At 47.5% G+C, this 120,715-nt stretch overlaps 8 protein-coding genes, 1 long non-coding RNA gene and 1 other non-coding gene across 31 annotated transcripts in view; 4 read left to right on the plus strand and 6 right to left on the minus strand.

Moving 5' to 3' along the window:
- Positions 1–9,734, plus strand: part of IFFO1 (intermediate filament family orphan 1) — a 10,437-nt gene extending 703 nt beyond the window's left edge. The window contains exons 2-10 of one of the 7 annotated variants that reach the window (XM_032680668.1): positions 4,918–4,978; positions 5,064–5,159; positions 5,396–5,536; positions 5,986–5,994; positions 6,447–6,631; positions 7,114–7,234; positions 7,934–8,029; positions 8,223–8,353; positions 8,963–9,734. In XM_032680668.1, coding sequence (XP_032536559.1) covers positions 4,918–4,978; positions 5,064–5,159; positions 5,396–5,536; positions 5,986–5,994; positions 6,447–6,631; positions 7,114–7,234; positions 7,934–8,029; positions 8,223–8,353; positions 8,963–9,065 — 943 coding nt within the window. In that variant the 3' untranslated portion in view covers positions 9,066–9,734. The remainder of the gene's footprint in view (positions 1–4,917; positions 4,979–5,063; positions 5,160–5,395; positions 5,537–5,985; positions 5,995–6,446; positions 6,632–7,113; positions 7,235–7,933; positions 8,030–8,222; positions 8,354–8,962) is intronic. The other 6 variants (XM_032680669.1, XM_032680671.1, XM_032680673.1 and 3 more) reach the window with 6 other exon arrangements.
- An 11,357-nt stretch (positions 9,735–21,091) lies between these two features.
- On the minus strand, positions 21,092–24,991 carry GAPDH (glyceraldehyde-3-phosphate dehydrogenase). The gene is made up of 12 exons (XM_032680676.1): positions 24,899–24,991; positions 24,343–24,386; positions 23,648–23,747; positions 23,396–23,502; positions 23,219–23,309; positions 22,931–23,046; positions 22,750–22,831; positions 22,447–22,598; positions 22,259–22,337; positions 21,949–22,032; positions 21,735–21,832; positions 21,092–21,394 (listed from the first exon to the last, which is right to left on the minus strand). Exons 2-12 carry the CDS (start codon positions 24,363–24,365, stop codon positions 21,325–21,327), a joined length of 1,002 nt encoding a protein of 333 aa, XP_032536567.1. The 5' UTR covers positions 24,366–24,386; positions 24,899–24,991; the 3' UTR covers positions 21,092–21,324.
- A 2,232-nt stretch (positions 24,992–27,223) lies between these two features.
- LOC116782372 lies at positions 27,224–34,351 on the plus strand. Of its 3 annotated transcripts, none has more exons than XR_004355218.1 (4): positions 27,224–32,726; positions 33,376–33,611; positions 33,736–33,797; positions 34,039–34,351. It is a non-coding gene; the product is annotated as an uncharacterized LOC116782372 (long non-coding RNA). The 3 variants fall into 3 exon arrangements; XR_004355217.1 differs by having other exon boundaries at positions 27,224–32,258; positions 32,591–33,611; XR_004355216.1 differs by having other exon boundaries at positions 27,224–33,611.
- Positions 34,352–34,506: 155 nt separating this feature from the next.
- Positions 34,507–59,051, minus strand: NCAPD2 (non-SMC condensin I complex subunit D2). Of its 2 annotated transcripts, none has more exons than XM_032678925.1 (31): positions 58,908–59,051; positions 58,737–58,812; positions 58,571–58,629; positions 57,931–58,112; positions 57,216–57,355; positions 56,766–56,893; positions 56,558–56,681; positions 56,329–56,476; positions 55,196–55,393; positions 54,546–54,680; positions 53,897–53,981; positions 53,105–53,279; positions 52,732–52,853; positions 51,563–51,772; positions 49,563–49,737; positions 48,002–48,086; positions 47,719–47,852; positions 46,608–46,740; positions 44,970–45,051; positions 44,713–44,874; positions 44,257–44,471; positions 42,493–42,607; positions 42,067–42,190; positions 41,707–41,862; positions 41,314–41,491; positions 40,209–40,303; positions 37,679–37,759; positions 35,452–35,638; positions 35,106–35,232; positions 34,812–34,973; positions 34,507–34,639 (listed from the first exon to the last, which is right to left on the minus strand). In XM_032678925.1, exons 1-31 carry the CDS (start codon positions 59,038–59,040, stop codon positions 34,557–34,559), a joined length of 4,209 nt encoding a protein of 1,402 aa, XP_032534816.1. In that variant the 5' UTR covers positions 59,041–59,051; the 3' UTR covers positions 34,507–34,556. The 2 variants fall into 2 exon arrangements, with proteins under 2 accessions (XP_032534816.1, XP_032534815.1); XM_032678924.1 differs by having other exon boundaries at positions 53,105–53,282.
- Positions 58,187–58,510, minus strand: LOC116783553. The gene has a single exon (XR_004355749.1). It is a non-coding gene; the product is annotated as a small nucleolar RNA U85 (small nucleolar RNA).
- A 131-nt stretch (positions 59,052–59,182) lies between the features above and the next one.
- Positions 59,183–59,995, plus strand: MRPL51 (mitochondrial ribosomal protein L51). Its single transcript, XM_032678926.1, has 2 exons — positions 59,183–59,574; positions 59,737–59,995. Exons 1-2 carry the CDS (start codon positions 59,304–59,306, stop codon positions 59,931–59,933), a joined length of 468 nt encoding a protein of 155 aa, XP_032534817.1. The 5' UTR covers positions 59,183–59,303; the 3' UTR covers positions 59,934–59,995.
- Positions 59,996–62,327: 2,332 nt separating this feature from the next.
- On the plus strand, positions 62,328–93,676 carry VAMP1 (vesicle associated membrane protein 1). Of its 9 annotated transcripts, none has more exons than XM_032678888.1 (6): positions 62,328–62,427; positions 63,024–63,183; positions 63,854–64,012; positions 64,261–64,312; positions 67,111–67,201; positions 93,441–93,676. In XM_032678888.1, coding segments are annotated over exons 1-5 (426 nt in total). In that variant the 5' UTR covers positions 62,328–62,425; the 3' UTR covers positions 67,164–67,201; positions 93,441–93,676. The 9 variants fall into 9 exon arrangements, with proteins under 9 accessions (XP_032534779.1, XP_032534783.1, XP_032534782.1 ...); XM_032678892.1 differs by lacking the exon at positions 93,441–93,676 and adding an exon at positions 89,495–89,513; XM_032678891.1 differs by lacking the exon at positions 93,441–93,676 and adding an exon at positions 76,348–76,593.
- On the minus strand, positions 72,445–80,457 carry SCNN1A (sodium channel epithelial 1 subunit alpha). Of its 2 annotated transcripts, none has more exons than XM_032678882.1 (13): positions 80,258–80,457; positions 79,648–80,021; positions 78,980–79,235; positions 77,920–78,107; positions 77,018–77,118; positions 76,372–76,535; positions 75,959–76,057; positions 75,675–75,792; positions 75,346–75,424; positions 74,968–75,025; positions 74,785–74,840; positions 74,162–74,237; positions 72,445–73,947 (listed from the first exon to the last, which is right to left on the minus strand). In XM_032678882.1, the coding sequence occupies exons 1-13, from the start codon at positions 80,273–80,275 to the stop codon at positions 73,621–73,623; spliced, it is 1,914 nt and encodes a 637-aa protein (XP_032534773.1). In that variant the 5' UTR covers positions 80,276–80,457; the 3' UTR covers positions 72,445–73,620. The 2 variants fall into 2 exon arrangements, with proteins under 2 accessions (XP_032534773.1, XP_032534774.1); XM_032678883.1 differs by having other exon boundaries at positions 77,920–78,005; positions 80,258–80,377.
- Positions 93,677–96,943: 3,267 nt separating the features above from the next.
- On the minus strand, positions 96,944–98,775 carry LOC116782524. The gene is given in 4 exon segments (XM_032679275.1): positions 96,944–97,545; positions 97,548–97,811; positions 97,814–97,883; positions 98,767–98,775. Coding segments are annotated over 4 exon segments (945 nt in total).
- A 2,413-nt stretch (positions 98,776–101,188) lies between these two features.
- Positions 101,189–119,188, minus strand: FBXO40 (F-box protein 40). Of its 4 annotated transcripts, none has more exons than XR_004355365.1 (4): positions 116,696–117,390; positions 107,249–109,147; positions 104,591–105,089; positions 101,189–103,875 (listed from the first exon to the last, which is right to left on the minus strand). XR_004355365.1 is itself a non-coding variant. In XM_032679837.1 (4 exons), exons 2-4 carry the CDS (start codon positions 116,702–116,704, stop codon positions 104,892–104,894), a joined length of 2,106 nt encoding a protein of 701 aa, XP_032535728.1. In that variant the 5' UTR covers positions 116,705–116,782; positions 118,742–119,188; the 3' UTR covers positions 101,189–104,891. The 4 variants fall into 4 exon arrangements, 3 of the variants coding, with proteins under 3 accessions (XP_032535728.1, XP_032535729.1, XP_032535727.1); XM_032679837.1 differs by adding an exon at positions 118,742–119,188 and having other exon boundaries at positions 101,189–105,089; positions 116,696–116,782; XM_032679838.1 differs by adding an exon at positions 117,593–117,705 and having other exon boundaries at positions 101,189–105,089; positions 116,696–116,782.
- Between the last annotated feature and the right edge of the window lie 1,527 nt (positions 119,189–120,715).

A 120,715-nucleotide genomic window follows, 5' to 3' on the forward strand; every position in this document is an offset into this window, starting at 1 on the left:
GCGAGGGGTCCCAGCAGCATCCCCCGAGGGACCGAAACCATCGCCGGGGAGGCTGTAGGGCTCTGCCCGGTGGGCGCTGTGCGGGAGAAACAGGGAGGGAAGGAGACAGCCCTTGCCAGACTTTCCAGGAGCGTGGACTCCAGGCAGCGAGAGGTGGGGTTGCAAGGCAAAAGTGGGAACCCCTGAAAGCATTTGTCTATGCCTGGGTCTCCTCACTTGCCTCCTCGTTTGTGAACCCTCTCGGGATGCTCGTTGAGCCTTTTTCCATCTTATCAATCCGGCATGAGTGACTAGAAATACCTTTCCAAGCAGGGAAGGAATAACATGACTCCAGGAGATGTGTTTTAGAGGGGAGAGAATCTGGAAACAATGGGGAAGGAGGAGCAGCCAGAAAGTAGGTGAGGAAGGTGGGCATGCAGCAGTGAGCGGGTTTGGATTGAAAAAGGCTGCTGGGAAGAGGAGCGTTCTCTGGATATGTCGGAAGATGTCAGGAAGCCCTGCAGCAGGGTAGCCGGCTCCCCCAGGCCCTTTCCCTCCCCAATGATCTCAAGCTGGCCTTCCCAGCAGAGAGCTGTGCTGGAGCACCACACTCCTCCGGGGCTTTCCTCTGGACCCAAAATAGCTGTGGCTTGGCATGTGCCTTGGAGAAGGATGAAGCAGAATGCAAAGCTAATCTCTTGGCCGGTTCTTCTTTCCCGTGCGGGGTGGCTGCTGCTCTCCCATCGCACCGGCTGTGCTTTTGTTTCAGGCCAGTTTCCGAGGCTGCTCCCAGAGCTGCACGTAGGATGAGATCAGGCAGGGGTTGGCGTCGCAGGGTCAGGGCACGGCGCCGGGTGAGAGCGTCGCTGCGACTGACACCACCAGACAGACTGATTTTCTTTTTCGGAAGCTATGGTGCTTTAGAACCAGTTCAAAGTAACTGATTGTGCACCCAACTACCCACGGGAGCTGTGCTGCTGACCAGTTCTGCACAGCTGTGGGCTCTGGTGCCAAGATCAAGGCTGGGGATCCAAGATGACAGCTTATGCTTTTGGCTTTATAAGGCTTTGGCTGCGCAAACTTGACTGTCAGATGCTCTGAAGGCACCAAGCAAGGCACATGGAAAGGAAGAGTTGGTATCTCTTCTTTCCCAATGATTACTGTGTGTACCTTAGGCTTTTTTTTATTAAACCAGGGGTCTGGCTCCTTCTCCAGGGGTGAGCTGCGCTCCTTGCCTTGCATTTTCAGATCATATACCAGGGAGCTGGAGCCACCTTTTTGGCCTGGACAGCTTGAGCCACAAAGGGGGTCAGCCAGAGAGGACCAAGTTGGGTTTGTTGATGCTGCTGAAACTAGAGAATGGAGAGCTTTTAGGGGTCCTCCTGTTCTGGAAAGTGGGCTTTGGGGAAGGCTGTAGAGAGGGTGAGAGAGGGACTGCTGAGGGTGAGCAGAGGGAGCACCACAAGCTGCTATGAGCCAATGTTGTTGGTGGGATCTATTTTTGGAGTGTGTTACCAGGAGCTGGAGGAAAGCAGACCCCACCCCCAGACCCTATCCAGCACTGGGAACTTTCTGATGGGAACAGCCAGGTCCCAAACAGGGGAATGGGACAGGAGGATCCCATTTCCACACCCTTTTCCATGCTGAGGCCTGACAGCAACATCCCCAGGGAGCTGAGACTTCCCTGCCATGGTGGGCTGTGATCTGCCACGGGGACAGTGCAGCTGGTGTCATGCCTTTGCCACCTGCCTGGTAGCAGATGGAAGAGACCGTATTAACACAGGACTTCCCGGTTTATGACCTGTGGCTTGGGTGCTTGAGCTTGTGCTTTCTTCAGGGCAGCATTGCTGCTGTGCACCCCACAGCACTTGGAGCAGTGCAGCAGGAGCTTCTCTCTGGATACACAAGGGCCTGAAATTCAAGTCAGGGATCTAGGAGGGGTGTGGGCGCTGTGGGGGGGGATGAGAATAGATGCAGCAGGAGAGAGGCTTGCAGAAGCTGCACTTAGGAGGAGTGGACTGAGGCTGGGTGGCCTGGAGAGGGGCAAAAGGTGCCTGTGAGTATCATACAGACCTGCTAAGCGCTGGGGATCTGGGAGTCTCATCAGGTTTATGTTGTCTGCTACATCTGTATTTGCAAGTAGTTTTTATCTTGCATGTTGCAAGGACACGCTGGAGATGTGGGGTGAGCAGTGTTACAACGCAGCGAGTTAGAGTCACTGAATAGTTTGGGTTGGAAAGGACCTTTAAGGATTACCTAGTCCAACCCCCCTGCCATGAGGTTTCGCTAGATCAGGTTGCTCAAAGCCCTAACCTTGAACATTTCCAATGATGGGGCATCCACAGCTTCTCTGGGCAACCTGCTCCAGTGTCTCACCACCATCATAAAAAAATTAATCCTTATGTCTAATCTAAACCTACCTTCTTTCAGTTTAAAACCATTGCTCCTTGCCCTGTCATTGCAGGCCCTGGTAAAAAGTCTCTCTCCGTCATTTTTATAAGCCCCCTTGTTTATTAAAAGGCCTCAAGAATGTCTTTTGTTGTTGTAATTGCCCTCCAAGGAGCTGTGCCAGATTACAGGGCCTTCACCACTAAGGTGAAGCTCAGACCTACTTCAGACATGGCAAGAGCAGCCCAAAGCACCAGTGTGCACTAACCGTGGATAGGGTGAGGCACCCCAGTGCCTCTTGCAGTGAACAAGATTTTTAAAGATGGGGGAGTTGTTTATATTGCTAAGTGAACTTGTTGAGGGGACACACCTGGTGGGGAGGGGGGATGCTGTAGGGACAGCACTGCATCTTTTCATGTCCCCGGCTTTAGGGGAGGGCTGTTCCATGGCTGGTGTGGAGATGGTCGGGTCTGCCTGCTGCTGGGACCCTCCTGCCCTTGCTCTCTGTCTTCTGTGTTTCAGCCTTTGGGCAGGTTGTTGCTTTGCAGTGGTGCAGGAAGGACCCACATCTCCCCTTGGCATGCACTGGTGGCCATGGGGTTGCATGGGGCAGCCTTGCTTCCAGCTGGCAGCAACCTGGCACAGCCGCCAGCCGCACTGGGCTACGGGTGCAGTGCTGCAGGCAGGTTATTGTCAGGAGTGGTGCATTGCAGGAGGGAGCAGGGAAGGAGCCAGGCAGAAGATGAGAGGGTGAGAGGTTCATAATGGATGGGTGCACAGATTTGTCTCTTGTGGGGTGAATCGCTGTCTCCTTCTGCCTTTAAATTGCTGTTTATCTGATCTGAACTCATCTTCCATAGCACTGGTATGAAATGAACTCTTACCAGGATTTGCAGCTGTGCTTTACTTTCCCAGTGAGTCTGGGATATATAGAGATTTGGAGGGAGGCGGGGACCAAAAAAGAGGAAGTGCCTCACAAAGAAAGATGCTGCAAATTTTTTTCTTGTGGTGGAAGGCATTTTTGTCCCTGGGGAGGAAGGCCTTGTTTGAGCAGCTCCCATATAAGGGCAATTCTACCTTTTAACTTTCTTCTTTCTTTTCCCTTCATCTCTCTCTTTCCCCAAAGGGATGGGAACCCCCTTTGATTCCCCTTCTGGAGCTGTGGTATGGATCCAACATCAACATGAGGAGTGTACACTTTGTCCTTGTTTGAGTAAGGAGCAGCATTGGTAGCTTTAAGAGCTTAGAAATTCATAAGCCAGGGCTCTCCCACATTGTCAGATTGTCCAGATACCCTGAGATAATAAGTGTGAGGGCTTCTCATATACTTTCTGATTTCCTAGACCTTAGGATTTATTGTTCAAACTTGGTGTGAGTAAGTGAGAAGAGAGATTTTTCATGTCCTCATGCAGAGTCACAGTGTCTGTGTTGGTGCTTGCAAGCATTAAATAGAAACCAGAGATCACTGCACCAGGAAGGGTCCAGCTCTGGTTGCTTTCCCAGAGTAGTCTTGCTTTCTTGGAAAAATCTGGTGCTCCCAGAGAAGCCAGGAGCCAAGTAAGAATGCAGCAGCCCTGCCCCTTGCCACACTACAGCACATGCCAGCCCACCTGCCCTATGGGATAGTCACTCAGCAAAGAGCAGTGCAGCTTCATGGCCTCCCAATAGACTGTGGAGTGGGCCAACACTGCAGCATGATCTAAGAGGACGATCTCATGCAGTGAAATATAATATAATTGCTAGGGGATGTGTCTTTGTATAGCAAGGCCAGGCGCCTTGCAGGTCAGCCGCTTGCAAAGCTGCAGAGCCTGATACAGTACCCACCAGCCAGCCTGGTGTAAACTGAGACGCCCTATCCTCCTTCCTTCTAGGATGAAACAATGTTCTTTGATCCAACCTGTTATGCGGCAGTAGAGCCAAGGACACTTGTGCTCCTGCCCAGGCAGCGTGGCCCGGCACAGGGCAGCCCTCTGCATTGGTACAGGCAGAGAGCAGCTCTTCATGTGGTGCATATCGTGGTCACTCACACCGTGAGGTGGTTTGGTGTCAAGATTGGATTTTGTGCTTCTGGACAGTCTGAGCTGCAACACTACAGACACACAAATGTGGTCACAAAAATGTGGCACAGGAAACAACTCTGCAACATCTGCAAACCCGTTGTTGAGTGTTGGAGCTGAACCTCATGTGACCCAGGGCTGAGGGGCTCGGGGGTGGATGGAGAGGCCAGTGGGCTGCATCAGGCCGTGGGCCAGCCCCAGTGTGACAGAGTGTGCAGTGCAGCCTGGGTCGGTGTCCCCAGCTCCCCCCGTCGCAGGGTGGGCAGCCGTGGTGGGGCAGGGATCGTGGCCAGCGGGGCTGATGCACTTGGCAGCTGCCATTGCCTGAACACGAGAGGCTATGCATTCTTGGGCACGTTCTCCTTCCCACCCCAGTGCCGTCATCCCATCCTCTTGGATAGCTTTGGGGTGAGCAGCTGCTGCTCTGTCCTCTCTCTTTGGCAGCCAGCGAGGCGAGGCCGATAGGATCTGACCAGCACGTTTGTCTCCCTAGATGGGAAGAGGAGTACACAGTGCGTGTCCAGCTTCAGGACCGGGTGACTGAGCTGCAGGAGGTAAGCACTGCTGTCCCCCACTTCCTTTGCAATGCAGCTGCTCCCCACTAATGCTGATTTGCTTGTCTCCCTCTGCCTGGGGCAGGAAGCCCAGGAGGCTGAAGCTTGCCAGGAGGAGCTGGCCATGAAGGTGGAGCAGCTCAAGGCAGAGCTTGTTGTCTTCAAGGGACTGATGAGCAATGTGAGTCCCTAATCCCTCTCCGACCCCACAGCTGGTCCTACCTGAGCAGTGGGGCTGTGTAGAAAAGCAGTTCCTTGGTGGGGCACAACCAGCACGGCGGTGGTCTGGCAGGGTGCAGTGAGCAAAGTGGAGATGTGGATGCGGTCCTGCATGAGCACGAAAGTGGGGGCAGTGATTGCTGTTTGCCTTGCCTGATATTCCTCCTTTGTCCCCTTCCTGTGATGCTGTGGGTTCAGAACATCACAGAGCTGGACACAAAGATCCAAGAGAAGGCCATGAAGGTGGACATGGACATCTGCCGGCGCATCGACATCACTGCCAAGCTGTGTGACGTGGCACAGCAGCGGAACTGCGAGGACATGATCAAGATGTTTCAGGTGAGAAGCGCCCAATGCTGCTCCAGGCTCAGCTACTGGCTCTGGGGAAGAGAGTTCCCAAAGGAGGTAGAAGAGATGACACCAGACCCCTGCCAGGGGAGACGCTTGGTCACCCTCACCCTCACTCCTTGCAGTCCCTTGCTTTCTGTCTCTCTCGGGAGGACCAGGCTAAAGGGCACAGAGAGGAGGTGGAAAGCTCCAGATGTTGCTTTGGGCATCAAGAGTCCCCTCAGCCTCTTGCTGACCTATTGTGTTGGGCCCGGGGACACCATAGTGGTAGGGGAACAGCTGCAGGAGGGAGATGAGTTGCTCGAGCGTCTGTCTCTAATTCCATCTCTCTCCTTCCCCTTCCCCTCTCCGTCATCTTCTCTCTGTCTCTTTTCTCTGTCTCTGTCTCTTTTCTCTTTCTGGATGTTGCTGCCTTTCTGTTTCGCTCTTTGTCCCTACAGAAGCAACTGGTTAGTTTCATTCAGTTGGGAAATTTTACAAATTTTAAACTTACTATAAATAAGGTCGGACTGTATATATTGACATATTTCACCTTTTTCAGACTCTCTTTTTTCCTGTTTCTGTCACTGTGTTTCTCTGTCTCTGGACTGGGGTGGTGGGTGATTTGAGTTTTTCTGCAGTAAAACCACATTGTTTTTTCTCATCAGATTCATAGATTCCATTTTTAGTTGCTTAGTTTTAATTTTAAAAAATGCTAAAACCATGTTTTATCCATTGCATCCATCTTTAACCTGATCATAATGAGCCCATCTCTCTCTCTCTCTCTCTCTCTCTCTTCTCTTCCTTCCTTTCTTTCTGTCTTTCTCTCTTTCCCTGCCTTTCTGTCCCTCCACCATTCCTTTCCCCTCCATCTCCTCCCAACTACCTGCTCCTGACCTCGGACCCGGCTTCGTTTCTGTAGTCTCTGCACTTGTCTCCCGTTAAGGTCCCAGCCTCGGTGGGGCGGAAGCGGGAGCGCAAGCAGGTCAGCGACGAAGACACCTCACTATCAGAGAGTGATGCCTCCCGAAAACCTGAAGAGGAAGAGGAGGATGAGACCACTGCCATGAGTATCAATGAGGAAATGCAGAGGATGCTGAACCAGCTGTGAGTGCGGCTGCTGCGCTCCTCTGCCGACGGTGTTGCGCCAGGCTCCAGCACCAGGCTCCCGGCTGGTGCCTGGGATGGGGAGGGCAGGGGTGGTCTGCAACTCCCCTTCCCAGCTGAGGGCAAGATGGGAGGTGCTGCTGTGGAGTATGTACACCCTGTGCTCTGTGTCACAGTGGGACTGACCCCCTTGGGAGTCCTGAGCCCACCCGTGCTGTGGGTGGGAGCTGGACCAGCTCCCCCTCTCTTGACCCCTTGCCACGTTTTGGGAGTCCCCACCTGAATTTTCTGGGGCTTCTGACCATAGAGCCCCTCCCCATCATGTGTTGGGTTTGGGTACACTTGAGTTCACCCTGGCCAGACCTCCTAAGAGCTGCAGCCCTGCAAGCTCATGAGCAGGAGCAAGGCTTTCGGCACCGACTCAGCCCCTGCCTGCCGTGGTGTTCCTGCTGGGTTCTGATGTGCTGTTCCCTTGCCCCCAGGAGGGAGTATGACTTTGAAGATGACTGTGACAGCCTCACGTGGGAGGAGACAGAAGAAACGCTGCTCCTCTGGGAGGACTTCTCTGGATATGCCATTGCAGCCGCAGAGGTGCAGGGGGAGGTAATGGTGGTGTCAGGTCCTCTTGGGGATCCAGCCTTGGGTTGGGACACCTGGTCCTGCCTCAGCCTGGGAAGATGCTCCCTCAAAAACCAGACTTCAACTCGTCTGTGCCTTTTCAGGCCTGTACAGACGCTTTCCTACCCTTTCTACACGAATACATGAATACATTACTGCATCCTTGTTGAGGTCTCCCTGTTAGAGACACACCAGGGACCTGTAGCCTGAAGGATGTGCTGAGAACATGGTCCACACACATAGGGGAGCCACAGTCCTCCCAGAAGAGAAGACCTCCTCTGACTGGGCTGATCTGTGGTGATCCCTTGCTCATGTTCTCCAGCCCATCTGCCCAGTGTGCAGCAAAACTGCCCAAACAGTGTCTGGCTAAAGCCCTTGTCGTCCCACATCTTTGGCCCCCAGCAGTCCCCTGGGGATCTGTAATGCTTGGAAATGGTCTGTGCTCTCCAAAGCTTCTGTGCATTACTGGGCTTGTTCTGGGTTGATGTGTTCACTGCCCAGTGTGGCGAGTCCTAGGTCTCCTAACTCCATGTTGGCAGAACTGACTCATGCCTTCTATGCACTACACTGTATATGTTTCTTCCTCTTTTCCCAGTGTTGCCAGTTCTTTCTCTTTCTGTCTTGCCTCTGATTCCTCATGTTGGACACCTCCCTGCCTCTAAACATGCTGTCTGTTCTCCTCAGCAGCAGGACGACAGCCTAGAGAAGGTGATCAAGGACACGGAGTCACTGTTCAAGAGCCGTGAGAAGGAGTACCAGGAAACCATTGACCAAATAGAGGTGGGAGAATGAGGAAGTGGGAAGGGCATAGCACAGAAGGGTGTGAAATGGGGGAGTGGATCCCTGGGGGAGGGAGACACAATGCTGGAGCAGACCATTGGTAATGGGGGTAGCAGCCCCCGGACTGGCTGTGTCAACTGCCCAGCACCGCACTGTGCCCTGGGCTCATCTCTGCACCATTTCCCTTGTGCAGCTGGAACTGGCCACAGCCAAGAACGACATGAACCGGCACCTTCACGAGTACATGGAAATGTGCAGCATGAAGCGAGGCTTGGACGTGCAGATGGAGACTTGCCGGCGGCTCATCACCCAGTCTGGGGACAGGTGAGCTTAGCAGGAGGGATGGGATACCCATGCTCTGGAGCCAGGGTGGTGGTGAGTGGGAGCTGAAGGACTCCTGCACGGCCCTGATGTGGCATGGAGTGAGGGCAGCTTCCAGAGGCTGTTGGACTCCTGGTGACCAGCCTCCGCTCAGGTCATGGTGCCACCTCTGCAGAAGGTGGGCTGCACACAGGAGTCTGTTTTGACAGGTGAAGCCAGACACCCCTGATGGAGAGAGGTGCTGCCATTGTTGCAGGGACATTGTATAAGTCCCCAGAGGCCTGTGGAGCCAGGGTGGCTTCAGGCTAGGGACCTCTGTGGTGGGCTTTCACAGACCCTTAGCCTTACATGCCTTGTCAGGGTCCTGCTCTGGACAGGCCCCTCCAGCATTTCGCCCAGCTCTGCTCCATGCTCTTGACCTCTTGATTGGTTTCCTTTGGAACACCCTCCCCGGCCCCCAGGGATTCCCACAGACTCATACTCCCCAGGGGAGCAAGAGGGGCACTTCAGCTTCTCTCACTCCTGCTGTCCTGCCCCCTGCCCACACCAAACGGGGTCCTTTCCCTCCTCCTGGGTGATGCTGTGACCGCTGCCCTTTGCTATTCTCTGCAGAAAGTCTCCTGCCTTCACCCCGAGCTCCAACAGTGAGTCAGCCCCGAATGAGGAGAGTGAGGAATCGGACCGCGATCCACCCAGCGATGCTTCTATCAGATAATGAGGGGAGGCCCTGCTCCCTTCGACCCCCTTCCTGGCATGGGGGTGCCTGAGTCACGCCTGGGAGAGACTGTCAGGGACGTGGAACCACTGGTAAACGTCTGTCACCCAGGCTCACTCCCATTTTGGGGTGCTTGGCAGATCCCACACACCCCCCTCACCGGATACCTTGCAAATGGGAATAGCTAGATAGACCTGAGGGCCCTTACCTGGGCTGCTCTGCCTTCAGCCCCTTCTCTATTCCCTTTTCCTGCTTTGGTTAAACCGTGGTTCGGGCAGGGAGGCTCCAAACCTGCCACGGTGGCGTTCTCCAGGACCTGTTCCCAGGCCCCCCAGACCCACCTCCTCTGGCCTCCGTCCTGGTACACCTGACCTGCCCCCTGCCCTCCCTGCGCTACACGGAGCTGAACAAGAGCCGTACCTCCCTGCAAACTGGACCTGACACTGGTGCCAACTGGACCGAGCCCAGGGCTCTCTCTGTCCTTGCTGCTGGCTGGGTGCCTGGCTGGTACCCCTGCCATGCCGGGCACCCTGAGCCCTCCCACCCCTCCTCCGGGTTGGGGGCCAAGTCCCGCTCACTGTGCACTTTGCTTTGCCGCCCGTCGGCGATGCGCTCACGTCTGTGTTACGGGGGCGAGGTCATTAAATGGGACAATTTCCTTTTCTACAGCTTCGCCGGGTGTGGGCTCTCCCTGTGCTGTCGCGGGCAATGCGTGGCTTGAGGCAGGGGGTGTCCTCCACCAGACCCCCAAGCCTACATCATTGGGTCCCCCTATGGGGCAGTCCCATCCCTTGGGCATGCTGGGTGGGACTGGCAGATGGGACAGTGGTGAGGTCCCAATTCTGAGAGCCACCGGCCCTCAACAGACTGTGTGTAGCATCGGTGTTGTGTGGGCTGCCTTGTTCTTAACCTGGAGCATCATCGATGCTGAGGCTGAGGGATTGGAAGTGAAGCTGATCCTGGCTTGTGACTTGTGGACCTTCCTCTCCTGTTGCCTGGTCTCCTCTGCCATGCCAGGGCACCCTTCTTGCCTTCTCTCAGTTCCACATCCAACCTTGGTGTAACCACAGTGGGGGATCCCCTGTCCCACCATCTCTTACAGCGTTTGTCTGGCTGGCCTGTGGCATGTGCTCCTCTGGTGACAGGAGGCTGGAGCCTGGCAGGGTGTCAGGAGGGGATGAGCAGCCTGCTGAGAGCCAATGTGATCCAGAGAGGCAGTGTCTTCTGGAGAAGCAGTGTGATACACTGAGCAGTGGACTCAGGCTGCACAGCCAAGGCAGGTGAAGCTCTGGAGAAAAAATGCTTCTCACTAAATGTCCTGAAAGGAAAAGAAAGTAACATAGCAGTAGATCATGGATCATCTCTGAGATTAGGTAAGTTAGAAAAAATGGGGTCTGAGCGATGCAAGAGTTTCTCTCTGTAGGTTCATCTTAGGTGGCCAGCGCTGCCATGTGCTTTAGCTGGGAATGCCGTGGCATCCGTGCACCCCAGCACAGAGTGGTGGCATTTGGGCAGGGTGAGGCCCTCTGCCTGTGCCTGTAAGATGTGTTACGGCATGTGTTGGTGTTTTAGTGTGGGCTGACCTGGCTGGTTAGAGCTGGCAGGGAGGTGAGTCCCTGCAAATGGCAGAAGTCAGCAGCCGAGGAAACCTCCAGGCCAGGGTGGAGCTGGGGCACTGCTGCTGCTGGGAGATGGCAGTTCCACAGCTGATGGTCTGCTGTGGCAGCGCTCCAACTCACAAGTGCCACCTTCACTTCTTGAAGGGAAATCGGGAGACTGTTTTATAGGAGCAGCAGGGTGCTGGGAAGCAACAGAGGTGTGTTCCCTTGTTCTGGCTGCTTGTGGCTGTGTAAGTGGATGGCAGGTGTGTGTCTCAGTGCCTGCCATGGCCCTCACCTCCATGCTGTCTTGTCCAAATTTCTTTCCCTCTTCCCTTTTTATTTTTCTTCCTAAAAGAGCTAAAGCCAGAGGAAATATTGTAATAGTCTTTTACTTTCAAGTGATGATGCTTCACACACAGTAGATCAGGGATCACTTTCTATCTTGCCTGGAGGCTCTTCTGGTTCATGCAAATCCCCTTTCCTGTACGTGTCTTTGCAGCATTTTCTGCTCTTTCTCTGCTGTGGAGAGCTCTGTGAGTGGCTGGCAGTGTCTGGCTTCCCCTGTGCATAATTCAGGACATGCATACCTTTGCCTCAGTACTGCTTAAGGAACCCACAAGACTGGAGAGATTTAAAGCACAGCAGGACTGACATCTCTGCCATGAGCAGTCATTGCCCAGAGGAGCAGCAGGTGCTGCTAGACACCCGTGTACCAGGACATGTCAGGACCCCAGTCCCACACTGCTTGACAGAACTCCCTTCGCAGTGAAACTGAGGTCTCTGCCACCCATATGTGCAAGATGCTGTTCTCTGGTGAATTGTATCACCAGCAAGAGGCCCTGTTCCCCCACTAGTGACATCTATGAACTACTCAGTGCTGTGTTGCTTAATGCCATCCCTTTTCCAGGACACCTCTTGGCAGTGCCTCCTCAGGAAGCAATATCAATTCCTGTCTCACTTGGTGTCCATGCATTAATGTGAATGTTTAATGCCCAAGTATTGTCCAAGCATGGACTGAATGGGATTCCATAGCAGGATGCATCCGGGCAGTCCTTCTGTCAACATTCAGCTTGGGGGTGTGGCTGCTGACTGGTGACCTCCATGAACATTTGTCCAAGACCATCCTTTTAGGACTGAGTCTCTGGATTGGCAATGAGGTCCTCCCACTGAACATTTACACAGACTGGTTCATCAGCTTCCCCACCCCTCAGAAGTCCATGTTGGTGGAGACTTACTTGAGCAGCCTGGAAATATGCTAGTGGTTAACTCTGGCTTCTCCCTCCCCAACATTTGGACTGCTGTGCCTAGGTGAGGACAGGCATAACTTTTATATCAGCTGCAGGAGTGGCACAAAACCCCCTCCTAGCAAGGGCCTTCAGCAGGCAGTGCCAGGCATGCTCCAGAAGTGAGCTGTGGCTCCCTGCTGAATGCATTTCTGATCCTGTGGCATTAGAGTCACCTCCCCTACCCTTTCTCTGGTGATGTCCCCTAGGACTCATCTGAAAGGTGAGCAATGGTATTTGGACACACAGTCTTCAAGGTGGCTCTGAGCTAATTTTAGCCTCTTCAGGAACCTCCTTGGAAGAATCCTATGGGAATGGGCCCTTCACAGAAAAGGTTTCCAATTTAGCTGGTCAGTATTCAAGCACTTCTTCCTCCAGGCCCAAGCATGGTGCATCCCCGTGAGCAAGAAATCGAGTAAAAGTGGCAAGAGAACTGCTGATGAACAAGGAACTCCTGTCAATACTCAAGCACAAGCAGTAGATACGCAGGAGGTGGAATCAGGAAAAGGCTACTTGGAACAAATATAGGGATGTTGTCAGAGTGTGTAGAAATGAGATGAGGAAGGCCGAGGCCCATCTGGAACTAAATTTGGCCAAGGATGTGAAAGACAGTAAGAAGGGCTTCTTCAAATCCATTAACAACAAACGGTAAACGGGGCCTCCTCAGCAAGTTCACTGAAGACATAGCTGGGAAGAGGACCTCAACAGACTGGAGGATTGGGCAGAGAGGAACCATCTGAAATTCAACAAAGGCAAATGCAGGGTCCTGCACCAGGAGAATAATAACTCCACGTTACTCCCCAGTACAGGCTGGGGGCCAACTTCCTGGAAAGCAGCTCTGTGGAGAAGGCCCTGGAAGTCTAGTGGACAACAAGCTGTCCACGAGGCAGCAGTGTGCCCTTGTGGCCAAGGAGGACAATGGTATCCTGGGGTGCATTAGGAAGAACATTGCCAGCAGGTCGAGTGAGGTGATCCTGCCCCTGTACTCAGCCCTAGCGAGGTGCATCTGGAGTGCTGTATCCAGTTCTGGTCTTATTAGTGCAAGAGAGATATGGAGCTCCTGGACAGGTTCCAGTGGAGGGCAACAAAGATCATGAGGTGAGGAAGCAGCTCACGAGGAAAGGCTGAGGGAGCTGGGCCTGTTCAGCTTGAAGAAGAGCCGACTGAGAGGGGACCTCATCGATGTGTACAGGTATCTGAAGGGAGGGTGTCAAGAGGGAGGAGCCAGGCTTTGTTTGGTGATGCCAAGCAATAGGAGAAGAGGCAAGGGGCAGAAACTGGAACACAGGAAGTTCCACTTGAACAAAGGAAGAACTTTACTGTGCAGCTGACCAAGCACTGGGACAGGTTGCCCAGAGAAGTTGTAGAGTCTTCCTCACTGGAGATATTCAGGAACCATCTGGGTGCAATCCTGTGCCATGTGCGAGGGATGACCCTGCTTGAGCAGAGAGGTTGGACCAGATGATCCACTGTAGTCCCTTCCAGCCTTACCTATTCTGGGATTCTGACCAGGCCCACTGAGTTTCTTGATGAATACTAGCCGAATTTCCCACACAGAAGGTGGGGAGCATCGCTTTCCTTGCACCTCACTGCGTGAGTGTGGGATGGTTCTTACTGGCTTTAGAGAGGGTTCAGTCAACCTGACCGCTTAGTAGCCCAGATCTTCTTCCATGTGTTAAGTGAGCCTGCGCCATCCCTTCACTCATTCCTGGATCTGATCTATTTTAGATCATATCACTGAAAGAGTCTGACTTGTCTGTTGAGTCAGTTAAGGTCCTGTATTTTCGACCCAGCACCCTTCTGCTGAGGGCGCTTTGTCACTTGTCCTGCACGACTTGCCTTTGTGTGAATTAGCTTTTCCTCATATCAGGATTCCTTAGATGGACCTAATGTGATGCTGACTGCCTTCCCCGGAACAACTTTTGATTCCTTGCTAACCTGTTCATCTTGTTTCTTAGCTAAGAGTCAGGAGAGGTCAAAGCTTCATAGAAAGCTTTTCTTGTTTCTAGATCTGAGCTGGGAGATGGACTTTCCTAAGCCTTGTACTTTTGGCCATACTCTTTATACATTTATGGTTGTTGCTCTCTCAGGTACCTGTGGCACAGGGTGTCCCAGAACTTGAACGTGATGATCAAGTATATGAAATACTCTGGCTACAGGTAAGAAACCTCCTTTCAAGAGGAGAAGTCAGAATTAATGCAGAATACGGTGGAGTGCTGCCTCGTTGGAGATCCACCTGGATGATGCATGGACAGGCTCCTGAAAATGTCTGGCAAGCCCCTACACGTGGTGATTAATGCTGGGAGTGATAGTAAGACAGCATGGAGAACTAGAAGGGCTGCAGGCAGCTTTAGGGAAACCCAATCATAGCTTAATCTTCCAGTGGATGTATGAGAATGTGAGGAATGTTTTGGATGTGAATTTTTTAAATTTTTTCACTTTCCATTGAGACAGAGCAAGGAGAGGATGCAGTAGGTCCTCTGGTGGGGGAGATATAGATGTCATAGCTTGGAGAGCAGATGTAAGAGCTGGGTACTAAGGTAACACTATGGAAAAGGAGCTCAAGCAGCCATCAAAAGGCATCGTGATCAAGCTGGACCAATATCAACACAGATGGGAAGAGGCAACATTTTCAGCTCCCAACAGCAGACTGCATCTGGGCAAAGTGCAAGAGGAAATAGGAATTCTCAGGGTAGGAGGAAATGTAGTTAATTGATATTTTTAATGTTCACAATCACATGGTAGAACTGCTAGCTCAGTCTAACTCATTTGGGTAACAGGCAAATAGGCAAGAGCAATTGTGAATTGGGTTTACAAGCTGTGTTAAAAAATCACATTCACTCTAGAGCTGATAGCCAAGTAACATGCTCTGAAACAATTTCATCAAGGCATTGAAGGGTCTTTTATATACTCCTGAATCCCTCCAAAAAACATTTAATGTCTCTGCTTTGTGTGAAAAGGAAAATTACATTGTCATGGGAGACTTTGGCTGGGGATACCAAAGAATATGCTGTGCCAGGGAGAGTTTCTCATCAGTTTACAAATGATGGCGTGTCCAAGTAAGGCAATGATTTTAGATGTCCTCATGACAGATGAAAATTGGGTTAAGGTTGATGGTTGCCTAAGGACAAGGCATCAACCAAGAAACAAACTGAGATATCACCCAGGACAAAAATGTCAGCAGAGAACTGCATGGTGTTGTATAGCTTTTTCTTTGAGTGAAAGGAGTGAGAGATCTTTGAAAAGAGCAGAGTTTTTCCAGCTTTTAAAAAAGCTGTGATTTAGTACACATGAGAAACTAGCTTTTAGTGAACTGCTTCCTGGAATAAGTGGCCTTGTGACAAAAGTACTTAGAAATAAGAATAACTAATAAAAATAATTATAAAGCCTGACCCAAATTAACAAAAATAAATGTCATAACAACTACAGCAACTGTGGGTAGGCGAATAATTCAGCTGTATAAAAAAGTCTTCAGCTACTCACATCACCTCAGAAAAAAATAACAATAGCTGGATGTCTAAGGACACTAACAAGTTGTTCTGTTTATATTTAAAGAAAAATCAATCCTAACAGTAATATTTTCTTCTTGGCTGAAATTGGGGGGGAAAAAATCAAAACAAGGCAAAAAAAGAGAAGTACTCACCAGATAAGTCTGTTTGGTCTATGAAAAGAGGAGAATGTGGTCAGAAGGGAATGATGAAGCACTTTTCAGGCCATTAGCAAATAAGGAAGATCCTTGACAGGATCTTCTCCAAATGAACACTGCTACATTTCCAGGCACAGATGACCTAGAGCACGCTAATGTAGAGAGGTGCGTGGGGTGCTGTAGTGATGAACAAGCCACTGCTCAAAGCCTGAGGCTGCCTGGGGAGATGGAGTGAGTGATGCAGAAAATAAAGCGTGGAGCCATCACTGTGTTCCTGCAAACGGTGTTTTGCAGAGCACAGTAACCCCCACGGTGAGGAAAAAAGCAGCGGCTGCTGAAATCCATGGCTTGCTGAGGTCAGTTTTTAAATGCACTGGGGAAGGCATTTAAAGAAAAGCCTGGGTGGACGGGCGAACAAATGACGTCAGTGATTAGTCTGACAGGCCACGTCCAAAAGCCAATGAGAAACCAGTGGAGGGGGGAGGAGGGGAGACATCGCGAAGGAATGGAAAAAAAATCTACACACGTTTATAGAAGGACAAGAAATTGACAGACCGTTCTTGATATCTAGAAATGATAGGCTCTTAAAAAGAATAAATATCTCACTCCAAAATGCCAAGAGGCATTACAGTGTGGTTTTGAACAGAGACAAAATACATTCTGTTGCCATACATATACAGCCACGCATAGATACATCTATGAGCAAGAAATATTGGTGACTAACCTTCCTTGTGACAGCGGGAAAGTTGGAAAGACTTAGGGAGCAGGATTCACAACCTTGTGCAAGTTCTCAGCCAGGCGCTGAAGCAGATGGCATTTTTAAACATCTTTTATCCACATGTGACATTGGTGTGCTTTGTCCTGCTTTGCATCAGAAACTGGAATAGATAGAGCAAAGACTCCTAACTGTGATTCCAGACTGGAAAAAAATATGTTTCAAGAGTGGAAAGTTTAGTTATTTTGCTCCTTAAGAAAAAGACCAGTGAGCATTTTTGTGCAGTGCCTAGAGTCAGTGCACGATGACATTCTATAGGGCAGTTTAGTCAGGCTGATAAAGGCATACTAGGAGTCTGAGGAGATGGGAAGCTGGAGGCCATCTGAAATTTGGTGCTTTGGGTCCAGCACCTAAACCACTATCCAACTTGGCAACTAAAAAGCTAGAGATTACAGAGATTACAAACCACTTTTTTTTTTCTGTCCCAGGACTCAGGGCAGGGTCAACAAAGGTTGCTCGCTTGTTTGGTGGAGGTTTGGGCAATGTTAAAGAAAGGCTTTGAGACCCACAACGTTAAGAGTTGTGTCCCCTCCCCCCACTACATGTATTATTTCTCATTTAGCAACCTTGAATTTTGCCTACCATTTTAATAACCCAGTAACTCGGTCCCAAGATCCTTCTGCACCTTTCCACAGGCTGATTCAGCATTCAGTGTTTTGGATCATTTTGCATAATCAACAGACCTTGGTACCCCACGTTCCAAATTGTTCTGAAGGTGTTGAATGGTGGGGCAGATGTCCTCAGATGCTGGACACTCATACCTTCTCTCTGTCGCCACCAGTCTTGCTGCTAGTTTAAAATCTGCAGAAGGTGATTTTCCCTGTGCTAGGGCTGTTGTTCGAAAGGTTTTGCCAGCCTGTTTTTTCATAAATCCTGTGGCTTTTCATCATGTGGGGGGTTGAGGTGAGTGGTGAATTACTTACAGCACAGTTACCTGTTCATCCATTTCATGCTGGAGACCATCCAAGTCTGGTACTTGGTACTGTGCTGCCCTTTAGCGTCACGGATATGTTCTCAAGTCCTGATGCTTCAGTTTGCAATTGCGGCTTCATCTCATCACTGCCGAGGAAAATCTCTTGTCTGGCAATACCCCAAAGCTCCTCTGATGGCAAAACATCAACTTTACTTTTCTGTCATGGCCCTAAGCTTCCCTAATCACTCCCACACCATCTTACGGCTTTTTGGCAGCTTTCTTGCCTCCAAGATGCATTGAATGAGGTTTTCATATTTTCTATTTGTCACAGAGTCTCCTGAAAATCTGCCTTGTTTTTATTTTAGGTTCTTAAGCTTTATTCTCTATGAGTTTTTCTGTTATTTTCTTTTATTTTCATTTGACTACAGCTTCGCTTTTTGATGGCTGCCTTTTCAAATTTTGTGCAGTAAAGTATAACCTAGCACTACTGTTCCTTCTAGGAACATTTAATTGAGAATAACTCCCTTGAGAAGATGACACTTCTATAGCAAGGTAATATATGGAGGTAAGTCAGCTGTCCTAGAGTAAGAGATTGCATTCAGCTCAGAAGAGTACGTAACAAATTACTTGTTTTTGCAGTGTGCAGACAGTACGATTGCTCAAAGGTAGGCAGCCTGTTTTTGATGAAATGCCTGCATTCTGTGAGTACTGCTGGAGCCCACGAGGGGTATTTGCATACCCTGAGTTTATGTCATGAACCTGCATTTTGTGAATGGCATTTGTTATGAAGGAGTTTGGAACATCATTGTTTAAGGTGTCTTTTATCACTGTTCAATATATGCCTTGTGTCATAGTCTTTCCATCGGAGATCTATATCTCCTCTTCCTTGCATTGATCTTGTCAGTTGCTTTGCTCTGAGACTGATTTACTTCAGTAATGGACAGAGTATGTTTAAAACGTCCAAGATCTTTTTTTTACTGTGCTTACGCATTCACCATTTTGTTACATTTTGTTGTGATTTTTCAAGTGAGTTTAATTAGTTTACACATCTGCTCAAGCTGATTTTCACTACATAGCATCTTCCTTAATGCTGAGGTTTCATGCTGACATCTCAAGAAGGTGGTATGAGGACAACTAGCCCTTTCTTGGGGAAGTAATGCATGTGTGGTAGTCTGTGCAAATGCTAATGAAGTATAAAATAATTTCTCTAAATGTTCAAAGTTGCCATAAAACTAAATTTTCCCATAACACCACTGCTAATTACCATTAGCTGTCCTAAAACTGAAAATAAAAGTTACAGCTTACCACCCCTAGAAATGGTTGGCTGCCCATCAGAGAACTTTCTGTCAGCACAGTCCTGCAAAGGAGTGAACCTGGATCCCAGGTCCATCCCTCTCCCATGATGGCCCAGCACAGTGAGCCCTGATGCCTGGCCAGTCGAGGAAGGCAGTCAAGCCTTCAGCCAGGATCAGTGTCCTTCTATGCCTTCCCCTTGCAAGGTGTTCACAAATCAGGATGGATTATGGCTTATCACAGCTGCTCTCAGAGTTGGCTTGTCCCAGCAAAGTGGTGTGATCGCTTTTCACTCCTTTGAACAAGAGCCTCCTTATGTTTGCCTGAGCACCTGCCTTGCTAGACCAAGCATTTCTATTAGTTCTCCTTAGAAATGCTGTAAGAACAAACATAGAGCTCCCCTACTTTGGAAAAAACTCTTCTCCAGAGACAAAAGCAGCTGCCACAGCAGATCTCCCATCTTTATCCCAATGCCATTCACAGTAATATGTCAGTTTTCCAGACTGACAAAAAAAAAAAAAATTAGTTTTTTTAGGTCAGGGTTGCAGTTCTCAGACAGGCTGGCCACTGAGCCAGTTTTTCCATCTGCCCGGAGGGGCCTTGCTGTGGTGCCAGCTGTAGGCACAGTGTCTCAGTGCAAAATAAGGATTCTGGAGAAGTGCTGTGCTTTTCAGGGAGGTTATATGAGAGAGGAAACCAAGCCCTCCAGCCAGTCCAAAAGCTGCACAACTTGTTTGCCACACTCGTTCTCCCTGTTTCCCTACAAGACCAACCGTGTTTTAAAGACTGTGATTCCTGGCTTGCGCCTTGCCTGAATACTTTTATCGTTTTTCTAGGAATTTCAAGCAAGATTGTAAACTAGTTGAAATAGTATTTTGAAACATAGTGAACCTTTATTCAAGACATTCCCAGCAACTGTTGGTCTGAGAGCACATACTCCTCCCTGCACCCCATCCCCCAGGTTGTATGAATTTGCTCATTCCCACAGCAATTTAATCTCAGGTTGGATAGAGCTCACTCTTGTTAAATAACAAGAATCCTTTGCTCTACGTGAATTTTCAGGCACCCTTATCTTGCTTAGGAAACATAAGGCTTTTTAGAGAAAAAAAAAGTTACCCTTAGTAATGTTCCACCTTTTAACCCTGTTCAAAATATATTTGTTTTACATGGGAAAACAGGCATATCCATCCCTCCCCCCCCGCGAGGTGTTTCAGTAGCCTCTCTGCGCTTCCAGATTATCAAGCAAGGCGCTGACTGGCACGCACACAAATATGCACACAGCACAGCCATTCAAAGCACCCAAGCACAGCAATCAAGGACAGGATGGGACCAACCCAAGACTCATTTGTAAGCTTGACAGGTCTGCAGGCTACACCTCTCCTCAGCAGAAATCCAGCTCCACGGGAGGGCTGCCTCCAGTGAGACCAGCATCAGGCAGCTCCCATTTAACTCCAGAGTTACCTAAAGCTTCCATGCGGCCATTTGTGGGGTAAGCCAGGTATTCCTGCTGTCCCAGGGCTAATGATCTGCTCAGAGTCCCAGCTCTTATCCAGAGGCAGGTTATTTAACTTTTTTCTCTTTGCAACATAACTTTGAGTCATGGTCCTCTAGTCCAGCAAACATTTAATTTTTAGGCAGCTCAACCACTGGAGATAAGCGGCTCCAGGAAACTATGTCCAGCATACCTTGATCCTGGGAGTTTTAAGTCCTCCAGCTAAGTTCTTGCTGCATCCAGATCAGGATCTAAAGCAGGGTCCGCACAACAGCTCCAACTCTGCCTGCCGAAGAGAGAACAACACATCAGCCCTGAGATGTTAAATTAAGCTGCTAAAAATGGAGGGCCACGTGATTTTGTGCAGTGCATCGCTTATCTGTCCTAGCACTCACAGGTCATGGAAGGCTCCGTCCCTGCCCGGCGGTGTTCCTGCTTCCAGAGGTAACACAGGGAATCAGAGGGCTGACACTCACCTTGCAGAGATTTGCTGCTCAGCAGCTTAACTGCAACTGCCCCTCCTTACGCACAGAATTAAGCCAGAATTAAGACTAGCCACCACCATGCTGACACTGGCCTGTGACACGTCCCAAGGCAGCCATTTCCTCTCAGGCAAAGCCAGTTCATTTTAAAAGGTAAAAGCAGATGAAATATCTTCCTTGTCCCCTACTAAGGCAAGGGAAGGAGAATTGATTTGTTTCTTGTGCCCCTTTACCAAACCAAGTGCAAAATCACCTTGCTCAGTACTTTATCCTGCATACGCCCATCAGACATGCAAATCCAGAGGCAGAAGGTGGATGGAGTCACAGAGTTCCTTTCTACCACACGGCAGTCTTGAGAGCACAGCCCTGCACCACACCTTATTTTGGCTCACAGGCAGGAGCCTTGCCTCTCCCATGTGGAACAAGCAGCTCACCAGGCTGCACACATCAGCCACATGCAGCGGACACTGTGCCACGCAGGCACCTGTATCTGCTCATTACACACCCCCCCTTCTATTTTCACTGACAGACAGAAAAGACATTTCAGATGGTGATAACTTTTATTGATGTAAGGTGGTACACAAACAGATCAGTTTCTATCAGCCTCTCCACCTCCCCCAGGCTCGGGGAGAAGTTGGAGGAGTGGGGGAGACAAGGGAACAGAACTGGCCTCTCACTGCAGAATGCAGAGCTAAGCGGTGGTGAAGAAGGGCAGGGGCTCCAACAAGGGAGAATCCTGCTTCCCTAGGCAGCAGGGGGGCTTGTGTGCTCGGCTCACTCCTTGGATGCCATGTGGACCATCAAGTCCACAACACGGTTGCTGTATCCATACTCGTTATCATACCTGGGGACAGAAAAAAAGTGCTGTCACGGCTGACCCATTCCTTGCATCCCTTCTTCCATTCTTCTAGCTCCCTTGCCCCATCCTACACAACTGATCCAGGCAGCTTCCCATCCACTTCCAGTAAAGAAAGCGATGAGCATCCCACCCATGTGTCCAAGAGGGGAAGGAGAAAACTATAGTTGTTTCAGCTAAGAAGCAATCTCACTCCATCGAGACTGTTACAAGCTGGAGCCAACTCTACTCCGCACAGGTCTGTGTATCCCCCTGGAATGCCAGCAGTGACCAACAGGACCCAACTCTGTAACCTGCCTGTGCCAGCCCTCACCAAGGCTGCACCTACCAGGAAACCAGCTTGACAAAATGGTCGTTCAGTGCAATGCCAGCACCCGCATCAAAGGTGGAGGAATGGCTGTCACCATTGAAGTCACAGGAGACAACCTGAAAAAGAGGGGAAATTTTAACACACAGCTACCCAAGATCCCAGCAAAGCTGCTGCCAGACAAAAATGAGGCAAGTGACAGTAACCACAGGCCAGGAGACTGGGAGCTCCTTACCTGGTCCTCTGTGTATGCCAGGATGCCCTTCAGGGGCCCATCGGCAGCAGCCTTCACTACCCGCTTAATGTCATCATACTTGGCCTGAGAAGAGACAGATGGTCAGATCCCAACTCACACAAAATGTTTGCCGGGGGCAGGGGAGGGAGGAAAAACACATGGAAGCACCACAGCAGGTGCTATTTTCACAAAGATCAAGTCTTCAGGGACAAAGTCAGGTACACAGACGGCAACTGAAGGAGCAAGACGGAGTTTAGAGGAAGCAGGGGCACTATCTGAAGCTTGACAGGACCTTGCCCACAACACTTACTGGCTTTTCCAGACGGCAGGTCAGGTCCACAACAGAGACATTAGGGGTTGGCACACGGAAAGCCATTCCAGTAAGTTTCCTGTGAGAGAAGTGAGTCAGCAAAAAATAGCACCTGGGACCCTTCTGCCAGCCCTCCTTTCCCCTAGGAATATTCTGCCTCCTACTCATAACCAAGAAGGGGCACCCACCCATTAAGCTCAGGAATGACTTTTCCCACAGCCTTAGCAGCTCCAGTAGATGCTGGGATAATGTTCTGAGCGGCACCTCTGCCATCCCTCCACAGCTTCCCAGAGGGTCCATCCACTGTCTTCTGTGTGGCTGTGATGGCATGAACAGTGGTCTGAGAAAAGAGCACAGGAGTAAGAACACAGCCAATACTCTCCAGAAACAGCATCCCAGGGGACACAAGGAGTTACTGATGCTTTCCCTCCCACATGAGGGGACCTGTGGATAGGGCACCCTGAGTTCTCAGCACCAAGCTGCAGACCTACCATAAGACCCTCCACAATGCCGAAGTTGTCATGGATGACCTTGGCCAAGGGCGCCAGGCAGTTAGTAGTGCATGAAGCATTGCTGGGGTAGAGAGAAAAAGGCACATCAGCCAGAGGTGAGAGGAGACCCCACACAGCTGGTAAGAGCTCCAGGCCAGAAAACATCTTCCTCTCTCCTTACCTGACAATTTTCAGAGACTTGTCGTACTTCTCATGGTTGACACCCATCACAAACATGGGAGCATCAGCTGAGGGGGCAGAGATGATAACACGCTTGGCGCCACCCTTCAGGTGAGCCTGGAGAGGAAGAGGTAAGACATGAGACAACTCAAGATCCCTCCAAGCTTGCTTCTTCACCACCTCTTCTCCCTTACAGCCCCATCTTGAGCAATTCTGTACATGGTAACGTGCCCCACAGGCAGGAGTGGTTGTATATCCCTTCTCTCGTGTGCCACTATGACATACTTACCCCAGCCTTATCCATGGTGGTGAAGACACCGGTGGACTCCACAACATATTCAGCACCAGCATCTCCCCACTTGATGTTGCTGGGGTCACGCCTGAGGAGGGACAGAACTGTAAGAGCTGCTCCACAAGACACACACTTTCATGTTCCAGAGGGGTGAGAGGGAAAGAGATTACTTACTCCTGGAAGATGGTGATAGCATTCCCATTAATCACAAGTTTGCCATTCTCAGCCTTAACAGTGCCCTTGAAGTGACCATGAGTAGAGTCATATTTGAACATGTAAACCTAACAAAGAGAGAGAGAGAGAGGAAGGTCAGGTACCTGGGCTGCCATCCTCCTGTAACACTCGTTTTTCCTGGGAAGCTACTAGAACAGATCTAGAGAAGCCCTACTCAGAAAGGCCCAGAGGGGGCACTACAAGGCAACTCACCATGTAGTTCAGATCAATGAAAGGATCGTTGATGGCCACCACTTGGACTTTGCCAGAAAGGATGGCAGCCCGGGTGACCAGGCGGCCGATGCGGCCAAATCTGGAGAGAGAGAAGGACACGGGTGTGAAGGCACAACAGGGAACCTACTGGGCTGAGCATGGCAGGCAGTCCTTGGCAGCCTTCCCTCGGGATCATCCGCTCCTCCCTGCCCAACAGGGCAGGGGGGAGCCCTGCAGCCCGTCCAAAGGCCAAGGCACCCTGGTTAAAGATTAAGAGCGACCCCCAACCCAGAAAGGTCAAGTGCTAAATTTACTGAGGCCCCGGGGATCCAATTACTCCTCGGCCCGGCACGAGAAGGTCACATCCCCGGGGCGGTCACCGACACACGATCCACCGGGTGACTTTTCGGTGGGAGGTTGCGGGGATCCCCGGGGATGCGTGGGGGAAAATTGGGGTAGCCAAGCAGCGGCATCGCCTTCCGGGGTGAGTCACCCCGAATCTGCAGGGAAGTGACTCAGCAGGTACCGCTTTGCCCCGGGGGACGACGGCGGAGCGGGAAACGGTGGGGCAGAGCGGGGACCGGTGGGGCTCAAACCGCCCCCTCCCCCCAATCCTCCCCCGCGCCCTTGAGGCGACCTTGCCCCCCCCCCCCCCATCCCCGGTCCCTCCACACCCCATTGACCCCGGCACTCACCCGTTGACTCCGACTTTCACCATCTTTGCTTCTTCGGGATGTTCCTGCGGGCAGAAACCGCCGTTGAGGGCCTGAGGGGAACCGGCCGCAACCGCCCCCCGCGGCCGCGCGCGCCCCGGGCACCGTTAGCGTCTCGCCCCTCGCTGAGGGGGCGCGAGGGGGGTGGGCGAGGGGGTACCTGCGCTCCGCGCCCGCCCCCACCCGGGCGATCATCCCCCCGCCCCGGGCCATCATCCCTCCCCTCCTCCCCCCCTGCTCCCCCCAGCCCGCGACAACTACCCGCCCCCATCTCCTCCTTCTCCTCCTCAAGTGATCATCCCGCACCCCCACGTCCCCATCTTCCCCCTCATGCCACCCCCGCCATTTTGCGCCGCGCCGCCTTTGTGCCCGCGGGCCCCGGCGCCACGCGGCCCCGCTCCGCCCGGGGGCTGCCGCCGGCTGCCGCCCCCCCGCCAGTGGGCGGTGTGTGTATATGTGGGGAGGGGGAAACCTCACACGCCCACCCCCCACCGCCACTCTCTCACTCCGCGCATCTCCCGCCGCCCCCGCCTGTTACCTGCTGCCTCCAAGCCGCCGAGCGCGCAGTGAAGAGGTGGCGCAGCCCCGCTCCGCCGCCCTTTATAGGCACGGAAGGGCAGGGCTGGGTCCCGCCCCGCCGCGGCACCGCCCAATGGGAGCGCGGGGGCCGGGCCGGGCTACGTGCGCTCGCGCTGCGGGTGCGGCTGCCGGAGCTCCCCCGCGGCCCCCGCCCCGCCGCCCCCCGGCAACAAAGGCCCCACGCCGGGAACGGCGGGTCCGCGGGGCTCGGCACTCACCCTCCTCCCGCCGAGCCGCCCCAGGGATGGCGGCGGTGAGAGATGGCCTGGTCTTTGCGGGGAGGTGCCCCCAGGGCGGGAATGGGCGGCTGCGCCCCTGCCCGAGGAGGCGGGGAGGGACCCCCCCGTCCCCTCCCGGTGATGGGCTGCCCCCACTGGGCTCGCTACTGCCCCGGGGGATGGCGTACGCTGCTTTCACCTGGTAACAAAGAGCAGGCACCCCCCAACCCCCGGCTGCAGCCTGCGCCCTCCTGCATGGAATAGTATCCAGTATCTGAAGGGGACCTACAGAGAAGCCGGGAAGGGACTTTCTGATAGGAACTGTAGTGATAGAACAAGGAGTAACGGGTATAAATTGAAAGACGGGAAATTTAGGTTGGATATTAGCATTAACTTTTTTACTCTGAGGGTAGTGAGACGCTGGAAGGGGTTGCCCAGGGAAGTCGTGGATGCCCCAACCCTGGAAGTGCTCAAAGCCACATTGGATAAGGCCTTGAGCAACTCGGTCTAGTGGTAGGTGTCCTTGGCCATGGCAGGGGGACTGGGACTAGATGATCTTTAAGGTCTATTCTAACCCCTTAACATTCTATAATTCTGTGGTAGCAAGGGCTGCAGGGATGCTGGGGACCCCCCGAGGGAGCAGCCCCTTTGCATCTCCCATTCCCCTCGGCGCTGGGAAGCTGCAGGTGTTGGTTGGGAGCTCTCTCGCCCCCCGCCTGGGACCCTCCCCGGGTGGGTTTATCCAGGCATGTCCTGGAGGGGCCCCGGCCGGGTTGCGGCGTGAGCACCATCTTAATGAGGCACTGCGGCACTGGTGCCGCTGCCCGCGGGACGTGACGGCGGAAATCCTGCTCGTCTGCCGCCTCGGCCCGCCTTCCCCGGCTGCCTGCGAAGAGGAAGGGTTCCTAGCATGGCCGCTGCCCAGCTCCCCGCCCCCCATTCCGGGCTCCCTCTCGGAGTCCTGCCGGGCTGCATCTCCCGGCTCGGTGCGGGGCACGTGCGGCAGGACAAACCCGCGTTAGGTACAACGCCCACAGCACGCCCAAATCCCCCCCATCCAGGTGGAAGGTGTGGGAACAGTGTTGTCTCTTCCAACTCAGAGTCTGTGATTCTAATGGATTCCGGTGATTGTAACGGATGGAAATCTGGATTGGCGGAGGGCGGGGAGGGGAGGTGGAAGGAGGAACGTCCCTCTGGCTGCTCGGCTGAGCAGGTCTTTGATGATGAAGAGGGGGGAGAGGGCTGGGGGAACGACGCAGGTACTGGGGTGGGGGGCAGAGAGGGGTCACACAGCTCAAACGTAACCCAACTCTCCTTATACCGCTGCTATTCCCGGTGCTGCCGAGGTGCTTGTGGCTAAGTTTAGACCCAGCTGAGGTTACAACCTTTCCTTAAAGGCCAGAGGATGATGATGGCTCTCGTGGTACAGCAGCGGGGCTGCGAACGCGTGCCGGGGTCCGTGGTGCCCCAGCCGCAGCCCACCGAGGGAGGCTCCCCGGGGAAAGCTTCAGCGCAAACAGGAGGCCCCTGTGTTTGCTCTGGCGGGGGCAGAGTGCGGCCGGCATAAGCCAACGCGGCCCTTTTACCCCGGTGCCCGGTCGATCCCTCACCCGTGTCCCGCCCCCACCCGGCAGCACCGCGCCGCAGCCGCGCGTGCCGCCCGCCCCACGCGGAATGGCGGCGGCGGCGGCACAGCCCGGTGTGGACCCGCGCGTGGGGCCGGGGGCGCGGGCCCCGCTCTGCCACCGCCTCCCGCCCGCCCCGCGGCCGGGGGGCGGCCACCGCCGAGCTCGGACGAGGCAAACAGTACAGCGTGTTTAATCAGCGAGTCCTCAGGCGCGGGGAGGAGGGGAGAGGGCTGCCGGCGTAGCCGGGGGTCCAGCGGCCGAGGGGAGCAGCTGCGGAGCTGGGCAGCTCCTCCCGGTACCGCCGCGCCGCTTGCCCGCAGCCGCCGCCGCGCTCCTTCGGGGCGGGAGCTTCGGGGCTTCGTCCAGCCGTGCGCCGTGCCGGTTCCCGAGCCGCGCTGGTTCACCACGCCGTGCCGGTCCCCGAGCCTCGGTGCCCCTGGTTGTGGAGAAGCGGGGCTGGTGAGCCGCCCAGCGGCGTCCCGCCCGCCTGCTCCCGCCCCGGCTGGGCCCCAGCACAGCCCCGGCAGCGCGGGGGGTCTCTGGTTCCGGTCCTGGCCCCGGCTGCTGGCAGGTGGTGGCCCCACAGCCTGCCCCGCTGCCCCCATCTGCTCGCTATCTGTGCGTTCAAGTCTTCCCTTAACTTTGTCCCTGCCCGCTTGTTCGAGCCCCCTCACTGCTGGCCCTCTCACCTCAGAGCCCCTCCAAATCTAACACCCCAAACCACTGAAGGTCCCGATGCGGTCCAGTTTCAGCCCAAAGCAGCCCCTGGGCATGGCTTTCCAGGCCCAATCTCCAGGCAATGCCCACTTGCGACTGGCGAGGGTCTTGCGCCAGAGAGAAGAACGGGCAGCTCTAGCTCCAGATGGGAGGAAGGGGAGGGTGGAGGAGACCAACTGAGGACCAAAGCTGGACCCCTCCTTTGTGTCCTCTTCGGCCAGTGTGGACTCGGGCTCCAGGGGCAGCAACCGTGAAAGGAGCATCTGGGATAAACAGAAGGAAGAGGGGGGTGAGAGCAGAGATCCCTTTGCTCCTGGCTATAAGCTTTGTACCCCCTTGTACTCCACTGCCCGCACCCTCCTTAGGGGTCAGGCAGGACCTAAAGTGATGTCTGCACACAGCACTGTGCCTGTGACATTGCATCCAGACAGAGGGAAGGGCTAGATCACCAGCTCTTGCTGTCTGAAATGACTTTGCTGTTGATAACAGCAGGCAGGCACCTGCTGTGAACCTCTGCCTGCATGCAGATTGCCCTGCTCTTGTCAAGCCATACACCTCCCTCCCAGTCCTGGATTTGGAAGGTAACAGGCTTCGGTCCTTGCTCCTCTTGTGGATGCTGAGCAGCTCTGCGTGTTCAGGCTGCTGTGTGGCATTTCATTTTTTCCAGAGGGCTGGTGGGAAGGATGGAAGGATGGACCCGTCTCAAACTGCTGGTAAGAGGGAGAGGCAGGAGCACAGCAGGTGTGAGGAAGGGGGACTCCCCATCTGCTGGGAATCCTCTAGATCATCTTTGCTGATTGTACACCCCCAGCACTGCTGGAAGCCTGCAGACAAGGGTTGAGGGGTGCATTGGGCGCAATAGAGGCACAGCTTGGCTGCCCTAGGAAGCAGCCTATGGTAACCGTTCCACATCTGTCTCTCACATGGATGCTGAGCTAAGGCTGAAGATGCCTTTGTGCAGCTCTTTGCGATAGCGAGTTAACTGAAGCGGACACAGGCATCTTCAGTGAGGAGTGAAAGTGGTGAGTCATACCAGGATCAGTCTTGTGATTTTAGTTCACGTCCTGACTACTTCCCTGGAGCTTTCCCAGGGTTATGTGAAGGCAAGGTGTTGGGGCTCAGGTTAGGGTTTGGGTAAGAGGGAGCTGTGTAGATTTGAAAGCCAAAAATATTATTGCTGAAACTACTGAGGATAAAAGATTTACTCAAGTGAAGAAGCCTTTAGCTGGCATCCTGACTGTGGCTCTTGGCCTTAGAGTGTCTACTGAGGGGCAATACTGAGCTTAGGAGCAAAAATCCTGGCCAAACAGGATACATCTTCTCTCTGAAATGTCAGAATCAGGCATTGAACATGATGAGAGATACACCCGTGATTTCTGGTTGTTGCTGACACAGAGCAGGGTTAGATGGGGCAGGCTCTTTACCGTTACAATCCTCTGCAGAGCACTAAAAAGCTTTTGTGTGTTTCCCATCTTGAAATGCTGATGCTCTTTAGGAGCTGGGTTATAAAGTCACCCTAGAGCTGAGGCTGCTGGACTGAAGGGGAGGGAGCAGTGAGAATATACAGCAGCCTCCAGTAGTTGAAATTTGGGACCACCACTCATTTGAGGTTCAAACACAACTTCCCCAAATTGTCACTCCACTTCTGAAACCTCCCTCAGCTCTCTCCCAGTCCCTCCTACCTGTAGCCTCTGTCCTGGTAAGGACACAGTCTGAACGCTGGCAGAGAGCAGAACCAAGAGGAGGAAAAACGAACAAGGCCATGACTGGAGCTCCAGCATCTTCTTCTTATCCCAGGGCTTGTGGGAGGTGAGGCAGGACATGCAGCATCTGTGTCGAATGCAGTCCCTTGCCCTTCTCTGCCTTTATAGCTTTGATTCTGGCCAGTGCCTGGCCCCCAGCTCCCGCCTGATCCACCCCCTGGAGCTCCTTAACCTTTCAGCCCTTTTGTCCAGGGTGATATATTTCAGGGTGAGCTCAGCAAGACCCCTTCCTCTAAAGAAAAAGGACACAAAGGTGTTTACTGAGTGTCTGGAAAGACTAATGTCTTCAACTCAACTCACTCAATGTGAGTTGAGCTGCTGCTGCCCAGGACCTGGAGGTATCTGTCAGGGTCAGGAACGGGGTGACACTTTGAAACATGTACCAAAGGAGGATATTGAAGGCTGCATTGTGTAACGGTATTGAACATACTCCTTGTAGGCAGAGTGCTGTTACTGCTGTTTCTCTAATCAGCATGAGCATGAACTACAGCTCAGCTAGCAGTGGGCACACTGCTGGCTGCACAGAGCAGACACAGATTCAGCTCTGTGACAATACAGGCATTTGGTTTTAGTATTTATATTTTGGTGAGACGGTTGGCCTCGGAATGAAGAGCTCCTGCTGCAGAAGGTGGGTGAATTCCGGTACCATATGGAATTTGTAGCAGTGACAAGCAGTGACTACAACCCTAGGTCTAGTACTAGTGGGTATATAATATGCAGGCTGGTTGTCCCAAGTCACCATCTGGAGGACTGGAGTGAGTTTCCAGAGGAACCGTCACAGAAAAGACCTTGTCGAGGCTCAGCTTGCACTTTCTCAAGCTCAGGCACACAATGGAAGCAGGACGGCAAGGAGCAGATTCCTACCTCCTAAATCTTCTGGCCATTAGTTCCCCCCCTTTGTTTACCTCTCCCATTTTATTGTAGTTTCTCACCAGTTGAACAAGGCAATGAGGTCACTGTTTGGAGATTAGGGTGCAGAAGTCAGCCTGTGTGTGAAGACAGAAACTAATCAGGAAGGTTTGTCAGGGGAGAGGGATGGGGGGACTGTACCCCAGTACAGGATTAGTAATGGTTGTACTGGGTGAGTTTAAAACCACCTTAAACTTCCCTTTCTTCAGTACTGTTGCACAAAGCAGTTGGGTCAAAACTTGACAGGAAGTGTTGTGCTGCCTGCTTTTATTTTTTACAAGGAAAGAAGAAAATTAGAAAAAAAAAAAAAAGGTCTTTTTTTTTTTTCAAGGAAATAAGAGAAGTAGAAAAAAAAAGTCTTTTGCAGAGACAACAAAAGTCACAGTTCGGATATTTGCTCTTCCTCCCTCCCTCTGTTCCTTCCTTCTGCACTTGCAGATGCTGATTTGTGGGTCCCTTTCTTTGCTGCCCAAGGAGCTAGAAAGTTTTATGAACTGTTTTGCAACCAGTCCATGAGAAGTGAGTAGGGGGCATCACTCTGGAGCATTGATGCTGGAAGAAGGAGACACTTTGAATAGGTGGGGATATCCAATTTTGTTAGCTCTAGCTGATATCTGTGACCCATGTCTGGTGCTGGTTCCAGAGCAATGCACTGCTCTTGTGATCCTGTCCCCTGTCACCCCCTCGCCTGGCCCAGCACTTGGAGGGGCTCCCTAGGTCCCTGCTAATGTCCTTCACTGAGACCTTTCGTGGGGAACAGGATTACTTTTATACCAGCCTTTTACCTTCATACCAGCCTTTTAATCTACAAAGCACAGGTGACTGCTGGAGAGCCATGGGATGTGCTGTCCACGTGGGCATTCAGACGGGGCGCCTGGGCACAAACAGAGTGTGGGATGTGTGTACAGCCATGTGCTGGGTGCAGTAGGGTATGGAGCATTGTGGTGTGAAAGATTCAGAGGGGTGGAAAAGAAAGGAAGGAGGACAGGAAGTGAGCACGTGTTCATTCCACATGCAAGATGTCCCAGAGGATGCTGTTCTGTATTTCCCAGTCACATCTGACCATCCAGGAGCTGAGTCAGCCTGCCAGAGCACTCATGCTGCCGGCAAGAGAGCTGCAGGCAGGTGCATCTCGGGTTGAACGCACTGGTTGCAGGAGTCAGGTCTTTCCTGAGTGAAAGGTAAGTACCAAAGCAACAACACTTTGTTTCTGATACGAAATGTAGCAGCAGCATGACCTGGCATCCTCTGAATGTGGTGGCCCCCGTACTGCAAGAATGCCAGAAATGTGTTTGCAACTGCTCCAAAATTCCAGTCCACTTGCACAAACACTGAGCCCTGCAGGGGTGGACAGGCTCGGAGATCTCAAGTGACAAGTCCCCTCCTTAGGTCCAGCAAAAGCTGGCACTGGCAAGGGGGAAGGAGCCATCACTGTCTCCTGCTAAACAAGAAACTTCAGAGACTGCAGAAAATTTGCAAATTTTCTTGCAGATTCTTGTAAATTCTTGCAAATCCAGCAAAAATTGGATAAAATGGTGCTCAATTGCTCAGGTGCCATGATGTTGCAGCTGCTCTGTGTCCCAGATCCTTGCTGGGACTGCAGTAGCACTGAATAGTTGGTCTGACATGTCCTGGCAGCGACTGTGAAGTGAAAAGGCTTTGGCAGACGAGTCCCCAGTTGCCCCAGTTTTCTCAGACTCAAATAGGTTATTGTCCTTTTTCCTCTCTGATGCTAACAAGTTTCCTCTATAAAAACCCTTCCCCCTCTGATGCTAGGGCACTGATCTGAGAGCTTGCAAGACCACCAGAAAAGTGGTCTCCTGCTAAATCACAATCAGTGTTTTACAAACAGTTGCTTGTATAGGAAAGGAGCAGAGCAAGTGGAGAGTGGGAGGACCGGGAACTGAGTGAAGTACCCTGAGGGAACGCCCCTTGGCCCATGGTGATGGAAAGGGATAATGGTTGCTGCAGGCTCTAGAAGGAAGAGCAATGCTCACATTATTCCACTGGTATCATTTGTAGGAAGTTCAGAGCAGCCATGGTCAGGAGGCCCTCAGAGAATGGAAACACCACTGATCTTGGCAGTGAGTAATCCCAATGCCTCAGAAGCAAGGGAGTGACATTAGTACTTCAGTAGCAATTCCTGGTCATTTTGGCAGCCACCAAAATATCTGCTTGTGAGGAACAGAAGGGCAGCAACCATCTACTTTAAGCAGTAGCCACTGTGTAGTTGTCCAAATCCCTTTTGGGTTTTGCCTCATCTTTCTGCAGGACTTCTTGATCCATGACACAGGACTGCTAATTTTTCCAATGTCAGGAGATGACAGTGAGGAGAGGGGTTGCTCCACCTGAAGAAGTTGCAGAAAGGGACCAACTGGAGCTCTCACTCACTGACTTTCCACTCTCACTTGTCCAGGCAGCGCAGTGTCAGGACAGAGCAAAAGACAGGGTGCAAAGCAGGGAAGGAGCCACCATGTCACTCATTTAGTGATTGCCAAACCCTCCTCCATCTCTCCCGAAGAAGTTTTGTACTGAAAAAGCATGGCCTGAAGGTGAGCCAGTGCATAAGAGTTTTATGGCCACCTTGCTTCCTCTATCCACCCATTCATATTTCCCCTACTGCAGTATTGTCAACATTATCTCACTTATTGCACAGGCTTGTAAAACCTCGAGCCTGAGCAGACACCCATACATGCTGCCCTTTTCTTTTTTCATTCCCATATGTGAGTGACAAACCCCGTGGGTGGTGGGGGAATCACGTACTGTGTGCATGACTGTGTCATATTTACTGCTGCTGCCTCTCTCTCCTGTAGCCTTCACTGAATATTTTACCAGCGAGGAAGGGAGAGAGAGAGGGGCAATATTGCTGTAGCTTTCTGATCTTTGTATTTCACGTGATTGTCCTGTAGCTACTGGCATGCTCTGGATTTGGAGTGTATCCGTACTGGTGTCTGGCTCTTATGCCAGTGGTGGCAAGTGTGCAGGTATTCTCACTGTGCCATGGGACTCAGGTGTGGTGTTTGGTCCACATTGCCCACTCCAGTAGATACACCTGTCACCCCATCACTACCCCCCATTCTACTTGCTTCTACACCCATTTAACATGTTTATGTCCATTCAAGTATTGGCATGAAAAACCATAGGCCCGGGTCCGTGCAAAGCTATGCAATTACTAATGACTTTTCTTTTTTTTTTAAATAGGGATCAAATTAAGCTACAGCAATCCTTTATTGCTAGTTATGCAGCCAGGCCAGAGGGGAACTGAGCAGCGTGCTCTACTTCCTGGGTGAAGTAAGGGTAACCCCAATGACTGTGGGAACTTGGTAGATCCTCAGAGACAGAGATTGCAGAAGATCTGCAGGAAGCTGCAGAGAGGAGGAGGACCCTTCCTGTCCCTGCCCAGCTAGTGACTAGTCTGCTTTGTAGGCAGCTGACAGGTAAGAAGAAATTATTCTGTAGTAATAGCTCTGGGACAAATGCCAACTTGCCTCTGAGACAGGAGGTTAAAGGTTATTTATGTGATTAACACAAAATCTAATTTAGGGCACTTCATGTTCACAGGGCAGTTCAAGCAGTGCCAGGACTGACTTGAACACTGATGTGGCATTCCTGGAAGAAAGAGGGTAAATGCCAGTCTTATTTGAAACATAATTGGATTTGCAGCAAATACATTCCAAAAAGCACAGTGAAACAACCAATGCTATCAGTATACTTAGTGACTTGATCAAATCAGAGTTATTAAAAGTTAAAGTTTTTAGTGTTAAGTTGCTTTTGTTTTGGTTTTTTAAAACTTTTAAAAGATTTATTGAAGTCTTTTGAAGCACTCTAGTCTAAGTTAACCTGTCTCTCTCTCTTTCTCCACAGCCCCCAATCTCTCAACTCTTCTTTGATGAAATCTGTCCAAGAAAAAGATGCAGGTAACTTCCCCTCAGAGCCCTGCTGAGCTTTACAAGGCAAGAGCTCCTAAAAAGATCAAACATAAAAATGCCTAATCCCAGCAAAATCGTATTGGTCCTGTGTTGAAAGAGGCTGAATAGTGTATTATAAGCATGTACAAAATGAGAAAAGAATGAGAAGTAGTTTGGCTCTTCTTAGAAAGAGTTTCTTTCAAAGATTTATTTTCTTTTTTTTTTTTAATAAAAGCAGCTTACTCTTATCTGCAAAGCCAGGGCAAAATTGGTCAAAGTGGCAGCTATGTTCAGCACTGCCTTTCTTTGTGGAGATACCAAAAGGCAGGATTGGAATTGCTTTAGCCTGGTGTTAACTTCCATTTTGTCCTCATTTAAAGCACTGTCATATTATGGGGTAGTTCAGACAAGAGAAGATGACTGCTGCACAGGATGAGTTTTATTTTTAGTTAAAGACAGTGGCAGATGGTTCCCTCAGCGCAGCCGGCGGGCTGAAGATCTGGTGATGGGAGTTGTTTTGGTGGGGGTTTCTTCCTCTCTTAATTCTGCCGATAGCTCTAAAGAGAGTAAAATGTGTCAATAACCAGCACTCCACTGCCTTGAACAGAGAAATCTCCAGGCAACCTCCACAGTGCTCTGAAGCCCACTACCAAAGGAACATCCCTGTTGGGCCAAATCTCTAGTTCTTCTCCCCTTTCACCTTTCAAGGGCACATGCAGGATGCCTTACCATCCTCAGAGCTGTTCTCCTCGTCACTGGAGAAGGTGATCACGGCTTTTTTGCGTGGACGGCGCTTTTGGGCACGCTTCTGGTTTCGGAGGGTGCAAGACTGGGGTGTGACAAAATCTTCATCATCCCTGTTGACCGGGCTCAGGGGCTGGCGGCACGAACCTGTCAAGGAAAAGGGGAAAAAAAGAGAAAGGTAGCAGCCATTCTCTCTGGAAGGGTAAGGAAAAACCCCTAGGTGTCTCTGCTGGACTGCAGGATCACAGGGAAGGCTGCAGCCTCACAAAAGGAACATACTTCTTATTGTTTTCTGCTTGGCTGGCGCTGACACTGGAATTTGACTGCCTTCCTGGCACGTCTCTGTTGAATCCAGCCCTCGGTTATGGGAGGCAGACAGCTTCTGCTCCAGCTCTTCAGCTAGAGCCTGATGGAGATGTAAAACAGTGCGGGGGGGGGAAAGAGAAAGTGAGGGGAGATAAACATTACATCCATACCAGAATTGCCATCAAGTTAAATAAATAAATTGGTAAATTGTTAGGGATGAGTAGTAGTCTATTTAAAATGGAAAGCTGCAGGGTTTTCCAATTAATATATGTAAAAAGCAATTGCTTTTCTGGCCTGGATACTTGTCCCATATCCTTACTTTAGCCTCAGGTTTGACACCTGCTCTGCGGAATCGAGCCAGCACAGTTTGGAAACAACTGTAGACAGCTGGATCTTGGAGCTTATCTGCAAAGCAGTCAAAGTTGTCCTGCAGCTTGTGAAGGCCCCGTTCCGAGACTGGAAGCAGAGTAAGGCAGTGGGACAGATCCCGGTATTGACGCTCCGTTCTGAGAAAGACAAAGATTGCCATTAGCTCTTACAAAAAGGGGTGTGTGAGGGTGAGCACATCTCACCTAGAGCTACAGCATTTCCTGCAGGTGCTTCTGCCTCGCAGAACATGAGATTCAGGTTGTTCTGTTACAGGTCAGTGACAAGGTGCTGTGCCATACCACACACAACCATCACTGTATGCCAAAGACACTGATTTAGTGTCTGTCAGAAAAACATGAAGGCTCCACTGCTGAAGAACACAGTCACTTGTTTAGAAAGTATCAGAAGTTATTGCTGACTAGGAAGAAAAGATGACTCAGTGAGGTCAGTACTCCTCTTGAAGGGCCTTATTTCAACTGAATAATAAAAAAACCCTGGCTGCTCATTTTTGCATGTTTGAGATGATCTCAAGCAGAAGCTGTATTTGATGTTCTCTCCCTCTCTTTGCTGGCCAGAAAGGGACATAAAGAAGGTCATATTCATTAAGTTATGAAGTCAACAAATAACAACTGCTGTATCAAAGAAGGACTACATTCAAATTCCAGCAAAAGTTATAGGAAAAAAAACAAAGGGAAAGAAAAATAAATGCACTAACTATTAATGTAGCTCACCATGATGGAATGGGAGGGGAAAAAACTGAGGCCAATGCCCCTATTATTAATATATACTAAGCAGAGGGCCTGAAGTCTGTCTGCATCTGCTCTGTAAGAATGCTCTGCTAAAACCTAAACAGATGGAGAACAAAGCTACAGCATCCAGGTATTTACATCTTTAAAGTCTGTATGATACTTGGCAAGTTGCTACATTTGGAACTCCAGAAATGCTGAGGAGGGTGATAGTAGCTGCAAAATCTTCTCTGATAAGCTCCTGTTTAAACCTGGAGAGAGAGCCTTGCTTTGGCATTACCACTAGTGTTCATCAGGCTGATCATCTTTGCGGTACAGAAATATCAGGACATTTTACTAAAGGCTAGACACAACTCACACAAAGATGGTTATTTACAGTGTTGTGTGAAGAGCTCACCAGTGTTCCTGGGAGGCAACCTGGGAGAGAGGGACCACTCTCCACTCCAACTCAGGAAACAAAATCCAAATCTTTTGGGAAATATGCAACTCCCTGAGGCAGCTGAGCAGGTCACATGCCCAGGCACTGTGTACAAATGGCCAAGATAAGCAGACACAGCTTAAACCTCAAGGGCAAAGCCACAACAACGGGGAAGGAAAACCACAGGAATGGAGGAAGGCAGGGTGCACCAAAGCCAGTGGAAGTTAAAATGAAGATATCATTGGAAGTACATGACAGGGAGGCAGATAAATTTGTTACCTTTCTTCTTGGGGAAATAAATAAAAATACACCTGGGTTACAGCTTGGGGAACAGGCAAAAAGAAGCAAAAAACTCTAAAACCTACAAAGCAAAATGATATCTCAGATTCATGGGGTAGACCCTGTACTATATACTCTGTAATCAGCACAAGGAGCAATGCATACATGTCTTCCAGACAGAGCAGAGCAAAAGCCTAAGTGAAGCCCTTGAATAACATAATTAAAAAAACCCACCCAAAACAGAGTCCCAGGCATAGAGTTAGTGCTGAGCAGTCCATGCACATAGAACAAGGACAGGCCTTTATCAACTGTCATAGCTGAGATGACTGCTGGGGAGATCCCAACTTCTTAGTTGAACACACTGATTTCCTAGCTGAGCTACAAGGGAATAGCCTGTGGAGAAGGACCACAAAGATGTGTAAAACCCACACGTGGGATGTCCCCTTGCTCAGCTGTAATGCAGATCTAAACTGTCACAAAACTTTTTTCCTTAAGAAAGGAGGGAAGAGAGGCCAATCACTGCCTTAATTTATACATATTTATTCGTGTATTTTTAGGAGGAAGGTAGTTAAAAAAACCCCTGGGACCTAATCCAGGTTACGTCAGCATTTGTCACTTTGTTACGTGAAGATTATGATGGGAACCTATAACAACTATCACATACAAGCTTGTTTCCTCTAACAATTCCTAAGAAGCAAAAGTGCTTGTCAGGAAAATTAAGATTACAACCCAACCTGGCAGTCCGGAATCGCTGACAAAGCTTCTCCACCAAGCTCTCAGTCTGTTTGTCTTTTGTAATATATGAGAAGAGATGTCTGCAAGGGAAAAAAAAAATGGCAAAGTTGAGAGCCCAGAGAGGAAACCCCATTTCAGGTAGGAGGGGTGCTGAAAAGGCAGCAGTGCTGACTTCCTTCTGTCCAGTTTTAAGAGCAGGCAACACTTTCAGATGATCTCCTCACTTCACAAGTTGCACTGACAGACTAGTATGTCTGAGAAGCAGACCTTGAGAGTAGCAGTGTGGCATGCAGTATTTTTTTCCCCCTTCAAAACCATTCTTGTGACTTTTTCATTATTAATTTGCTGAAAGTGTGTTGTATTTTGGATCAATGCAAAAGTGAGCATTACTTGGCACTAAAATGGGAACAAAGCCTAACAGAAGTTAAATGCTAACGTAATCCCATTTTTTCTTAGTTTCTTGAGGAATAGAGAGACCTGGAATTTCACACAGTTAAATACTTGGGCATTTTGCACTATGTCCTCATAGAAATCACTGAATAATTTCTATTTATTAAGAAGGTCCTGCTGTCCTCCATTTTTCTTGTACCAACATTTATGTTAACTTAAGCTCAGTCAGGTTGCCACTGGCCTTGATATAATTGCTCTAAAGCACCTCCGTGTTCAGTCTTTGTTATGTCTTCAGCATTCACACCAAGCTGTTTTTCCAAGATACAGAACACAGACAGCATTCTCAAGAGTCCTCCCTTTGCAGTTGTTCCAGCATCAATTCATCATTAAGTGACCAGAACTGTGGCAGCACTCCAGGCAAGGTCTGACCAGCACTACCAATGCTTCCCTATACCAGAAAAAAACTTGACTGCTAAAGCAGGAAGTGGAATGTATCTCTAACTTGAGCCATAGCTTTACAGAAGACATTAAACAACATTTAAACATTCAACTTTATGCTTATTATGCTAGTTTTCATCTCAGTTATTACCACTGTAACTCTCTCACTCTTCAAGTTAGTCCTTTAACGCTGACAGTTCCCCCACTCCCCCTATCTTTTTTACACCTCCCTATTCTCTGGTTTGGCAAGTATCCCTGGAGTATAAGGCACTGCTTCATTCCTAGCCTGTGCTTTTGTCCACCATGGTTTCCAAGTTAAACCAGATCCTCTTCACTTTGGAAGGATTTCATATAGTGCTACATGGGGAAATAGTTCAGTTTCAACTACTATTCCCTTTTTTCCCCATTTAAAGGATACCATGTGGTGTGATAACTGATGATCAGGTTGTCTTGAAAATCATTTAGGCTAATTTGATACCTGTCTACTTTGTTAAATCAATACTGCCTTTTCTCTCATTTGCCAGATACATTCTCTCCCTGTATGTTGCTGGAAGTCAGAGAAGTCCATCGATAGTTTTCTTAACCCCACTAATCACACTTTAATGTGAGTGCTACACTTATTATTCTCTAAGTCTGTGGTAACACCTCCAGTTTGAAATTTATTAAAAATGGTACTGAAAATTCCAGAATTACTTGGGATTTTTCTGCATGCTGCCTCTTGTCTCTCTGATGCTTTGCTTCAACTTCAGACATTAACTTCCACTTCTACAAGCGCTGTCAGGAGCCACATGCTGTATTTCCCAGTATTTCACATTACTGTCCTTAATGAAAGCTGAAGCAAAATATCCATCTACTTTTGCTACCATAAATTATTTTCAGTCTCAATTTCAGCCTCAGTAATAGGCTTTTCTGTGTCTTGCAGTTCCTACCTGTCCAAAATCCCATCCTTCTTCCTAAATCCACTGGATTCTCACAGATAGAAAGGCTAATTGAAAAATCACGGGAGATTTTATTGTTCTTCTCTTCAGCAATAGCAATACTTTTGTCCAATACTCCCCTCTGTAATCCATAGGGATTCAAGCATCTCAGAAAACCCGCCACGTGGTTAAGTTTCAGACATGAGAGGAAAATTTGTGTACTTTACTAATAAAGACATTATTTGTGTTGTCTATGAGCAACCAATAACCTCAGATTGAAATATTCCAATGTCTCTATACTATACAGTAAGGCTTTCTTAAAAAAAAACCACAACAAAACACAAAGCACCAAAAAACCCACCCCAGACCCAAACCTGTAGTTATAGTTACTATAACTACAGCTTTACTAAAACTGCTTACAAAAATCCATTAGGCCACCAACATGACAAATGCAGTAGAGTCTTCAAAACCTGTTGTGTTCTCCCAGTGTTGCATATCCATATTCCCATGCATAAAATCAACTATTTTCCTTTTCTAGAAGGAAAGTAATTTTGAGTTAGTGGTAACTCTTTGTAGAGTCTCCCCTCACCCCCAACTATGTGGCTTTAAAATCAATTCCCCTCAGCATGAATCCATTTCAAATACAGACTGAAAAAGTCAGATCAAGGAGAACAACTGAAATAGCACTTTGCACATGTCACTGTAGTTTTTCTTTCCTGGATCTGGCACCCTCTTTGCATAAACATAGTCCTGGTCCTAAGAGATTTATTTAGCTGCAGAATACCTCATAATAGTGTGGAAGGATTCCTCCTCTATGCCGCAGTCAGGATTGGAGAGATGACTGATTATGTCTGGAAGCAGGTTATAGACTGCATTACCCTGTGCAGAACACAAGTTTCTACATGAGATACAGAATTATAAAGGATAACTTGAGTCAAGCCAATTAAGCTGCTCATTTAAAATTACTTCCTTTTCCCCATCCCAAATTTACTGTCAGAAAACACCAGCTTTTTGAAACGAGCTGTACACAGCCAGCCAAACCTTTCTGGAATACTTGACTGAAGCTAAGGGGGGAAAAAAACCAGCCAACCAACAAGCTGTAACTGCAACCCAGCTCTGCTCTTTGGCAGACTTGGATGCAGTTTCTTTGCTTTCCAACCTTGTCAGAACCCAATGAAAAAAGCTTCCTGATAAAAGAAACAGCATTTCAGCTCAAGGAACTGCTTCCCATCTTGCCTGAAAAGGTCCGGTCCATATTCACTTTCCCACTGCTTCTACACAGTTTTGTCATACACACTGAAGAGATAGCAAGTCAGCACAGTCAGGTGGTTGGCTCTGCTTTAATGGAACAAATGAAGACAGAAAAGCCCCAGTGTCACTGCAGTCTCTCAGGCAGTAAATGTCAAACTGAAGGGCCCATGTGAGGCTACACTTTGAATGAACAGGGGGTAACCTGTACTGTTCTTACCTGCTTGGGCTAAAACTGCTTCACTTTAAGTATCTCAATGTCACACAGCCAAGAACAACTTGGAAAGGTTTCAGAGAAGGTGCCTGAGCCATAAGGTCAGGGAACTCCGCTGAAAGGCCTAAAGGTAAGCTGCAGAGAACTGTTCCAAACCCTGTTGTATGCATACACAAGAAAGCAAAGGGACAAGGCACTGTTTCGGAGCCTGCTTTCCAGTGTGAGTGGATGAGATCAAATTTAGCAACATCAGGCAAAACTTGTATTGCAAAGTTTCTTTTAGCTACTCTTATTTGGGCAACACAGAGGGACAGACAGCTGCTCTACACCACTAACACACCTCTCCAGGACCCGTGTCATTCATCGATCCAGCCTCCAACAGCCCTTCCCTGCTCTTGTGAAATAAGGTCCCTGATCATCCACTTGCCTTGTTGGAGAGTTCACCAAAAAAGTTCTGAGCCACTTCCACGACTGCCTCATCTGGGTCTATCAGCAGAGCTGCCATTTCGCTCACTTGGCCCTTCACCTTCACCATGTCTTTGAGGATGAGGTGAGTCATCACGAGTCCAGCAGTCTGCCTCACACTTGGGCAGGGGTCCTGCAACCTGACAGAAACAAAGAGTTACTGCGGGAAGCAGCGGAGTGAGCGTCTCTAAGTTACTGATACTCCTGACAGCCTATTCCATAGCCAGGCCTGTTGTCTTCCTGCACTATCTTCAAATTTGGTTTCCTGGGTCATTCTCGCCTTCTGGAGGTCCAGTGTAACCCTTCCACAGAGTTTTCATCACCTGTCCTCACCCAACGATGAGTGTAGCATTACCTGGCATAGAGATGTGATGTCCATGGCTCCACCAGGTTGGGGAAGTGGATGGCCAGATCTCCGGCTGCAATAATGAGGTTGGATCTCACACCAGGCAGGGTGGACTTCTCCATCATCGTGAACAGCAGACGCAAGTGAGAGTCACAGAACTCAGAGCTGACAAGACAGGGTACAGGAAAGAAGGGATAGATACCAAAATTCCATCTCTCGCAGAGCAGAGAAGAAAAAACAGTTAAAGAAAAAAGTAATTTATGAACACTCTTCTGTGTTTGTTCTTTCTTAGGAAAAGGAGTTACAACATTTGCTTATGCTTAATACTAGGAAAGCTGGGAAAAGAACTCTGGCATGGCTCAGTGGTACCTGATCATGCAGAGTTTGCCAAGAGTTAGGGCTGCAGCAGCTGACAGTGCTGAATCGCTGTAGAGTCCAGGGTTGTTGCAGATCTTGAGCACCAGTGGAACAAAGGCAGAGAACAGGTGCTTCCCTAGAGAGTGGGGTTAAAAACAGTGAGTATAAGAGCACTGTTTGTGTATCCTGCTTTATAAACAATTACTCAATTTATCCCAGAACTGCTGCAAACTACAGTAACTGGTTGACTCACTTTCACCACTAACAACCACCTCCAGAGAGGCAGAGCAAAGAAACAGCCTACATGGAAACTGACGCCAGGCCAAAATGATTGTTTCCTTCTGAAGAAAACAGCCTTCCTCCTTCAGGATACCCACCATACCTGTTCTTTCACACAGGCAGACAGAGCCAGTGCTCCTTGGTGGCAGCCACACTTACCATCTAAAAGTTCTGTCTCACAAATACTGTGGATGAACTCAGCCTCAGTGTCATCAGCCGTGGCTGTCACAAGGCCCAGCTCCTCCTCCATAGTGGTGGTCTCGTTTCCTGTGGCCTGTGCAGAAAAGAAGACTGTAAAAAAGATGTCAGGTAACAATAACCCCTTCCTTCACAAAGTTCTCTTCTCTCAAGTGTGAGGTATGTGCATATTACCAGCTGCACAACCAGAATGGAGAACAACAGACTGATGGAGATTTTATAACCCACTTTTCCCCCAAGAACTCAATGAAGTTGTGAAGGGTAGTCCAGGATTTGCCAGCCCACGTGCCACAGAACACTAACCACAGAATCACATAGTGAGGTTGGAAGGGACCACAGCGGGTCATTTGGTCCAACCTCCCTGCTCAAGCAGGATCATCCTAGAGCACATGGCACAGGATTGCAGCCAGACGGTTCTGGAATATCTCCAGTGAGGGAGACTCCACAACCTCTCTGGGCAAACTGTACCAACGCTCAGTCACCCGCACAGTAAAGTTCTTCCGCATGTTTAGATGGAACTTCCTGTGTATCAGTTTCTGCCCATTGCCTCTCTTCCTAGTGATTGGCACCACCAAGAAGAGTCTGGCTCCATCCTCTTGACACCCTCGCCTCAGACACTTATACACATGGATAAGGTCCCCTCTCAGTCTTGAGGCTGAAGAGGTCCAGCTCCCTCAGCCTTTCCTCATAAGAGAGATGCTCCAGGTCCTTAATCATCTTTGTTGCCCACTGCTGGACCTGCTCCAGGAGCTCCATGTCTTTCTTTTACTGAGGAGTCCAGAATGTAAAGAAAGCTCAAGCTACCAATGCTACTAAGATGAGACAGACTTAGGACACATCTGGCATCAGTGTGGGAGTCCTGTACAACTCGAGGGACATTCAGATCCTAAATGCGAGAAGTTCAAAGCAGCCTTTAAATTGCTGGTCTCATGAGCAAGATTACGGGAAACCTTATAATAGCGAGGCAAAAGTAACATAAGGGAAGAAAAGAGACATGGGTGTTGCAGTGGGGACCAAATCTGTATCCAACTACTGCTTCTTGGAAAATCTCATAGTAACCTCCTCCTGTGTGGAAAATGGTAGTGACATGGATAAGCAGGTGGATGAGGAAATGAACTACAGAGTTCTGTGGGCATAGCAGGAAGCATCTAATAGAGACTGGATACCTAGGGACATACAACATTTTTCTCTATTCTTACCCAAGAAAGTCAGCCTCATTACACTCTGGAAAATGTTCCAAGGTAGACCTAAGCAAATAGGGCATTTCTATCACGTAGATCCTGTTAAGAAGGCTCCTATTAAGCCTTCATCATTACACCTAAGAGAGGACTAGACTCTCAAGTTTCTGGATCAGGGTTCCAGAACTCAGGGAACAAATGGGTGTTCTTCACCACTAGCAGCAATTGCAAAAGATTGCACTGGTAAAAAAAGAGGTGATGAGTGAAAAGGAAATGTTTACCTAAAACAGGAAGATAAGTATGGCCAGGACTTCATTCCCTCCCCTCTACCTCTCCAAAACCCAAGACCAATGTGAGAGTTTTACTGAATAGGGTCACTCAAGGACTTTAGCTCTCCCTGTCAATCCTGACCAACATCTGTTTGTTTCTACTCCCAAAGCACACATTACCTTGGACCTTGTGCAACCTTAGTAGTGCATTCTCCAGAAGTCAGCTGTAGCTGGGACACTACAAGAGCTGCTCATAGGAAAAAACCCTTGGTTCTCACCTGGGATCTCCGCTTCTTTTTGCTGCTGTCAGAATGCTTCTTGGTCTTCTCCTCTTTGAGGATGCGGCGTCTGCGTATCTCTGCACTCACTGACACTTCCAAATGTGCTACCTGCTGCATTGCCACTTGTCCCACAAGGGACACCAGGTGCATCAACATGAACGTGGGGAGACTGGCAGCACCACCAGAGTCTCTGCTGGGAGAATTCCCTGAATCTGAAGGAGAAAAATTACTACAGTTCAGTGTTTATCTAGACCTCTTTCCCATTAGTTACTGCCAAGTCTCACTGTATAGCCCATCTCCACGCTCCACAGACTCCTTCACAGCACTTGCACCCTTCCATGCCAGTACCTCCAGTAGCCCCTCAGCTCTATTCTCCTGCAGTTACTCTAGGCCACACAATTTTAGCACTAGAAACTATAGTTACAGATACTCTTCATCAGCTTTTTTTCTCACCAGAGTTCTGCCCATCAGCCTCCTGCAGCTTCTCCAGAGCTTGCTGACTGCACACTTGCAGGATGTGAGCACATATCTCCTCTGCCCCTTCTGCTAGCTGGTAGATGAGCATCACTGCTGCATCCATGAAGGGGATCCAGTGAGTACTTGGCTGGGCAAAGCCTGAAGAGAAGAGGGAGCAACATACCACATATACCAGTGACAACACAGGCAGCCCAACCTTATCTCCTCTAAACCTACTGCTAACTTGAGCTCACCTTTACTCACAGCCTCACTCAGGCAACCAAAGAGCATGTGATTCTGTGGCAGTCGAAAAGGTGCACTGTTCTTCTTTGCTTGCTGCAGAGAGAACAGATGAGTTACTCACGTAAGAACAGCATGGGAGATTCCCCCCATGCCCTTCCCAGTACTTAATCTTGCTGTGTGCACAATGCTAATCAAACCCATGCTAGGCCCGTGACAGGGACACCCAGTACTGCTCTGCAACTAAACATACAGCAGGGACGTTACCGTCACTTTTGAAGGCATAGTGACAGCAGTGGGTGGATTTAAAGCTTGGCCAAATGATGATCCCAGGCCAACCTAGATAGTTTCACTATTTCACCTTAAATCAAAATAACTCTTGAAATCTCAAAAGGATTCTTTTAAAATCTGATATTATTGACTCTTTCTCCACAATGAATGAAGAAGGAAACCTTTAGAGCATCTTCAGAGTCATCAACAGTAAGCCAGCTAGAAAACCCTTGCCTAGGGGTACTCCAGAACCACAAGGTTTTGTTTAAAACCAAAATACCATCAGAAGAAATAACAGAGGATAAGTCTGGATCCAAGACCATCTCACATTAGGCTGTTGCATATACTCTGTATCACTCCCATCACATTTTAGGTTGGGCATAAGATAACCTTGAGAACTACTAAACCAACTGTGACAGTAGCCAAGCTGTCCCAGTACATCTGTATCCGCCTGATGAAGACATACATGACCAAAACAGAGGGTTTACCAGCTTTCAGTAGCTAGAAACAAAAATTCTCAATTCACCACAATCTGTCCTCTGTACTGAATTTCTGGTCAGGAGGCGGGGGGGGGGGTGGGGGGAGAGAGGAAGAGCTACTACAGTCGGTCAAGTATTTTTAGTTCTGTCCCTTCTCACATACAAACTTAGCTGCAGACTTCAGTCAACTTAAAATTGAATTACATCCAATTACAGAACATTTAAGAATGTTGTGATACACATTAATTCATGAAGTTCCTGCAGCAATATCCCCAGCAGAAGGGGCAAACACAGAATGATGGTGCTGTATGAAGGAGGGCTGTTTTTATGGTAGAACTCCTGAACCAAAATGCCCCAAATGCTCGAGTCAAAAAAAACAAAGAGAGGTTTTTTTTCCCAAGTGCATTAAAAAAAAATTATAAATTGTTTCCCAGGCAAAGAAGCCATCAACCATCATGTTGTTCTAAGTACAATATGGACAGGTTTGAAAACCTTTCATGTTTTATATTCTGCTGTACAGCTGACAACTCCTGAATATCAATTAATAGGGAGGGCAAAAGAATCACACCACCAGAAAACATTAGCAGAGGAAAGGGCTTCATGGTTGAGAAAACACAAATCAGTTTAGAACTGGGAGTCTGAAGAAGAGAATTGAAAGGAAAACATATTTTCTTGTGCACTGAACTCTTTACTAATTGAATTCAGCCTGTTGCCTAATGAAAATTCTTTTATTACATGTTCACTGATGTGTGCTAAGCTTTCCAGACAGTGCTGCTGAATGGTCTCAACCTGCTTAATTTCAAAATCTGTAAAAATTTAATTACTTCTCTCTTCTCTCAATACAAACCATTTCCCCCCCTTCTTTGTTTCTGGATGACCTCGAGAACAAACCAAGAGTCTCACCTTAGGGTCACCACCAAGCTTGGAGATAACATTGCATACTTCTTGAGCCAGGCGATAGTCTTCACACGCCTTCTCAGACAACCCTACTGTTATCAAGATGTCCAGGTTGCTACCTATGATCTCTGGCTTCCCTCTGTGGAATGGAAGGGATGGGGGTATTACACTAGGTGCTGCTGAAAGTTTACAGAAGTATGGATAACCAAGATAAATACTCCTTTGTGCCTTCTGGAAAAAAATAAAACCCATCCAATGGATCAAGATATACCTATAGGAAGAGCAAACAATATTCCTCAAAAGCCAGTGTAATCCATACTCTGCTAAGAGATGTAGTTGTCCAAAGTGATCAACACTGGGCAGAGCGTCTTTATAAAGGAAGAAGATTTTTGACTCTTCTTCCTTATCAGAAAAGAGCAAAACTTATAAGGGTAAGACAAAGAAAAATGCTGCAAACTAGAAAAGAGCCCAAGAGCTCAGGATTGGTGACACGTGCCATTTCCTCGCCTACTGTGGGAAACAAAATAAAACAATAACATCATCCAACCTCCCCCCAGACCCCACACCCACCCATTCTCCTTTCTGCTTGTGAAAGATCATCATTATGCAGGTCTATTTTTGGCTGAAGAAGAACTGAGGTCGCGACAGCGAGAAGCAATCAGCAGGTAAGTTGAATGCCAAAGGGTTACTGGGCTGGGAAACTGAGGAAATGAAAACCTTATAGTGCAGATACATTCTTTTTGCTCCCAGAAAGCGAAACAGATTCATTTCCCTTTGTGCTAAAAGCTCCAGAGATCTCTACTCAGCAGCTTCCCACTGTTCTTATTCAAACACAGATAAAGCTGCAGAGCTGTGACACAGTAAACTCTGATAAACTCTGAGAAGGGATGGACATTCAGAATACAAGGAAAATAATGTCATCCTCATTCAGAGGCTGTGCTGGTGAGACCCAGCACAACTATGTTTAGTTCCAGGCTTCGTTACCCCATGATAGGGTTACTATTTTTGAAGTTACAAAACAAAAGAGTCAGCTGATGCAGCACCCACAGTTCTTCAATAAAAATCGACTGCCTGTACATCCTCCCACTGACAGGATTCGACCTGACCCCAGGCTCACCGTGCCATCATCCCCAGCAGTATCACAGCAGCACGTTGTTCTAGTGACGAGCACTCAGATTTTTCTGTGAATTGCTCCCAAAGCAGCTGGATCACAGCAGGCTTTATTTCATCTTTCTGCACAAACTCTGAGATCTGGAAAAGAAATGAAATTAAAAAACTAGGGAGAGGCAGAGGAGGATGGACTTCAAACCAAAGACAGTAACTGCAGTGACTACCATTTTAACATAAAAGACATCTAGAATCACAAATACAATCCAAACCCAGGCAAGGCAGATACTCACTATTTCTTCTAAGCACTGTATCGTTCCTAGCGATGCATCCACCACGATGAGAGAGAGAGAATGCACCAGGCTCTGGGCCTTGGCCCTTTGAAAGGGGAAAAATAATAATAAAAGAAATTAAAGGTAAAAAAAAAAGCTACTATCACAATTACTATCCTATTAGAGAGCTGAAAACATCTATTAGGTAACAGAGTTAATCCCTGGGAACAGGAAAACTTTCCCCACCACAGGCTTGAGTATTCCTAGCCACCCAGCTCAAGTGCCAATGAGCATAACATGGGCTCAAAAGTCCATTGCCTTGTGCACTAATGCTCCTCCTGGTGCTCAAAGACCCAGACAGAGGCACTCAGCAGCCACTTCCCAGTTTACTCTCAACCACAAGTCAAAGCACGATTCCCTAGACCATAAGACACTGAAAATTTCTCTATGAACAATTAAGGCCAGAGCTCAAACTGCAGGGGAGTTGTCTCCAGGCAATACTGTCAAGAAGAAATAAGAAGCAGTGGGCGCTTCATATTGCCCCGAGGTACAAATGAGGGCGAGGTATGGTGCATCTCACCAGAGATCACACTTAACAATTACTGTATGTGTATCCAACAGGATTTACAAGTGGGCAAGTGCTAGAGTAGAGAAGAGACACAGCTCTTCTCCAGTACAAAAGAAACAAGCCTGCACGTGGTACCCAGCTCCCACCCCCAAATTCTCAAAAAGAATAAACAACAAAGAGCGTTTAACATCCTCTCATCTAACACACATAGAAATTTGTTATAAAAAGATTTAAGATCATTTTGACTGAAATACAAATAGAATTCTGTGTGAAAGTACCCAAATGATAATAACAACTAACCTTCAATAGTGTGAAGAATAAAGAAATGGTGTATTATTGAAAAACCAAGGACACAACAAGGACAGCAAGACCCCCAGCATACCGTGAGGAATGTGTTTTGTACATTAGAAGCAGAGTGCCTACACTCAGATAAGGCCACAGGATGCATGACTTGCCAGCAAAAAAACTTGAGCTCTGGTAACAAATAAAGCTCCAACTTCAGAAAACACTGTATACCATTCCTCTTATTATCCCAAAAGGATGAGCAAACTACAGTTATAAGAAGCTCAAAATGGGGAAACAGATACTGGCCAACAACTTTGCCCACAGAGGGTGAAATATACAAGACTCTTGGACACGGGATGACTCTGTAACAGCAGTTGACTCCCAAAGGGTTGAAACAGCCATTCAAAAAAACTAGTTAATTGTTGCCAATCAAGAACCCTTCTGGCAAGAGAAACACGCACAATTGACACCCCTTGGAGTTTTGCTGCATGAATTTCCCATACACGAACACTACGACAATCCAAGAGCAGAAGCTCAGCAGTATGTCCTGCACGAAGGCTGGGATACCCAGATACATAACCTTATGTTTCAGCTCAGCATGAAGCATGGCAGCTTTTAGTTCTCTTCCTGTCCACACCCCATTCCTAATAGTAGAAAGGGGAGGGGGGGAAAAGATGAAATAAAAAATGAAACAAACCCATAACATCTTCTGCTTACGAAGGCCCATACCTCTCGGAATCCTCGCTGGGGCTCAGATAGAGTTGCCTGTAGGCGTTCAGCACGGCCTCCTTAATGCCAGGCTCCTTTGACCATATGAGAGGGAGCATCCTGCGGACTCCAAGCAGTGCCTGGGGCACACCAAACTGCGACACCGTCACAAAGAACTCAATGGCTTCCTGCACCACTGCAGAGGGAACAGTTGCATTAGTGCAGTTCTTTCCCAATTCCCATTAGAGAGGCCATTCAAACAAATTCACAGGGGTACTGCTCTCACAGCAAACTCTACAAGCATCTAAAGATCACTGCTAATGTCTGCAGAGGGCTCAAGTCAGAATGGGATCACTAGTACACAGACATAGGAAAAAAAAAATTTCATGGTCACAGCAGACAACAGCTGAATATAAGTCCCAGTGCAATACCATAACCAGATTAACTAAGCTATTGATGTACAAATGGGCTCTGGAATAATGCATTTGGTTCCAGTTTGACTACTCCTGAAATATACTGCCCAGTCTCCTGCTCATAAGACAAGAAAAAACGTTAAGTAAGCCAGCATTCCCAAGAGGGCCAAGGTAGTTGTACAGAGAAACTGTACAACAAACAGTTCATAGTCTGACCTCTGGTTAAGTAGGAGGTTTTACCAGTATAAGCCCCAATTTCCAAATCTGAATTAAGTACATCTATGAGAAAAGCTAGTATGCTTTCCCTGCCTTCAGTCATACCAGAAGGTATAAATTTGCAACAGAAAAAAAATTAAATCTTCAAATATTAAATCTTTAACTACAAAAAGCTAAATCTGAGCACACACATCACTTAGTACCAGCCCCTCATCCAGCAGTGTACTCTCTCCAAATGAAGACAACATCTCAAAACATCTCCACTGTCCAGACACTGAATTTGCCTTCCTGACACTGCATCACAGGACAACAGGGAGATGGAAAGTTAGTAAAGTCTGCACAGCCAGAAAAAAACCCCCACAACCAAAACCCAGGTGTTTAAAGTGTTAGGTAGGGGCACTCTCTTGACCTTGAACTTCAAATGACCTGTAAAGACACTGAACTCAGGAGTTCATTTTTGTGTGTGCAAACAGCTAGATATCAAACCTTGCTGGAGAAGCCCACATACTTATCACAAGTAACATGTGAGTTCTTAACACAGTTGAAGCCTCAGAAGTGTTTCCATGAAGCCAGGGCGCTGTTGCACCAGACCCATCTTATCCCAGATCTGTGCAAGTGGACATGCTGGAGAGGATGGGAGAGGGAATTGTGCTACTCTGTACCTCAGCTCCCTTGGAAATGCCAATTCATGATAAACACTTCAAAAAAAGTCTAAATGGTTAGAGTAGTTCTGATTTTAAATATGAACAGCTGAATTAACTCAAAGGCTGACTCATCATCACCTTTCACTACAGCACTGAAGAGGACCAGGCCATAGCTCATGTTTAGCCATAAAATAAAGTTTGAGGAAAGGTGAGGTGGATGAGATCAGCTGCTTAGTTCCCCTCTTGTGGCCAGCATAACACCTGAAGCTCTATCAGGGCACTGAGCATGTAACAAAGCCCAGCTTCACTGGCCATGCTTACTCTGGGAGAACCTCAGCCAGGACGATGAACATACATCCTCCCCACAGGAGGCAGAATAGCTTCCACAAGTGAAGGCATTTTGGTCACCTGACTGGTGACCAATAAAATGGTTCAAAACCATTTTATTTCAAATGTTTTCAAAAACATTTTTTAAAATATTTTAAAAACACTTCCAACTTTGATATTTAAAAACTGGATTCCTAAAGAGCCCATTCATGCCCTATTCAGCCCCTTCCTGACACTCATTTAGATAGTGACTGCTTTTCCAATATCCTGGAAGTGCCTGTGACACCTGCTCAGCAAAGAGCAGCTCCTCCAATCTTTTCCCCTTCTCCTGGAGCTCCGTCACTACAACATCTCTCCAGCAAGGGGAGAGACCCAGAAATGCTGAATGAGAAAAAAAATGCCCCATGGTTATTTCACGTACCTGAGACAGAGTTTTCATACATCAGCTTGCTGATCAGGTTCAGAGCTTCTGTGATTTTCACTGAGAAGTTGTAAGCATCTTGCAGGTATTGCACCAATGTCTCCTGTTTGACCAGCTCTGTTTGAGACTGCTCTTCCTGTACAACTTCTTTGGTCTTATGACTACTGTTGTCATTTGGAGGATCCTCACTGTTCTCTCCTGGGCACGAACCTGCACAGCACACTTGTTTGTGAATAATATTGAAGACACAAGAGAAATAGGCACAGTTCAGGACATTTTAACCCTTCTCTCCCCATCACACAGTGACACCTTCCACGAGCCAGGATACAGAAGTCCAAATTCTGCCATCAGATCTGACTACAAAATCTCAGCATGCTCTAGGGCAAGTTCCAGTACTACAATGAGATGCTCCACAAGACATGCCAGCTTAATACAAGGATGTAGAAAGGCCCAGTCCAATTGGGGTAAACTCCATTAAAATCCTGAAGAGGTTAATCTGAACTTGACAACTCCCCAAAGATAGATGAGGCACTAAAAGAGAAACAGGGAAGAGTAGGGAGAAGGCAAACACTACTACTCACTAGCAAAGTTTGTGCAAGTGTGAAAAGTTGAAAAAGTTAAGAAGATTTTTAGACAGTAGACTTCTGAGAGAAATGTGGTCAAGGGGATTGGCTAAGTAACCTTATGCTGAAAAAAAACCCAAACAAAGCACATGAAGTCTTGCAAATACACCCAGAGGCTCAAGCCTCAGATAAACAAGACTTTGCTTGAACCAGATACTTGGTCAAGGCTAAGGGTAAGTGTTATGTGCCACCAGCTGTTCAGGAAGCAGAACTCCTGACTAATTCACACAGGACAGAAAGGTGTGAGTGGGTAACACTGGCTTCACTCCCCTCAGCAGATATTACATGAGGTAAAGCATCAGAAATGCACTTCTACTGGGAACATGGAACTGTTCTGACCAGAAATGAAGTAAGACCAACGTGATCCAGCCAAGACTAGATGAGTAAATAAATGATCCACAGACGGTGTAACTCTATAAGCTGTCAAATACACACAGAATGAGCCCCAGACGTCAGAAGGAGCGACGAGGCATTCCAGAGGGTTTTGGTCTAGTTCTGGCATCATCTTGGACTTAAGAAATAGATAAAATGATCTGAAGTAGTTACCTGTGTAAAGTCTCTTCAGAATATCCAGGATTGTTGCCTCCTCATTTTCCTCCATGAGGCTACTGAAGGGTTCCTTCCCCTGGAAGCGACACAGGGCCTTCTGTGTAAGGCGGGCTGCCCTCCTGGACAATGACATTGCCCAAGAGAAGAATATTAGCAACCCACCAGGGCAGAACACAAGGGAAACCATCCAACTTTGCCCTGAACACCGGGGAAAGTAGCTCCTACCAGCATCTTGTGCTGGGTGGCCATGTCAATCTCTTCCTACAGAGTAATGTTACTGGAAATCATCCCTCCGCCCTGGAGCTCAAACCTTTCTTGAACAGAGAACATCCCTTGGAATAAACACTCTCACACCGCAGAGCCTTCTTACCTGTAATTCAGCTTCCTCAGCAGCCCAGTGATTTGCTCCACTGTACTCTCCACTGTTTCCTCAACTTCCAGCATCTCCTCTTCACTTTCCTGCAGTGGTTGAAAGAGCTGCTGTGTGGCAGCCCTAACTTCTGGCAGCATCGCTTCCCACTCTTCCTCTGGGGTGATCACTGGAGCTACTTATAAAACAGAAGGAATGAAGAACTCAAAGACTCGGGTGACACCTTAAACAGGGAGAAAAACTCACCTGGAACTTAGGAATTCTACTTCCCCCACTCCCTCCTTCAGCAGGCACTATTACCATTGCTGACCCCACCCAGGCTACAGTAAGAGTAAGACAAGAACTCTGGTATAACAAAGAAACCACTGACGGGGAAAAAAAAAAAAAAAAAAAAAAAAAAAAAAAAAAAGCCATCATTTGTTTAGCCTTGGACTTGCTGCTGCCTACAAATCACGTTTAAATTAATATCTGACCAAAATTACAGCTCAAGCAGTCCTCTGGTGGTTGAAAATGGAAACCTGGGAAGGTGTTCATAGGTATTTTCAGTTCTTACCCTGAAAATAGGATATTTAGCTACATGGACTGTTGATCTAGACATGGACATCACTATGATCCATTTATAACACCACTATATGAAAACCTGTTCTGAGTTTAATCCCAGTTATCTGATCTCACAATCTCATGCAGCTAAGATCAGAGACAAAAGCCATCCCACCTGGGAGCAAATTTAAAATGAGGAAAAGTAAATTCTGGACTGCCCTGGAAAGGGAGAAGATGAAGAAAGGAAATTACCTGCTGTGGATCTGACACGGTCCCTCATTTCTTGCAGTTTCTGCACTTCTTTCTTCAGTGGCTTGTCCAAGTCAGCACAGCTTAGCTGAGGATGCCACGAAGGGAAGAAGAAGTATGTTACTTATCCTTTTTTTATCTGAAATGCCAGACTTCTCCTTTCTCTTCCACTCCCTGCTTTAGTTGTCAATCCCCACAGATAACCCTGTTTTGGGAAACTGGAATAGCAGACGTTGGCCCCGATCCTAGAACAGGAACTGCTGCAAATTGCCAGTCTAAGGCTTAGAAACTCGGAAGGAGGTGCGGCTAAAGAGAGAGCTGCAGCTCCATGCAGACTATTCTACAAAATAATTCTGATCCTAAGGAAAGAAACCCCACAGTGGATTCAAATAAAACTGCTGCAGGTTTTCACCTCGATCAAATACATCCCTCCTGGCCTTCAGTAAAGCTACCAGTTACTCCAAGAGAGAGAAGAGCCTGAGACTACAAGATCTGAACCTGGGAAAACAAGAAAGCTCCCATCTGCATAGTCAAAAAGCTACGCTGTCCCTCCCACAAGACACAGAAAGGCTGCTCCCCAGGCTATAGCACACTGCAGATATTTGGCCTGCAAACAGACATATAGCATATCCATCACACTAATGAGAATTACCTTGCAGGAGAAGGGGTTGTTGGACAAAAATGCGGCCAGGAGCTGGATTGCATTTTTAACTACTATGACAGATTTGTCATTGAGACGCCCAACAGCCAGTGATACCACAGACTGGAAATGAGTCAAAGGCAGGGCCTAGCACACAATGAGAGCACAAAGTTATCAGAGGCTTAGAGACTTGGGAAAACTTATTTTACTGAAGATGCATTCATGTATTAAATGGCACAGATTATAGATTTACAGAAAAGTCTAGGTCTGAAAGGATCTCTGGTAACTTCTGGTCCAGCCTCCACTGAAAGCAAGGACTTAGGTTATACAGGGTCCTGTTGAGTCTAGTCTTAGCATATCTAGCAAGGGTGATGTTCTCCCATACTAGTGTCCAAAAAGAGGCTGCATGCTGTGCTCTTTCTTCTAGTTTGTCCCAGTAATGAAGAGCACCATTTAATTTCTGCCCCCAGTTCCCTCACCCCTAGATGTTTGGTCTCTTGGAAAAAAGGAACTGCAAACACCAGAGTACACGGGGACAATACCTTTCTCTGTTAAAACTTTAGTCTCTGCAAACAAAAGGCAGGGGGGGCAGAAATTCCTTCAGAAAACACAACAGGGGAAGGGATGACTGAGGCAACCCCTTTTCCCCAGCACAGACTTACCTTGCACTGAACGATTCGCGTGAAAAGCTGCAGCACGCGGCTGCGCACAAAGCTATGGACGTCACACACGTGGGCCTGCAGCATACTCAGGAACTTGTCCCGAGTGCCACGGGCAGCTTCCTCCAGCTGGTCACCATTCAGCACCTGCATCAGTGCTTCTGCCATAGCTGCCAGAATGGCATTTCGCATCATGTAACTCTGCAAAGAGTAGAACTGTTGAACCAGGAACAGCCAAAAGACATGACTTGATATGCCAAGGGATGGCCCAGAGTTTGGGTCTTCCAAGTCCCAGGCTCCAGCCTTAAGTGAGTTTTTTTATTATGGACATTATATTAAACTTGAACATAGCTGTGCCTGCAAGACAGAGTAACCTCTCCTATGCAGACAGGCCAAGGGAGTTGGTGTTGTTCAGACTGGAGAAGAGAAGGTTCCAGGGAGACCTTATAGCACCTTCAAGTTCCTAAAGGGACTACAAGAAAGCTGGAGAGGGACTTTTTACAAGGGCAAGTAGTGATAGGACAAGGGGGAATGGCTCCAAACTGAAAGAGTAGGTTTAGATTGGATATTGGGAAGAAGTTCTTTACTGTGAGGGTGGTAAAATACTGGAACAGGTTGCCCAGAGAAGCTGTGGATGCCCAATCCCCAGAAGCATTTGAGGTCAGGCTGGATGGAGCTTTGAGCAACCTGGTCTAGTGGAAGATGTCCCTGCCCATGGCAGGAGGGTTGGAACTAGATGACTTTTATGGTCCCTTTCAACGCAAACCAATCTACGATTCTAATCCAATCCTGCTGTCCAGCTAGGTCCACAGAGGCGAAGAACTGACATAAGAAACACTTAAGAGAAGGTAACACAGTGACAAACTTGTTAAGTACTGAAGACCAAGAGACAACAGCTGGGAGCTCAGACCAGCAAGAAGTCTCCCATTCTCTGACATCCAACCATGACTACCAGGCAGTAGATGTCATGGTTTTTGTTTCCTTTGCAGCATTTAGGTAAGGGAAGAACCTATTACAAAGGGCAGGTTTTGGCTACTTGAGCTCTGTGAAAGAGATTCTGTTTTCAGACAGAAAAACTGGATAGCAGCACCTCCGCCACTTGACTTCTCTGGACAGGTAACAATGCAGAAACATACCTCCCCATCCAAGTGGTGCAGGAGAACGCTCATGTTGGATAGCACCAGAGCTGGAATCTCTCCGGCCAGTTCAGTTACAAAGGTAGAATAACCCTTGACTCCAGAAGCCTCACGAGCCAAATCCTGTGGACATTTCTGTCCAATTTCCCTGCAAAGAAAGATGAAAAAAGGAATGCGGTGCCTTAAGTTGCTAGGGGTAGAAGGACAAGTGTCAAGGTGTTTCTCTCACCTTAGCAATTCACCCACCAGGCTTTTCAGACCATACTCTTTAGCCCAGAGGCTCACGGCCTGTGCAAACACAGGGGCTACATGTTCAAAGTGCTGCAGCATCTGCGTGATCTTCAGAGTGGCACCTTTCACACGAGACAAGGAAGAAAGAGGTCAGGGAAAGTGATTGGGAATGGCTTCAGGAAGAAGGCAGAAGAGCAGGAACTCACTGAACATTTGACCACAGTGAATCAGAGCTCCAGCAAGCAGATGTGTCACAGCCTCCCGTGTGGCACGATACTTCTGAAGACCGATACTTGGATTCTCCAGGATACGGTAGCAGCTTCCCATCATTAAGCTAAAGCCACAGAAGACAGACAGCAAACCTATCACAACTAGAACCAATATCATTCTACCACACCACACTAGGCAAACATTTCTATCAAACCAAAGAGATTCTCCAATATCCTCTAAAAATTAGCAAGCAACATCTGAATTTTTGAGGAAACGAAGTGGTTCCTATACACATTAATTTTGCCTCAAGCTGGTTTCCTCAGTTTCCCAATGATCTGCACCCTCCAGATGACTGTAATGCCACCTCATTCGTCGATTTAACATTTAACCCTCCCTTCCAGAGAACCAGTCAGTCATCCCACCTCTACATCTGCTCCATCCCATACCTGACAAACTCTTCTTCCACCGATAAACCACCCCAAAGCTGACGGAGATCCAGCTGCAGCACCTGCGTAAGCAGCTGTAAGACTGGCTCCCTCTCCTCTTCCCAGAAGGATCCAGAAGTCTTGGCATGGTTCTTCTTGTTCTAGAAAGGAGATTAGACGATGTCATAACACCAGCAGCTTGATAACAGAAAAAAAATAAATCGCCAACCTTCTTCCCTTGAAAATAAATGTCTGTTAATTCTACAGCATTAAGAGACGCACAGTGATATGCACGAGATCACAGAATCACACTGGACTTTCCCAAATTCTTCTCTCTTGGCTCAAGCTACCCCACTGTCCAGCACAGCTCACAGCTGGCACTCACGGGCACCCGGACCGAGGCCAGCACTGGTGTCTCCCATGGTCTAAGGACATACCTGCATCGGCTGCCTTCCTCTCTTCCCACAGAAACAAATCCGTGAGAAAATACTGGCACACTAAGTACCAGCCAGACAACGAAGAGCAAAACAAAAAGGCCTGAGCACCCGAGTCCCTGCTGATGTTTAGACACAATTCTCCATTTGTTTCACAGAAACACCAGCCCTCTACCTTATGCACTGCTTTTGCTGGCATCAGGCTTAAATAAACCCAGCTATAACATCTCATAGATGTTCATCAAGCTTAAAAATTTTTCTGACTTTTATCATCTTGTTTTTCCCCCAGTCCCCTCACCTACCTTCCCACCAGGATCTGCCTCTGACAAACTGTTCTTGAGGGTTTCCATTTCAAAGGCATCTACCAGGGAAGTCAGCAAGTAGCAGTTCATCTTAAGAGCATTGAGGTGAGCGGCACGGTCTGCATGGCTCAGTCCAGGGTCACTCAGGATGCCAGGAAGTTCATTGGAATGATGGGACACCACTGAAGAGAGGCAGAAAGTCATGAGCACTCCTTGCCGGGCCCCTCAGCCATTCTCTCTCTTGGAGGATTAGAGCAGTCATCAGATTACCAAAGATGTGTGCTCACATCTCACCAACTGTAACACGGGCTGCCCCCTGCAACCCAAACCTCGGACACGCTGTTTTATCCTATCCCCACAGCCCTTTTTCAGCTCAGAGAAACACTCACTCTGAGCTGATGCATCCTGAAGATGTTATTTTCCAGGGATGTGGGCTGAAGGATTTTCTGTTGGTCTGCCCTTACAGCGAACATGCACAGCTCAGCATCGTCCACCAAGATTACAGACCCGTATGATAGGAGTGGGTTGAGGGTGCAGCCCAGCTGGCAGAGTCACATTAGCCTTTATATCATCATTGAGCTGCCAGGGGAGAGCAACCTCTCCCTTAGTCCTGCTTCGGCCAGAAACAGCGGATACCCACCGTTCACCATCAGCTCCAGGGCGTCCTCCTTGACAGCGGTGCCCACGGTTCGGAAGTGGCTGTGGGGCAAGCACAGTGCGTGAGGGCAGCGGGCAAACAGGGCCTGGAGAAGGGGTGAGCGCCCGCCTCTCCGCCTCCCCCTCCGCCCGCTGCCCCCCGTACTCACTGGAGCACGCTGTACACCGAGTCGAAGTGCTGCAGCACGGCCAGCGCGCCCCGCGTACGGAAGGCGGCCCGGAAGGCTGCGGGAAAACACGGGGAGGGGCGGGGGAGACACGGTCGTGAGCCGGCAGCAGGACCGGGCCAGGCCGAGGGGGGGAGTGCGGGGACAACTTACCTGCGAGGGCGGGCGGCAGTTCTCGGGTGGGCAGCACCTCCTGCACCACGTAGTCCCCGCGGCCATCGTCCCGCAGCAGGTCGGCGGGGGAGAGAGGCAGCTGGAACTGCGGAGCCGCCACCGCGTCCGCCATGGCCGCCACAGCTCAAAACAGCGCGCGCGGGCCGCGATCGCCCCGCCCCCTCCACGGGCCTATCACCGCCCGGCGGCCTCGCCGCGCGCCAGCGTCGCGCCCAATCGCCGGCCCCCATGAGCTCGCGGCCGTTGGCCCGACGTCACCGGCGCGTCCCTGCGCTCCCCGGCGGAAGGGGCCGCACCGCCGCCCGGCCCTTCCTGACCCTTCCCGTCCTTCCCTCCCGTCCCGTCCCTTCTCCCGGAGCACCGGGGGTCACCCCGATGGCGGTAGCGGCGGCGCTGCTGCTGCGGCCGGCGGGCCGTGCCGTGCTGGGCCGTGCCGCGCCGCTGCTACGCGCCGAGCGGGGCATTAGCGAGGGCGGCGGGGCGCGCTGGGCGCCCGTGCGGCCCGGCCTCCCCGTGCCCCTCTCCTCGCCCCTGGCGGGGCTCACCCGGCCCATCCGCATCAAGGAGCCGCCGAAGCGCAAGCAGGTGGACCGCTGGACGGAGAAACGGGCCTTGTTCGGGGTCTACGACTACGTGGGGATCCTGGGTAAGACGTACAGCCCGCCCGCAGGAGGGGAGGGAGGTTGGACCCACCTGCGGGCTGGCGCCTCCTCCAGCAGCCAGAGGGAAGGGAGGATTTGGGCCGGCCGCCCTAGGAACAGCCTCCTCCAGAGCCTGGCTTCACCTCTGTCTCCTCTCCTGTTCTCAGGCGGCTTCCAGATCCACCCGAAGAGTCTCATCACGGGGCCCACGTGGCTGCGAGGCTGGCGGGGGAACGAGCTGCAGAGGTGCATCCGCAAGAAGCAGATGGTGGGCGATCGGATGTTTGTAGAGGACCTTCACAAACTGAACAAGAGGATCCGGTACTTGTACAGGCGCTTCAATCGCACCGGGAAGCACCGCTAGGGTTCGGCATGTGGAGTGTGGGTTTGTGGCATTGCAGTCAGAATAAAGACAGCTTTCACTCAGTTGGGTTCCCAGTGTTTCCTACAACCTTTGCTGTGTATTTCTAGCTGCTCCCAAGGTCCTGCTGCTGCTCCAGCCCTGAGCTCCTCTGTGGAAGTTCTTCTATGCCCCCTTAAGCATTTCTGACATACTTCTTGCAGACATCTGTTCCAGCCTGCATCTCTGAACTTGACCCTTGGGTCTCTATTTTTTGGTCAGGTTTCTAGCATCCTTTTAGTCTCTGTTAACCCCAGGTTCTCACATCCTACTTGACAATTCCAGTATGCTCCTATCTTAGATAACCAAATTTTCAAGTTAGCGCCAAGAGTTCCTGCTAATATGTCTTCCTGCTCACTGCTTTCCCCCTTGCCCTCTGCTTATTTGTGATTAAGTGTGAATGATCCAAATGTTAGTTGAAATGCATCAAAACTTGTCTTAAGAATGGGATTTGTCTCCTGTTTCACACTTATGATGACTTAAACCCCTACTAATGACATTTAATGGCCAAATGGCCTTTTGTTTATAATTTAGTTAGGATTTGCAAAAGTAATTCAAGTGTTTAACTGTTTTTAAAAACTCTAGCTTCTAGTTTTCCATAACTGTTACTGGTTCCTTTAGTGGAGAAGTTACAGTGAGTCACAGCTGGCATCCCTCTAGTCCAGCATCACAAAGACCATTGTACACTTGGGAAAAAACTGTAGGATGAGCAGGCATTTGCCTACCTCTTCTCCCTTAGCTGTTAATTTGGCTGCTAAGTAATTGGGGAGTTACATCTGCTGACTTGATGTATCTTGCTACAGAGCAACGCTGCTCTGTCTCCAACAGCACTTGGTTGGAAGTGGCAGGGAATGAATGGAAAGAAATTTCTTTATGTCTAAGCCTGGGAAAAGTGAAGGCAAACTCTATTCAAACAGCTGAAGTTCACATTCTCAGGAGCAGGGTGACAGACCCGTGGGAATTGCCAAAAGGTGGTGTGGATTCAGGAAACGTGCACAGATTCAACTGGGGACTGAGTAAATACCTGAAAGAGAGCAGCTAGGGGTTATTACATATGTAAACTGTAGGTGTAGGAAATCCTTAGCTGAAAATATGTCAGAAACAGGAAGAGTGTCAGAGCAAGTACCCTGTACCCATTGTCATCTCTTAATCCCCAAGCACCAAGCTGGCAAGGGCTCTGTGGCCACTACTTCCATAAGCTCTGTCTTTGGTTATTTGCAATGGTTATTGGAACAGGCCTTGGACTGCGGTGGGAAGGTCGCCAGGCTACAGAAGCTTCTTCCATAACTTGTCCCTTCGCAGCTTGACTGAAGGCTCATCTTAAATACCTTCAGTTCTGCTGAGCCCAATGCTAGTCTGCTCCCATCTGCAAATCACCTGGCTCAAGTCACAACCCTGTATTATGTGTTCACCTTGTAGCCATGGTATTTTTGGTTCCCATGCTGTCATCTGTGACATATCTGTCTTGTGTATCTACTAATCTATCAGATCTGATACTAAAAACTTCTATGAATGTCCTGTATCACCTTATGAAAGGAAAAGGTATTTCAGTGTAAGTGTGAACCCACGCTTGTCACCCTACTCACCACACCAAATGCTCTATGAAGAGACTTCTTGTTCCAATATCCTCCTGCCTCCTTTTGTGTCCTGAATTGAAGAATCTTCCCGTCTGATCCATCAGGCTTCTCCAGATCTGCAGAGGGGAAAAAATGCGAGCACGTTGCTGTTTGCGGGGCTGCTGCAGGAGCCTCATTTCCCCCAGCAGGCTGCAGAAGCTCAAACGGGACTTGTTCAGGTTCCCTTTCATGCTGTGCTGTATGGTGGAAGTGGGCCAGCGACACCATCTCTTAATTGCAAGGGCAGCGGCTTCCCCAAAGCCAACAGACACACTGCGGAGGTGGTATTACGGAAGCGCTCCGCAGTCCCCACCGCTACGGCACCCACTGGGATGGACTCCAAGGGAAAAACCGGACGGGGCGGATAACCACGCTCAGGCTCTGCGTGACCAACACGGAGTGCGGCGAACCCGCTCAGGGCTGGCGGGGCCGGAAAGTGCAGCGCCTGGCCACGGGAGAGCACTGGATCGGGATAGGGATCAGGATGGGGGCCGAGTCACCCCCGGTTCCGCAGGGGTGGGGCGGGGCCAGCGCGGGGGGCGGGGCACTGGCCCTGCTCCCATTGGGCCGCCCGCAGGGGAGTGGCTGGGGGGCGGGGCTTGCCTCCGCGGCAGTCCGGGGGCGTAGCCAAGCGGAATCGCAATCGCGGAGCGCTGATTGGCTGAGGAGGAGCCCAGGGACGGGGCCGATCTACCACTCCCGGCGGGACAACTTTTGGTTGGCTGCTGGCTCTGTGGGCGGGGCCCGGCCGGCTATAAGTGCGAGTGGCGGGGTTCATCGGCTGTCGGTGAGGAGCTCTAGCTGTGTGTCTGTCCCGCGGGGTGTCGGTCCGGCCCGGCCATGTGAGTGTCCGACCGACAGACCGGCCGCAGGCTGCGGTGGGCGCGGCGCGGGGGCGGTGGCTGGAGCGCAAGGGAGCGGGGTCAGCGCATAGCCCGCGTCCTGGCTGGCGGCGGTGGGGCCGAGTGGCGCATTGCAGCAGCCGCAGGCAGGGCTGCCCGCACCGCCCCCGGGCGGTCCTGCGCTCCTGCCGGCTGCGGGTGGGTGGGTGCGTGGGCCGTGCCCCGCTGGCGATGCGCGGAGCTGTCGCGTCCCCCTCCCGGCCGGTGCCAACCTGGCCGGTGGCCACCGCTGCACCCAGCCCGGGGGCTGCCGCGTCCCCATGGGTGCCCCTGCACTGTCTCCCCCTCCCCGTTCCTCCCCCTTCCTTCCCCATGTCCCGGTCACCTCCGTGCGGCCCCCCTGCACTGCCGCACCCGCACGCCCCCGCGACCGATCCCCGCAGCCCCCCTGGGCTTGTCGCTGCTCCGGGCTCTCCAACGAGGCCGCCTGCTCCCGGTCCGGGGGATCCAGGGAAGGTGCGGGCCCGCAGGGCTTCGTGTAGATCTGGGGAGCTGTCTCTCGAGCGGCCTCTTTGCCCATGTGTGTCTCTCTCTAGGTCTGACCCAGCTCCGCAGCCTGCTCCCGGGGCCCCCGAAGGGGGAGCCCCCGAAGGAGGAGCTCCTGAAGGGGGAGCCCCCGGTGCAGGCCCCCCCGGGGCTCCCCCTAATCTGAGCAGTAATCGCCGCCTGCAGCAGACCCAGGCCCAGGTGCAGGAGGTCAGTAGCTCAGCCCTGCTGGCTTCCCATAGGATGCCTGGACTCTTCTCCCGCTGCTCTGCAGCAGCGATGTTCTTGACAGGTGTCTGTCGGTGCGGGGGTGGCTCTTCGTGTCACACCAATGCCAGAAATGCGTTAATACTTGAACCTATAAAGAGGCTGAAGGAGAGACTGGTTTTTGTTTAAAAGCTGCTTAATTCTAGATATGACTTCCCAAGAGCAGGCCAGTTAGATTTTTTTTTTTTTTTTACTACTTCATATCGTGCATCTCTTATGGAAATAAAGCTATACGGCATCCAGGACAGCTCTTAATCCCTGCCTGCTGCTTCAAGGGAACAGTGCGTGTGCGGTGGGATGTGGGGGGATCCTTGCCTGGCTTCCCGGGATCAGTGCCTGCAGCTTGGCTGCTGCCGTGCAGTAGCGCCTTTGTGCCTCACTGGGGCAGCAAGAGGAAGCTCGTAAGTTAATTTTGCAGTTGCCGGGGAGTGAGCATATCATTCCTCTCGCGATGAGGGTGGCTTTGGCTTGCTGCTGGATTTGAGAGCTTTTAAAAGCAGGTGAGAATGGGGGGCTGAAGACCTGGTTTAAACGTTAGTTATTGGCCGACTTACTCTTATTTTTTCAACCGTCTTTGCCAATACAACTGCTGCTACTATTCTTCCTTCTGCAGGTGGTTGATATAATGTGTGTAAATGTAGACAAGGTGCTGGAACGAGACCAGAAACTGTCAGAGCTAGATGACCGGGCAGATGCACTTCAGGCCGGTGCCTCAATATTTGAAAGTAGCGCAGCAAAACTCAAAAGGAAGTACTGGTGGAAGAACTGTAAGGTGAGTTTCCTAGTGACATACTCTCCTTCAGCAGAGGGGAAACTGGGTTATTCCTCTCCTGCAGGACTTTGCAAGTATACTTGGGGCTTAATGACCATTTCAAATGCTTAAGATTCTTTCACTGTGGAAAGACTTTGAGGCCTTGGCTGCCATGCCTTCAGGGTCTCCTTACTTTCCCTGGCCATCAGGGAGGATGTGAACTTGTCCATCTGTTCTGAGTATTACTCTTTGACAATCTTTTTCTCTAGATGATGATCATGATGGGAGTGATTGGTGCCATTATTGTGGTGGTGATTGGAAGTAAGTACCAAAAAGCTCAGGCTCAAGGGTGAAGAAACACCAGCTCTAGACTACTTTAATTTTTCCTTTTTGGTTTGAGATCTCAAGGGTCTTAGTTACATAACTGTTAACTTCAGTCCTTGGGGAAGGGAGGTGGAAATGCTGGAATTCCCTCACTTATTGCAGAAATAGCATACTTTACGTAGTAATAGAAAGAATTGGGGATACCATCATTGTAGAAATGGGAAATTCTGCCTGCAAGGTCAGGTAAGCCTGTAAGTATGAGGGGCCTTTTCCCTGGAGTGGGTGGGTTGGCAAGTCCCTTCCCTGGTGGGTAATTTGGAGGTCTCCAAGGGACCTTTGGTATAACTTGCCCTTTTGTTCTTTCCTTTTTTTTCCCTATTGCTTTGTCTCCAGTCTACTTTTTTACTTAAATGTAGCTCCTTCAGTCTGCAACCTACTGTCCCCTATCACCTTGCCTGTCTATTCTTGCCTCCAAATCTTTCATTTCCTTCCCTTCTCTTCCCTTTCCTTCCCTTTCACCTAGCTTCTTCATTGATTTCTTTATTGGTTTTAATCTGTCCTCTGTATAGGACTCTGAGCTGCTTACCAAACATTGCTAGACTTTTCAACAGTTGCTGCAGCTTTAGGGAGGGTCCTCTATGTTTAGAGGAAAGGGAAATAAGGAGTGGGTAGCTATTTGCTTCTGCTCTTCTGCAGGGAATTTTGGGGGTTTATTTTCAGCTGTGAGCTTGTCAAATAGTGCCTGTGTGAACTCTTGCAAAATAAGAATGCCTTAACGCAGTGCCTTTGGGGATGAAGGACTTCAGCATGTGAGATTCTTTAGTGTTCTGCCTAAAAAGAGTGGCAGCATGACTTGAGCTTTTCACTGAGTTTCTGAGATAAAGGCTAGTTAGTGATAGCCAGTGCCTGTGAGCCATCTGACTAAGCTAGACATAGTGATGTAGATTTCTCTAGCCATGGAGAGAGGAGCACTTAAATGATTTATTCTGCCTGTCCTTATTTTCAGATGACTTGATGTCTGAACATGGCCATTTCAAGTTTTATAAAGGCGAGCCTACATGATTACCTCAGTCAAGTGCAACAGGCTAAACACAGTTAAGTGAAAGGAGCATTGTTATTATGTAAAAGGCATGTGTAAGAGTAATGTCTTTCTCCAGAAAGAACAAAAGAACAATAATTAGTCTGGCGGGGAGTTGTCAAATACTCCTTTCATCTATGCACACACAAGCCAGGACCCTGTAGCTTTCTACTATCTTGTAGCTTTCTTGAAGGAAGACTTTGGGGCAGAATGGGAATGGGTGTTTGCTTTTGTGTTACTGGGTTGAATGTCAAAGGAAGCTCACTGCTGTAGCAAATGGAGGTGAAGGGGACTGGTGATATTCCAGATGAAACTGAATGAGCTGCTCAGCTTTCTGATTAAGAGTATCTGTTCCATTTCTGCTGCCACAAAACACTAAGTTTCAGCAGGAGTAGGAAAATACTTGAAATGGTTACCTAGGGATTCAAAGGGAAATGCTACTTCAGGCGTGGATATTGCAAAGTGACAGCAGATGTTTGGCAATTTAGGTCTCTAGAGATCTATCAAACTGAAATCCTCCTACTTGCTATGGATTCTCCTGAATTTAGATCCAGGGTGGTCTCTGCTGTAAGTGAACTTGCAGTGTGGAATGCTCTGTCATTCTGTAAGGAATCCCCTTGTTCTTCTCCATCAAAAGTAACAAGAGCTGTGAATTGCTTCAATGTGTTGTCAGACATGGCATTAAATGAGCTGCCCTGTTTCTGTAGAGTCTTCCAAGGAATGTGTATCTTGTCTTTTTTTATTTTTTTTTTTAACAATCTGAGCTGTAGCCTGTAATCTAGACTGGAAAGAGGGTGCTCCTTTAATTTAGAAAGCTCTGCTTCTGTTCTAGAATACACTGGAATCTGTTTAGACATGAGAGGAGATGGGGAGAACATCACCAGAGTTCCTAGATGGGAGCAGAGTACAAAAGATGGGAGGAGCAGATGTTTTTTGTTTCATTCGGTGTGCTGGGGAAGCCCCTTTCTTCCTCATAGGGCATGTGGCAAGGGGTTAGGTTTTGCATGCTCACTTCCATGCCCCAGCATTTCATTTGCTCAAGTTCATCTCCCTGCAATTCTATTCCTATCCACCTTGGGGGAGGGCAGAGATGAAGATCTGGAGTGAAGCAGCCCACGTCCCCTGAGCACTTCCCTAATTCCCTGTGGAACTGAGGTGTGATGGATGGTCGGAAGTGCATCTACTGAAGAGGAGCCAGGGCCTGCTTGTGCTACTTACTGCTGTCATTTTAGGGGGTAGGCATACAAGCTTGAGGCCCCCAGACCAGCAATTCTCTCGAACTCTTCTAAACAAGCCTTTGGTGCCCCATTCCTCCTGTCTGTCTGGGGGCTGAGGTTCCCCCTAGGCTGTCTCTTTCATTTCTTTCTCTTAGATGTTGTATGTTGCCTCCTCCTGTGCTCCCTTTCCCCTCCTTTGTCTCTGTGCATGGGCAAAACAAATCACCAAGGCCCTCTGAGTAAAAGCGAGGGACTCTGCTGCCCGCTGCATTACAGCCACTGCACGTGCAGTTTATTTACTTCATTTATAAACACAACTGTAATCTCCTCTGGCATGTTCTAGAAATCAGCTCATGTACTTTTAATGGTCTCTAAGAAACACAATTCACCACCTTACTGAGTCTGTCTGGTCTGTCAGTGAGTGGGGAGCGGTTGGGATGCCAAACTGTTTTTGGAATGTCTTTTTTTCTTTTTTTTTTTTTTTTTTGTCACTTCCATAGCATACACATACCTGAAGTTCTGGCCCTCAAAGCAGTGGCTGGTTTTCCATTGAAAAATGATGGTAGTTCCAGTTGTGCTGGACTGACTCTGGTAAGTCTGTAACAAAATGTATGAACCAGCAGCTCTGGGGTAATAGTCTGCCCAAGCTAACTCTACTTCCAGCCACCAAACATCCAGCTGCTGTGTCCTATTCAGGGGACTACCTTCCTATGCATTCGAGTGTGTTAGTGACAGCTCTGGCTCTCAGGCTGTGTTGTCTTTGGGTTTCAATAACCTCAGATCCTTAAGCCCAGAAAACAATTCTCCACTGGTGTTGGAATATAAATTCAAGATCCAAATGAGCTTCAAGAATAGGATCCTGTTCACAGCTTATCTTAGAGCATGACTGGAATAAAGGTAAGTGCCCCATTGTTTTGCTTCACTCGAAACAATGAAACTCCTTGAAACACTTGAAACTCATTAAAAAGAAATGACAGATCTTTGTCCCGTGCGGACTTATTTTAAAATGAGGTATTTGTGCCCTTATCGGCCTCTGCTGCTACAAAGGTTAGGCTGTAAAACAGTATTCCCTGTAGCCTGGAGTTCCCTTATGATCAATCTTTGTCCAGTCTTAAACATCACCAAAATCGTACCAGAACAATGAGCACACCAGAACAATTCAAAATGGTGAATTTGGAGCAAGGCAGCTAGACTAATTCTTCAAAGGTGAAAGCTTTCCTGTGAAAGGAGGGTGTCTGGACTGGCTGGTGGATTAAAGCAGCATATACAGTCTAAAATTTCACACAGTTCGGGCCTGCACAACCTGAACAAACTAGTCATGCTACAATTCCTGCCAATTTGTGTGTTGTCTTCCTGTCAGTTCCCAGCCTCATTCATATAGGGGGATAGGGAAAATGTTTCTTAGGACAGATGTATTTTTAGACTGTTCACTGTGCAGTCTCAAAGTCTCTAGCCAAACCTGGGGACTTGAATGCTCATTTTCCAAAGCTGGCCAGCTGGAACACAGAGCTGGAGCTGAACATACTGCTGAAAGTTGCCCCAGGGTTGAGCCCAGTTCATGAGTCATGTTGTGGATGCACGCAAAGAGGTGCATGTTTAACCATAAATCCTCTAGTAGGCGTTGGAAATACCATGCTCTGCTGGGAGCTCATCTTCTGAGGTGCCATCATTTTACATATCAGCAATTCTGCTGCTCCTGCAGAGTCTGTTAACCTGGACAAAACATGTTTTTAAATGTGCTTTAAAAGCAAGGCCAAGGCTTTGGGAGAATGGTTCTTCATAGGTCTAATTAAAAATTCAAGCTCTGCCTTTAAACATGAAACATGTTTAACATGCCTTTGAACTGGAACAGATTGCCCAGAGAAGTTGTGGATGCCCCATCCCTGGAAGTATTCAAGCCAGATTGGCTGGAGCTTTGAGCAACCTGGTCTAGTGGAAGGTGTCCCTGCCCATGGCACAGGGTTGAAACTAAGATGATCTCTAAGGTCCCTTCCAAGGTCCCTCACACTATTCTCTGCAACATGCAGCTCCCATATCCACTCTTTCATCCTGATGTCTTTAGATTTGGTGGAAGAAAAGCCTCAACTATACTGCTCTTAAATGTATATGCCTTAAACCTTCGTATTTCTAGATGCCTAAAGCATTGCTCTGGCCTCTCCTGAGGTCTCTGGGCACTGATCAAAGCAGGCTGCAAGTTCTCATCAGTGGTGGGGTTTGTGGTCTCAGCTGGAGAGTAACCAATTGATAGGGGGGAAGACAGACTTTTCTTCAGAGTAGAGATGTAGCATCAACATTTGTTTAATGGACCTAGCTTTCCTGTGAAGGGACAGAGGTCCCTGCTCTGATGTATCTGCTGGGGTTGGAAGCCTTAACTTGGTGAAGAGAAGCAATAATGGGGAGGTATAGAGATTTTATCTTTGTTTTGACCTCTTAGCAAATAATTACTCTCTGAGATGTAATAGATAAAGATAGAGGTTTTACAAATAGGCAACTCAGCTGTGACTGTTGGATACTTCAGCCTCCGTACTTCTGATAATCTTTGACCTATTTTTTTGCCAGAGATAGAGTGCAGCACCTATTAAGAACACCCTTACTTGCTCAAATGTGACCAGGCCCATAACATTCTTTCCTTCAGTGCACAGACCCACTAAATGATTTCTTCAGAGGCCAAAGTGACACTTTACTTTCATGTTCTTTCCTGCCAGGCTTCTTTTCCAAAAGGCTTTGTACTATTTTTTTAAATAAATTTGTTTTAATCTCCAAAAAAGCTTTTTTTAGTTCATTACTTTTAAGCATGTACTTGAAAGCTGAAGGCACTTTCCTCTCTTGTGCTCAAAAGCCTCTTTTAAATATTGCACATTGGTGAGTACAAAGAACTGCAAGACTGAACACAGACATCTCTCTGGTATGTTCCTGATCTCCTTGGTTCCCCTCTGTCCTTTCACCAACAGCACTGCTACCCTTTTCGTTCCTTGATGTAGTCCATCTCCACCCCTTAGCTTTTAATGAACCTGTCCAAAGAGCCTGGTAACCCTTTCCTCAAATTCATTCTTGTTTTGACCTCAGTCTATGAAGACAAACCTTGCACCTATTTGTCCAGCTTCCCTAAACCCTCCAGCAAGCAGAGTTTAGTTCTTCTAAATGTACTGGTTATTTTTCCAAGTGATCATTTTTTCATTTTTTTCCTAGCTTTCTTAGACACTTATGTTGTACTTCCATGCATTTCCTCTATTACCTTAATTTTTATGGAAAAACAGTTGTTTTGATATCTGTCAAATTGTGACTATCTCATTCTGGAGGGACAAGTTTTCAGCAGATAGCTGGGTATGCCTGGCTATGCCTCTCTGTCTTTGTGTTTCCTGCCTTCTCAACCATCCCGTGCTTAGTTTTCCTCCTTCATGGAGGGTCTGACCCATTCTTTCCTTTCTCCCAGTACTTCTTTCCATTCTCTCAATCTCACTACACTCCAAATTTCCTTAGAGGTTCTCAGATCCTCTGAAGTCATCCAATCTCACAGTTGGAGTCCTCAGAAACTTCAGTATCCCTACATTTTCCAGACACTGTATCCCTTTTCTCTGCTAGCACATGATTTCCAAATGCTCTTAACACTCAATCAACTTGCAAATGTCTGTCAACTCCACAGTCCCACAGGTGCTGGGGCCCTTTATACCCCATCTCTGCAGGTTGTTTCATATCCAAAAGAGCCCACCTCTCTTTCCTTGTATTTCAACTGTATCAAACACTTAAACAAATATTCTATTGTTTTTTAAGCCGTAAACTCTCATCCCTCTTCTTCCTCTGTAATTTCTCCATCGTATAAACATTCCTCTTTCTCGCTCTTAAATACATGGAACTACTTACTTCTGTGCTGCTTACTCCTGCAAAACAAACCACTCTAATACTCTAACTTATCCACAAAATGTTTTCTCTTCTTCTGCACTTCCTTTCCCCTTCAGGCACTTGTATTTCTACTTCTCTGCCTTCTTCCTGCACAACAGGTGCTCCCAGTCCAAAAAGACACAACTCGCTCTTCTTCAGTCTCCTGTGACCTTCGGGTGCTCTTTGTGTGTTTTCCATGTCCTCCAAATAACTGTGCTGTGCCTCTGGCATATCTAAGACTACTGCGCATTTACATCCCCTCAGCTTTCTCCTCTGGTACAAATCCACCCCAGCTCAGACCTTTAATTTGTCTTTTGCTGACCTGCAGGTCCCTCTAAATGTGCACTTTCTTCCCTTTTCTCTGCTTTTTCACATTCTCGGAGAAACACTCCCATTTTCTGCACTCTCACTCCAGCACTGCTGGACTCACCTCTTGTTTTCAGCCAGACCAAGCTCACTGTATGTCTGTTGAGCTGATAATTTGTGGTCTTGTCAGCCTACAAAAAGTGTAGGGATATTCCTGGGAGGATCACCTGATTTCTCTCAAGATGGCAATTTTTGCACTGATTCTCAGGGCAAGGAGGGCTAATCTACTTACCAACTTGTATGACATCTTCTTCATGTTTGTATAGGCTTTTAAATCTGGATTTACAGCTATCCAGAATGGTGCCATTACTTTGAGTTCATCAGTCAAAGCTCTTGTTTTCTTTTTTTTTTTTTTCCTCCTCATTTTAACACTTCTACAGAAGTGAGAGAATATGATGCAAGCTTCCCCCACAGAATATTTCACCACCTTCTGCAGCTATATTTCTTTATGATGAAGAGAACTTAGTGTTTCAAGTAGTTTATGCCGCTGATTAATCTTTTTTAATCACCCACTGTGATGCATTGGGTCTCATCAATTTTATGGTTATTAGAAGGTACCATGTGATGTGAAGAATCGTGTCTTACTCTTTGGATATTCAGGAAAGATCATGCTCACCGTATGAATCATCATACATTTATGATATACAGAGACTGTTTTAGGTGTTGCACCTGCTCTTTCTCCTTTACTTCTCTATCTGCCGTTCTTGTTTTAATTGTGACCAGAGTTACTTTTAGGAACTAAACCTAGCTTTTAGCTCTGCTTCTTGGGCAGTGTTTTTAAAGAATATGAAAATCCCTTCATCAAGGCAACTTACAGATTTCATTCTTTAATTACCCCTTTTTCTTCATTTAAAATTACCCACAAACACAGAAAATGGACTTTTTTCATGTTTGCAGATGCCCTGATTTTTTCCAGTGGCAGCCTCCAAAGAGGAATACATGTTCCCATACCTCTAAGTGCCTGTTGCAGGACTCTCCCTCCTGCTGGGCTATCACCCTTGCTGAAAGACACCCCCTGAATTGTTTGCTTCTACTCCCAGCAGAAAGACATCATCTTCATTTTCAAACCAGGGTCATCAGCTGAGCACTGGGATAAAATTTGAAAAACCATGAATAACTGTGAGGTAAAGAATACAGAGTTTGTGTCTGTGAAGAAGAATAAAATCACTCTCTGCTGGGAACTGAAAAGTGTGTTTAGGTAATTGAGGCAAGAGCAATACGATCAGCGTGTGTTTAGCATCTCAAAGGGAAAAATTAGGCAACAGTTTATAGACTGCAGTAAACCCCTCCAACTTCCCAAGGGCAGTGTATCTACCTTAATTTTTAAAATAACTTAAGTTTTTCTTTTGTTATGATTAACTAGTTTTTAAATTCAAAAGCTGCTCTTTGCAATGTGATTGGGTACATGGTACCACAGGTCTTTGCCTAAACTATATGCTTAAATTCTGGTATCTGTGTTTGTGTCTTGTGAAGTGGATAATCCTGTTTGTTAAGGACATCACCCTTGCTCTCTTGATACCCCATAAAGTGCTGTGTAAACACCATTGCATCAGAAGTCTGAATATTTGTAAGAAAAGAGTATGGCAAGCTTACTGCAAGAAATAAGATGTGTTCTCTTATGCAAAGGTCCCCAAATTAGTTCCTGAAAGGAGGACCATCTTTGCCTATGTGGTCCGATCGAATAGGATAAGGCTTTAACTGGAAGGATTTTTGACTAAAGCCTGCAATACTTCTCCTGTGCTTGGCTTAGGAAGAAGAGCCTCAGCAGTCTCTGTGGGTGGACCAGATAAGGGTCGGGTCAAGCAGAACAGGCACTGCAGGACCTGTGCTCTTCTGATTTTTGTGGGATCCCATGGTAGCAGAGGTACTGTTTGGGATTTTTTTGAGGGTGTGCATAATCCTGCCAAACTCTCTTTGTTTCCCTCATGAAAGCAGGGAGGGCCAAGCAGGTGTAGAGATCAATTTCTCCTAGACCTGTTGGCAAACATTTAAATCACTGGATGTACATGTGTATGGTGCATCACAAGGAAGGGAGGCTATACACCCAAGATCTACAAGTGCAACACAGGCAGCTTGAAAAGGGAAACCTGGCTCTGCCAGAGGTGTTTTGTCCCAGACCTGGGAGTGGCAGCAAGCATCAACCACCTCTCCAGAGAATTGTGCATAGTAATGGTTGAGATTATGCCAGTGGCTGTTGTCTCAAGTAGCCTCTTCTCTGAGGGAGAAGGGCGTGGGTAGCACAGTCTTGGGATCACAGTCAGATATTAGCAACAAGGAAAGAGCAACCAGTTTCCAACCTTAGGGAGACCTTAACAAAGCTCAGCATGTTGAGAGGTTAGTACCCCAGCTGAGGCTCCACTCCTGTCCCTTGTCATACCACAGAGGAGGCCAGTCGCACCTGCCAAACCTCTTTAATTAACGACAGACCAGAACAGTGGCAGCATCCTTGTTGCGGGGAAAAGCAAGCATGCACGCATGTGTGGGTGTGCACATGCACAGAGTGTAAGGAAATCAAGAGGACATCTCCCCCATACATAGACTAGATCAACTCTCATCCCTGGTGATCCCCAGAGCAATAGTATTTTATGAGACTGAGTAATTCACCTACTGTAGTGAAAGCAATGAACCCAGGCCAACCACAGAGCAGTCTTCTGCTATGATTCAGGTGCAGCACCCAAGAAGGAAGGAAAACACAGGTCCCACAGCAAAGTGTGCAGCCTTTGCTCCAATTGCCACCTATCTGAATGGTGGAATAAGCTGCTGTCTCAGTCGTGTCCCACCTCACCATCCCTGCTTGGCCCACGTGGTTCCAGGCTGTTATAGGATGGCAGAGTGGTCACTACAGCCTCAACAGTGAAGCGATGTGGAGCACTGAGACCTGGTGTCTCATCCTGGAAAGCAGCGTTATCATGACTGTTTGGAGAGGGTCCCGGCGGAGAGAGCTTCTGCCGGGAACGGAACCAGCGGAAGGACAAGATAAAGGTGATGGCAATGAAATCCAGAATCAGCTCTGCAAGCTCCATCACAGAAAGGACAGAGGATCCGAACCAGAGACTCCACTGGTTCCCAAGCTGGGACAGAAGAGTCACTACCTGCAAGAGATGGAGAAAGAGCAGTGAGGACAGCCCTCATTCAAGACTTTTGCCTCCCTGCCTTTTCCCACTAGCAGTGCCCCTGTAGTGCTGGGAGGTTCCTCTCACCCTGCCACAGGAAAAGAGACTGAATAGCCAGCAATGCTGCTGGAACAAACATGTGGCATTGTGGGGGAATGGGTGGCTAGAGAAGACATGGTAATAAAGTATGTACCGTGAAGGCTGGAGACTCCCCGTTGGTCTTGTAGTTCCACTCCTTAAAAAAGATATTCACTTTGGCAACTCCGTTCCTGTAAATGAAAGATGAGGCTCAGTAACCCCAGCTCCTCAATCCCTGCATTTCTTCACCTCATTCACCAAGTGTAATTTTCTTCTCTGTCTCCTTTTGCCCCCATCCTTCTCCCACACATACCACCCAGAGGCCTTTTCCCATCTCTGCAGTTCCCTCATTCTGCACTGAATGTAATCTTTGGTACTTACAGCACACTTCTGAGACTGCACTGTGAAACCCAATGTTGGTGGCAAAAGCTTCTGCCCAGCTCTCCTTCCCACTGTTCCATGAGCACGTACTGTGATTCCAGACTACATGGCAGGTGCCTGGGGCTTACTGTTTTCATACCGGCATCTGACCCCTTTCAAATTTTTCACTTGGATCCCCAATCCTTGTTGAAGTCTCAGAATATATCTACTTGGACTCAAATCCACTGGCCTTGTCCACAGGTTCCATGCCTGTTCTCTTCCCATCATTGATTTATTCTTAACTCTGACATTCCTAACACACACACTCCACTGGGATGGTTTCTGGTGTGGACACAATCTCTGTTTAGGGGCTCTCACCTCTTGGATGTGATGTTGTATTTGTTCTGTTGTGAAAGCACGTAAAAAACCCAATCCTGAAATGAAAGTGCAATAAATTGTGTTACATGATCACAGTCACATCCTGTAAGTTTAGTACCCATTGAGGAAGGACTAAACAGGAGGTGGGAGCAGTGCTGAGGAGCCAGGACACCATCTCCTTACCTCTGAGACCGCAGAAGGCCAGCGGGAGTATCCAGCTGACAGATGGTATTCTGTCATTCTGGAAGACAAGAGATTGTGTTAGCTGTTGAAGCTGTAGGAGCCACAAGGCCAGGTCTTGCCATTTCCAGGCACACCTGGAGATTCCCTCCCATGCTGAAGTTCTGCTCACTTCCCACTGTGCAGAGTGCACAGTCCTTGGGAGCTCACCCCTAAGCTGACCCTGACGTTCCTTGGTCATTTTGGCATTGTGATGGGAGATATACCATTTTGGGTGGCAGCTTAGTTATTGACTCAAGCTTTTGCCTTGGCCAGTGAATGCTTTCCAACACTTCTAGAAATAAAAAGTTTTCAGTCTTCCTGACTGATGATCAAACTTACTTGCAAGGTTTCCGACATTTGTGGAAACAGCCCAGCACATCGGCTTTGAATTCAGCCAGGAGTTTGTAATAGCAGTAGCCTGAACAGCAGAGAAAGTAAATCCAGGTAAGCTCTCAGTATCTTTATATAAAAGGTGATATGTGATAGTAAGGGGAATCCAGAGAAGGTTTCCTTCCACAAGCTCCAAGGGACTGACAATCTAAGACAAGAGTGTCTTTTGGGTGCTTCCCCCAGGAAGCTCATTGAAGACAGTAAGATGTACTGGGACATAGGGTGCACCTAACAGGTTCAGATGGGCACGAGCTTTACTGTTCCTCCTGTCCACTTACCCCAAGATACGTGCTTTGTATAGTCACAGTACTCTGCTCCTTCAGGTAAGGGGTAGAAGTAATAGGCACAGCCACAGCGCTCGACCATGTTCAGCTGAAAGCAGGAGCGAATGCAGACCTGGGAGGCACATGAGGTGGAAAAGGCTCATCAAGGAAACCAAACCCACTGCAACCTGTATCACATCATACTATTAACAGAGCCCATGGACAAGCATGGCCCTTAGGGAACTAAAATATTTTGGGAAAGTAGGGAAACAAGACGGCACAGGACTGGTGACAGTTACCTGTTCAGTGTAGCGGGATGAGTACAGATTTTGCACTGGCACGTCACTGCCATCCTCTGTGCAGTCACTGTAACTGCCCCCAAGACGCTCAGTCATCTCCTGGAATAGCAAACTGTCATTGCGTAGAACAACTGGTTCTTTGCTGTCCTCTTCCTAAGCTTCCATGCCACACACTGCTATCAGTATCTACTCTTTATGCTTTTCTCAGGATGCCTCTATTTCTTTGTTCACTGATAAAGTGCAGCCAAATGCTTCTTGTCCATTAAGCTGCTCTTCCTCTCCCTCCACTCCATGTGATTAATCCCCTCCCTTAAACACACATTGGGTCTATGACAACCCATCTGTATCTATTCACCAAGTTAAACCTCCCCATAACCTCACATCCACAGCTCTTACCCCTGCTGCTTCCTTACCTTTCTCATGCTGATGGAGGTCTCGATACCAGGACGCACGTTGAAACCCCCATCATCCATGAAGGCTGGCTCATTCTGGTCATGGACCATGACCCTGGCTCCTGTCACCGTGGACAACAGAGGGATGAAATCATTCTGTTCGGTGCGCACCACCAGAGAGAGACCTGAGGAAATGTCAGAGAGCAAGGGAGGTCATGGCTGGCTGTGGTGCGGGAGAGTAGGGAGAGCACAGTTGGAGTTGGATGGAAGAAAAGCCTGAAGATTTGGCCTCAAGAGGTTTCATGGAGTTTAGGAACACAAGCAGGTCAGCTGCTGGAAAGAGGGAAACAGAGAAGGAGGAGGTGAAGACCAGGCTTTCAGGAGCACAGCACTATGGCTCAACATTTCAGGAAGGGCCAGCACAAATCCAGAGAGAGTAATATAAGGATCAGGCACTGATGGGAAAGAGAGAGTTCAGTGGGCAGCAGTGAGGGACAGCCATGTCCTCAAGACAGCTGTCCCCACATGGGCAAAAACAGCTTGGGCGAGACAGAGCAGGGCTGTAATCTGCCAGTACCAGTACTAAGCACAGCAGGATGCCCATAACTCCTAAGGAAAGCAGAGATAAGTGACACTCCTTACTCACCAAAGAGTGCCTCTCACCCACCATTATTGATCCCAGGCATCGAGGATGTCCATAGGCTGCTGCTGTTGTCATTAAAGGTATAGCAGTTCCCATACAAGGGATGGTGGAAGTGGGTATAATTCCTGAGAGGGGAACAGAAACATTCACACGGTGTGAGAAGGGCTGCAAGACCAAGAGGAAGGGCTTTATAAAAGAAACAACTCTGTTTTCTATCAGCAGGGAGAGGGGCTTACAGCAGATGGGCAGTATTTGTTGTGTAAACTCACCTGAACAGGGAAAAGCAATTAAAATGTACCGTAAAAAATGTCCTGGAGCTGGACAGGTTTTTACACCACATTTTTCATACTGCTCTTGAGGGCCCAAATTGGTTTTAGCTGTACTAGCAAAGATTGTATTATCTTCCTAATACTAAAGAATAGCTCTTTCAACCCCTTTTTCTCCCTTGCTGATAGGTGTCATTCCACTACCTCTACTACATCTTTTTTGACCAATAATAGCAGGACAAAAGTAGAATATTTTTTTACTGTCTTTCTGTATCAACTCTCTCCTCTCCTCTTCCTGTATGTGGGCTGATATGTACCACTTTACTACTGTAGAGAGTAAAATAAAAATACTTTTACACTGTGCATTGGCACCCACTCTGGCGTTTGTACGAGTGGGTAACTGGTTCATTTGTGTGAAACCCAGGAAAAGGCAAAACCATCCTTTGAGGTTCATAGTTTCAGATCACAGAAACTGTGGCCCTGATACACACAGCCCACAGAAAAGACTCAAGAAAGATCATTTGAGACAATGGGAAGTGAACAAGGAACGAACCCACCTTGGAAAAGAGGTTCTTTAATGTGGGTTCCTTGATTCCCCTCAAACCCAGGCACAAAACGAGTGTTTTCAGGAAGACTTGGTGGGATGTTTCCACTACTTACGCCTTGTCACATGTTGCTTCATTGAAGCGGCAAGCATAGATGAAATTCTCGAAATCAGACTCATCCAGGGCTTTTGCATCAGGCACCTGTGCCAGGATATTGATATAGTGAAAGCTGTACCATTCCCGCACGGCATCCACTCCTGAGGAGTATGCCTGATGGAAACAGTCCTTGTTGTTTTCACTGCACTGTTGAGAAGGAAAAAACCAGCCATGTCAGAGAAGTCTTGTCCAGGAGGTGAGGCTGTGCCTGTGGAAGAGCTGTTCTCCCTCAGCACAGGCAGGAGATCACTGAGGGAGTGAAACAGCTCCACAGGACTCCTGCACTTGACCAAAAGGTCATCAGCAGGATGTGAAAGAGCAAGCCCAGGGCAGTTCACTGGTGGAAGGGAAACACCAGATGAATAAGCAAGGCTGAGTAAAACCCAGGAAGCAGAAAGTTGCAGTGAGGTGTGCAAGATGATCTGCCCATAAATTCTGCCTGGTATAAAACCAGGAGCTTTAAATTCTTGAGTGGGGAGCCCTTCCCTCAGGGTGTGTCCAGAAAAACTTTTGTGATCCTGTGGAACTCCAGTTAACTAGCAAGTGATTAGCTTCAGTCCTTCAGTGCCTTTTTAAATGCAAACACAGATACCCTAGGGCGAGGAAGCTGCTACCTAGGAGCAAATGCGACCATGACCGCATTTCAAGTGACCCAGGACCATCAAATACTTTACCCCTTTGAATTATTGGGCAATGCAGCAGCTGATGCTGATAAACTGCTCTCCAAAGGCAACTGCAAGGCTGGTGTAGCCTTCAGGAAGGACAAAGTTTCCCTGCTGTACCTAGGAAAAGATGGACCGTAACATGGGCAAGTCTCCTTGGGGCCTGCGTGGACAGGGACAGGTCTTGTGGAGCAGGATTGCATTGGGTGAAGGATTCAGCTCTACTTCTATCTGTCATTAACAAAAGCCAGTGCAGATTAATCGGACTTCTACATAGGGTGGGCAAGGGTCTAACAAGATAGAAGTAGCTAGGCAGAGACTGGAGTGGGTAGGGCGTAGGATACCTAGGGATCTCACCAGAACAAAGCCAATTTTCCAGTCATTCTTGTCCACTGAGGGGCTGTTTTCTGGCATGTTGACTAAGTTATCCCTCTTCTGCCTCCGCAAAGGGTGGCGCTGGACATGATGGAGCAGGCTCCTTGAGCTACGCTTTTGTGTAGACAGGGTGGACCAGTCACTTCGTGGCAGAGACATGTTGTAGTCATAAAGGTCTAGCAGTGTCTGATGGGTGATTTGGTCCAGCTCATCCAGCTTCTTTCGGATGGCACTGTATCTACACAGGGGGAAGAGAGGACTTGCAGGTTTAGGGCTGGATGCACATAAACAGCTCTGAATTAGACATGCAGCAAAGTTTGCTGGGGTGATTCCAGACATTCCTGCCACCAGCTGTAAATCTCACCCTTTGCTGGAGGCTATCGTCCTTGTAGGAGTGAAGTAAATCTGCTTTAGCCCCGTGGCAGTTTATATTGCAGGCTGCTAACATACACCACCAAGTAGAGCTGCCTAAACTAACATGCCTTACTGTGAATGCCCTGCAGCAGCAAAGGCCTGTGAAAGGTGTTCTTTCCACGGGCACCACTACAGAAATGGCCCCTCAAGGACCATGAGGAGAAAAAGAGTACATGCTTTTATCCTACACCTGTTAAAGTCAAGGCAGTCAACAGCTCTGGAAGTCTATTTCTTACCTGTATGGATTGAGGGTGCACAGTGTCACGGCTGGGAAAGTCAGCCTGTCAGAGTTCAGGTTGAGGTTGAGGTTGACAGGGTAGCTGAAGTACTCCCTGTAGAGGATCCCAAACTGCCAGTACATTAAGCCGAAGGTGAGAAAGAAGAGAACAGACCAGAATGCTGTCTTCATCTTATTCTTTTTGGAGCACACCAGGCGAATAGCCCCATGGATGGTTGTGTTGCTGCAGAAGAACTGGAATAGCTCTTTGTAGGAACTGTAGAATTCGATGAGACCCTCCCGCTCCTCTTCTTTCTGCGGCTGCTCCTCTTCTTGCTTACATTGTCTCGTTTTCTCCCCTTCTGGCATCTTCCCTGCCTTCACAGACCCACCCTGCAGCACAAACTCAGAATTAGGGGGTCGACCTGTAAGACCGTGGCTCCGGCTGATCCTGCATCACCATCTTCCCCAAACCTCGGTGCTTTCACCCGCTCCTCCCTGACCCCTATCCCAGGCTGTAGGTCCCCCTCCCATATGTGACACGGGGTAGATCCTCCCCCACTGAGCAGCCCCCGCGTCCCTCCCGCGGCTGCTCCCCCCGCCCGCCCCGCCGGGGCTGCGGCACTGACGCGGGACGCGGTGCCCATGGCAGGCGGCGGCTGCTCGGGCCGGGGCCGGGACTGGAGCCGGGGCCGATGTGCTCTCCCTGAGCGCTGCCGGCTCTCCCGCAGCCTCCCCGGCTGGGCTGGGACCGGTTCCTTTCCAGTTGGAGCCAGCACCCCGCCCGGCTCCTGCCCTGCCAGCCTCTCCCCGCCCTCCTGCCTGTCCCTCCTGCCTGTCCCTCCTGCCTGTCCCTCCTGCCTGTCCCTCCTGCCTGCCCCCTCCTGCCTGCCCCCTCCTGCCCCTTCCCCTGGGCGCCGCTCCCGGGGAAGAAAAGCCTCTTGAAACTCTCAAGTGTCGGCGGCCGGGGGACCGGGGACACGTCTGGGCAGTGACCTTGGCGGTGCCGGCGGGGGTCAAGGCGCGGCCGCCGCGCTGCGGGCGGGCAGCGGGGCCCCCCCCAGTGTCCCCCGAGGGGAGACCAGCCCCGGCCAGGTACGGCTGCCGAGCAGCCCGAACCTCCTCCTCCTCCCACCCCCTCCGGCGGGGACGCGGCGTCCCAGCGAGCTGAGGCGATGCAGAAAGAAAGTTGGCAGCGCCGGTCTCCGGGGCAGCCGCAGGCAGTGCCAGCCAGGCGGGAACCCCCCCACGTCCCCCGCAGGAGCGGCGGGACTTGACCGGCGGTGAGAGCTCTTGCGTGGCTTTCTTGGCCAAATTGTGCTTTCCAAGGGCAAAGCCGAGAGTTTTGAGTGAGATCTGCAAAGGGGATGGGGCTGGGACAGAGAAGGCTAGGGGCGACTCGGTGATACACGAGTTACCGCATCGCCTTTGCTGGTTCCTTAACTAAAGCAGTCTTTCGTATCCAGAACTACTCGGCCCAGCCATGAGGGGAAACTTGTTTTGCTGATCTATGCCTGGGAAATCAAGGCCTCCGGCATTACCCAAAGCCTTCCTCAGTCCATGGAAATGAACACCCATAGCCAAATGTGACCAAAAGTCTCTAACACCCCCCTATCATTATAACCATCTTTACTGATCTTTTCTCCCAATGATTTTCTTTCAAACTAGCTCTCTCTGAAGTGTTCACTTATTTCTTTCCTTTCTGGATACCTCCTCCAGAAAAGTCCGTGTTCAGAGCGTTGTCTCACTGAATTTCGATCCTTATTGGAGTGTGCTGTGGTTTGGTTAGTGACTCAAAATACGCAGCCACTTTCACCTCTTCATGTTGCAAAATACCATGCTTGAAAAGGGCAAGCCGTACACTTTTGAGGCCAGCAGTTAAGTGACAGTGTGCCAGGATCAGCCTTGTGACAGGTGCTTGTTAGAAGCCTACAGCCACAACTCGGAGCTTTCCGCTAGCTCCATTCTCTGACAAAAAGCCAATGCAAAGCAAAAGCATTATTTCTCCTGCAGTTCAAAACTTAGTTATAACTCCAGTAACTCGTTTTTGAACTTTCATCAAAGATGAAAGTTAAAAAGTGGAAGGGTGAGGGGAATGAACTGATACTGTATCAAAGCAGCTTCCTCAGAGCATTACAACATCCAGCTCTGAGGCTGCCTACCTAGGAAGAATGTGGTCCTATTGGAATGAGTCCTGAGGAGGCCACGAAGATGATCGGAGGGCTGGAGTCCCTCTCCTATGAAGGCAGGCTGAGAGGAGAGAGGTGGGGTTGTTCAGCTTGGAGAAGTAAAGGTTGCAGGGAGATCTTATTGCAGCCTTCTAGTACCTAAAGTGGGTACAAGAGAGCTGGGGAGGGACTTTTTATGAGGACATGTAGTGATAGGACATGAGGGAATGGTTTCAAACTGAAAGAAGGTAGATTTAGATTATATATTAGGAAGAAATTCTTCACTGTGAGAGTGGTGAGGCACTGGAAGACATTGCCTGGACAAACTGTGGATGGCCCATCCCTGGAAGTGTTCAAGGCCAGGTTGGATGGGGCTTAGAGCCACCTGGTCTAGTGGACAGCGTCCCTGCCCATGGCAGGAGGTTTGGAACCAGATGATCTTTAAGGTTCCTTCCAACCGAAACTATTCTATGATTTTATGATTACAAGTGTCCTTCTGGGTTGGACTGATGGTCCATGCAGCTCTGTATTCCATCTTGGACAGTGCCAGTAGGAGATGTCATTTAGTGGAGGGATGTGAGCTCCTCTGACTTGCGCCACTTGTGTGTTTTATGCATTCAGACAGACCTGGATACTAACAATTATGCAGCATCGGTGCTTACCAGTGTAACCTATACAGCTATAATCCAGTCACTTCACAGAGAGCAACTTGTTTGACTTACATTATCATAATTTCCTGAAGTTACTCGAACAGACTAATCCTCAGAAACTGCCTCTCTCTTACTGGAATTGTGACTCTATCTTATTGGAATGACAAAAATTATTTTGCCCCTGAAAATGCCCCTTTTATACTCATTTAAATTAACAGCAGCCACAAAGCAACTACAACCAAATTTGGTAGCACTTAGGCATTCTCTGATTTCCACTGTATTTAAAAGGATTTTAAACTGTCTTTTTTGAAGAAAATTAATTCAGAAACACAGTCCTTTTTGCTGGTGGGAGACAAAGGTCACTTACATGTTTTGGTTTCTTTTGACTCGAGGAATAATAAAAATTCAAACACCTGGACTGATTTGCTCTATCTGAATGACAGTCTAAAGCAATTTTTTCAGAATTTTGTCATAGCTGACAATTTCCATCACAATGTTGTTTTGGAGAACTTTTGGCCTTTGCTGTTTTGGACACGAATAGCAGATAATTAGGGTGTGAGTGCATGTATTGTATGTTTCATTTTTACATGTAGACATGATATACATCGTATATCTATGTATCTCTACATACACATGCACATTTAATGCATATTTATTTTTCAGAAGACTTTACCCATATATTGTGTTTTTTTAAAAAAGAATTAATAAGACGCTTACCGGCTCTTTCACCATTTCCAGTGGCCATGACAACCGTGATCCAAGCAATTCCCCTTTCCCTCTTTCTCACACCGGTAAGCTGGCTGTGCACTATCTGCTGTTGTGGGGCACCTCTGAGCACGGATCAGCCCTGAGGTGACTTCCAGTAGCTTCAGTCATGCGAATATCATGCTTTGGCTGTGGCTTTGTAAAAGTCCCTATGTTCCCATGGTCACACAGATGTGCTGCAAATTGATTGCCAATGCACAAAGGAACCAAAAATTAATTTTTAACATTACTACGTACACAATTACCACTTGATTCCCCAAATACTTTAGAAACAATGCAAACAACAAATCTCCTGTTGCCAGCTCAGCTCCAGTTTCGATATCCATTAGAAGAAGATCAGAATTTGCTAACTCTTCAGGGTTTGTTTTGTTTGTTTGTTTGTTTTTATTATTACTTACCTCTTCCCAGCTTCTGTGCTATTTTTTTTCCCAGTACGTACATGAACTGGATCACCAAAGGGACCATCTTGACTCAGATGGTACCTTTTTCCTCAGGCACGGTTCACTGTAACAGAAGATATTGTCATGGAATTATTAGTGCAGTTTGCAAAAGCAACTCCTCTTGATAATTTAGGTGATTATATACACTCCTGTCTCAAGTTTCTATCATACAAGAGTCTTCTGAGCATTTTGCTCATCCACAGCTTTCTGGATATTTCCATGTATTGACCTATCAAGGTGAGTCACACCTGATGGAACTGGTTTTGACACTGATGGTTATTGCCCTCACTCCCATTCAGGCTCAGCAATTATGGGATAATTTGTCTTCTGAAATCCCAAGTCTTGCATTAGGGTGGAAGATCTTCCATCTTCCATCAGGCACTACAAATCCTTTCTGGAAGTTTTGATTCATAATATTTACTTCACCTCTAACAACATTCTAAATCCAAGGAGCCTTATACCAAAAAGATCCCTGTCACTAGGTTTCTTCTCTTATGAAATGGGAACTGCCCTGTTGTTCTGGGCTGTGCTTCTGTATATTACATCTTCACAAGCTGAATGCATGATTGCTTTTTATTGCTACTGAACAACCTTTGAGTAAACATGAATCATTTTTTATGGCACCAAATTCAAAATGCTTCATTACCAACTACATCTATTATCTGCCCAGGTAGGAATGTGATAACGATCTGTAGTACACACAATGTTTTAAAATAGAACAAACTTCTTTTCAATACACTGCTACTCTGATGGGAAAAAAAGTCTCTCCCTATCTGGTATGGATTCCCAGTGTAACAAATTATACATGTTTTTGAACTACTTGATAGACCTTTGATCAGTTTAATTCTTTTTTGTACCTGTATGAGCAATTGTATTTTTCTTCTGCTGCAAGATAGAAGCCAGTGATTATTTCTGGATTATCTACCTCTGCTCATATTTTTCTGCATTAAAACTAGCAGCACAAACTGCCACGGTCCGAGGGGGGATGGGACCGTGACACAGCACAGACGGGTCCAGGGACAAGGTAGAGGCGCAACTGGAATATTTTATTGCCGTGTCCAGAGGTTTTATGGGTTTAGGCAGGGAAAGGGCTAGAACATGGGGTGGAGTATGAGACAGACAAACGGGGGAACAAATCGGGTAGGGACACAGGGAAAGGGGGAGGAACGTGGGAGGAACCGGGGAAGGAGAGGGTGAATGGTAACTGCCTCCTCTCTCAGCTTCTGCAGCCTATCAGAGAGGGGAGCGGGGAAGCAGGGAGCAGGCAAACTTGGGGCAAGCCCGAGCATGCCCAGGCTGTGCACTGTGGATACAATGAAACCACATAATAACAATAAAGTCCATATAATAAAGTCCTGTCAATTGCTGTATGTTTTTCTCCACGCCTGGAACCTCTCCCATCCTGAATCTTGTTCCTTCACAGCAAATGGTCAAGGAACAGCATCATGGATGTTGCTATATGTTTAAGTGTTTGGTCCAAGAAGCACCAGCGCAGTAGGTGATAAAGATGGGTAAGTGTGGGGTTACACATTGCACCACTGTTGTCTTCAACAGGGATATATTTATGCAGGTTGCATGGACTCCCTTGAGGCAGAGGTGGTGATCTCTAAAGAGGGTCATTATTAAAAACCCATCAAGGATTTGCAAACTAATCTAATGGGCCGTTGAATGCCTTCTGCCTTGCTGCTGATGTAACTCACCAGGAAACAGTGACATCTGTCCCAAATAAGCAGTGATACCACAGCAGCAAGAACATGTCCGTGTACATACTTCCATTCCTTCGAGTCCCAAGGAGGCTGATTTTCAATACATTTATTCATTTTTACCTTGTAGGAGCAGAGTGGCTGCAGGGAGCCATTCTGGTGAAGCAAAAGGGAGCCCTGGGGGGAAATCAAAGCAATATGCGTTATCTCTATCTTTCAGCATGAAAGATGGGACACTACCAGGTAGAGTCATGAATATCATATTGTAGGACTGAGAAAATCCTGCTGGAAACCATGTGGAGGGAACCCAGTCTCTTTTCCTAGGAGAATGAAGTCTCTCTCACGAAAAACACGACTGGACGCCAGGAGACTCAAGTGGATCTTCTTCCGTTGCTGCCTTCATGCTATAATGCAGTACAAAGCCTGGAGGAGAGCCTGGATAGTGGCTGCTCATGTTCTGCCTCAGCTGGGAAATCTGAATTAGCTTCTGAAAAATGTAGCTGACTCCCATCTGTTGTTCATATTGCAGGACAAGGGATATTGCTTCCTGGAAATGCATCAGTCAGGGTGCTGAAGAAGCCCAGTGACCCAGACCCTTCAGCCATTTTACTTTGTGTCCAAGTCAGCTGCCATCCTTGCTACTCATGGCCTGTCATCCTCCATGAGGGAATCACCGAGTATCGAGAACAGGCTTTCAAACTCTACCTTTGCTGCATATTCCCTCGTGTAGGATCGCTCAGCCAGGATGATAGCTCCTCAGATACTGGTCTCAGTCTGGTCCTACTTCAGTGGGGCCAAGTGTGGAAATGGCAGATGAAAATTCCCGCCCACTGGCACATCTAAGCTAACACCCATCTGGAAGCTGGGTGAGCAGTTCAGGCTGGAACAGCAGTGAGCAAAGCTATAGGATTGATTTCTCTCTTTGCTTTTTCTTGAGGAGCAATTAAAATGTGGGCAATCAAGATGGAGCCTCCTTGAGGTCCCCCCACCCTACTCCGCTCTCCCTAGCTGAAGTCTTTAATTTCCTCGTTCCAGCCCTAACAATATAACCATTATCACAGCCACCTGACTCCCGGGGCCTCTGTCCCCGCCCCTTTCGTGATCTCTCCTACGTGTTCCTGGAAATTGGAGGCAGAAGCAGCCACCTCGGACCAGTTTTTCTTCCGGCAGCTGCTGCTCCCCAGCCAACAGAGATGACAGGGCAGGGGCTGGTCACCCTGTGAGCCCAGCGCAGCGCCTGGCACAGCACAGCTTGAGGGACACAGGTGCTTGCTGCCGCCTGCCTGCAGCTTCGTAAGAGCTGACAATAGGACAAACTTGCTTATGTTTAGCTTGATTTTTGACACTGCCACATGTAATCCTCCAAATGCCCCCCTCCAGTCACTCCCATCCCACTGGTTTCATGTTGCTTCTGCTTCTTGACTCTGCTCTGGTCATGGTGACTTCTCCTCCTCTGCAATATAAGACAAAACTTATTTCCTTTAAAGAGGATCCAAATGGAATTAAAGCCTTAAGAAGAGAAGTCAATCTATAAATGCCATTTCTTTTATGAGTAAGGCCAGATTTCATGGTCAAATGGCTTAAAGGAGCACTTCCCACCACACCCTTCTCAAAAGGAAGAGAAGGCAGGATCACCTCCCTTTCCCATCTCCTTTTTAATTGTTCTGATGCATTCAATTCATTCATCTGCTTGAGAGGCTTTATGTCTTCCCTCACAAGATCTCAGACTAGCAATGATGGAATTGTCTGGAAATTGTCTGAAAGTCCCGGAATGGACCATGAGGCAAAGAACCTAATTTTTTTTCAAGATGCATCTTGATAAATTCAAGTTAAGAACTAGGTGACGGGATACCCTTTAGTGTTGTCTTGGTTTTTATAATGAAGTAATCTGAGATTTATCCTCTGTAGGACCTGGAATGTCTGGATTATTATCTTAATTTTTTTCCTTTTTTTTCTTTTAATTCTTTATTTTAAGAAGAAAAGGTTGGCTAACAAAACATGAGTCTTAGTCAAGCCATGTGACCACTTCTACTGATATTGAGAAAAGTGAGATTTCATCATTATATTCACTGTCCCATTCTGTTACCTTTTCTTTTAATCCTGTTACCTTTTCTTTTAATCCTGTATCAAGACTGCAGCTGCTTCAGGTAAATCTCACATATCAAAAAGCTTATATTCCAGGGCAGATTTTGGAGTCAGGAAGCAGTTTTCATCGAGTAAAAAACATAGGTTGTGTTTTTAGAGAAACAATCTTCCCCTGTAGCTTGAAAAACAATCCACTTCAAGGAGTCCAGGGCCTTTTGCCTTCCAAATCCTCTGCCAGTAAAGAATCTCAAAGTATTTGCTTTCTGGTATGAGGCTGTGCATATTTATCAGCTGAGGCAATTGATCTTTTGTGCTAAGGACTTAATAAGGTCTTGATGGTATTTCATGGGAGGGCAGGTCTGTGAGGACGATTTAGGTATGTACAAAAGTAAAAAAGAAGGGGGAAAAAGCAATTCATAAAGAAATCAACACTAAGCAAACCTGGGACTTCAGAAGTGTTTGAAAAAGGGGGAAAAGAACATGGTCAAAAATACATTTGAAACCAGGGGAAGTAGAGGGAGATGAATGGAAAGAACAGTAGTAAAGGTACTAAAAAAAGGAGAAGGAAACCGTGCCCTCCTTCTCAGTGAACTGCTGTGGTGGGAAGGCCTGCATTGCCCAGTAGCACTGAAATACGTGCTGGCAAGTTACATATCTCCCAGAAGATGACACAAGCAAGACAGTTTGCAGCATAGGAGGCTGAATTTAGTCCACAAACTCTTAAAACAGTGATGTACTGCCTTTCTTGCCTTTGCAGTCATTTTTCCTTCCTTTGCTGCGCCTTTTTATATTTTCATCTTCATCCCCTGAATTTCCTCTCTGTCACCCTTTGCCATCCTTACTAACTGGGCATGCTCATGAAAAATGGGGTGAACACCTTTTTTGTGGGACACATTGTTCAGTGGGGTAAGGAAAGGTACAAAAAAATCATCTATCAAAACAAGCTGGAGCTGTCTACAGCTGGAAAATTAGAGAAGGATGTAAACTTTGGTATGTTGCATATAGAAAGGCAGCAAGTCAGGTCAAACAAAGCTTCAAGGAACAACTAGCAAAAGGAATCAAAGCTAACATTAGATCTCTCTTGAGACACATCAGGCACCTGCCAGATGTTCTGAAGGGCAAAACAGTGATCGGGCTGTGTGAGGAGCTCACAGCAGAGATAGGGCCATTGCAGACACCTCTGGAGCTGTGCTGAGCATTGAGTGACCAGATCAGTGAGATCAGCGTGGCAGAACCCATTCTTCGGCAGGGTGGGGCTTGCCAGTGGACATGTCTGAAGTTGAGGCAGCTGTGGAAAAGGCTGTTAACACACTGACAAAGTGAACAGTAACAACTCGCTGAAAGCAATGGCATTTGTCCAAGAGTCTTAAAGGATCCCAGGAGTAAAATCGCTGAACTGCTCCAAGCAGCAGCGTGTAACCCAATGTTTACCACCAGCGCGGTACCTGAGGAGGGGAAAGGGGTGAATGTGATGCCACTGCAGGTGGCCAGTTTGTCCAGGGCCAGGTGATGGAAGGGTTTCTGGGACTTATTTGGGCTTCAGATGAAGATAACATGAATTAAAAGATGAGAGGTAAGTACAGCTAGAGTCTAAGAGAGTCTGGAGCAGCCTGGCACACCACTCCAGGGTCCCCAGCAGGCTGTGAAATTCCTACTGTCATCTGTCAGTCTGAGGGAGGTGTGTGCTCTGGTCAACCTCCTGAGGATTTGGATGCATGTTTGGATGAATGTTGTCTGGTAGCACTGGAGCCAGCTGGGATCTGTGGAGTGGTTGGCTCTTGCTGCGGGACATAAGGGATGTTGTGGTCCAGGCACTTTGACCCAGCTAGTGGTGAAGGGGACAGTAGCAGTGACAGAGGGGTGTGTTTGTGTCAGCACCAGAAATAAAGCTCCTGCTTGTGACCTTCTCCTTTCTCCTTTCCTGATTCAGGAGAAGGAGCTCCCAACGCTGCAACCATTGCATCTACCTGAGGACATGGGTGAGGTAGATGGGACATGGGTGAGGACATGGTCCTCATTTCTCTTCTGTCTCTCCTCACTGGGGACTGCTGGCAGCTGCTGCTGGTCCTGGAGGCTGAAATCAACCCTCTCCACCTCCAGATGGACTTTTTGAACTTCTCAGTTAATTCTTCATCCAGAGGGGGCATCTACCATACTTCAGCATCTGATCATCACTCATTGAAGGAGATGCATGGGAACCCACCATTCTGTGTGCTGGGAGAAGCTGAATTTTCAACTGATCTGGGAGGAGGAGCATGTTTTAGCAGTGTGTAGGAGCTGGATTCGCTTAGTGTGACACATCATGCTCTGGAGGGAAGCAGGAGTCCATGCTTTTGCCTGGGACACAAGTTAGGAGTTGTTGTAATAGAGCTAGAGGCTTTGGGAAAATAAAAGCCCAATTATTTTTCCTTTGCCCATTTCCCTTTTCTTCATTCTCCTTTCTTGTGGTTGGTTGTTTTCTTGGTTTTGTTTTTTGTTTGTTTGGTTTGGTTTTTTTTGTTTTGGTGGATTGGTTGTTGGTTTGTTTGGCTTTTTTTTTGGAGAATGTGGTAGGTTATAGGCACTTCATTGTCCATTGTAGCTTATCATTGCTCATGTCACTGAAGTCCAGATGAAGGACACATCAGAGAAAGTGGTCAATGCAGAAGACTGCTGTTACTAAGAAAAGCAAAAGTGCAGCACTAGTGAGGACGTGTCTTTGGTCAGCATTTCATACTCTTCACAGAGAGATGCCTCGGGGCAGTGTTCCCACAAGCAGTGCTATGGAGGAGAAGCAGCCATTGTATAGCTGAGATTAGCTTCTCTTGGGAAGATTACCAGCTCTTGGGAAGAACTGCCTGATGTCTGTGGGCTTTCAAGAAGCTGCAGGCATGTGGGACTCATTTTACTGCCTGTATGTGTGATCCACCTCTGCTCATTGGGCTGACACAACTGAGGACCCTGATGGTGAGCTCTCGCAAGGAGATTGCTGCTTCAAGCTTCTGATCTGGGAGAAATGTACAACTGCAGAGCATGAATGCTGGCCCTGATACTTTGCCCCAGCCCACCCCTACCAAGTGTGTTGCAGTGATTCCTTGCAGTCTATTTACCAAGATGGGGGAGATGTGGGAAAGGTTATTATCATGTCTATGGTCCATGTGGAAATCTATATCTAGGCTTGAATGAGATACTGTTTGTCATTGCCTGGTGAGTGGTGGGAGAGGAATTTTGGCTTTGAATGATTCTTGTGCATTTGGCACTTCACTATGAGTATGCAAGAGGCTGAGGGTCACAGATGAAATTTGAAGTGTCTCAGCCTGAGCATAGGAACACCAAGGGGGGAACCAGCTTTCTAGAAGGCAGCTTTCCCCACTGTAGAGAGCTGTATCATTGTAACACTTTAGATCCCAAAAAAAGGGCTCTTCCTAGTCTGATCTGTGATGAACTTGGCAATTATATATGAGGGTGAGCACAGCTCTCAGGGCTTCTGACATTTTCAGAGATGTCATAGAATCACAGAACGGTTCACGTTGGAAGGGACCTTAAAGACCATCTTGTTCCAACCCCCTGCCATGGGCAGGGACGACTTCCACTAGACCAGTTTGCTCAGAGCTGCATCCAGCCTGCCAGGCTGCATGGAATCCTTCTCACGTGTTTTGAGAGTGACATCTCTGTATGGTTTAAAAAGCAATCCTTGGTAAGCTTTGTCTTTCCTGTGGTGCCTTGCAATGGGGCCACTTACATTGAATTGCAATGACACGTAGGTAGCAGATGCATGGCTGGAAGGGCTGGCACACTGACCTTAGGGGTTGAGAGGAGCCTCCATGTCCTGTGTCTGCCACGTTCCAGGAAAGGGCTTCAACTGAACAAGGTGCCTGTGCTGTGGTACCTGCGCTAGAGAAGCAGTGCCCATGGTTGCTTTGGAAGTGCTGCAGAATGTGTGATTATGATATAGTGTGAGGCTGAAGCAAACTCAGTTTATTTAAAAACTTTACCTTTAGTTAGTGCATGCTCTCTGGGAGCCACATAGCAGCTGAGCTTCAGCTATGTTCATAAAATGCTTCCAAACTGGCATAGTTAGACTGCTGGATCTATTTTTCTAGCTTAAACTGAATGAGCAGAGTGTATTAGGGAGGGTTCGAAACATACCGAATCTTGAAACCACGACACCACTGGAAGCTCAACAAAAACCAGTATTTATTAGCAAGAGGTGGCCAACAAAACGAACAAACCCAAAGGGGAGGAAGGAGGAGAGAAATAAGCCCCCAGCACGACATCCCCAGTTACCCAGCTGTTGCCCATAAAGTTATCTTACCGACCTAGCATGCCTACAATTACCCATAGCAGAAGCTGCATCCTTGGAGAGTCAGTAAGTTCACAAACTGGCAGGCATTTCCCCATCAAAGGAAACGTTGTCCTTGAGGTAAAGCTAGCTTTCATCCAAGAAAGAGCCATCTGCTTTTATACAATTAACTGAGTGACCTCAACCTCCGCAGGTGTGGCCAGCACCGCCCAGCCCGAGGCCCTCAGTCCCACCCCCTATTATATAAGTGCATCTCTTCTGCGCACACGTGGCTTTCCCCGCGCCTGCGTACTGTACTCAGGGGGGTCTTTTCCAAATGAGTCTGGGGGTGTCCTTCATCCTCCTTCTCCTCCTCCTCAATCTCTCCTTCAAGTGACCTTGGAGGACAATTAGCCAATCACAAAACACCAATTAAAACAGTTTACACAAGAAGCTCTCTTCAAGGACAACTTTCCCGTTTATCAGTGCTTGTTTTCCCACAACTTGGCAGGGAAAGAGCAAAACTTTCACCGGTGGCAGGGCAAAAACACAGACCAAAAGTATCAGCATAATTAACCCCTGATACAGCAGAGGCATAACCAAACAAGGGGATGTATGGGGAAAAGATAATCTTGATCTTGGCTTTATTCTTTGCAAAATATCTGCTCTTTCAACATCAGCTTAGAATTTTTGGCTTTGTCCAAATCCACAGTACAATGCATCCACACCTCTAAGTAATCTTTGTTGGCCAAAGTGCAAAGAGCTTAATCTCGTGTTTTGCAGGTTGACAAAACGTGTATAAAATTTCATGTCTTATGTCAAACAATTCTCCTAAAGAGCTAGTTTAAAACGCCTACATTTAATATTTATTTGTGTTGACGCAGTGTGCCTTATAATGGGTTGGTCTGCCCAGCAGCTAATCAGATGATGATCAGGCTACTGCTTCTCAATTCACGTGGCCAGGCAGTGATGCCATGTGGCACTTGGCCACAGCACATTTGACCTTGGGAGGCAGAATGGCTGTCTCTCAGGGAAGCAGAACATCTAGTATTACTTATCTCTGTCTTTCTAATGCAATCAAGTTTGTATTTGATGCACTTTTAGTCTTGGAGGCATTTTCTCTAGTAAGTGTTTTATATTTAAAATGTAAGGAGGAGTATTGTTGTTAAACACCAGGTCATCTTGTCTACAGGTAAGTATTACTTTTTCTTCTTTAGGGTAGCTGCTTTACTAGTTTTTGTGGTTTAAATTCAATTTGAGACCTTCAAAGACACACTAATTGTGGGCTCCAGTGGGGAGCATCAGGGAGTAGGGAGTCAAGTAAAACCAAGTGCCATAATGTATTTCTCTTTATGAGGAATATGGCCACTCCTAATAAATTTGTTCCATCTGTCCATTATTTTTCCTTCCTTCCATATCAGTTTATGGGCCAAAAAGGCAGACAAACCACCAGATCTCATTTCATGTGTAACGCAGGCCTTGGAATTTGACCCCGTGTCTCTTTTAACTGATGCCATTAACTTTTAAAAAGAAAATATTATTAAAGGACAGCTTGAAAAAACTATTGCGACCTTTATTGGAAGACCTTGAAAGGTAGTCAACCCCTCTAATTGACTGATGGCTAGGACAATCATCCTCACTGTTGAGTATATTACTATAATTACTATTATTATTATTCTGCTCTGAATGTACCTAAACATGACTTGCAGCTGTTGATTCTCATTGTGCCTTTCTCTGCAGGTGATGGTGCCACCAGTACTCTGTAATTTCTGTGGTGCAATTGAGAGACCAGAGTAATGCCTCTGAGTGCCCCCTGTAAGGCGTTTTTTGATCTCACTAATTGATCCTGTCCTTTTGCTCTGGACCAACTCTAGGCTTTCAACATAATAAAAAACCCCGTGGGTGGCTGCTCAGTCAGTGGGTGTTGCAGCTCCAGGCTTTGCTGGGCTTCCAATTCCGCTTGTCAGTCACAGGTGACAGTGACTTCTCCAGTGGTTGCCAGTGAGGTTCCTGCTCTTGTCAGCTTGTCCTTCCTTGCTGGCTGCATGGGAGCCAGCTGTCACATACCCACCTGTCATCTGGGTGTGTCCGAATCCAGCAGGCAATCAAAAAAGCTTCCATGAGTCCTGACCCAGAATAGCAGCCTCTGGGAGTAAGGGGACTGGTATTGACACCAAGGGTCTCTTGGAACTCCTCTTCCTGAATCCTGGGTGGTTCCCCCCCTCTCTGTGGGCTCAGCGAACCTGTTCACTGGCCTTGGAGCCCTGCAGTAGGCTTGACTTCACAGAGTGGTGTGGGAGGTGCACAGACAGAAGAAAACCATTGGAACTAAAAATGTATTTGTGATGCATCAAAAACGAAGAGGAAAAGATACGAGCAAAAACTGCTTCCACCAGCAGTTACGCTCTGCCCGTAGTTGCTCTTAGGTGTTCCCACAGGTCAGACAACTCAAATGGATTCATGGATCAACAGCATTGAGGCAGCATGGTGGTTCAGGACCTGAGGAGACTTCACTAACATTACTGAGCATCTGCTCTTGTTTGAGTACCTTCAGCTGTTCAGGTGACTTGTGCTCGTCTGAAGGATTCCCTCTTCTTTAGCTACTGACCTTGCCATTTGCAAATTTTATCAACAATATTTTTTTACACTTGTATCTCCTGCTGCAAATACTAAACAGCACAGTTATTGCAGAGAGGCACACACTGTCTGCAGTGATTGCTGCTTTTTTCGGACCATGTATTTTTGTCTGTTAGCTAGTAATTAATCCATATAATGCAAATTACGGTCTATTCACACACTATTCACTTCTTCCTTAGAATTTACAAATTTCTTGGTTTGTTTAATCTGCACCAGTGCTTTCATCAACCAAATGTATAATTTTGTCAAAGAAGGAAGTCAGGTTTGTTTCCTATAATGCTTTCTTTGCATCTGTTAGCTGATTTGTAATAACTTCATGCTCTCTTACCTATGATTATTACTACAGAACCATCTAACAGTCAGGCATCATATCACTTTCTCTCTCTGAGCGGTGGCACCACATACTCTTCCAAGATTGGGAACTTCTCTAGTATGGGAGAAGCTGGGAATCTTGGGATTTCTCTAGTATGCCAGGATTTTTAAATACCTAAATCCATTGAGCCAAGTGCCTCCTCAGCCAAATTTTCTGTGATTCTGAGACACAAATTTTCCTGGCCCCTGATCTGAAAATATTTATGCTTAATAGATGCTGTTAAAACTTTCCTTAGTTTGCAAACAGATGAGGAAGTTTTTTACTATCCTTATGTAGTAGAAATACACAAATCCTGTTCTTTCTGTATACAAACAACTACTTTCCCTGCATCAAAAAGCCTCCACCGAAAATCTTCATTATCAACAGTTTTACCCATATCCACCCAGTAAGACCCTAGGCTGTTACTAGTATTTTTTAGTTTTCAGTGTGTTTTGAAAAAAACTGCTTCCAAGTGCTGTTAGGACTTGCAGCAATCCAGTTTTTCCAGGTTATTTTGAACACTCCTTATCACCTTGTATGCTTCACAAATTCTCACTTTTATTGTGTGCCATATACCTCCTTTCCATCCACCCCTTCCTTCTGCTTTTTTTTCCCCCTGTTGATTTTATACGGGGAATTTTGAAGTGTTAACCTTCAAATTCCCTCTTAGGCCGGAAAGGTACATTTGATCATGTCTGTCTTTTTCACAACTACAGAACCATAGATCTTCTCCATTTTGTAAACTTCTATCAGTGAAATACCTATTAAAATTTTTATTGTAGCTTTCTCCTGGAGACTCATATTTCTCTGATTGCTTGATTTGCCCATAACTTCCCCTACCTGAGGATTTACCATTTTGAAATACCAATTTTGCCTACTTATATGCCCAACTTCACACATAAAATGCTTATACACATAAATATATTACTTAAACACCTGCCTTGTAGGCATTAACCAAATGTACTTATATATAGCTACAGATACGCACCCACATACATATTGTATATCTACTTCCAACGTGCACACATACATACATGTACCTGTATACACACATGCATATATGCAGTCATACAAACACTCACCTATATACAATTTAATTTTCTCTGAAACCAGAGAAGAGGCATTTCTAAAAATGTCAGAGCTGAGGCTGTTCACGTTGCCCTCCCTGTATGAAGTTGTGTTTCCCTGTGAGTCCACCCCGAATGGCCACTCAGATCGTCCACCAGGGGCAGCCCTACCCCTCCCATACCAACCAAGGACTCTATTAATATTTGGACAGGGCTGGCTTTCCTGAGAAGGATGTGTCAAGGGACAGGAGACAAAGGACTGCAGGTGAGTGACACAAAGGTTTCCTTTGTTTTGAAGCCCTTAGAATTTGCTAAGATTTTGGTTTAGCTGAAAAGGAGAAAGAAAAAAACAACAACGAAGTAAGATGCAGGAAGACCAAAGCAATGCAAAACATCACCTTGTGTTGCCTTTCACCAGAAATGAGTCTCCAGCTCATACACTCCCTCCCTCTCCCTGCAGGATCCCAGATTATCCTGCCCTCCATCTCTCCTAAGCGGAGGTGCAGAGGAGAGGAAGATGCTCCTTTCTGCATCTCATCCACGAGGAATGTGGCTCATGATTTTAAACTTTCACCTGTTCTTTTCCTGATCACACTGAAGAGGGCAATGATGAAGGTGATGGTAGCAATTAAACCCCCCACCTATACTTGCAATCTCCTTTGCTCTGCAGAGGAAGAGGAGGTCCAGCGATGTTGGGTTGGCTGGAGCAGCTGAACAACCAGCGAGTTGTCACAATTAAACTTCCCTAGCAACTGCGTGCATGCTCTTGTCAGGTACACAAACGTGACATGACACAAGTGACCCAAAGCCACACAGACCCAGGGCCAGTTATACTGGCTGGACTGATGTGTCATAACTTGTTAAACTGCAAGTATGGCTTGCTTTTCCCTGCTGTGTCAGGAGGAGGCACAGGAGCAATCTCCCATCAGCAAGGAGAGTGAGAACCCCAACAGGTCCAATGGGGGAAGCATTTTTGGCTATAGTTCTCTAGTAGCATCAGGCTTGAACTGAATATTGAGTCCAGCTGAGTGTAGAACTCCTTGGGCATGGCTGTTTTCTTGTGCCTCTCCAGTGGGGTCCAGCCCATTTGCTATAGACTTCTGTTACTCCACTTTCAGTTATAAAATCTCTTTTCCCCTGAAGGAAATGAGATATTTGCATGGGGAACCAGGGACATGTGGTGTGATTCAGAGGTTTTGATCCCTCTGGTGTATAGATGAGATGTGAGGAGGTCTAGGCAGGATGAAGAACTTGCCCCTTTTCCCCTGACACCTACCTGGTGCCTTAAGATGAGCACTCACAGAGATGGGCTCTGCCAGGGCCAAGTGTGAAACAAGGCAGCTGTAGGTGGCTGGTGTCTGTACTGGGGCTGAGCTGATGCTATGGTAGGAGGTGACGCTGTAGGTGCCATCTCAGCTTTGCCAGTGGCTGGAGAAACATGCATTTGAGAGATGAATTTTTGCATTGTTGCAGATCAGAATAGTCATTACATATCTCTCAAATGACAGCACTGCTGGAATGACATGAACTCTTGGAGGCTCTGGAGGAGATAAACAGGGAATTGATCTATTGATAGCCGAGTGCAAAAGTCTGTGCACAAGGGAAAGAAGGTGAGCTGCCTCTGACAGTTGAATGTTGGGAGCGATGGGATAGGGTGCAGGGCAAAATTTCAGTGCCTGGGGACATGGGACTCCTGTTGCTCCCAGGCACTTCCATTCCTCCCTGGCCATATGCAGCTGGATGATGTGCTGGGCCTGGTGCAGCAGGGTGGACACCAAACTGCTGTACATCCCTCATCTCCCATGCTCACTTCTTGTAGTCTAAGTGATACCACAACCACACGGATTTTTGGCCACCTGATAGCCAGCAACATTCCCTCCTTACTCATAGGAATCCTCTTCTTGTCCCAACTGCCACAGTGGGGTCCTCTAAGCAGCAGAGTGATGGTGATCCCACTGGAGAGCCACAGAGTGATCGCGAACCAGGAGGTACAGCAGGGTGCCTCACTAGCTCGCTGGAAGCTGAGTGTGGGGATCTCAGAGTTCAGTTCCCCTCGTCACAGTCCACGTGCATCAGGGACTCTGTATGTGGGATGGATACTGGCAATGGATCCTGCACCACTCTCCTCTGGAAGCAACATTCACCTTTAGGAAGACCCTTGTTTTCACGGGGCAACCTTCACTGAAGGGGTTGTGGGTGCGGGAGAAGCCCTGGCCTGGCTGACAGGGCTGGCAGCAGTTTCACTTTCACTCTGGCAAAGCTGAAGGGAAAAAAAACCCCAACACTTAAACCTGTTCGCTCTTTCTGTACCAAGCAGGGGAGCCTGGAGGCATAAGGGAAGTGGGGTACAACCAGCTGGGGTCGAGGAGTGCCCCTCCCCAACCTGTGACTGGGCAGTTTTTGCTGGGTCCTTCTTTAAGTCAATATTTTATCAGCCTTTCCCACCGCACTTCTGCACGTGAGCTCATCTCCTCTGGCCCCACTGAGCAGCCTCTGGAAGCAGTCACCTTTCTGCCTACTTGCTTTTTAGAATACTTTATCTTTGTGAAAGACTTGGAGGTTGAAGCTGGTTTCTTTCTTTCCCCCCCAACCCCCCCCCCAAAAAAACCCTTCTTCAGCTGGAAAGAGCTCTGCATTGGAATTAGCCAGCTCCTCTTCAGCCCAGCAGGTGTGTGGTGCCGCCACCAGTTGCCAATTCAGCCCTGGCTTTGCAGGAAAAAACATCACGGGGGAAAAAAACCTAGCTGCAAGAAAGGGAATGGATGAGCTCTGATGGTATTTTAGCTACTGCCTTTTCCCTGTCTTTCAAATACACGGAGAGAAGATGGCTGTTTCTCTGCTGCTCTGTTTCTCTCCTCACAGTAACACAACTCACCCTTGCTGTGACTGGCTAAAATCATGCATACACACCCGCAGGAAACCACGATAACACCCAGCCACAGCTCTCCCAGTACAACCTCCTGACATCCAGCTTGTGCTGGCCAGACACGGGTTCTTGATACAGACTTACCCCTTGCATCCCAGTCCCATCCTCACTCACCACGTCAGTCCTTCTTGGAAAAGCCTCACAAGGAATATTAATTCTTCCTGCAGAAGTTATGCTCAGGAGTCCTGAGCTGTCAGACGTGGACAGCTGCTCTGACTAGCTCTCCCGCTGCCACTCCAGGGTAAGATCACACACCTAAGAGCACACCCTGTGAGCCCTTGCCTTTCCCTTCAGTCTGAGATGCGCTCATCTCTGTTCCCCTGGCCCTTCATGTGGCATTATCCATGCTCTCAGAAGGCACCCACATACTCATGTCAGCCCGTGAAGCAGAGTGCAAGCGCCTGTGCAACTCCTTCACCCCAGGCAAATGCATCAGCTCTGTCTGCAACAGGAAGGCTCCTTTCTCTCATTTGTTTATCTACCCGCTCCAGTAGAGCCCAAACTGCATTTCAGCAGCAGGTTTGCCCATTAGCTGTGTGTGCTGAGGGCTGGGGCAGGTCTGCAGCCCGTGCTGCGGCTGTGAAACGAGTTGTGGTTTGCTGCCTGCAGAGAGGCTCTGACACAGCAGTTGTGATGGACTTTGTTTTGCAGGGCTGTAAGCCACTCTTGGCAGTTCTCTGTAATCAAATCCTGCCACATGCCTACTAAAGCTGGGACTCTCTTGCAGTCTCCAGAGCTGCAATCCATTGTACGGTGGGTCAGTCTGGCTATAAGGAACAGCTCTGGTGAAAAGTTGTGCAGCTTACCAAGCTAGCTAGTAACTATAGCTTTACCATATAGGTGTCATGTTCAAGAGAGCCCTTCAATGGTGCTATAGCTGCTGGGAGAGGGCTGTGCATCTGTTTTCCTACTCAGGGAGATGAAAACCAGTTAAATGACTATGTGATGACAGATAAGGAGGCATCAATGAGCAGAGGCCTAGACAACAAGGGGAAAGAATATACTCATTGTGATGAGAAAAGCAGCAGCAGACAATACTGGCAGCCAAAGGACAGCAGGTGAGGCCAGAGTGGCAGATGCCTGTATACTACAGGGAATCTCAGGTGATGCTGTGGAGTCAGGGAAGTGATGGTGGGAGCAGACCTTCAGAGATCTCTGATTCAGCCTCTGGCTCAGTCAGGTCATCATGATTTTGTCCAACCAAATCCGGAAACCCTCCAAGGGTGGAGATACTACCACCTTTCTGAGGACCTGTTCCAGTGCTGCTTTTCTACTCTTCTGGTAAAAAAGTAATTCCTAAAGTTCAGCCTGAACCTACCAGACCTTAACTTGTTGCCATTGCTCCTTGTTATATCACCTACTACTATTGAGAAAACTTTGGCTCCATTGTCTTTGTAACTACCTTCCAGATACTAGTAGGAAATAATATGCAGTGTAAATTAGCTACCATGCAAGTACAAGGAATATGGTGAATAACAGTCATCACTGGTATTAAAAATTCTGCTGTTCCGGAGTGGTAGAAAGGAAAACAAAAATAGTGCATTAGTCTCACATGAATGATATTACAGCTTGCCTAGATAAAACTCAGAAAGTTAAATGAGGCTTTTCTCTGGTGCAGCTCAGTGTCAGCCATGAACTGCTCAAGTTCATACCTGGATATGTAGGGAGAGAGCTAATATTAAAGGAGATAAACTCCAGTAAGAACTGTGCTGCCATGGAGAAACTAACTTCAGAGTTATGAACATTAGGATAATCTCTCATGATCATAATGGGCCTCAGGCCTATGATTCTGAACATGACATGACAAATTCCTTCACAAAACCATCACTGAACCTACAAAAGATTTGTTAGTTGTAAATAGCAATTAAGTCATAGAGCAGGTGGTCATCAAAAATAAATTTGGAGCGTGTGATCATAATTTCCTTACGTATAAATTCAGTGGGAAGCTAAATAAGAATAGGCTTGCACTGCATATGCATGTTTTGTTTCAAAAGAAATTAAACCCCAAGGAATTAAGTCTATAGCATGGACTGCAACAGTAAGGAAACTGTATGTGAAAAATGCCCAGAATTTTTGAGAGGAATGCACAATGTTTCTGGAATGTGCACCCTAAGTAAAGAAGCAAAAATCCCTCTGTAGCTACGTGGACGAACAGCCACAAAAGTGAAGGGTAAGGAGAAAACTTTTCTTCAAATGTTTGTAGATATAATGTAACATCAATCTGGAATATGGATTTTTAAAAGAAAAGAAAGTTTTTCATCTAAGTAACTATACCAGGAAGGAGAAAGTGACTGCAAAGAAGATGGGGTCAAAACTAAATAAATATAATTATTTTGTCAAAATTAAATAAATATAAATAATAGTCTTCAACCAGGAAAATGATAGCAAAGAGTGGATCAGAGGAAAGGAGAGTAATGAATATGAGGGTACAGGAACTACTGTATATGATTTAAAGGCAAAGCATACATTAATGTGATGAAAATAAGAAAACAAGCTAAGACTTGAATTTTAATAGATTTTTTTTTTAAACCATAATAATTTTTATTCTTAAGAAAGCAACAAGGAGTTACAGAGTTTTGCAAAATAATAGGCACCTCTTAAACTTCGCCTTATCTGTGCTCACTCAGTTTTGGGTGTTGGAAGCCCAGTAAAAAAATTCTTCCTTCAAACCAGACTTAGGATACATGTCAGTAGGTGACCTGCCCTTTCACCCCTTAAAAATTATCATCTGCCCCATGTTACTGTATAGCACTGACTGGGAATTTTCAGACCTTTTCTCAAGAAGTGTTTATCCAGGAAATCTCTTTGTTTTGGCAGCATACAGCAATATCAGCATTGGTAACTCTGTGATTTTACTGAGGCCTCTCAGCTCATGTTTCAGTGATCTGCTGGCTGAATACTCTAACCTAGAACAGAGGCTGTGCCACAGAGTGAGGTCCACTGTATAAATTACAATTCAAAACACAATCCGCATTTCACTGAGTTCATGAGGCTCATCCAAATATCTTGTCAGTAGAAACCAAACAAAATAAAATAAAATTGAAATCTCCATTCCCCTTATGTCTCTGCTCTCCTAAACATCACTCTTATCCTCCTAGTGTCTGTTGAATTGCACTGTTTCCTCCTAAATCATTTGCAGCTCCATCACCTCTTCCATATCCCACTTCCCTTCATTCCTGTGCCCTTTTACCTGTCTCTGCTTGCCTCTTCTCATAACACCTACAATCAGGCAGGTCTCCTCTATCCAAACCCATTACCTTTTCTGTTTCCTGTCTTCTGTTGTCATGACTGTTTTTGCTCTACTCTGAGATTTCTGATTTCCATGGCACCATAATTTCACTTCCCATTCTTCCAGTAAGAGAAAATGCTGCAAAACATGTCAGCCTGGAGTGTGCAGAGTATTGCTCTTGCCCTTCACAAGACTTGTGAGAAGCACAAGCAAGATCAAAGTCATGAAGATCCAGAATGTGGGGTCTGGACCAAAAGCAGCTTATATGCTTTGCTGGACTTGGATCCCGTTTTCCAGTTCAGATCCCTCCAAAGCAATAGACCTATTTTGAAAAACACTGAATGCTCTGTTTCTCTTAATCAAATTCCTCAAGCTGAAATTCAGGAAGAGTTTTATCGGCCAAATTACAAACTTAAAATAGGAGCTAAGGACTTGCTGAACCCAAAATGAAGTATCTTATCTTTTAAATAAGCCAGCATTGTGCTCACCAAGGTAAACAGGACAGGCAAATTAATTTCCTTGCAGCTTCTAAAGCTTCTGCTGACTCTGCCAATGGACAGGACCATCAACACTGAGCCAGCTTTGCATGCACCCTCAGATTAATAAAACTGCATCCAACACCAGCCCACAGCTCTCTGCTAGTGATAAATGCAAGAAGAAGTGAGAAGCTGACATTGGCCAGGTGGGTACACAGCAGTATAAGGGTGATCTCCACTTCTTTGTACAGCTTTGCCTATTCCAGGGTCAAGTTAACCAGAATAACATGAAGATGATTGTGGATTTTCAGCTTTCACTTGACGTGCTAAAGGTTAGTTAGCCAAATTTATAGTTTACAGAAGTATACCTATATATTCACAGGGAAAAATGTGTCTCTTCCTGTGTGAATTAACATCCTCTGTCACTCCAGTGTATTCTATAGCAGTACCAGAAGGAAAATGATCCAGTCTCCTGTACACCCTGGCTGACCCCAAGAGATAGAGGTCGTGACATTCCTATCTCTGAACTCCTCCCTGAACCATCATATTTGCAAAGGTTGTGTCCTCCATGTAGTCTGACTTGGGCACCTCCTCCATAGGGAAGAAGCAGGATCATGGTAATAAAGCTGGAACTGAAGTCATGCCATCTCCAGGAGCAGGGAGGTACAAGAACAAAACCCTCTGGAATTGACAGAAGAAGGTCAGGAGTGGAATAGAAGTGGTGCTTATGACACTGACAGTAAAGGTAAAAAGAGCCCAATTCATACCTAACATAAGCCACAATATCAGGGCAGCCAGGGGCAGCCACACCAGTTCACAGCATCCAAGTGGCTGATCATGTGAGAGGTTGCTTATAGACTGAAATTTTTCATGGTCTCTTATACAACCTTGAACACTGATTTACTCTGAGATCCTATTATTTTTTCTTCTTCTCCCCAAATTATCCATAATCTTAATCTTGGCTTCATTTTCAAGTACATGGCACAAATACTGACACTCATGTGTAAAGCTTTCTGAGACTTTCCAGAAGGGATCTCTAGGGACAGAAAACAGAGTAACATTAAAAAAAAAAAAAGGAACTGCTGCTACTTCTGCTCCTGGGACCAATCCATGTCCCCACAACTCAGACAATATGCCCCTGAGTGCATGTGTCTGGAGAAGAAAAACATCCTCGTATGGTTAAAAATCTCACAGGGACCACTTAAGCTGTAAGTGTAGACAAGGACTAGCTGCACTCAGCATGGTTTCAGTCACCATGCAATTCATGCCTTTGATTACCAAGCACTCAGCTCAGGTTCATCAGCAACCTCTGTGGGTAAGAGAGGGCTCCTTCTTGCATAGCCGACTCATCCCAGATGCACCAAGACCAGGGATGGCAAGCATGGTGTGTGCCCATCCACCTGAGCCAGTTTTCACTTGGCCAGCCCAGGTGAGGAGAGCAGTGGTCCAAGCCAGCAGATATCCCAGCTCCCAGCGAGGTTCTTCTGCCTGAGACAGTAAGATGAAAGTCGGATCTCATGTCCTGAACTCGCACTTCTGGCTATGAACCAGAAGAAAGGGGTGTGAGTCAGCGCCGCTGTGGCTGTGCAGTGGCTGTTGTTAAGCTGTTGAAAAAGTTCATGGCCATTTCAGAGGAATCCCACCTACCACCACACCTATGGCATTTCTCTCTAGTGCCACTGAAATGGGTTTAAATAGCGTAATGAGACAGACACTTCTGGTAACATGCCTGCTTTCTCTCATCTGTTGCCTCAACAAGCCCATTCTGTTTTTAAGTTAGTGTATTTATTAAAAAATAAACCAAATCTTAACCACTCTTCTGCTCTGTAAAGCAAGTGTTATCTGTACTGTTACTGAATGGGTTGCTGAATGTCTCTTCTTTTACAGAGAAGAATAGTATTTCTTTGACATATGGTTTACAGTTGCTTACAATTAGAATTTGCAACTTACAACTGCAAAACAGCAAATTCCTCAGTTCTCACTGGAGTTCTAACAAATTCCCTTAATTTTGGCATGTCCTTTTCTTTTGCCCATGCCTCAGAACAGGTTACCAGTCCCCAGGTCTGCCAGGCAGAAGGGCATCTATCTGTGCTCCTAGAGCTTGGCTTTACAGATGGAAACAAGGTGTTCCAGACCTAGTCAAGCCAAGTACATTAACTGCTCTTGCTTCTCTCAGGCACATGGTACAGGAGCAGCAGCCTACCTTCAAGGTTACAAAGATGATGTTTTCAAACAAGATCCCTATTGCTTTCTTCAAGATGCTGTATTAAGCAAGGAACAGAAACGTAAACAGAAAGCATGTGATGTTAGTGAGCAGTGGATGATATTTCAACAATTAAATTAATGCAGGAAAAAAAAAAAAGCAGGATGTTTCAAACACAGCTAGGGAGACGAGAGTTTTGTACATCCAAAGGAAAGTTGGAAGCAACAGTCTTTACACTTGAACTCCCAAATCTTTATCTGAAGATGCCTGAAGGGAGCATGGCAGAGGGCAAGCAGGTTGTTCAGACTCTGTGCTTGAAAGTAGAAACCAAAGTCTTTCGAGTCTGTTCTCGAGATTCAGACATGCCCGTCAGCAGCACGGGGTCCGTCCTGTGCTCCACTTGGTAGAAGGGACAATTCTTCAAGTGTTCTGACATGCACATGACATCACTGCGCTGCCATTTGTGAACTCTGGAGAAGAGGCTGCTGAACTGCCAGATCTAATATGGGAAAGGGAAAGAAATTGGGGAGAGAAAATGGAGATGGTGGTAAAAACAGAAATAGATTTTAATTATCTATACATGCTCACAGTGGATGTGCATTACTCCTACTGGACGGGCTAGTGAACATCTGATTGTGCAGGCCTGACATAAACAAACATGGGGTCTGTATTGTTATGTATCTCATAGTTGCTGGTTTTTCTGCTTTAGTCATCACCTGCCATTTTTAATGGGGAAGTCACTGACACCATGACTTTCATGGTGTCAATCCAGTGCAGAGCATGAGGAAATTGAGGACACCTGACCACTGCACCTCTGCAGAAAACTCCATCACATGTGTGGTGTGATCCAAGATGTTTATAAAGCAAAGTGACCGCAGCATGCTTATGCGATATGTGTCTCAAAGAAACCTGACAACATAAAGACCTTCCAAAGCACCTATTGACAACTACAAAGCAATTACCATTACAACACTGTTATTATTCACCCCACTCCAGAAAACTCTGGGAAATATAAGGTTAAAGTTATTACTAGAGGACATATAAACTTGTAGAAAATAGAAATGTGCAGTTCAACTTGTTTGAACTTCTTGTTTGCAGTGATACCATGCACCACTTAGTGATATACTAGCATGTAGTGATACGACCATGATTAAGTGACTTTAACATTTGCTATATACCATTAAATCAAATTAATTTTTAAAGACTTCTTCTCCATAAAAATGCTTCTTCCTCAGGAAGAAGGATAATATGTGGACGTGCCATACTGAAGATTGCCTGACCCTGCCCTAGTTCTAAGTAATAATAGCTATGATACACAGTAGTCAAGAAATTTGGAATTACAAACAATGTTTTCAAGCAGAGTCTGTGCATTGGAAACAAGATTCCTGTGTGGTCACTACAGAGAGATAACATTAAAAGGGTCAGAGAGTCCTTAAATTCAATGCTGCTGGTTTGAAACTGTACTACAATAACTGAAGTTACTTGCTCTATGATTGAGTGGCTAGAATGTCTTCCTTTTACTGAAGGAAGCCACATCCTCCAGTAAATTATTTCAGTGGCTAATTCCTGGTTTGGACTGGGCTAATTCAACTTGCAGCCACCAACAGTTTGTTACACAGATTTTTGAACTCACCATGCTTCATGTTTTCTCTTAAAAGAGAGTACTTTATCTTAATAAGAAGTCATGAACTGCTACGCTTCCATTTGATAAGAATCAAGAATTAGAGACCTACAGGGCTCTGCTTGAAAGCCAAGTCCTTAGATAATTTCTGGGAGTCTCTCCTGGATCTCTAAATTCTTATTCCTAGATCTCTGTCTTGTCTGCTTGGTCAGGCTGAAGTGTGTCATGCTACTCTTTCAAATAGTTTTATGTGATGGTGGACTTGACAGTGTTAGGTTAACGGCTGGACTCAATGATCTCAGAGGTCTTTTCCAACTTAAATGTTTCTATCACTACATGATTTGATGTTAGAACAGCCGCAAGGCTATCAGCTAGAAAAAAACCCCTGTAATAACTAATGTTCAACTAGGACTTAGACTGAGTTGTGTTTACGTATTTCTTACTAAACAACCTAAATAGCCAATAAGGGCAGCAATTTTCCAGTACAAACAGTGGGAGACCAGCTTTGCAGAAGGTGGTTTCCTATACCTATGCTGCTCCTTCACCCATGGTAATCCTATAAACAACTAATCATGAAAGCCCTTGGGGTTTGATGTGAATGCCTGAGCCCCTTTCACAGCCATCTCTCCTTGTTCTTTACCTTTTTGGCACTCTAAAGCATTTTGACATACCCTAGATTGGCTTGTAAAGAACAAAAAAAGTATGAACATCAAGTTCTTCAAAAATCCATGGGTAATGCTTAAATATCAGGAATTCTTAGTTCCCAGTGCCTAAAAATGGTGCACATGCAAGTGGGTTACTCAAGACAAGCTTGAGTAGGGACTTTCTGCCAGTCAGAAGATGTCTAGTTACACCTTCCTGCCTTTGCTAGATGTGCTGCACTTTCCAGCCCTGCCCCTGACAACAAACCCTTGTGCAAATTCACAACCTCATGAACCTTCCCCACATCTGCATGCTTATCTGCAGCTTTTCTTGCTATTCTTATGTTTATCTGATGAGAACTCTTGTCTCTTTTTCCCAGTGTCACAGTCACTTGCCTTTTTGCGAGCTCTCCACGAAGTACCACCATGGGAATATCTTTTTTTCTCCCAGACCAGCAGGACCATTCCCCTCTCTTGAAGAAGAGTGGCACAGATGTCCCTCATGAGCACTGACACTTGTGATAGTTGAGATAAACTGAAGCTGTCCAGGAATCCCGCAATGTACTTGAGCACTTCCACTGGGAGGCTGCTCAGCAAGTCCTTACTTCTTCCTCGATGATCCACTGTGAAATTGCACTTTGCTGGTTCGGCAAGAAGGGTGTCCACCTCTGGCTTAATAGCAAATGTCTTGAGAGGCATGCTGTATATAACCTTGGCCTTAAGTCCATCAGGGCGGAAGTGATTTTGAACAAAAGGACATCCCAGGTAGGCCAGTGGGCAGCGATGCTGGAACCATCCATCCAGACATGACTGGATATCAGCGTGCACATTCTTGAAGTGGGATGGGAACTCATCTCTCCTGAAGAAATGACTGCAAGTGAACGTGAAAGCTGAACTGCTTTTGTTGTGTCTTCTGGTTACGCAATCAGTGTAGAGCTCCATGTGGAGTTCTTGTGGGCTTTTTTCATCCAGAACATCTGCTAGAACAGCATTGGAGGAGAAGGGCTCCAAAGAAAAGCTGTATGTCTGTGTCGCAAAATCCACAAAGAGTCCATCGATACCCCTTGCTTCAGAGATCTCATGGCCTTTCAGCTCTTTTTCCAGAGCACACAGCAGTGTGGCTTCAACTATATTTGTCTTAGGTAGTTCTTCTATGTTTATTCCCAGTTCTGAGGTATCCACTGACTTGTCTGAAGTTGGCATCTTGTGGCCCAGTGCATCTCCTAGTCGTGCTCTTTTGCCACAGTAACTAACTGGCACTTTGAAGGTGTAGACAGTCTTCACCTCCTGGGCTTCCAAGTTCCCATAGACAAAATCTTTTTCTTTGGGAGTGCAAGCAGCCATCTGGCCAAAGCGGATGAGCATTCCACCATGATGTACCAAATACATGTTGTAATCACCTACACCAACTTCCTTCTTCAGCCTTTCCAGGACCCCATCTTGCCAGGGAGCCATTCCTTTCAGTTCTCTACTCGGTGTTACTTGTTCAGGCTTTTGGTCCTTTGCCTCTTCTGCACCGTCAGGTCCTTCCTTTGCCTTCTCTGTGGAGCTGGCAGCATGAGAGGCTGGTGGTGTCTTCTTGGAAGCCTCCTCTGTCTTTTGTCCTGTGCTGGCTGCTGAGCCCGCAACCTGGCAAGCCAGGAGCTCTTTGCTGAAAATGTTCTCCCAGGTTTTGTAACTTCCCAGGTCCATTCCCTCTTTGTCCTTTGCCAGATCTTCACGCTCACGTTGGCTGAGCTCCGGCAACTGGTCTTTGCCCTCTTGGGAACCACAGGCGACTCCCCCCACAGCACCTGCTTCACCACCCGTGGCTTCGTCCAAAAGCTCTTCCACTTCATCCTTTTTCCTCCACTCTGGAAACAATTCGGCTATTTTCAAAGTCCTGAAAAGTACCTTCTGGTCTCTGAGTGCCAAGGCTGTGTCCAGACACTCTTCATTTAAGGTCTCCTTCATAATATTCTTGTGGAGGGTGGTGTCTGAATCCACGTTTGGCCAGCGATTCCACTCCATCGAGCAGCAGACAACACTGGCTGGACAGACCTGGAGGTGCTTCCCCAGCTTAAAGCGGGCCATGGAAAAAGGGCAGCCATAAGCTGCGTTGAGGCAGGAGACCTGCTCTAAGGGACAGAGCAACTGGTGCTCCTCCTCCTTGCACATGTGGAAGGTGGCCCCGCAGTGAAGGCGGCAGCTGATCACCACGCAGGAGACGGAGATCTCAACTGGTGCGCGGCAGTGCCGGCTGAAACATCTCTCACAGTGTCTGTGCTGCCCAGGGGGAGCTTTCTGGGCCCGGTGCTGTGTGTAGCAAAGACAAGACAAGAGTTATTGCCTGAAGGAGCAAAGATGGCCACAGACCCTCCGTGCTCGTCCTTGGTTTCTACACATTAGGTGCTCACATGCACTCCTAGCAGGAATAAGGTTGTGGGCAAATGACTGCCAGCTCTGTACAGTCACATATCAGCTCTGATCCCCACAGTACAGGGTGGCCTGGTAGCAGCACAGATATAGATAAGGTCCTTACTTGTTAGCCCAAGCAGCCAGGGTTTGGGAGCGAGTGGTTTTCTATCCCAGTATTTACACTGGGTCTTTCTAAACCAGGCTGCTGAAATCAAGATTGCCAGAGACACAACGAAGGAGCATTCCACTTCCTCAACACTGAGTAGGAAAAATGACGTTCCTTTTTCCTCTCTCCCATAAAAACATGAATGTTGCACAAATGAACCTCTCTTTGCTCTACACCAGCAAGGCTGAGAGTGAGAATTATCTTCAGGATACCAGTTCCCAGTGCGGAAAACAGCCTGGGTAAATGCTAATTTGCCTAGGCTTCTTTACTCTGCTTTCCTGATTTACCTTCATGCCCCCTGATGATGCCTGTATGTTGTGGAACAGAGACTGCAGGGAACTTTCCTTCAAGCAGGTTATTTGCTACTTCTGCTTTATTCAAAACCTGGAATAAAGTGATGCCTTGGTGTGAATTTTGGAGTGAAGCTCCAGAGTGTAATGGAGGCTTGTTGCAAGGTTATACTCACTCCGATAAATCCATTTTCTTTTTTTTTTTTACAAACTGTCTTTCACCTTTCTTCCCTTTGCTGCCACCAGTGAATGCTGATAGGAGGAAGGAGAAGATGGCAGGTATGGTTTATTCCATGCTCCTCTCCATACCACCCTGTGCAGAGAGGGCAAATGGGGAGCGACAAAGGTCTAATCTCAACAGGGCTTTTCCCTTCATATGACGGTGCAGGGGAGGCCAGCCTGCTCATGTCTTTCACATGGTGTCTCTTTGAGAAAAAATCCATTTTTCTCCCTTCAGATTTGTTTTAGATCATGATCATATAAAAACTGGTCACCACTGCTCTGCTTTCTCTAGTTCACCTTATGTACTTCTGACAAGTCAGTGTCAAACACTGCCTGGTACTTAATAGGTGACCCTAAGCTGATCACATTTTAGATCCATTTTATGAGGGCGTTGGTGACACCACAAGGGGACAGAAAACAGAAAAAGAGGTTCCAGGCAACAAGAATAAATAACACTAGTCTCTGTTTCATAAATTCAGCTGCCACCAGGCAGCTCCATGAATTTAAAATTTGCAACCAACAGACTGGATTAAAAGAACAAGCTGATGTGCCAAACCAAATGTTTCAGAAATTTAAACGAGTTTATTATATAATTAATATATGTTATATATATTATTTACATGTATTAATTAAATGTTGTCTTGAGGAAGACTGAATTTCTGTTCTCACACTTCCATAATAATGTGGCTTCAAGTATATATAATTTTTTTCTCTCCTCCCCTTAAAAACCTTTTCCTGAGGTCCAACAGCAAAAAGCAGAAGTAAAAGAACATGATAAAAGGTTATCACTACCAGATTACTATGTTTGTGTCACAAAGAACCACTGGCTTCAGTTTAATTATTGCATTTCTCATTCTTCCCCAGTCAATTAAATCAGTTTAATGTAATATATCTACTCTTGCAATAATTCCAGATAATAGCTGTTAATCCTTCCTACAAATGGAAAACCAGTCCAAAAGTCCAGCACAGTCCAACAGTAAGTGAATGGAGATGGTGGTTATCATGAGGCATGCCTCCTGTTGTACAAAATTCAAGAACATAAATGAAATTCTGGGTCAAACCAGAGGTCCATCCAGCCCTGAAGTTTTCTTCAACAATGTCTGTAAGAGATGTTGTTTAGGGGGTCCTTTCCCCTCACACACAGTTGCTGGATTATAGCACCAGAGGCTGCTCAGTCACTGCTTAGAGCTACTTCCCTGGATATCTTCAACGGGGTATTAGTAATTTGGCCCAAAGAAGAGCAGCTGCAAGCAGCAAACTCCCAACTTCTAACCTCCTGCTCCTTGCTGTAAGGGCTGTATTCCAGCTTGATTCAGCCCACCGTGAGTCTTTGTGGAAGTGGAAAAGCTAATTATAAGGAGGAACTGGACTTCTGTTTTCAAATAGGACACAGGGTGCTGTTCTTTCTTTGTGAAAATACGAAAAAGATTTTTGACAAGTCTTCCCACCACATCTTCTATGCAGTAGGAACTACCATAGGTCCAATAGACTCTCGTTGGGCTCTGAGAAAAAACAGACATTTGTAGCAAAATAATTAAGACTTTGGGTTCTTTTTAGCTAAGATTAAAGAGAACACAGTAGTGTTTACCTAGATACGAGTGCTTTTGCAACCCCAGGCTTAAGTGACCTAGCCCTTAGGAGAGCTGTGCTGCAGAGGAGATGGGCTCAGGCTCAAGGAGAAGAGATGCTATGTGAAGCTGCTCCCCCTCTTTCATGAAGGTACTGTCTTAACTTGCTGCCTTTCACACATGCACACCCTGGCAATGGAAGTCACGAAAACACTGGAGAAGGAAAGACGTCTGGTAAAGGCAATGCTCCTGGGATCCTGCACTAAAGACCACACACTCGTGTTTGAATTTGACGTGTATTAATTGCTCAACACAACCTTGTTCCATCTTTTCCAATTTCCAGTGCTGATCAGTGCCTGCTTACAGCTCCTAGTGAATCAACCCCATTCCCTCTTGGCCCTGCAGGATAAAGGAACACACCCTTGGTGGTCCCTTTACTCAGAGACTTACACTCTGAAGAATAAGGCTCAGGTACCTTCACCTTTGCATGGAAAGAGCTCCAGACAGTGATGCAGAAAATAGTATTTTGTAACTGCCCATTATAACATCCCTGCCCTGTCTTGGGAAGCACTGGCTTCTGCACAGGGGTGACACCAGAGTGCAGGCCAGGGTGGCCTCAGTCACATCCAGCCCTTAAATACACGTGGTTCAGGGTGGCATCTGTCCTGATTTAGGCTGTTTGTTACACCTACATTTATGTGACTCAGAGAAGCAGGAGATACAGATAGATTTATTTCATATTGGCAGCATCCTTGCTGCTCTCATTCTTGTAGCATTTTGCTGCAAATATAATCTCTAAAAATAGTCCCAGTCATGACTCGCATAAGGTCAGAGGAAGGCTGGCTACATTACACCGCAATAAAAACATGAATGTATTGTGTGAACAATACTTTCCACTGCAAAAGTAACTCTTCAGGAGAAATAACTGATAAATAAAACTACATCAAAGGCACAGGCCTTATTGTTCTCCAAAACACAGAAAGGACTGATTGCAAAGTTTCTGGAGAGGAGCCTGCTTTCACATTGCTGTATGCTGAAACAAACCCCATCTGAATCACATGTAGAGAAAGAAAATACATGCTTTGTTTATGAAAAGTGACCATATCAGAGCATTCAGATGCAGAGTCAGTCTTCATAATTATTCAGGTATTTTTTTAGTTGAGTTTACCTCATCTCTAACTTGCATATGCTGTTCTTTTCAGACAAAATATGTCTATGTCTCTCTTCTCATTGTTAAATCAGTGAAGCTAGAGGACAGGAAGAAGGGACAGAGAATTTTTTCCTGATATTTATCAGGGTTTGAATGCTGCTTCTATTCTGACATACCGGTAATCAGGAGCTTTGTATTTTAATTGATGATCTAGTTAGCTCTGTGATTTAGTTGATGGTATTAGTGTCAGCACACAAACTACAACTTTCATAAGCCTCAGCAGAAAGTTTACAAATTTTTTCCTCAGTAAGTTTGATACATAACATCCAGAGGCAGGTGACACACAGATATGTAAGGTGATGAAACGTTTCTCTAAAGACGTACACTTCTTGTTTCCCTGCAACTTGAAAAATTTTTTAAGATCTGGGTTAGAAAAAAATAGCAAACCAGAAATGCTAATTTCAATCATGTTCAAGCTACTGTGCAAGAAAGGATGCAAATTACAGTCCACAGTCTGTCCACTTTGGTAAATCTTTATTTTTAGACTGTCAAGACAGCAAATCAAGTAAGGCTTAAAAATATACAGCTGCTATTTTAACTGCAGCTATGTTTGTGTCTGGAGCAGATCTGTTCAGTGACAATAACTTACAGTTTATAAATCAATTACGATTTATTTTCAGGAAATATACATTTAATTCAATTGCAGTCAATTAGCCAAAATAATACAAGTGTTTTCTTATTTGGTATGTGCTATATGTGACTGATCATTTGACATACTAAGGTCATACATCGTACCTGAGCTCTTTGCACAGAATCAAGGGATACCTCCCATTTTGAAGAAACATGAAAAAGGGCCACTCAGAAACCCCAGATAATGACCCTAATGAGTGCCTCTGAGATGAGATTGTGAACAAACTTAAAACAATCTTGTTAAATTTTACAACAGGATAATGAGCTCTTAAAAAATCTTAGGAAAATTTGCATCCAAATGCTGGAGCCAAGAATGATAAAGTTACAACAGAAGGAATGTGAATGCTTTTGTTGAATGTATAGGCAGATAGGTGATGTTCTCTATTTCTTTTAATCCTTGTTACCGAGTATATCATGTTTATCTCATTTTTATCATATTGAAATCTCGAGGTAGATAATTAATTAATAACAGAGTTATTAATTTTCTTAGAGGGTTTTTCATTATATTTAATATCTTAGATCTGAGAGGGTTCACAATCAATAAAGAATTTATCTTTGCAGTACTAGAGGTGCCCTTAAGGTTGAAAGATACTGTTGCTTCTATTTGGCAAATATACAAATAAAGAGTAGAAATATGAAAATAACTAATATTTTATATAAATTTATATAATATTATATATATATAATATTTTATATAAATAACTATACATGCCAATCATGGAGATGTTCAGGTTCCGATGTTTCACTTGCAGCTGCATGCATCCTGCACAAAAACCCTGGCAGAGCCTGCTGCAGAATTACATTTTCTAGGACACCATCTAAGTCTCCTTAACCTAGACATTCTCTTTTCCTTTCATGTACCATTCTTCCTCAGTCACTACTTCTTAACAACCTGGGCAAGAAATCAGACTTGGGTCTCCTTTGCTAAAGAGATACTTTTATTTTTTAGAGCTGAGGATGAAAACACTATGATTTCACAGAATATTCTGAGCTGGAAGGGACTCACAAGGATCATTGAGTCCAACTCTTAAGTCATGGCCCATATGGGGATCAAACCCACAACCTTGGTGTTATCAGCACTGTGCTCTAACCAACTGCACTGCCCATTGGAAACCATACTGTACTGCATTTGTACAGGAGCCTAAGTCCTCTTAAGTCCTGTTCTTTGATACAAAATAAAAAGCAAATCCAAGCATGCCACCACCTGGAATCACAGTGACCCCTAAGTAAGTCAAACCCCACCCCTCAACACCGACAGCAGGGACAGCCTGGGTGACCGCCTTGGCATTAGGCATAGCAGGTCACTGTCCTTCTGGCACACCTGCTCTGCAGTTGCCATTTGGACTGATCTTGCACATACATGTTGCCAGCCAAGATTTAAATGAGTCAGGCAGTGAATATGGTACAGCTCAGGGTAGGTGGAAAGAGAGAGTAAAAGGTATAGATGAAATTGTGATCAACAACGTTAATAACCCTCTAGTGAGCATGAGCAAGCCGTAGTTTTGAGGTGACCTTGAAAAAGTTCACATGGATTTTACAGAGGCACTTTGATTCCAGGGCAATCCTGGTGAGCCTCAAATCCTCAGCATAAGACGTGAGGAGGGAAAAGGTTTTCCAGGAGACAGCTGACCTGTTAGACAAACCCAAAGGTGGAAGAACGAAGCTGTGACAATTATGGAGATACTCCCTCTATTTTTTAGCTGGGGATCATCTGGCTGAGGCTGTGGCATTTCATGGATATAGCCATTAGTTCAGACTTACTGAACAGGTTGGAATTGCTTTTTACTGAAAAAAACACTTTAAAATTTCAAGGATGGAGTAAGTCCACAGTACAGTCCATCAGTTGGGCAAAGACTTCAATCTATGTTCCTTGCTTTTCTTCCAGAGCACACCCACTACTCAGGTTCTCACAGCAACACATCACCTTCTCTTCAGCTCCCCAAACCTGACATGCAGGACCATGGAGCTCAAGAGAAGCTGTTACACCATCAGGCCTCCTCCCCACTTGGAAAATCTGTGCTACACACAGGCACCAAAACTTGCTCGTGCAATTTCTGTTTGGTGAAATGCACCAGTGCTGGTACAGGAAAAATGGGAGAGTTTGGAGTAGTGAGGCACAGATAACACAGGGCACTGCTGATGGAAACCTCACCCTGCACTCCCCACTATGAGACCTGGATCAGCAATATTTCGTGCTCCTCACTACTTGGTGCAATGTAGCCACAGCTCAGCTAAGACAAACCCACTCAAAAATTTCAGGTGCTGAAGTGGTTCCCTGAGCTGGTGGCATGGTGCAGGGTAGCCCAGAATCAGCATCTTGTGCTGGGCATGTTGGGGAGTCATGTGGGAGACAGACAGGACAGGAGGCTGTGACATGGAGCTGCTCTGCTGCTCCTTGGGCATGGGAGGGGGCCCTGTGCTGTCCTTGGTAGACACATGAGTCAGGCAAACTCTTACTTTGCATCAGTAACTGGGAAGTCAGTTTGGTCTTGGTTTGAGTTCAGCAAGTGCTTTAAAACAGTAAGTTCCAGTCTAGTTGCAGTTTGAGGGAAAAAAATGAATGGCCCAAACCATGGGGTTTTTCTCCTTTGGCTCAGGTTCTATTTTACACTCCAGTAACAATCTCATTAACATACTTTTCTGAAAACTTACTGAGACAATCTAGTGAATGGTTTTAAGCAAAACATAAGGCAGCCCAAGGCAGGTGTTCAGTTTAGAGAATTTCAGAGCTATTGGTTAAGGTCTAAGTCATAAAAAAAACATAAAAGAGAAGAGATTCATGAATAAAAATTGTTAAGCAGCCACAAGACTAAATGGTACAGTTGTACCTGTAACCCTTGTAATTCTTACTTCACCATTCATTCAGTCTGGATTGCCAACATAAAGTTTGCAGTCTGAGTCTACAAAACTCATTAGATTTTAAGTCTGAGCATTTTTGCCACAAGATTGCTCTTGCCTTTCCCCTGACCCTTACTGTATCTCCTTGTCTTACTTCTCTTCAGAGTTTCCTGAAAATTACAGAGACTGAATTTTTGATTTATCATCTGACCTACTGCTGAAGCTCCCATGTCACAATCAGCATCTTAGTTTTTAAAACCCTGGATACAGTACTGTAAACTACAGCTAATTCACTGAATATATTATGGAGGGGGTTTTTTTAGAGTATGTCACAAAAGTGCTCACAGTTACCAGCTGTCTCTGTTTTAGGGTGTCATTTAAGACATCTCATGCTTATTCTACTTCATCTTAATTACTAAGGCTGTTTTGAAGATGTCTTGATTTTCACAGCTCAATAGAGTAACCATTACACTGCATAAGGTCTGTCCAGTAAAAACTCCAACTCTATTCAAAAAGCCTTACCTTGATCATAGAGCCCCTGTGTGTGTACCAAACACTTGCTCTCCTGGTTGTGCTCAGCTGGGCTGAAGTGAGGTGGGTGAGGGAGAACTGCAAGCAAAGAAAGAGAAGAGAACAGAAGGACATGGAGCAAGCCCAGGCAGAAACATCAAGTAGTTTTTGGATGTTAAAAATAAAACCTGTGCATGTGACCATGTAGCTCAGTTTACAGAGCAGTCTCTTTCACTGTATTTGTTAACACTGTCAGTTCTGGAGTGATATTTCACAGACAAGATGAGAGGCAGAACCAATAATACTCTGTGCCCCCTGTATGAGAGGAGAAGATCAAAACCCTTCCCAGAGCCGTGTATCAGCTCCTTGCTGCTCTCTGATGGTGGTTTGCCCTTTACAACTTAATTCCCCTTGGTGCTCTTGCCAGTTTGTGGTTTCCGCTGTTGGAATTGTCACCCCAGCTCCCATTGTCACCAGATTCAGCAGGTGGTGCAGACAGCAGTGGTGGGTTTCCAGTCTGTCCACCAAACAGGGTGGACAGAAAAGAGAGCAGGAACGTCCCAGAGCTGAGCAGTCAGGCAGATCTGTTTGCCCACCTCCTGGGGACCCCCAGGAGACTCCCCAGCTCATCCCTCCACTGCACAGGGAAAAGATTCCACCAGCCACCAAGGGCAAGCCTCAGGGTACAGCTCCCAGTGTCACCCTTCCTCAGCCAAAGCTAGGGAAGCAAAGGAGCAAAGGAAAGCAGTCGTGTTTTACTGCCAGCATGGACCCATGAAAGCATTTCGTGCTGAGTTTTATGGTGAGCATTTCATACTGATAGTGAGTACAGACAAACAGCTACTGTGTGTCAGTGAGGTTCAGGGGTGCAGATGGGGCAGGCACTGCTTCTCCCTGGTGAGTGCTCACCTCATCTGGCTGCAGACACCTCTTGTGACCCTGCTGCCATACGTGGCCACCTTTCACCACCTCAGAAACACAGAACCACCCCTTTTGGCTGTGGCGGCTCTGAGATCCTAAGTCCTGATGAACTTGTTACTTTGCCTTATCTTTCTCTTTCACTATCTGTGATTCCCCAGTGACTCTCATAGTTTGAAACAGTCCAGGCAACTGTTTTCATTTTTAGGGCTGAACAAAATGTCAGTGGGTGACAACCAAGGCTTGCTGGTGCCAATCGCAATTTAGTAGTGCTAAATATGGTGAGCAGTCTGGCTCCGTGGCCTTTTTTAGAAAGGGCTGTATTATCGTGATACCATTTTCTGGCATCCCACTGCACTGTGGAAAATGAGAGCCTGTAGTAGTACGCCTAAACCCAAATTTCACCCAATCACAATGTGATCACTGATCTGTTTACCCTGTCCACTCCCACCCTCATCCCCCAGTTCAGGGTCACTCATTAGCCTTCAGTGTTGTTGTCATCTTTAGAGGCTGTGTTTAAAAACATGCTGGGGGTATGACTAGCTTTTGTGTGAAGTAAAATTCTTCTCAAAGTTCTGTATTACTGGTTTAGGAGTAAACGCCCTCCATTCGAATTAACCCAGATTACTAAAATACTCAGGACTTCAGAAGTTGTTGTCAGAAATGAAGCTACCTTCTGTCTTAATTTTACCAGCACCTGATGTTAGCCTGGTTTTAGATCTCTGTGTTTTCAGACAGTCTGAACTGGTGCTTTTTGCTCTTCCATGCATTGCTCAGTGATCACACAGACCCAGACAGCCCAGACCTGTCTCACTCTGTTTGGTACGCTGCCTCACAGCCACATCTAACACAAGCCCACAAGTTTTGCAAATCCTTCCCTGCAGGTGATGACTTGAATCAAAAAGGCACCATGTGTGGTGGTCTTTTCGGGCAGGGTATCACAAGACACGCAGAATGAACACAGTTCTCCATGCCTGAAAATGTGTATTTGGTAGAGAGAAGGGAGCAGAAGAGCAGAGAGACAGGAAACAGGAATTCATCCTTGTACCTGCAGCACACCACTGCATTAGCTTAGCTGCACCTGAAAGCAGACTTTTATCAAAACAAGGAGACTTTGAGGATCTCTGCTGCCACCCTTACCTGTGCTAATTTGATTCAAGGCATCTCAGGAATGCCAACCAATACTGTAACCAGACCTCCTGCTGCCGTACAGATATGCTTAGGTAGGATGCAAGAAACATGAAATCTCTGAAAGAAAAGTGTAACTGTTATTTATTTTTTGGTGCAAATGCTTTGGGAGAAAGCTGTTGCCTGTCTGCTTTAATCTATCTTATCTCAATTCTATGTGTAGAGATACCATTCTTCTATGTGAAGCCCTATGACATATACCTACGTACATGATATGGATATGTATGATATATACACATATACACATCTACTGATATGGGAAAACTGGGTGATATCTGGTAGCCTGAGAGAGGTGAGGCCTCTGCAGCTCCATGCCCCCATGTGATAGCCTGGTTGAGCTTGTATTTCCCAGTAGGCACATGCACAAATCCACATATACACCTCTCAAACATGGACACAGATTACACATCCAGCCACACAAACACAGTGCCAGCGGCCTCATCTCCCCCTCCTCCCCCCCGGTTTGGCTGAGCAGGATGGAGGTGTGCTAGTGAGCATCCATGTATATTTATATATGTATACACACACAGGAAGAGTCTCTCCCTCCAGCAGCTTGGCTCAGGTTGTCTGCCCAGTAGTTGCCCCTCGATCCCAGTCTCTCTGGTACCCTTGGTCTCCCAGTAGTAAATTCCCTGTGGTGGTTTTGCCCCCAGGGATCCCCAGGCCTCTCAGTCTTTTTGGCAGCTGGATGGGCCTTCTCTGGTCGCTCTGGGAGCTGTCTCCTCCTTCACAGCCTTTTCCTGGCTCCCAGGCCCCCTTGCTGGCTAGTTATGGCTGTTCACACTCACCTGCATGCCCATGCCCAATGCTGCTCCGGGGGCACTAGTCCAAGCTGCTGGCACCTGGATCCCTCCACACCATTACCATGTGGTAATGAAAGGCCCTCACCCAGGGCAAATTGTGAAAGAAGTTTAGTGAGAAGACGGGACAGGCTGCACTGATAAGGTGCAGGGTGTGGCCAAACCATTTACACACTATTGGCCCTTTTTATTCCCATGTCCCATGCTTGTTTCTCCACAAGTCACCTAAATCCCTTCTGTTTCTGCCCTGAACATCCCTTAATGCATCCTGTGCAACGCCCAAATGCTCTTCCCCTGTATCCCATTGTGTGTCCCATACCCCTGAAGACAGTGACACCAGCAGTCCTAAAGGTGCTCTGGGGCTGAGGCTCCTGGGAGGGGGCTGGACAAGGTGTCCCTTCTTCTGAGTCCTTAACTGGGGTTTCCAAAGGCCCACCCTCGAGATGGGCCTTTGGTGGGCTGATGGCTCCTGAGATGGGCCCAGCACGGCGCTGACTGGGCTCCTCCTCCTGCCATCCTGTCCTCCTCTGTGGGTGTGCGGGCCGGCTTGTGCCACACAATCCAATGTATGCGGCTATCGCATCGTACTCCGTGGCTGACTGGCAACTTATCATGGCTTTCCGTGCCGTCTCTGCGGTCAGCGACGGCGGCTGTGTCTGTCGCTGCCACGGCCGCTGTGTCTGTCCCTGTCACTGCCCCCGTGCCTGTCGCTGCCGCGGGACCGCCCGTGGCACCGCGAAATGGCTCCGCTGTTCGCCGCACCCGCAGTGACGCGCTCTGCGGTGACCCCGAGGCCACGGCTATGGAACCTGCATTAACTACGGCGGAAATATCAGCCCGCTGCGTTATCCCGAGCTGTAACAGCCCCCGGGGCATCCCTGTCACTTTCACTGCCTCCCGGTCCGAAGCTCCCTGCCGGCGGCGCTGGCGGGCGGCGGGTTACGGCCTAACACTTCCCTGCCTTTAGGGGCTGCTACACCACTGCGGCCACCGCCATCCCTTTCGTGCCCGGACTCGCCACCCGCCCTCCCGTCGGCCGCCACCACCGCCCCTCAGGCGTGGAGGGAGAGAGGCGGCTCCTCCTCCCCGTCCCCATACCCTGCCGGGCGCGGCGCCGTCGCCCGCT

This window comes from Chiroxiphia lanceolata, chromosome 2 (assembly GCF_009829145.1).
Source record: "Chiroxiphia lanceolata isolate bChiLan1 chromosome 2, bChiLan1.pri, whole genome shotgun sequence".
NCBI lineage: Eukaryota > Metazoa > Chordata > Aves > Passeriformes > Pipridae > Chiroxiphia > Chiroxiphia lanceolata.

Bases quoted from the DNA above. Each gene is read 5' to 3' on its own strand.
- GAPDH (XM_032680676.1), bottom strand. From the start codon at position 24,365: ATGGTGAAAGTCGGAGTCAACGG. The intron at 22,338-22,446 runs GTGGGTGCCCCT...CTTCTCTCACAG, and splicing joins GTCATTCCTGAGCTTAATGG to GAAACTTACTGGAATGGCTT. The intron at 21,395-21,734 runs GTAGGTGCAGCC...TTCTGTCCCCAG, and splicing joins TTTGTCAAGCTGGTTTCCTG to GTATGATAACGAGTATGGAT.
- NCAPD2 (XM_032678924.1), bottom strand. From the start codon at position 59,040: ATGGCGGACGCGGTGGCGGCTCCGCAGTTCCAGCTGCCTCTCTCCCCC. The intron at 58,113-58,570 runs GTGGGTATCCGC...GCCTCTCTTCAG, and splicing joins CCTGGAGCTGATGGTGAACG to TGGTGTCCCATCATTCCAAT. The intron at 37,760-40,208 runs GTATTCTGCAGC...TTTCCCTTGCAG, and splicing joins TCCTTCCACACTATTATGAG to ACATCTCTTCTCATATATTA.
- MRPL51 (XM_032678926.1), top strand. From the start codon at position 59,304: ATGGCGGTAGCGGCGGCGCTGCTGCTGCGGCCGGCGGGCCGTGCCGTG. The intron at 59,575-59,736 runs GTAAGACGTACA...TCCTGTTCTCAG, and splicing joins CGACTACGTGGGGATCCTGG to GCGGCTTCCAGATCCACCCG.
- VAMP1 (XM_032678884.1), top strand. The intron at 64,013-64,260 runs GTGAGTTTCCTA...CTTTTTCTCTAG, and splicing joins ACTGGTGGAAGAACTGTAAG to ATGATGATCATGATGGGAGT. The intron at 64,313-65,321 runs GTAAGTACCAAA...CCTTATTTTCAG, and splicing joins TATTGTGGTGGTGATTGGAA to ATGACTTGATGTCTGAACAT.
- SCNN1A (XM_032678882.1), bottom strand. The intron at 75,425-75,674 runs GTAAGTGGACAG...TCTGCTGTTCAG, and splicing joins TACAAAGCACGTATCTTGGG to GCTACTGCTATTACAAACTC. The intron at 73,948-74,161 runs GTACATACTTTA...CATCTCTTGCAG, and splicing joins GGGAGTCTCCAGCCTTCACG to GTAGTGACTCTTCTGTCCCA.
- FBXO40 (XM_032679836.1), bottom strand. From the start codon at position 116,887: ATGGTCACATGCACAGGTTTTATTTTTAACATCCAAAAACTACTTGAT. The intron at 109,148-116,695 runs GTAAGGCTTTTT...TGCTACACACAG, and splicing joins ACAGGGGCTCTATGATCAAG to CACCGGGCCCAGAAAGCTCC. The intron at 105,090-107,248 runs GCAAGTGACTGT...TTCCCATATTAG, and splicing joins CGTGGAGAGCTCGCAAAAAG to ATCTGGCAGTTCAGCAGCCT.